The sequence below is a fragment of the Bombina bombina genome, chromosome 7 (genome assembly GCF_027579735.1).
Source record: "Bombina bombina isolate aBomBom1 chromosome 7, aBomBom1.pri, whole genome shotgun sequence".
In the NCBI taxonomy this organism is placed as follows: domain Eukaryota; kingdom Metazoa; phylum Chordata; class Amphibia; order Anura; family Bombinatoridae; genus Bombina; species Bombina bombina.
Window position 1 is genome coordinate 472,957,784 of NC_069505.1, and position 144,179 is coordinate 473,101,962.

The 144,179-nt window shown below is 41.3% G+C and overlaps 1 protein-coding gene and 1 non-coding gene across 5 annotated transcripts; both read left to right on the forward strand.

The window, feature by feature from the left end:
- Nucleotides 1–3,420: 3,420 nt before the first annotated feature.
- LOC128666758 (oocyte zinc finger protein XlCOF6.1-like) lies at nt 3,421–116,658 on the forward strand. 4 transcript variants are annotated; one of them, XM_053721529.1, is made up of 6 exons: nt 3,421–3,550; nt 30,470–30,612; nt 59,353–59,457; nt 67,197–67,301; nt 88,220–88,333; nt 115,221–116,658. In XM_053721529.1, the coding sequence occupies exons 2-6, from the start codon at nt 30,561–30,563 to the stop codon at nt 116,294–116,296; spliced, it is 1,452 nt and encodes a 483-aa protein (XP_053577504.1). In that variant the 5' UTR covers nt 3,421–3,550; nt 30,470–30,560; the 3' UTR covers nt 116,297–116,658. The 4 variants fall into 4 exon arrangements, with proteins under 4 accessions (XP_053577504.1, XP_053577507.1, XP_053577506.1 ...); XM_053721532.1 differs by having other exon boundaries at nt 115,225–115,543; XM_053721531.1 differs by lacking the exon at nt 88,220–88,333.
- LOC128636876 (5S ribosomal RNA) lies at nt 40,121–40,239 on the forward strand. Its single transcript, XR_008398783.1, has one exon. It is a non-coding gene; the product is annotated as a 5S ribosomal RNA (ribosomal RNA).
- Nucleotides 116,659–144,179: the final 27,521 nt, after the last annotated feature.

A 144,179-nucleotide genomic window follows, 5' to 3' on the forward strand; every position in this document is an offset into this window, starting at 1 on the left:
AAATGGACTTAAAGGCCAGAACTGAATCAACATACACTTTCACATCCGACTCTGTGGAGGATTCTTCAGCAGCAGCCAGCGGGAGCCTGGACAGTGTATCTGCCACAACCAGTTGCTTCCCCGGCACATGCACTGCCTGAACATTGAACCTGAGCAGTCTCATTAAAAGTCTCTGGCATCTCAAGGGTGTTTTGTCAATGTCATAAGAATTGATAAGAGGGACTAGCGGTTTGTGGTCAGTTTCCAGACTAAATTTCTCCAAACCCACTAGATAACGCTGAAAGCGCTCACAGGCCCAAACTGCAGCCAGGCACTCTTTCTCAATTTGAGCGTATTTTGACTCCGCAGCCGTCAGTGTGCGGGAACAGTAGGCGATGGGCTGTAGTTTGTTGTCATTCAGCTGCAGGAGTGCAGCCCCCAACCCATAACTGCTTGCATCAGCACTAACCACAGTCTTTTTTGAAGGGTCGTAGAACCCCAGCACTGGGGCAGACCCCAGCAGGGACTTGGCATGCAGGAACGCTTTTTCTTGTGAGGGTCCCCAGACCCAGGCAACATCTTTCTTAAGCAACTCTGTGATAGGGTGTAAAACTGTAGATAAATCTGGAAGAAACTTGCCCACGTAATTTACAAGGCCCAATATCTGTCTCAGCTCATGTACATCAGAAGGGCTTTTCATCTGTTCGATAGCCCGAATTTTCTCGGGGTCCGGCTTGATGCCATCCCCGTTGATGATATGCCCAAAGTAGCATAATTCAGTTTTCCTAAAATGACATTTTTCTTTATTCAGCTTCAGCCCAGACTCTTTGATAGCCTGCAGCACACAACTCAAACGCTGATCATGCTCCTCCACTGTAGACCCATACACTAGAATGTCGTCCATGACGACTGCTGTGCCCACGTGGCCACTCAGGAGAGAACTCATTTCCCTTTGAAAGATCTCAGGAGCGGAGGATATCCCAAAGGGGAGTCTGCAGAAGCAGAACCGACCTACCGGTGTGATAAAGGTAGTCAGTTTGCGGCACTTTGGATCCAGGGGGATCTGCCAAAAGCCGCTAGAAGCGTCTAATGTGGAAAAGAACTTCACCCCAGCCAACTTCGGGGCTATATCTTCCAATGTCGGCAGCACAAATCTCTCCCTCTTCACTGCCTCATTCAGCCTTTTCAGGTCCACACAGATGCGCACCTTTCCGTTTTTCTTTGCAACTGGAACAATGGGTGCACACCAATCAGTTTCTTCAACAACCTCTTCAATAACCCCCATAGACCTCATGCGCATGAGCTCTTTCTCCACTTGAGGCATGAGCGGGAACGGAATTCTACGAGGAGTAGAAATACTGTATGGGACTGCGTCACTTTTAAGTGCTATACGGACAGGTTTGCAGTTCAGTAGGCCCAACTCGCCAAACATATCTTCAGAGATCTCATTCACTCTGGCCACGAGGCCCAAGTCACAGGCTGCTTTTCTGCTCAATAAACTGTTAACACACTGACCTCGGATCACATGCACCCACATGGTGAACTTTTTTTGTTTGTACTCACAGCTGGCAAGAAATTTCCCCACACAATCAATGCGGCCACCAGGACTATGGACATTTGTAGTAACCTTCGCCAGCTGGGGCTGTCGAGGCAGTTTAATAAATTCAGCAAAAGACATTACAGTGATATCAGCTCCTGTGTCAATCTTAAAATCAACTTTGGCTCCCATTACAGTAAAAGTAACTTTCCAATCTTCCTCTGAGCTTGTCCGTTCCACAACAGACCCCACAAAAGACACTTCCTGACCCTCCTGGTCACTGTCCACCTGCATCTCCTTAATGTATTCAGTTTTACACACCACTTCAAAATGGCCTATTCTGTTACATTTTCTGCATCTTTTATCTCTGGCCGGGCATATAGCACTCTGATCATGAGCCCGGTAGCACCGTGTGCATCGGCCATGTTACGCCCATCCACTTCTAGGCCTTTCCAGTACTTTTGATCAACCGCTCATACTGTGCCTTTCACTAGTAATTTTTCTAGACTGTTGTACTTCATCCACAAGACTCTCAGACCTCAGATCAGCACTTTGCTTTTTCACCAGTTCACTCTGGCGGGCCATCCTAATAGCCCCGTCTAACGTTAAATCAGGCTCTAACTGCAGCTTCAGGGAGACTTCAGCATCTTCAATTCCAATAACTATTCTGTCTCTGATTTGCTCTTCTTTAGCAACACCAAACTCACAGAATTCAGCTAATTCATACAGGCTGCGCACAAATGACTCCACAGATTCTCCCACACGCTGATTACGTTTGTGAAAACAAGCTCTCTCATGAATCACATTTCTTTTGGGCACAAAGTGGGCACTGAGTTTATCCATAACTATATCAAAGTTAACTTCTTCCCCTTCTTGGAAAGTAAAAGCATTGAACACTGGCTCTACATCTTTCCCCATGGAGTATAAAAGAGAATTAACTTGTACTTCACCACTCTCCTTGTTCAGTTTGGATGCAATCCTGAAGCGCTGAAACCGCTGACGCCATGTGGGCCAAGCTGCAGGCTGAGAAAAGTCAAAAGGCTCAGGTGGGGTAAACTTTGACATTGCAATCGATCAGGAACAGAAGCGCAGTCCAGAACTTCTGACACCATGTCATGAGATGCAGGACATATGCAGGACACAGCAATGATGGTACAACTCTATTTTATTGCAGAGCATAACAATACACATCTAGTCAGGTTGATTGTACTAAACTAACTGCGACACAGACACCGGACCTAAGCCCCGCCCACATGCTAGTGACATCACATCCTGCTCTCATCACAGGTGGAATCCAATCTATAACTGCTGATTGCTTTCATGGTATTCATTAAAATATGTTAAAATGCTTCATATGATTTATGTTTTAGATACAATCTATGTATAATGTATTTTACACTGTAAATTGGTAGGAAATTGTATCATTGCCTTGGGTGTATTGTAGCTTTTTCTGGCATACAAAGGGTTAATTACAGTTTGTTTTCTTCACTTCAGACCAGAGACCATTTTAAAAACATTTTCTTATTAATTCTCAGGAGGTAACACACTATTTCCATACACAAATGCCTTATAATAATTATTTATCAACAAATGTACTTAAATAATGATAGAAGTATATACCCGGTATTTATTTTTGTTAAAACTGTGTATATAACTGACAGTGACAAAATTCTGCAACATTATTTAGCAATACCCCTAAACAACCACTAGAGGGAGGAAAAGGCACAGACAAATGACATCGCTGTACTAAAAGTCAATCTTGTGACCTCGCCTCCTTTCTACATGTGATGCTACTGCATAGAACTTCCGCTTCAATGTATGCTGGGAACAATTTCAAAATGTTCCTGCTTCCGTTTGATTTCAGCTGCAGACAGATCTCTGCTGCAACGCACGCTGGGAATCATCTGATTTGTCCGAGTTTGAGTAAATGCATGCTGGGAATGGTAGTTGTTTTGGAGTGTTGCTGCAAAGCATGCTGGGAGTTATAGTACTATTGTTTGTTTCCGGGTAGCTCGCTCTCAGGTGTGCAACCAGGTCAGTAAATCAGTCATAGACTATGTGTGTGATTATATATATATATATATATATATATATATATATATATATATATATATATATATATATATATATATATATATATATATATATATATATATATATATATATATATATGATAATGTACAGTATGTGATGTGTGTAACTATAGGTACTGTGTGTGTATAATGTATATGTGTGTGTGTGTGATTTATATATATATATATATATATATATATATATATATATATATATATATAATATATATATATGATAATATACAGCATGTGGTGTGTGTAATTGTGTGTGTATATAATGTATATGTGTGTGATAATATACAGCATGCAGTGTGTGTAACTATATGTACTGTGTGTGTATATAATGTATATGTGTGTGATAATATACAGCATGTGGTGTGTGTAACTATATGTACTGTGTGTATATAATGTATATGTGTTTGATAATATACAGCATGTAGTGTGTGTAACTATATGTACTGTGTGTGTATATAATGTATATATGTGTGATAATATACAGCATGTAGTGTGTGTAACTATATGTACTGTGTGTGTATATACTGTATATGTGTGTGATAATATACAGCATGTGATGTGTGTAACTATGTACGGTGTGTGTATATAATGTATATGTGTGTGATAATATACAGCATGTGATGTGTGTAACTATGTACGGTGTGTGTACATAATGTATATGTGTGTGATAATATACAGCATGTGATGTGTGTAACTATGTACTGTGTGTGTATATAATGTATATGTGTGTGATAATATACAGCATGTAGTGTGTGTGTATATAATGTATATGTGTGTGATAATATACAGCATGTAGTGTGTAACTATGTGTACTGTGTGTGTATATAATGTATATGTGTGTGATAATATACAGCATATGATGTGTGTAACTATGTGTACTGTGTGTATATAATGTATATGTGTGTGATAATATACAGCATGTGGTGTGTGTATATAATGTACTGTATATGTGTGTGATAATATACAGCATGTGGTGTGTGTACTGTGTGTGTATATAATGTATACAGTATGTGTGATAATATACAGCATGTGATGTGTGTACTGTGTGTGTATATAATGCAGATGTGTGTGATAATATACAGCATGTGATGTGTGTACTGTGTGTGTATATAATGCAGATGTGTGTGATAATATACAGCATGTGATGTGTGTAACTATGTGTACTGTGTGTATATAATGTATATGTGTGTGATAATATACAGCATGTGATGTCTGTGTAACTGTGTACTGTGTGTGTATATAATGTATATGTGTGTGATAATATACACCATGTAGTGTGTGTAACTATGTGTACTGTGTGTGTATACAATGTATATGTGTGTGATAATATACACCATGTAGTGTGTGTAACTATGTGTACTGTGTGTGTATATAATGTATATGTGTGTGATAATATACAGCATTTATGTACTGTGTGTGTATATAATGTATATGTGTGTGATAATATTCAGTATGAGATGTGTGTAACTATGTGTACTGTGTGTGTATATAATGTATCTGTGTGATAATATACAGCATGTACTGTGTGTGTGTGTATATAATGTATATGTGTGTGATAATATATAGCATGTGCTGTGTGTAACTGTGTACTGTGTGTATATAATGTATATGTGCTTGATAATATAGAGCACGTAGTGTGTGTAACTATGTGTATTGTGTGTATATAATGTATATGTGTGTGATAATATACAGCATGTGCTGTGTGTAACTTTGTACTGTGTGTGTACATAATGTATATGTGTGTGATAATATACACCATGTGCTGTGTGTATATAATGTATATGTGTGTGATAATATACAGCATGTGTTGTGTGTAACTGTACTGTGTGTGTATATAATGTATATGTGTGTGATAATATACACCATGTGCTGTGTGTATACATAATGTATATGTGTGTGATAATATACACCATGTGATGTGTGTACATAATGTATATGTGTGTGATAATATACAGCATGTAGTGCAGATAATTTTTGAGTCTTTCCACCTTAGAGAGGCAAATGAACGTGAAATTAAAAAGTTTTTAGTGGGTTGGTTACCCATAATTAAGACATATTCGGAAGAATTACAAAAGACAATATTATACCCATTCTTAAGTTCTGAATGTTTCTATGAGCTGGTATTATTAGGTGATTTTCCGTCTGAGTGGATCACGAGTTATAGGTAGATTTATTATAATGATTACGAGAAACATGATAAGGATTGGGTTTTGTCTGAGTGGGGTAGGGCGGAGAGCAGGGAGTGTCCAGAGAGCCAATGGATGGATATATATTTATTTATTTAGAATTTTTTTTTTTTTTTTCTCTGCTCTTCTTTTCTTCTCTTTTTCTTTTATTCTATGTATATAAAAAAGCTGCCAAAACCAAAAAGATGATATAATCTTTGGCACAATATTTTCTTGGCAAAATGATAAAATCGATGAGTGATGTTCATACTTTATGTCATTTTTCGCATGTTGCATATTATCTTTTTTTAATTCTGTCTTGTGATGTCAAAGACATATTATGTGTTCACCCTGTGTGGTGTCTTTATTTTGTAACATGGTTAAACTGTATGAATTCTTTTTGGCAGCGACAAATAAATAAATATATATATATATATAAAAAAAAAGCATGTAGTGTGTGTAACTATGTGTACTGTGTGTGTATATAATGTATATGTGTGTGATAATATACAGCATGTAGTGTGTGTAACTATATGTACTGTGTGTGTATATAATGTATATGTGTGTGATAATATACAGCATGTGCTGTGTGTAAGTGTACTGTATGTGTATATAATGTATATGTGTGTGATAATATACAACATGTGATGTGTGTAACTGTGTGTGATAATATACAGCATGTAGTGTGTGTAACTATGTGTACTATGTGTATATGATGTATATGTGTGTGATAATATACATGTGGTGTGTGTAACTATATGTACTTTGTGTGTATATAATCTATATGTGTGTGATAATATCCAGCATGTGATATGTGTAACTATGTGTACTGTGTGTATATAATGTATATGTGTGTGATAATATACAGCATGTGATGTGTGCAACTATGTACAAATTCCAGAAAGCGAGGCAGAGGGTGGAAAATTAAAAATTAACTTTTATTTGAAACTTTAAAAACATACATCAAAGGATCCTGAGGCCAGTGCAGCACCGGGCTTACGCGTTTCAGCTTGCGCCTTCCTCATAGACCGGTCTATGTGGAAGGCGCAAGCTGAAACGCGTAAGCCCGGTGCTGAACTGGCCTCAGGATCCTTTGATGTATGTTTTTAAAGTTTCAAATAAAAGTTAATTTTTAACTTTTCACCCTCTGCCTCGCTTTCTGGAATTTGTATATGCTACGAGGGGATTGGGGAATCCCCTTTAGCGGTTTGCAGAGTGTGTTTTTTGTTCTGGGAGGAGAGCGGGTGGAGCTTGTTTCGGCGTGGGATGCCGACAGAACAAACAGCTGATTGGAGCTAGGGAGGAAGTGTGGACCTTTTTCTAAACGGACGCTGAATAGCAATCTCGAGTCGAATCCCCTCATCGAGTGACATGAAAGTAGTAAGTTTTGTCACACTTATGGGTTGATATTGCATACGGGAGTTTCATCTGTTTAGCACATGAATGGAAAGTGTTGAGTCTCAGTGCGCTGCCTATAAGGGATATTCTTACTGTGATGTGTAACTATGTACTGTGTGTGTACATAATGTATATGTGTGTGATAATATACAGCATGTGATGTGTATAACTGTGTGTGTGATAATATACAGCATGTGCTGTGTGTAACTATGTGCTGTGTGTGTATATAATGTGTGTGATAATATACAGCATGTGGTGTGTGTACTGTGTGTGTATATAATGTATATGTGTGTGATATTATACAGCATGTGATGTGTGTAACTATGTACTGTGTGTGTATATAATGTATATGTGTGTGATAATATACAGCATGTACTGTGTGTAACAATGTGTATTGTGTGTGTGTATATAATGTATATGTGTGTGATAATATACAGCATGTGCTGTGTGTAACTATGTATACTGTATGTGTATATAATGTATATGTGTGTGATAATGTACAGCATGTGATGTGTGTAACTATATGAACTGTGTGTGTATATAATGTATATGTGTGTGATAATATACAGCATGTGATGTGTGTACTGTGTGTGTATATAATGTATATGTGTGTGATAATATACAGCATGTGCTGTGTGTAACTGTGTACTGTGTGTGTATATAATGTATACAGGGAGTGCAGAATTATTAGGCAAATTAGTATTTTGACCACATCATTCTCTTTATGCATGTTGTCTTACTCCAAGCTGTATAGGCTCGAAAGCCTACTACCAATTAAGCATATTAGGTGATGTGCATCTCTGTAATGAGAAGGGCTGTGGTCTAATGACATCAACACCCTATATCAGGTGTGCATAATTATTAGGCAACTTCCTTTCCTTTGGAAAAATGGGTCAAAAGAAGGACTTGACAGGCTCAGAAAAGTAAAAAATAGTGAGATATCTTGCAGAGTGATGCAGCACTCTTAAAATTGCAAAGCTTCTGAAGCGTGATCATCGAACAATCAAGCGTTTCATTCAAAATAGTCAACAGGGTCGCAAGAAGCGTGTGGAAAAACCAAGGCGCAAAATAACTGCCCATGAACTGAGAAAAGTCAAGCGTGCAGCTGCCAAGATGCCACTTGCCACCAGTTTGGCCATATTTCAGAGCTGCAACATCACTGGAGTGCCGAAAAGCACAAGGTGTGCAATACTCAGAGACATGGCCAAGGTAAGAAAGGCTGAAAGACGACCACCACTGAACAAGACACACAAGCTGAAACGTCAAGACTGGGCCAAGAAATATCTCAAGACTGATTTTTCTAAGGTTTTATGGACTGATGAAATGAGAGTGAGTCTTGATGGGCCAGATGGATGGGCCAGTGGCTGGATTGGTAAAGGGCAGAGAGCTCCAGTCCGACTCAGACGCCAGCAAGGTGGAGGTGGAGTACTGGTTTGGGCTGGTATCATCAAAGATGAGCTTGTGGGGCCTTTTCGGGTTGAGGATGGAGTCAAGCTCAACTCCCAGTCCTACTGCCAGTTTCTGGAAGACACCTTCTTCAAGCAGTGGTACAGGAAGAAGTCTGCATCCTTCAAGAAAAACATGATTTTCATGCAGGACAATGCTCCATCACACGCGTCCAAGTACTCCACAGCGTGGCTGGCAAGAAAGGGTATAAAAGAAGAAAATCTAATGACATGGCCTCCTTGTTCACCTGAGCTGAACCCCATTGAGAACCTGTGGTCCATCATCAAATGTGAGATTTACAAGGAGGGAAAACAGTACACCTCTCTGAACAGTGTCTGGGAGGCTGTGGTTGCTGCTGCACGCAATGTTGATGGTGAACAGATCAAAACACTGACAGAATCCATGGATGGCAGGCTTTTGAGTGTCCTTGCAAAGAAAGGTGGCTATATTGGTCACTGATTTGTTTTTGTTTTGTTTTTGAATGTCAGAAATGTATATTTGTGAATGTTGAGATGTTATATTGGTTTCACTGGTAAAAATAAATAATTGAAATGGGTATATATTTGTTTTTTGTTAAGTTGCCTAATAATTATGCACAGTAATAGTCACCTGCACACACAGATATCCCCCTAAAATAGCTATAACTAAAAACAAACTAAAAACTACTTCCAAAACTATTCAGCTTTGATATTAATGAGTTTTTTGGGTTAATTGAGAACATGGTTGTTGTTCAATAATAAAATTAATCCTCAAAAATACAACTTGCCTAATAATTCTGCACTCCCTGTATATGTGTGTGATAATATACAGCATGTAGTGTGTGTGTATATAATGTATATGTGTTTGATAATATACAGCATGTAGTGTGTGTGTATATAATGTATATGTGTGTGATAATATACAGCATGTGGTGTGTGTAACTGTGTGTACTGTGTGTGTATATAATGTATATGTGTGTGATAATATACACCATGTAGTGTGTCTGTAACTGTGTGTATTGTGTGTGTATATAATGTATATGTGTGTGATAATATACAGCATGCGGTGTGTGTAACTATATACTGTGTGTGTATATAATGTATATGTGTGTGATAATATACACCATGTAGTGTGTGTAACTATGTGTACTGTGTGTGTATATAATGTATCTGTGTGTGATAATGTACAGCATGTGGTGTGTGTAACTATGTGTACAGTGTGTGTATATAATGTATATGTGTGTGATAATATACAGCATGTGATGTGTGTACTGTGTGTGATAATGTACAGCATGTGGTGTGTGTAACTATGTGTACAGTGTGTGTATATAATGTATCTGTGTGTGATAATGTACAGCATGTGGTGTGTGTAACTATGTGTACAGTGTGTGTATATAATGTATATGTGTGTGATAATATACAGCATGTGATGTGTGTACTGTGTGTATATAATGTATCTGTGTGTGATAATGTACAGCATGTGGTGTGTGTAACTATGTGTACTGTGTGTGTATATAATGTATCTGTGTGTGATAATATACAGCATGTAGTGTGTGTAACTGTGTGTATTGTGTGTGTATATAATGTATATGTGTGTGATAATATACAGCATGCGGTGTGTGTAACTATATACTGTGTGTGTATATAATGTATATGTGTGTGATAATATACACCATGTAGTGTGTGTAACTATGTGTACTGTGTGTGTATATAATGTATCTGTGTGTGATAATGTACAGCATGTGGTGTGTGTAACTATGTGTACAGTGTGTGTATATAATGTATATGTGTGTGATAATATACAGCATGTAGTGTGTGTAACTGTGTGTATTGTGTGTGTATATAATGTATATGTGTGTGATAATGTACAGCATGTGGTGTGTGTAACTATGTGTACAGTGTGTGTATATAATGTATCTGTGTGTGATAATATACAGCATGTGATGTGTGTAACTATGTGTGCTGTGTGTGTATATAATGTATCTGTGTGTGATAATATACAGCATGTAGTGTGTGTAACTATGTGTGCTGTGTGTGTATATAATGTATCTGTGTGTGATAATATACAGCAATGTGATGTGTGTAACTATGTGTGCTGTGTGTGTATATAATGTATCTGTGTGTGATAATATACAGCATGTGGTGTGTGTAACTATGTGTGCTGTGTGTGTATATAATGTATATGTGTGTGATAATATACAGCATGTGGTGTGTGTAACTATGTGTGCTGTGTGTGTATATAATGTATCTGTGTGTGATAATATACAGCATGTGGTGTGTGTAACTATGTGTGCTGTGTGTGTATATAATGTATCTGTGTGTGATAATATACAGCATGTGATGTGTGTAACTATGTGTGCTGTGTGTGTATATAATGTATCTGTGTGTGATAATATACAGCATGTAGTGTGTGTAACTATGTGTGCTGTGTGTGTATATAATGTATCTGTGTGTGATAATATACAGCAATGTGATGTGTGTAACTATGTGTGCTGTGTGTGTATATAATGTATCTGTGTGTGATAATATACAGCAATGTGATGTGTGTAACTATGTGTGCTGTGTGTGTATATAATGTATATGTGTGTGATAATATACAGCATGTGGTGTGTGTACTGTGTGTGTATATAATGTATATGTGTGTGATAATATACAGCATATGATGTGTGTAACTATGTGTGCTGTGTGTGTATATAATGTATCTGTGTGTGATAATGTACAGCATGTGGTGTGTGTAACTATGTGTACAGTGTGTGTATATAATGTATATGTGTGTGATAATATACAGCATGTGGTGTGTGTACTGTGTGTGTATATAATGTATATGTGTGTGATAATATACAGCATATGATGTGTGTAACTATGTGTGCTGTGTGTGTATATAATGTATCTGTGTGTGATAATATACAGCATGTGGTGTGTGTAACTATGTGTGCTGTGTGTGTATATAATGTATCTGTGTGTGATAATATACAGCATGTGGTGTGTGTAACTATATGTACTGTGTGTATATAATGTATATGTGTGTGATAATTTACAGCATATGATGTGTGTAACTATGTGTGCTGTGTGTGTATATAATGTATATGTGTGTGATAATGTACAGCATGTGGTGTGTGTAACTATGTGTACTGTGTGTGTATATAATGTATCTGTGTGTGATAATATACAGCACGTAGTGTGTGTAACTATGTGTGCTGTGTGTGTATATAATGTATCTGTGTGTGATAATATACAGCACGTAGTGTGTGTAACTATGTGTGCTGTGTGTGTATATAATGTATCTGTGTGTGATAATATACAGCACGTAGTGTGTGTAACTATGTGTGCTGTGTGTGTATATAATGTATCTGTGTGTGATAATATACAGCACGTAGTGTGTGTAACTATATGTACTGTGTGTGTATATAATGTATCTGTGTGTGATAATATACAGCATGTGATGTGTGTAACTATGTGTGCTGTGTGTGTATATAATGTATCTGTGTGTGATAATATACAGCAATGTGAGGAGAGAAGCAGTGCAACTTCACTTTTGTACATGTTGATCTAAATAACAGCTATAAAACAGTGTATTCTTTGTTTTAGAGGGGCAGAGCATTTGATGCCTGTATGTATATTAGGTACTAGGGACCTGTGTGAGCCTCTTTAATTTATATACCTGTAAATAAGATGCTATGGGGGTGGGTTGTATGTGAGGAAACCATTCAGTAACTAAATGTTTACATCTCTGTATTGTTCTATATTTCCTACTTAGGTGCTGTAGAAGTGGTCTGTGTGTGTGATACAGAGGGAATCTATCTATAATATTATATATCTGTATATAAGGTACTGGAGAGGGGCTGTGTGTGATACAGAGCGAATCTATCTATAATATTATATATCTGTATATAAAGCACTGGAGAGGGGTCTGTGTGTGTGTGATACAGAGGGAATCTATAATATTATATATCTGTATATACAGCACTGGAGAGGGGTGTGTGTGTGTGATACAGAGGGAATCTATCTATAATATTATATATCTGTATATAAGGTACTGGAGAGGGGACTGTGTGTGTGTGTGTGATACAGAGGGAATCTATCTATAATATTATATATCTGTATATAAAGTACTGGAGAGGGGGCTGTGTGTGTGATACAGAGGGAATCTATAATATATATCTGTATATAAAGCACAGGAGAGGGGGCTGTGTATGTGTGATACAGAGGGAATCTATCTATAATATTATATATCTGTATATAAAGCACTGGAGAGGAGGCTGTGTGTGTGATACAGAGGGAATCTATCTATAATATTATATATCTGTATATAAGGTACTGGAGAGGGGCTGTGTGTGTGTGATACAGAGGGAATCTATCTATAATATTATATATCTGTATATAAAGCACTGGAGAGGGGGCTGTGTGTGTGATACAGAGGGATTCTATCTATAATATTATATATCTGTATATAAGGTACTGGAGAGGGGACTGTGTGTGTGTGATACAGAGGGAATCTATCTATAATATTATATATCTGTATATAAAGCACTGGAGAGGGGGCTGTGTGTGTGATACAGAGGGATTCTATCTATAATATTATATATCTGTTTATAAAGCACTGGAGAGGGGGCTGTGTGTGTGATACAGAGGGAATCTATCTATAATATTATATATCTGTATATAAGGTACTCGAGAGGGGCTGTGTGTGTGATACAGAGGGAATCTCTCTATAATATTATATATCTGTATATAAGGTACTCGAGAGGGGCTGTGTGTGTGATACAGAGGGAATCTATCTATATTATTATATATCTGTATATAAAGCACTGGGGAGGGGCTGTGTGTGTGATACAGAGAGAATCTCTCTATAATATTATATATCTGTTTATAAAGCACTGGAGAGGGGGATGTGTGTGTGATACAGAGGGAATCTCTCTATAATATTATATTTCTTCTGTTAAGTGTGATCAGTCCACGGGTCATCATTACTTCTGGGATATTACTCCTCCCCAACAGGAAGTGCAAGAGGATTCACCCAGCAGAGCTGCATATAGCTCCTCCCCTCTACGTCACTCCCAGTCATTATCTTGCACCCAACGACTAGATAGGATGTGTGAGAGGACTATGGTGATTATACTTTGTTTTATATCTTCAATCAAAAGTTTGTTATTTTAAAATAGCACCGGAGTGTGTTATTACCTCTCTGGCAGAGTTTGAAGAAGAATCTACCAGAGTTTTGCTATGATTTTAGCCGGAGTAGTTAAGATCATATTGCTGTTCTCGGCCATCTGAGGAGTGAGGTAAACTTCAGATCAGGGGACAGCGGGCAGATGAATCTGCATAGAGGTATGTAGCAGTTTTTATTTTCTGACAATGGAATTGATGAGAAAATCCTGCCATACCGATATAATGTCATGTATGTATACTTTACACTTCAGTATTCTGGGGAATGGTACTTCACTAGAATTACACTGTAAGAAATACATAAAGCTGTTTAATAACTAGAGATTATGTTTAACGTTTTTGCTGGAATGTAAAATCGTTTTCATTTGCTGAGGTACTGTGTGAATAAATGTTTGGGCACTATTTTTCCACTTGGCGGTTGCTTAATCTGTTTTTCTGACAGTTTCTGTTCTCCCTCACTGCTGTGTGTGAGGGGGAGGGGCCGTTTTTTTGGCGCTTTTTCTATGCATCAAATATTTCAGTCAGCAACTCATTGTATTCCCTGCATGATCCGGTTCATCTCTACAGAGCTCAGGGGTCTTCAAAACTTATTTTGAGGGAGGTAATTTCTCTCAGCAGAGCTGTGAGAATTATAGTTTGACTGAGATAAAAAACGTTTATTCTGTAATTTGTTTCCTGCTTTCAGAATTTGTTATCTTTGCTAATGGGATTAAACCTTTGCTAAAGTTGTGTTGTTTACAAGGATTGAGGCTATAACTGTTTCAATTTATTAATTTTCAACTGTCATAGATCTTCTGTGCTTCTTAAAGGCACAGTACGTTTTAATATTATTCTAATTGAATTGTATTTCCAAGTTGCAAGTTTATTTGCTAGTGTGTTAAACATGTCTGATTCAGAGGATGATACCTGTGTCATTTGTTGCAATGCCAAAGTGGAGCCCAATAGAAATTTATGTACTAACTGTATTGATGCTACTTTAAATAAATGTCAATCTGTACAAATTGAACAAATTTCACCAAACAACGAGGGGAGAGTTATGCCGACTAACTCGCCTCACGTGTCAGTACCTACATCTCCCGCTCAGAGGGAGGTGCGTGATATTGTAGCGCCGAGTACATCTGGGCGGCCATTACAAATCACATTACAGGATATGGCTACTGTTATGACTGAGGTTTTGGCTAAATTACCAGAACTAAGAGGTAAGCGTGATCACTCTGGGGTGAGAACAGAGTGCGCTGATAATATTAGGGCCATGTCAGACACTGCGTCACAGGTGGCAGAACATGAGGACGGAGAACTTCATTCTGTGGGTGACGGTTCTGATCCAAACAGACTGGATTCAGATATTTCAAATTTTAAATTTAAACTGGAAAACCTCCGTGTATTACTAGGGGAGGTGTTAGCGGCTCTGAATGATTGTAACACAGTTGCAATACCAGAGAAAATGTGTAGGTTGGATAAATATTTTGCGGTACCGACGAGTACTGAGGTTTTTCCTATACCTAAGAGACTTACTGAAATTGTTACTAAGGAGTGGGATAGACCCGGTGTGCCGTTCTCACCCCCTCCGATATTTAGAAAAATGTTTCCAATAGACGCCACCACAAGGGACTTATGGCAAACGGTCCCTAAGGTGGAGGGAGCAGTTTCTACCTTAGCTAAGCGTACCACTATCCCGGTGGAGGATAGCTGTGCTTTTTCAGATCCAATGGATAAAAAGTTAGAGGGTTACCTTAAGAAAATGTTTGTTTAACAAGGTTTTATATTGCAACCCCTTGCATGCATTGCGCCGATCACGGCTGCAGCGGCATTCTGGATTGAGTCTCTGGAAGAGAACATTGGTTCAGCTACTCTGGACGACATTACGGACAGGCTTAGAGTCCTTAAACTATCTAATTCATTCATTTCGGAGGCCGTAGTACATCTTACTAAACTTACGGCAAAGAATTCAGGATTCGCCATTCAGGCACGCAGGGCGCTGTGGCTAAAATCCTGGTCAGCTGATGTTACTTCTAAGTCTAAATTGCTTAATATTCCTTTCAAAGGGCAGACCTTATTCGGGCCCGGGTTGAAAGAGATTATCGCTGACATTACAGGAGGTAAAGGCCATGCCCTGCCTCAGGACAAAGCCAAAGCCAAGACTAGACAGTCTAATTTTCGTTCCTTTCGTAATTTCAAAGCAGGAGCAGCATCAACTTCCTCTGCACCAAAACAGGAAGGAGCTGTTGCTCGCTACAGACAAGGCTGGAAACCTAACCAGTCCTGGAACAAGGGCAAGCAGACTAGGAAACCTGCTGCTGCCCCTAAAACAGCATGAATTGAGGGCCCCCGATCCGGGATCGGATCTAGTGGGGGGCAGACTTTCTCTCTTCGCCCAGGCTTGGGCAAGAGATGTTCAGGATCCCTGGGCGCTAGAGATAATATCTCAGGGATACCTTCTGGACTTCAAATACTCTCCTCCAAGAGAGAGATTTCATCTGTCAAGATTGTCAACAATCCAGACAAAGAAAGAGGCGTTTCTACGCTGCGTACAAGAGCTCTTGTTAATGGGAGTAATCCATCCAGTTCCATGATCGGAACAGGGACAGGGGTTTTACTCAAATCTGTTTGTGGTTCCCAAAAAAGAGGGAACTTTCAGACCAATCCTGGACTTAAAGATCCTAAACAAATTCCTAAGAGTTCCATCGTTCAAGATGGAGACTATTCGGACAATTTTACCTATGATCCAAGAGGGTCAATACATGACCACTGTAGATTTAAAAGATGCTTACCTTCACATACCGATTCACAAAGATCATTATCGGTACCTAAGGTTTGCCTTCCTAGACAGGCATTACCAGTTTGTGGCTCTTCCATTCGGATTGGCTACAGCTCCAAGAATCTTCACAAAGGTTCTGGGTGCTCTTCTGGCGGTACTAAGACCGCGGGGAATCTCGGTAGCTCCATACCTAGACGACATTCTGATACAAGCTTCAAGCTTTCAAACTGCCAAGTCTCATACAGAGTTAGTGCTGGCATTTCTAAGGTCACATGGATGGAAGGTGAACGAAAAGAAAAGTTCACTCGTTCCACTCACAAGAGTTCCCTTCCTGGGGACTCTTATAGATTCTGTAGAAATGAAGATTTACCTGACAGAGGACAGGCTAACAAGACTTCAAAGTGCTTGCCGCACCCTTCATTCCATTCAACACCCGTCAGTGGCTCAATGCATGGAGGTAATCGGCTTAATGGTAGCGGCAATGGACATAGTACCCTTTGCACGCTTACACCTCAGACCACTGCAACTGTGCATGCTAAGTCAGTGGAATGGGGATTACTCAGACTTATCCCCTTCTCTGAATCTGGATCAAGAGACCAGAAATTCTCTTCTATGGTGGCTTTCTCGGCCACATCTGTCCAGGGGGATGCCATTCAGCAGACCAGACTGGACAATTGTAACAACAGACGCCAGCCTTCTAGGTTGGGGTGCCGTCTGGAATTCTCTGAAGGCTCAGGGACAATGGAGTCAGGAGGAGAGTCTCCTGCCAATAAACATTCTGGAATTGAGAGCAGTTCTCAATGCCCTCCTGGCTTGGCCCCAGTTGACAACTCGGGGGTTCATCAGGTTTCAGTCGGACAACATCACGACTGTAGCTTACATCAACCATCAGGGAGGGACAAGAAGCTCCCTAGCTATGATGGAAGTATCAAAGATAATTTGCTGGGCAGAGTCTCACTCTTGCCACCTGTCAGCAATCCACATCCCGGGAGTGGAGAACTGGGAGGCGGATTTCTTAAGTCGTCAGACTTTTCATCCGGGGGAGTGGGAACGTCATCCGGAGGTCTTTGCCCAAATACTTCGACGTTGGGGCAAACCAGAGATAGATCTCATGGCGTCTCGACAGAACGCAAAGCTTCCTCGTTACGGGTCCAGATCCAGGGATCCAGGAGCAGTCCTGATAGATGCTCTGACAGCACCTTGGGACTTCAGGATGGCTTACGTGTTTCCACCCTTCCCGTTGCTTCCTCGATTGATTGCCAGAATCAAACAAGAGAGAGCATCAGTGATTCTAATAGCACCTGCGTGGCCACGCAGGACTTGGTATGCAGACCTGGTGGACATGTCATCCTGTCCACCTTGGTCTCTACCTCTGAAACAGGACCTTCTGATACAGGGTCCCTTCAAACATCAAAATCTAACTTCTCTGAAGCTGACTGCTTGGAAATTGAACGCTTGATTTTATCAAGACGTGGATTTTCTGAGTCAGTTATTGATACCTTAATACAGGCTAGGAAACCTGTTACCAGAAAGATTTACCATAAGATATGGCGTAAATACCTATATTGGTGTGAATCCAAAGGTTACTCTTGGAGTAAGGTTAGGATTCCTAGGATATTGTCTTTTCTACAAGAAGGTTTAGAAAAGGGTTTATCTGCTAGTTCATTAAAGGGACAGATTTCAGCTCTGTCCATTCTGTTACACAAACGTCTGTCAGAAGTTCCTGACGTCCAGGCTTTTTGTCAGGCTTTGGCCAGAATTAAGCCTGTGTTTAAAACTGTTGCTCCACCATGGAGTTTAAACCTTGTTCTTAATGTTTTACAGGGCGTTCCGTTTGAACCCCTTCATTCCATTGATATAAAGTTGTTATCTTGGAAAGTTCTATTTTTAATGGCTATTTCCTCGGCTCGAAGAGTCTCTGAATTATCAGCCTTACATTGTGATTCTCCTTATTTGATTTTTCATTCGGATAAGGTAGTCCTGCGTACTAAACCTGGGTTCTTACCTAAGGTAGTTACTAACAGGAATATCAATCAAGAGATTGTTGTTCCTTCTTTATGCCCAAATCCTTCTTCAAAGAAGGAACGTCTACTGCACAACCTGGATGTAGTCCGTGCTCTAAAATTTTACTTACAGGCAACTAAGGAATTTCGACAAACGTCTTCTCTGTTTGTCATTTACTCTGGGCAGAGGAGAGGTCAAAAAGCTTCCGCTACCTCTTTTTCTTTTTGGCTTCGTAGCATAATTCGTTTAGCTTATGAGACTGCTGGACAGCAGCCTCCTGAAAGAATTACAGCTCATTCTACTAGAGCTGTGGCTTCCACTTGGGCCTTCAAGAATGAGGCCTCTGTTGAACAGATTTGCAAGGCTGCAACTTGGTCTTCGCTTCATACTTTTTCCAAATTTTACAAATTTGACACTTTTGCTTCATCGGAGGCTATTTTTGGGAGAAAGGTTCTTCAGGCAGTGGTTCCTTCTGTATAAAGAGCCTGCCTATCCCTCCCGTCATCCGTGTACTTTTGCTTTGGTATTGGTATCCCAGAAGTAATGATGACCCGTGGACTGATCACACTTAACAGAAGAAAACATAATTTATGCTTACCTGATAAATTCCTTTCTTCTGTAGTGTGATCAGTCCACGGCCCGCCCTGTTTTTAAGGCAGGTAAATATTTTTTAATTTATACTCCAGTCACCACTTCACCCTTGGCTTTTCCTTTCTCGTTGGTCCTTGGTCGAATGACTGGGAGTGACGTAGAGGGGAGGAGCTATATGCAGCTCTGCTGGGTGAATCCTCTTGCACTTCCTGTTGGGGAGGAGTAATATCCCAGAAGTAATGATGACCCGTGGACTGATCACACTACAGAAGAAAGGAATTTATCAGGTAAGCATAAATTATGTTATCTGTTTATAAAGCACTGGAGAGGGGGCTTTGTGTGTGATACAGAGGGAATCTATCTATAATATTATATATCTGTATATAAAGCACTGGAGTGGCGGCCGTGTGTGTGATACAGAGGGATTCTATCTATAATATTATATATCTGTATATAAAGCACTGGAGAGGGGGCTGTGTGTGTGATACAGAGGGAATCTATCTATAATATTATATATCTGTATATAAAGCACTGGAGAGGGGCTGTGTGTGTGATACAGAGGGAATCTATCTATATAATATTATATATCTGTATATAAAGTACTGGAGAGGGGCTGTGTGTGTGTGATACAGAGGGAATCTATCTATAATATTATATATCTGTATATAAAACACTGGAGAGGGGGCTGTGTGTGTGATACAGAGGGAATCTATAATATTATATATCTGTATATAAAGCAATGGAGAGGGGGCTGTGTGTGTGATACAGAGGGACTCTATCTATAATATTATTTATCTGTATATAAAGCACTGGAGAGGGGGCTGTGTGTGTGATACAGAGGGAATCTATCTATAATATTATATATCTGTATATAAAGCACTGGAGTGGGGGCTGTGTGTGTGTGATACAGAGGGAATCTATAATATTATATATCTGTATATAAAGTACTGGAGAGGGGCTGTGTGTGTGTGACACAGAGGGAATCTATCTATAATATTATATATCTGTATATAAAGCACTGGAGTGGGGGCTGTGTGTGTGTGATACAGAGGGAATCTATAATATTATATATCTGTATATAAAGTACTGGAGAGGGTCTGTGTGTGTGTGACACAGAGGGAATCTATCTATAATATTATATATCTGTATATAAAGTACTGGAGAGGGGCTGTGTGTGTGTGACACAGAGGGAATCTATAATATTATATATCTGTCTATAAAGCACTGGAGAGGGGCTGTGTGTGTGTGATACAAAGGGAATCTATAATATTATATATCTGTATATAAAGCACTGGAGAGGGGCTGTGTGTGTGACACAGATGGAATCTATCTATAATATTATATATCTGTATATAAAGCACTGGAGAGGGAGCTGTGTGTGTGTGATACAGAGGGAATCTATCTAATATTATATATATGTATATAAAGTACTGGAGAGGGGCTGTGTGTGTGATACAGAGGGAATCTATCTATAATATTATATATCTGTTTATAAAGCACTGGAGAGGGGGCTGTGTGTGTGATACAGAGGGAATCTATCTATAATATTATATATCTGTATATAAGGTACTGGAGAGGGGCTGTGTGTTTGATACAGAGGGAATCTATCTATAATATTATATATCTGTATATAAAGCACTGGAGAGGGGGCTGTGTGTGTGATACAGAGGGAATCTATCTAATATTATATATATGTATATAAAGTACTGGAGAGGGGCTGTGTGTGTGTGACACAGAGGGAATCTATCTATAATATATATCTGTATATAAAGTACTGGAGAGGGGCTGTGTGTGTGTGATACAGAGGGAATCTCTCTATAATATTATATATCTGTATATAAAGCACTGGAGAGGGGGCTGTGTGTGTGTGATACAGAGGGAATCTATCTATAATATTATATATCTGTATATAAAGTACTGGAGAGGGGCTGTGTGTGTGTGACACAGAGGGAATCTATCTATAATATATATCTGTATATAAAGTACTGGAGAGGGGCTGTGTGTGTGATACTGAGGGAATCTATCTATAATATTATATATCTGTATATAAAGTACTGGAGAGGGGCTGTGTGTGTGTGAAACAGAGGGAATCTATCTATAATATTATATATCTGTATATAAAGCACTGGAGAGGGGCTGTGTGTGTGTGTGTGATACAAAGGGAATCTATAATATTATATATCTGTATATAAAGCACTGGAGAGGGGCTGTGTGTGTGACACAGAGGGAATCTATCTATAATATTATATATCTGTATATAAAGCACTGGAGAGGGAGCTGTGTGTGTGTGATACAGAGGGAATCTACCTATAATATTATATATCTGTTTATAAAGCACTGGAGAGGGGGCTGTGTGTGTGATACAGAGGGAATCTATCTATAATATTATATATCTGTATATAAGGTACTAGAGAGGGGCTGTGTGTGTGATACAGAGGGAATCTACCTATAATATTATATATCTGTATATAAGGTACTGGAGAGGGGGCTGTGTGTGTGATACAGAGGGAATCTATCTATAATATTATATATCTGTATATAAAGTACTGGAGAGGGGCTGTGTGTGTGATACAGAGGGAATCTATCTATATTATTATATATCTGTATATAAAGTACTGGAGAGGGGCTGTGTGTGTGATACAGAGGGAATCTATAATATTATATATCTGTATATAAAGCACTGGAAAGGGGGCTGTGTGTGTGTGATACAGAGGGAACATCTCTATAATATTATATATCTGTATATAAAGCACTGGAGAGGGGGCTGTGTGTGTGATACAGAGGGAATCTATCTATAATATTATATATCCTATATTATAAAAGGCCAAGTGTGTTTCTCCGAAGCTGTCATGCGCAGTAGAGACAGCACGAGGACAAACACACCTGGCCTTTGAGTCCCTGTCTAGCTGATGATCTCCGGCAGTAGAAGTGAGCGGGGGGCGTGGCCGGGCGTGAATGGCCGCGAAGGGGGCGTGGCTGGACATAAAGGGGGCGTGGCATGTCACGGTCGCGTGGAAGTCAGATGGGAGAGAGATAGAGAGAGAAAAGGGAGAGGGATAGAGAGGGGAGAGAGATAGACAGGGGGGAGAGAGACAGCAAAAGACAGGGGGGAGAGAGACAGCAAAAGAGAGAAGGGGAGAGAGACAGCAAAATAGAGGAGAGGGGGGAGAGAGACAACAAAAGAGAGAGGGGGAGAGAGACAGCAAAAGAGAGGGGGGAGAGAGACAGCAAAAGACAGGGGGACAGAGAGAGAGCAAAAGAGATTGGGGAGAGACAGCAAAAGACAGGGGGAGAGAGACAGCAAAAGAGAGAGACGGCAAAAGACAGTGGGAGAGAGACAGCAAAAGAGAGAGGGGGAGAGAGAGCGCAAAAGAGAGGGGGAAGAGAGAGCGCAAAAGAGAGGGGGAAGAGAGAGCGCAAAAGAGGGGGGTAAGAGAGAGCGCAAAAGAGAGGGGGGTAAGAGAGAGCGCAAAAGAGAGGGGGGAAGAGAGAGTGCAAAAGAGGGGGGAGAGAGAGAGCTCAAAAGAGAGGGGGTGAGAGAGCGCAAAAGAAAGGGTGGGAGCAAGAGCGCAAAAGAGGGGTGAGAGAGCGCAAAAGATAGGGGGTGAGAGAGCGCAAAAGATAGGGGGTGAGAGAGCGCAAAAGATAGGGGGTGAGAGAGCGCAAAAGATAGGGGGTGAGAGAGCGCAAAAGATAGGGGGAGAGAGAGCGCAAAAGAGAGGGTGGGAGAGAGAGCGCAAAAGAAAGGGTGGGAGAGAGAGCGCAAAAGAGGGGGAGAGAGAGAGCGCAAAAGAGAGGAGGGAGAGAGAGCACAAAAGAGAGGGGAGTGAGAGAGGGGGGGAGAGAGCGCAAAAAGAGATGGGGGAGAGAGAGAGCGAAAAAGAGAGGGGGATAGAGAGAGAGCGAAAAAGAGAGGGGGATAGAGAGAGAGCGCAAAAGAGAGGGGGAGAGAGAGAGCGCAAAAGAGAGGGGGAGAGAGAGAGCGCAAAAGAGAGGAGGAGAGAGAGAGCGCAAAAGAGAGGAGGAGAGAGCGCAAAATGGAGGGGGAGAGAGAGAGCGCAAAAGAGAGGGGGAGAGAGCGCAAAAGAGAGGGGGAGAGAGCGCAAAAGAGAGGGGGAGAGAGCGCAAAAGAGAGGGGGAGAGAGAGTGCGCAAAAGAGAGGGGGGAGAGAGAGCACAAAAGAGAGGGGGAGAGAGAGAGAGCGCAAAAGAGAGGGGGGAGAGAGCTCAAAAGAGAGGGGGGAGAGAGAGAGCTCAAAAGAGAGGGGGGAGAGAGCTCAAAAGAGATGGGGAGAGAGCTCAAAAGAGAGGGGGAGAGAGAGCGCAAAAGAGAGGGGGGAGAGAGCACAAAAGAGAGGAGGAGAGAGCGCAAAAGAGAGGGGGAGAGAGAGCTCAAAGAGAGGGGGGAGAGAGAGAGAGCAAAAGAGAGGGGGAGTGAGAAAGCGCAAGGGTTGGGACCGCTGTACTGCAAGAAATGGCCCGTGTGAACGGGCTTTAGGACTAGTCTGTATATAAAACACTAGAGAGGGGGCTGTGTGTGTGATACAGAGGGAATCTATCTATAATATTATATATCTGTATATAAAGTACTGGAGAGGGGGCTGTGTGTGTGATACAGAGGGAATCTATCTATAATATTATATATCTGTATATAAAGTACTGGAGAGGGGGCTGTGTGTGATACAGAGGGAATCTATAATATTATATATCTTTATATACAGCACTGGAGAGGGGCTGTGTGTGTGATACAGACGGAATCTCTCTATAATATTATATATCTGTATATAAAGTACTGGGGAGGGGCTGTGTGTGTGACACAGAGGGAATCTATCTATAATATTATATATCTGTATATAAAGCACTGGTGAGGGGGCTGTGTGTGTGATACAGAGGGAATCTCTCTATAATATTATATATCTGTTTATAAAGCACTGGAGAGGGGGCTTTGTGTGTGATACAGAGGGAATCTATCTATAATATTATATATCTGTATATAAAGCACTGGAGTGGCGGCCGTGTGTGTGATACAGAGGGATTCTATCTATAATATTATATATCTGTATATAAAGCACTGGAGAGGGGGCTGTGTGTGTGATACAGAGGGAATCTATCTATAATATTATATATCTGTATATAAAGCACTGGAGAGGGGCTGTGTGTGTGATACAGAGGGAATCTATCTATATAATATTATATATCTGTATATAAAGTACTGGAGAGGGGCTGTGTGTGTGTGATACAGAGGGAATCTATCTATAATATTATATATCTGTATATAAAACACTGGAGAGGGGGCTGTGTGTGTGATACAGAGGGAATCTATAATATTATATATCTGTATATAAAGCAATGGAGAGGAGGCTGTGTGTGTGATACAGAGGGAATCTATCTATAATATTATATATCTGTATATAAAGCACTGGAGTGGGGGCTGTGTGTGTGTGATACAGAGGGAATCTATAATATTATATATCTGTATATAAAGTACTGGAGAGGGGCTGTGTGTGTGTGACACAGAGGGAATCTATCTATAATATTATATATCTGTATATAAAGCACTGGAGTGGGGGCTGTGTGTGTGTGATACAGAGGGAATCTATAATATTATATATCTGTATATAAAGTACTGGAGAGGGGCTGTGTGTGTGTGACACAGAGGGAATCTATCTATAATATTATATATCTGTATATAAAGTACTGGAGAGGGGCTGTGTGTGTGTGACACAGAGGGAATCTATAATATTATATATCTGTCTATAAAGCACTGGAGAGGGGCTGTGTGTGTGTGATACAAAGGGAATCTATAATATTATATATCTGTATATAAAGCACTGGAGAGGGGCTGTGTGTGTGACACAGATGGAATCTATCTATAATATTATATATCTGTATATAAAGCACTGGAGAGGGAGCTGTGTGTGTGTGATACAGAGGGAATCTACCTATAATATTATATATCTGTATATAAAGCACTGGAGAGGGGCTGTGTGTGTGATACAGAGGGAATCTATCTATAATATTATATATCTGTATATAAAGTACTGGAGAGGGGCTGTGTGTGTGATACAGAGGGAATCTCTCTATAATATTATATATCTGTATATAAAGCACTGGAGAGGGGGCTGTGTGTGTGTGATACAGAGGGAATCTATCTATAATATTATATATCTGTATATAAAGCACTGGAGAGGGGGCTGTGTGTGTGTGATACAGAGGGAATCTATCTATAATATTATATATCTGTATATAAAGTACTGGAGAGGGGCTGTGTGTGTGATACAGAGGGAATCTCTCTATAATATTATATATCTGTATATAAAGCACTGGAGAGGGGGCTGTGTGTGTGTGATACAGAGGGAATCTATCTATAATATTATATATCTGTATATAAAGTACTGGAGAGGGGCTGTGTGTGTGATACAGAGGGAATCTATCTAATATTATATATATGTATATAAAGCACTGGGGAGGGGCTGTGTGTGTGATACAGAGGGAATCTATCTATAATATTATATATCTGTATATAAAGCACTGGAGAGGGGGCTGTGTGTGTGTGATACAGAGGGAATCTATCTATAATATTATATATCTGTATATAAAGTACTGGAGAGGGGCTGTGTGTGTGTGACACAGAGGGAATCTATCTATAATATATATCTGTATATAAAGTACTGGAGAGGGGCTGTGTGTGTGATACAGAGGGAATCTATCTATAATATTATATATCTGTATATAAAGCACTGGAGAGGGGCTGTGTGTGTGTGTGTGATACAAAGGGAATCTATAATATTATATATCTGTATATAAAGCACTGGAGAGGGGCTGTGTGTGTGACACAGAGGGAATCTATCTATAATATTATATATCTGTATATAAAGCACTGGAGAGGGAGCTGTGTGTGTGTGATACAGAGGGAATCTACCTATAATATTATATATCTGTATATAAGGTACTAGAGAGGGGATGTGTGTATGATACAGAAGGAATCTCTCTATAATATTATATATCTGTATATAAAGCACAGGAGAGGGTCTGTGTGTGTGTGATACAGAGGGAATCTATAATATTATATATCTGTATATAAAGTACTGGAGAGGGGCTGTGTGTGTGATACAGAGGGAATCTATCTATAATATTATATATCTGTATATAAAGTACTGGAGAGGGGCTGTGTATGTGATACAGAGGGAATCTATCTATAATATTATATATCTGTATATAAGGTACTGGAGAGGGGGCTGTGTGTGTCATACAGAGGCAATCTATCTATAATATTATATATCTGTATATAAAGTACTGGAGAGGGGCTGTGTGTGTCATACAGAGGGAATCTATCTATATTATTATATATCTGTATATAAAGTACTGGAGAGGGGCTGTGTGTGTGATACAGAGGGAATCTATAATATTATATATCTGTATATAAAGCACTGGAGAGGGGGCTGTGTGTGTGTGATACAGAGGGAACATCTCTATAATATTATATATCTGTATATAAAGCACTGGAGAGGGGGCTGTGTGTGTGATACAGAGGGAATCTATCTATAATATTATATATCCTATATTATAAAAGGCCAAGTGTGTTTCTCCGAAGCTGTCATGCGCAGTAGAGACAGCACGAGGACAAACACACCTGGCCTTTGAGTCCCTGTCTAGCTGATGATCTCCGGCAGTAGAAGTGAGCGGGGGGCGTGGCCGGGCGTGAATGGCCGCGAAGGGGGCGTGGCTGGACATAAAGGGGGCGTGGCCTGTCACGGTCGCGTGGAAGTCAGATGGGAGAGAGATAGAGAGAGAAAAGGGAGAGGGATAGAGAGGGGAGAGAGATAGACAGGGGGGAGAGAGACAGCAAAAGACAGGGGGGAGAGAGACAGCAAAAGAGAGAAGGGGAGAGAGACGGCAAAATAGAGGAGAGGGGGGAGAGAGACAACAAAAGAGAGAGGGGGAGAGAGACAGCAAAAGAGAGGGGGGAGAGAGACAGCAAAAGACAGGGGGAGAGAGACAGCAAAAGACAGGGGGAGAGAGAGAGAGCAAAAGAGATTGGGGAGAGACAGCAAAAGACAGGGGGAGAGAGACAGCAAAAGAGAGAGGGGGAGAGAGACAGCAAAAGAGAGAGGGGGAGAGAGAGCGCAAAAGAGAGGGGGAAGAGAGAGCGCAAAAGAGAGGGGGGTAAGAGAGAGCGCAAAAGAGAGGGGGGTAAGAGAGAGCGCAAAAGAGAGGGGGTAAGAGAGAGCGCAAAAGAGAGGGGGGAAGAGAGAGCGCAAAAGAGGGGGGAGAGAGAGAGCTCAAAAGAGAGGGGGTGAGAGAGCGCAAAAGAAAGGGTGGGAGCAAGAGCGCAAAAGAGGGGGGAGAGAGAGCGCGCAAAAGAGGGGGGAGAGAGAGCGCACAAGAGAGGGGGTGAGAGAGCGCACAAGAGAGGGGGTGAGAGAGCGCAAAAGAGAGGGTGGGAGAGAGAGCGCAAAAGAGAGGGTGGGAGAGAGAGCGCAAAAGAAAGGGTGGGAGAGAGAGCGCAAAAGAGGGGGAGAGAGAGCGCAAAAGAGAGGGGGGAGAGAGAGCACAAAAGAGAGGGGAGTGAGAGAGGGGGGGAGAGAGCGCAAAAAGAGATGGGGGAGAGAGAGAGCGAAAAAGAGAGGGGGATAGAGAGAGAGCGCAAAAGAGAGGGGGAGAGAGAGAGCGCAAAAGAGAGGGGGAGAGAGCGCAAAAGAGAGGGGGAGAGAGAGAGCGCAAAAGAGAGGAGGAGAGAGAGAGCGCAAAAGAGAGGAGGAGAGAGAGAGCGCAAAATGGAGGGGGAGAGAGAGAGCGCAAAAGAGAGGGGGAGAGAGCGCAAAAGAGAGGGGGAGAGAGCGCAAAAGAGAGGGGGAGAGAGCGCAAAAGAGAGGGGGAGAGAGCGCAAAAGAGAGGGGGAGAGAGCGCAAAAGAGAGGGGGAGAGAGAGTGCGCAAAAGAGAGGGGGAGAGAGAGAGAGCACAAAAGAGAGGGGGAGAGAGAGAGAGCGCAAAAGAGAGGGGGAGAGAGAGAGCTCAAAAGAGAGGGGGGAGAGAGAGAGCTCAAAAGAGAGGGGGGAGAGAGAGAGCTCAAAAGAGATGGGGAGAGAGCTCAAAAGAGAGGGGGAGAGAGAGCGCAAAAGAGAGGGGGGAGAGAGCACAAAAGAGAGGAGGAGAGAGAGAGCGCAAAAGAGAGGGGGAGAGAGAGCTCAAAGAGAGGGGGGAGAGAGAGAGAGCAAAAGAGAGGGGGAGTGAGAAAGCGCAAGGGTTGGGACCGCTGTACTGCAAGAAATGGCCCGTGTGAACGGGCTTTAGGACTAGTCTGTATATAAAACACTAGAGAGGGGGCTGTGTGTGTGATACAGAGGGAATCTATCTATAATATTATATATCTGTATTTAAAGTACTGGAGAGGGGGCTGTGTGTGTGATACAGAGGGAATCTATCTATAATATTATATATCTGTATATAAAGCACTGGAGAGGGGGCTGTGTGTGTGATACAGAGGGAATCTATAATATATATCTGTATATAAAGCACATGAGAGGGGGCTGTGTGTGTGATACAGAGGGAATCTATCTATAATATTATATATCTGTATATAAAGTACTGGAGAGGGGGCTGTGTGTGTGATACAGAGGGAATCTATAATATTATATATCTGTATATAAAGCACTGGAGAGGGGGCTGTGTGTGTGATACAGAGGGAATATCTCTATAATATTATATATCTGTATATAAAGCACTGGAGAGGGGGCTGTGTGTGTGATACAGAGGGAATCTATAATATTATATATCTGTATATAAAGCACTGGAGAGGGGGGCGGTGTGTGTGTGATACAGAGGGAATCTATCTATAATATTATATATCTGTATATAAAGTACTGGAGAGGGGCTGTGTGTGTGATACAGAGGGAATCTATCTATAATATTATATATCTGTATATAAAGCACTGGAGAGGGGCTGTGAGTGTGATACAGAGGGAATCTATCTATAATATTATATATCTGTATATAAAGTACTGGAGAGGGGGCTGTGTGTGATACAGAGGGAATCTATAATATTATATATCTGTTTATAAAGCACTGGAGAGGGGCTGTGTGTGTGATACAGACGGAATCTCTCTATAATATTATATATCTGTATATAAAGTACTGGGGAGGGGCTGTGTGTGTGACACAGAGGGAATCTATCTATAATATTATATATCTGTTTATAAAGCACTGGAGAGGGGGCTGTGTGTGTGTGATACAGAGGGAATCTATCTATAATATTATATATCTTTATATAAGGTACTGGAGAGGGGGCTGTGTGTGTGTGATACAGAGGGAATCTATAATATTATATATCTGTATATAAAGCACTGGAGAGGGGGCTGTGTGTGTGTGATACAGAGGGAATCTATAATATTATATATCTGTATGTAAAGCACTAGAGGGGGGGCTGTGTGTGATACAGAGGGAATCTATATATAATATTATATATCTGTATATAAGGTACTGAGGAGGGTCTGTGTGTGTGACAGAGGAATCCTCTCTAATATATATCTGTATATAAGGTACTGAGAAGGGACTCTGTGAGGCAGAGAGAACCCCTTTATAATATATATATTTTTTATCTGTTTTTCAAGGTACTTGGGAGAGGTTTATGCGTGTGAGAGAGGCAGGGAACCTCTTTATAATGTTATATATTTGTGTATAAGGTACTGGGGCAGAGGTGAGTGTGAGGCAGATGGAACCTCTCTATAATACCTTATATCTGTATATAAGGTCCTGTGGAGAGGGCTATGTGTGTAAGAGAGAGAGGCAGAGTGAACATCTTTATAATATATATTTGTATATAAGGTACTGAGGAGGGGTATGGGTGTGTGAGAGACGGAAGAAACCTCTCTATAATATTATATATCTGTATATAAGGTACTGGGAAGGTGTATGTATGCGAGGCAGAGGGAACCTCTTTTTAATATTGTATTTCTGTATATAAGGTACTGGGGAGAGGCCGGTGTGTATGTGTGAGGCAGAAAAACCTCTATAATATTATATCTGTATGTAAGACACTTGGGTGGGGACTGTGTATGTGAGGTAGAGGGAGCTTCTATATAATATATCTGTTTGTAAGTTACTGAGGAGGGACTGTGTGTGCACAAGGTAGAGGGAACATCTCTATAATATATCTATATATAAGGTACTATGTGAGAGCTGTGCGTATATGACACAGAGGGAATCACTCTATAGGGTTAAGTGTCTGTATATAATGTGCTGGGGAGGAGGTGTGTGGTTGATACAGTGGATGTATTCACATTAACATTTTGTGTCTGTAAACTAACATTTGTCCCTATGTCAATTAACTGCCCATGAGACCTCTCTCTCTTTCTGTTTAGGCTCCTGTTAGAGTGAAGATCACGTACAGCTCACAGGAAAAAATAAACATTACAAGAATATCTGAGAAATCCAGTTGTGCTGAACAAGACAATGTCTGACAAGACCGAGAACCAAACCTCAGACCTTCCTGATATACACAGAGGTAAACAGGACGTCACATGTACTCTTGCACCCTGTAAAAGAAGTGTGAATCATTCAGATATCAGATCAGGCTTTTTCACAGCTATATCATGCGCCTTGGGTTAGCACACACAATATAGAGTGAGTGATTTTAATTTTTGTAGTTTAAAAGTTCTTTAACATAAAAAAGCCATATGAAGAATATATAGAAATGCAGCTGCTGCAGAACTGTAAATATCCTGCTGTGTATAGTGCACAATATCGCTCTCAGACAACCGGAAACATCACTCATCTGTGAATGCGCTTCTGTCATTTGCTGCAATTCATAAAATATCCGCTCATGTTAAAAAGAAAAATCAAACTGGAAAATATATTTTGTGTGTTAATCAGAGACGGATAAATAGTGACATAGGAGTCAAAATAACATTTTCATTATTCAGCTGGAGCATGCGATTAAACTAAAACTTGACTTCCGTTATCACATTTCCTTCTAATGGTTGTGAGAGTCCACGACATTACTCTTGGAGTCACAACAACTGGCCACCTGGAGGAGGTAGACACTCCAAACCAGAGTTTAAGTATCCCTCCTACTTCCCTCTGCTAGTAGTTCTTTGCCTCATCAAGGAGAGGGCAAGGACAGAGGCGCTAAGAAGAAATTTACAAACTGTCTATCCCTCAATGGGAGAGTTCCTGTAAAGAGTGAGAACTAGGATTACTGTCTGGTACACAAACGCCACGGGTGTCGCTGGGAAGTTCCAAAGCCTTCTCCTGTTGGCCATGGATTGATAACCCTAGATGGTCCCAGGTGTACGTTACACAAGAGAACTGTGACTTTCAGGGTATATCACAGCCTGCTATACTATTGCTAATCTCCTTAAAGTGATGGTAAATCCTAGCTTTTTACAAACGCTAGGATTTACTATTGAAACAAAGGGGACTTTCATTCATGAAGTACAAGATACTTCATGTAGAAAGCTACTTTATTTGATTCAATCGATCGTCATTTGTACCTTATACAGCAGCCCACAGCAAAAAAAAAATTTGGCTAAGAGGTGACATATTCACCTCTTAGCCAATAGCCGTGTGGTAAATCCGGCACCCATGGGAGTTTTTCAATTGTTTTTACTTGTTTTTTAACTTGCTCTTGAAAAAGACGTTTGCATACGTTGAAACGCGTTGAGCCATTAAAGCTTTTTTATCAACATTGGAATATCACTTTGCTTTCTTTGCTGTGACATAGCCGGAATCAGAGATTTGATGGAGTAAGTTATTACTTGTTTTCTCAAGTAAATCTTTATGTATTTCATTGGAGCCTCCTTGTTTCCAGTTTATCAAACTACATACCCGTGGGGTGACCTACAGATGAGCAGACATTATACATCTTATGGAGTGAGTATACTGCACTCTTATTAATTGTCATTTATATACACAACAAGTCTGTTTCCTCTTGCCATCAGAAAGTTAAAAGATCTTTACATATCCTCAGTTCAATATCAAGACCTGCGCCATCTACATTTGCATTCCTGTGTCTACTAAAGGAGGTAGGCAGGGTACGTGCTCTGAAGAAATTGGATTTTGTGTTCCTTAATGGTTTGTTTCCTGCAAGCAAGGACTAGGGATGGCAGTAGCCATGTAATTCTTAGTAAGAGTGTTGGTGAAGGTTAGCTACTGGATGTCTCAGGGATGCCTCCCTAGCCTCCTTCCAGTTGAACTCTAACTCAATTCCTGGCAACCAGTGTAAACGAACACTGCTTTCCTTTGTTTCTCAGGTCCCTCAGAGGCGGGATGGTGCTGTCAGACCTGGAAGTGCTGTGACTGCTCCACAGCAGAGAACATCGAGTGTAAGTCCTGTCTGTTTTTTTTATTATTTTTTTTTTTTTTTTTTACGATAAATCTTTTTATTGAAATCGCAAATATTACAGTTACATAATCAGTCAGCAGAAGGAAATTTCTTTTACAAGTTTTTTTTATTAGTTTTTTTTTTCAATTTCTTTATTCCAATGCACTTCCCTAGTGTGGGTACATAGGCAGAGGTTGGGATCTTTAAAGTGAAAGTAAATCCTAGCGTTTTACAAACGCTAGGATTTACTTTTGAAACAAATAAAGGGCACTTTCATTCTTGAAGTATAAGATACTTCATGTAGAAAGTTCCTTTATTTGATTCAATCGATCACTGTTTTTAGCTGCAACAGCAGCCCACATCTAAAAAATGTTTTGGCAGCCTCCTTGCCTGGCCTATTAGTGGGACTACAGGATGCCCATCCATCCAAATGGTCCCAGTTAGGAATACTGACGGTTTCGGATCTTTGGCTTCCGACACCGGAATGTGGATTTAAGTCTGATTCACAGCTCGGAGCAGACGGAGCATTACCCCACATTCTGAAATTTGAATATCTTAGAGTTAAAAACTTCTTGATTTCCTGGGGCTTTAAGCCTCAGTCAAATCGGCCCTTAACCTTGTGGGAGTCCACCTGGAAACAGGGTGAGAGGCTCCACAGTCCCCTCTCCAGACATTACACTCTGTTGAACTCTGAACCATCCTCAGACCTGGCCCCACATCTAGTAAAGTGGGGATCCTTGCTGAACAGAACTTTTACAGCAACCGATTGGGAACAGGCGCTTGAACGAACCAAAAAAACTATACATTGCATCACCCTTTTTGAAACTTTTTATAAGCTGGTGGCCCACTGGTACTATGTGCCCACCAGGTTAGCTAAAATATATCCTGGCACATCCCCGTACTGTTGGAGAGATTGTGGTCAGAGAGGGGACTCCCTACACATCTGGTGGGAATGTCCCAAAATACGCCCCCTGTGGCTTAAATGTTTCAGAGTCCTTCCCAAATTAGGAATTTCCCTACATAATTCTCCTGCAGTAGCCCTTCTACACATAGGCACTCACTCCATTCCCAAACATCATGCTTGCATAAGTATCTACCTATTCATGTCCATCAAACACCTGATAGCCTCTGACTGGAAGTCAGAATCCCCCCCCAGCTGGACGAGAGTCTGCTCCTATATGGCCTACTTATACACCATGGAAAAAAGCATATTCTACAATCTAGGTAACTCCGACCTATTTGAGCTTATTTGGGCCAACTGGCAAGTTATTTACGACACAACTTGGAGACCTAATGTTCTCTCTCCTTCTTAGCCCTTCTGGACGGATTAGGGAGCTTGACCTAGAGATAGACCTCTCCAGAATTAATCTCCTCCCTCTCGACGTGACCACTCTAGATTAATGATAGACTCACCAAACCCTCTGCTTCTCCTACACCCTTATTACTTCTATTCTTTTATCCCCCCCTTCTTTTCCGCCCGGGTGGGAACTGCTTAGTTCTCCCCCATCTGTTTTACAAAACCTCATTATATGTTTTAAACTAACCATTGTACATGCGGAATTCTTGTATACTACTCATTATACATCTCAAAAAGTGTGCTTACAGACCAGTTGGAGGATGTTATGAGTCCTTGAATTCCTAATCTTGTTTATGTTCTGTTCCCTTCTTTCATTGTATGCATATTATTATCTGTAAGATTGACAAACTAAATAAAGCTCTTTTGAAAAAAAAAAAAAAAAAAAAAAAATGTTTTGGCTAAGAGGTGACGTTTTCACCTCTTAGCCAATAGCAGTGAGGTAAATCCGACTCCCATGGGCACCAAGCCGGATTTACCGCATGGCTATTGGCTAAGAGGTGAAAACGTCACCTCTTAGCAATTTTTTTTTTTTTTTAGCCATGGGCTGCTGTAGCAGCTAAAAACGGCGATAGATTGAATCAAATAAAGGAGCTTTCAACATGAAGTATATTATAGGGGTGACCAGGTGGCACCTAGTAACCCTCAAACTGTTTATAGAGGTTTTAGTATTTCCCTTGATTAGGGATTTTACTTCGGCTGTTGTGCAGACTTATGATATTCCCCTAGATACAGGGAGCTTAGCCGAGTTAGTTAGATTCCCCCATACAGTATGGGTTTATCTGCTAATTTATTAGGGACATTTTTTTATGGCATTGGGCAAGGGTACTCGGCTTTTATTAATTCTTGGGGCCGGTTAAACTGTTTAGAGCCGACAGCCGCGACTTAGCTTTCGCATTCTGCTTCGGCTTTTATTGGAACTGAGCGACGAGGTTTGGCGCGCTCCGGTTGTGTGAATTTATTTCTGATCACGGTTGGAGTGTCAGGGTCACTTGCGGCTGTTCCGGGTGATTCAATTAACTTCCCGGGATATGGTGAGTACCCTGGCCTTGCACAGGGCAATTTAGAGTTGCCGTGATTGTTTTTTAAATTTTAGAGAATTATTTATTATCTGTTGGAATTCTAAGTCCGTTATGAACATGGAGTTAGAACAGGATGAATTAGATATTTCTTTCCTAAGACATGGAGCGTCCACAACGTAATTTAATCACTCCTGGCCAGCAGGAGGAGGCAAAGAGCACCACAGCAAAGCAGTTAAGTGTCAGTTCTCTTACTTATAACCCCCAGTCATTCTCTTTGCCTCTGTCAATGGAGGAGGTGAAGTTTGGTGTCTGAAGACATTGATTCCTTTTTTGGGTACTTTTCCCTGCAAGCAAGGATTTGGGTTTAGCTGTGTCCACGTCAATCTCTTGAGTAAGAGTAGTGGTGGCTTTTAAGCAGTTAAGAAGTTGCGAGGTAGACTTTACTTTGTTTTCCTAACATATTGCTGCCCATGGTACAGAAAGCCAGAGTTGGTTACTCTGTTCTTTCTTTTTCCACAGGTCTCTGTAAGGAGTATGTCCTTTCACGCCTTGTGAGCTGTCCTTCCTGCTGGACAGCTAGATTGCAGGTAAGTGCTTTTGTCTTCTAGGTGTTGGAGACTTGCATGAAGAGCGTTTTCTGCAGTGATTATTGGGACATATTTAATCCTTTAGGAAGGATTTTATTTGGCAGTGTGCAGGCACTTGGTATATATGCGAGACTAAGGGGTTAATTTCCATATGGTTTAAGGATGTCTCTGCTGAAGCTGTTTATATAAGTTTTTTTTTTTTTTCAGCAAGACTTTTAAACTTTGGGACCTTTTATTTTATTATGGGCAAGATCGATATATCTAGCTTTGTTATCTTTGTCTAAATGTACTCAGCAGTTATGTTGAAAAAGCGTGCTTTTAGTTTCGCTGGGCATTTTATTTTCTGCCGGTCACATGACCCCTCTTCTTCATCTGGCTGAGTTCCTGAATGGAGCGGCGCAATTTTAAGCTGCCTCTGAGTGTCGGATCGTTTATCGATCAATTGTGCAGCTATTTTCCTATCTCTTGAGATCGAAGGGTCAGGTAGGGCACCTCAGTCAATCTGAGGTGTAGAGGTACTGTTTTATTTAATAAACTTAAAATATTCTATGAGAGATCTTTCTGAGGATTTTTTTTTTTTAAAGTGACAGTGTCATTTTATTTTCCGGTCATACCAGTTAATTTGGTCATTATTTTTTATCATGGACATGGAACAGGGGTCTGCTTCTATGGATAAATGGTTATTGTGTCTTGAGGCCAAAATTGTTTTACCTATGCAATTTTGTTCCTCATGTTTAGAAAAGACTTTAAAATATAAAGATAAACTTCTTATTGCTGAGCCTTATGTCTCTCAGGATGATGCTGTTCAGGCAATGCCACAGCTTTCTCCTCAAACGTCCCAAGCCTCAATGGATACACATTGTAGTGCCCTGCAATTCCTCTCTACCTCCTGGAGGAGTTTATTTGCCATCAGATTTTGCCGCACAGATATCTTAAGCAGTATCTGCAGCTTTATCTGCTTTCCCCATGTGTTAGAGAAGCGCAAGAGGAAATAAGGATTTTTCTGAGTGTAAGGTGTCTGTTCTGTCTGCTGGTATACAGGTTGCTCTCCCTCATAAGTCTTGATGAGGAGGATACCTCGGTAGCTTCTGAGGGTGAAATTTTAGATTTGGACAGTATAATTCCTTTGACTGACTCCGAAGAGGTAAACTTCAGATTTAAGCTTGAACACCTCCGTGTACTGTTAAAGGAGGTACTGTCTACTTTTGACAACGGTGATTCTTCTGTCGCTGTCAACCCTAAGAAATCTAGTAAGCTTAACAAATACTATGATGTTCCTTCCTCTGTGCATGTCTTTCCTGTTCCAGACTGTAACAGAGATTATTTCACAGGAATGGGAAAAGCCAGGGATACCTTTACCCTGTCTTTAAAAAGATGTTGCTGACTCCATTACAGATTCATGGCACACGGTGCCTAAAGTAGAAGGGGCTATTTCTACTCTGGCTAAGAGAACTACGATCCCTATTGAAGATAGCTGTTCTTTTAAGGACCCCATGGACAAAAAGCTGGAGGCTTATTTGAAGACGATGTATGTTCATCAGGGTCTTCAATGGCAACCTGCAGTTTGTATTGCCACATTAGCAAGTGCGGCATCTTATTGGGGTGATGCCTTGTCTGAATTAATTTTAGAAGAATCTCCGTTGGAGGAGATCCAAGATAGCAAATTCTTTTATCTCTGATGCTAACATGCAAATCATTAGACTGGGAGCCAAAAGTCTGGCTTCACTGTTTTAGCCAGTAGGGCCATGTGGCTTAAATCTTGGTCAGCTGATGTTACCTCCAAGTCTAAGCTCCTGGCGCTTCCTTACAAGGGTAAGACCTTGTTTGGGCCTGGTCTGGCAGAAATAATTTCTGATATTATGGGTGGAAAGGGGTCTTTTCTATCACAAGACAAGAAGAATAGACCTAAAGGATGTCACATTAATTTTCATTCCTTTCGTAATTTCAAAGGTCAAGTCTTCCTCTTCCAAGCAGGAGCAGTCCAAGTCTTCTTGGAGACCCAATCAGTCTTGGAATAAGGGGAAACAATCAAAGAAACCCTCAGCTGAGTCTAAGTCAGCATGAAGGGTCTACCCCCGGTCCGGGATAGGATCAAGTGGGGGGGCAGACTTTTCCTGTTTTGTCAAGCATGGATACGAGATGTCCCAGATCCTTGGGCTGTGGACATAGTATCTCAGGGTTTACAAAATAGAATTCAAATCTCGTCCTCCCAAGGGCAGATTTCTCCTCTCAAGGTTATCTGTGGATCAGGTAAAAAGAATTGCATTCTTAAGGTGCGTTCAGGACCTCTCTTCATTGGGAGTGATAGTTCCAGTAAGAGAACAGGGTCTAGGATTTTATTCAAATCTGTTTGTGGTTCCCAAAAAAGAGGGAACTTTTCGACCCATTTTAGACCTAAAGGGTCTCAACAAGTTTCTCAGGGTTCCATCCTTTAAAATGGAAACCATTCGTTCCATTCTTCCCTTGGTCCAAGGTCAGTTCATGACAACCATAGACCTGAAGGATGCCTATCTTCTTGTTCCCATCCACAGGGATCATCATCAGTTCCTGAGATTCGCTTTTCAAGACGAGCACTTTCTGTTTGTTGCTCTTCCGTTTGGCTTGCCACAGCTCCCAGAATTTTCTCAAAGGTTCTGGGGGCTCTCTTGGCAGTGATCAGGTCTCGGGAATTCCAGTGGCGTCATACCTGGATGACATATTGGTTCAGGCGCCATCTTTTCAACAAGCAAACTCTCATACAGAGATCTTGTTGTTTTTTTCTATGTTCCCACGGTTGGAAACTGAATCTGGAGAAGAGTTCCCTTGTTCCAGCTACAAGGGTTTGCTATCTTAGGGACAATTATAGATTCCCTATCTGAGACGATTTTTCTGACGGATGTCAGAAAGTCCAAACTGCTCTCCTCTTGCCTCTCTCTTCAGTTTACTGTTTGGCCATCAGTGGCTCAGTGTATGGAGGTAATTGGTCTGATGGTCGCTTCTATGGACATCATTCCTTTTGCTCGATTCCATTTGAGAGCTCTGCAGTTATGCATGCTCAGACAATGGAACGGAGATCATTCAGATGTCTAAGAGTATAGATCTGGATCAGTTGACAAGAGACTCTCTCTCATGGTGGATTTCTCAGAATCATCTGTCTCAGGGCACATGTTTCCGGAGACCCTCCTGGGTGATTGTGACTACGGATGCTAGGCTGGGGAGCAGTCTGGGACTCGTTAAAGGAGCAGGGACTATGGACTCGGGAGTAGTCTGCTCTCCCCATAAACATCTTGGAGTTAAGAGCGATCTACAATGCTCTGATGGCTTGGCCTCAATTGTCCTTAGCCCGGTTTATCAGGTTCCAATCTGACAACATCACCTCAGTGGCTTACATCAACCACCAGGGAGGGACTCAGAGTTCTTTAGCCATGAAGGAGGTGGTATGTATTATTCAGTGGGCAGAAGCTCACAATTGTTGTCTGCCATCCACATTCCAGGAGTGGACAACTGGGAGGCTAATTTCCTGAGCAGACAGACATTTCATCCCGGGGAGGGGGCTCTCCATCCGGAGGTGTTCTCCAGGTTAATCCTCAAGTGGGGGATGCCGGAGTTGGATCTGATGGCATCTCGGCAGAACGCCAAGCTTCCACGGTATGGTTCCAGGCCAAGAGATCCGCAGGCAGCTCTGATAGATGCTCTGGCGGTTCCTTGGGATTTCGGTCTAGCATACCTGTTTCCTCCGTTTGCGCTTCTTCCACGAGTCATTTCTCGTATCAAACAGGAGAGAGTGTCGGTAATTCTAATATCTAATGCATGGCCTCGCAGGATCTGGTATGCAGACCTAGTGAAGATGTCATCTCTTCCACCTTGGAGGTTACCTCTGAGGAAGGACCTTCTAACTCAGGGTCCATTCCTCCATCCAAATCTCGTTTCTCTGAAGCTGACTGCTTGGAGATTGAACGCTTAGTTCTGGCTAAGCGTGGATTAGTCATTGATACTATGATTCAAGCTCGCAAGCCTGTTACTCGTAAAATTTACCGTAAGGTATGGCTCAAATACCTTTATTGGTGTGAATCAAAGGGCTACTCTTGGAGTAGGGTCAGGATTCCTAGAATTTTGTTTTTCTTTTTTAAGACACGATGAGTCCACGGATCATCTTAATTACTAATGGGATATTCACCTCCTGGTCAGCAGGAGGAGGCAAAGAGCACCACAGCAGAGCTGTTAAATAGCTCCTCCCTTCCCTCCCACTCCAGTCATTCTCTTTGCCTACGTTAGTGATAGTAGATGGCAAAGTGAGGTGTTAGTTTTTGATTCTTCAATCAAGAGTTTATTATTTTTAAAGTAGTGCCAGAGTGTGCTGCTTTGTTCTAGGGTGTAGCCGTAGTCCATATCAGTCTCTACAGGAGAGCTTTGGTGGCTTTGGAGCAATGGGAACTTGTGGGACATAATTCTCACTGCGCCTCCCATATATTTATGCTGCCCTATATCCTATAGTCTGAGGTACAGCTTACTCAGCATTCTATTTCTCCACAGGTCGATGTGAGGGAGAGGACCTCTCAAGCCTGTGTGCTGCCTTGCTGTCAGGCAGAAGTTCAATTCAAGGTAATATTTTCTGGGTACACAATCACTCAGAAGAAAGTGAGCACTACATTACTGACTGACTATCACATAATCAAGGGCTAAGATAACAGATTGGGCTCTTTATTGTGATGGGACTCGTGAACTCTTTTTGATGGCAGCCATTGTATGCATACGGCCACACCACCCTGAATGCGCCCGATCTTGTCTGATCTCGGAAGCTAAGCAGGGTTGGGCCTGGTTAGTACTTGGATGGGAGACTGCCTGGGAATACCAGGTGCTGTAGGCTTAAATCCCTGGGCAATAGAAAATAGTGTCCCAGGGATACAAATTAAAGTTCAAAAGTTTTTCCTCCCAGAGCTAGGTTTCTGTTTTCAGGATTATCTGCAGATTAGTCCAGAGGAGAGGTGTTCTTACTCTGCGTAGGAGACCTCTCAGACTTGGTACCATACAGGTACGGGGTCTGTTTTCTTTCATGTAATTAGCAAGAGTCCATGAGCTAGTGACGTATGGGATATACATTCCTACCAGGAGAGGCAAAGTTTCCCAAACCTCAAAATGCCTACAAATAGACCCCTCACCACACCCACAAATCAGTTTTTACAAACTTTGCCTCCTATGGAGGTGGTGAAGTAAGTTTGTGCTAGATTCTATGTTGATATGCGCTCCGCAGCAGGTTGGAGCCCGGTTTTCCTCTCAGCGTGCAGTGAATGTCAGAGGGATGTGAGGAGAGTATTGCCTATTTGAATTCAATGATCTCCTTCTACGGGGTCTATTTCATAGGTTCTCTGTTATCGGTCGTAGAGATTCATCTCTTACCTCCCTTTTCAGATCGACGATATACTCTTATATATATATATATACCATTACCTCTGCTGATCTTCGTTTCAGTACTGGTTTGGCTTTCTACAACATGTAGATGAATGTCCTGGGGTAAGTAAGTCTTATTTTCTGTGACACTCTAAGCTATGGTTGGGCACTTTTTTATAAAGTTCTGAATATATGTATTCAAACATTTATTTGCCTTGTCTCAGGATGTTCAACATTCCTTATTTCAGACAGTCAGTTTCATATTTGGGATAATATTGTGGGCGTCTTATTGGGCGCTAAAAAAATATGGGCGTCTCTTTTGTCTCCACATTATTTAAGTCTCATTATTTATTGCTTCTGGTTGCTAGAAGCTTTTTCACTGGCATTTTTTCCCATTCCTGAAACTGTCATTTAAGGAATTTGATCAATTTTGCTTTATATGTTGTTTTTTCTATTACATATTGCAAGATGTCCCACGTTGCAACTGAGTCAGAAGATACTTCTGGAAAATCGCTGCCTGGTGCTGGAGCTACCAAAGCTAAGTGTATCTCCTGTAAACTTTTGGTAGCTGTTCCTCCAGCTGTTGTTTGTATTGAATGTCATGACAAACTTGTTAATGCAGATAATATTTCCTTTAGTAAAGTTCCATTACCTGTTGCTGTTCCGTCAACATCTAATACTCAAAGTGTTCCTGATAACATAAGAGATTTTGTTTCTAAATCCATTAAGAAGGCTATGTCTGTTATTCCTCCTTCTAGTATGCATAAAAAGTCTTTTAAAACTTCTCATTGTTCAGATGAATTTTTAAATGAACATCATCATTCTGATTCTGATAATGGTTCTTCTGGTTCAGAGGATTCTGTCTCAGAGGTTGATGCTGATAAATCTTCATATTTATTTAAAATGGAATTTATTCGTTCTTTACTTAAAGAAGTCCTAATTGCATTAGAAATTGAGGATTCTGGTCCTCTTGATACTAAATCTAAACGTTTAGATAAGGTTTTTAAATCTCCTGTAGTTATTCCAGAAGTTTTTCCTGTTCCTGGTGCTATTTCTGAAGTAATTTCCAGAGAATGAAATAATTTGGGTAATTCATTTACTCCTTCTAAACGTTTTAAGCAATTATATCCTGTGCCATCTGACAGATTAGAGTTTTGGGACAAAATCCCTAAGGTTGATGGGGCTGTCTCTACTCTTGCTAAGGTCCTTTTTTCCATCAGGATCTCAAATCCTTAAATTTAAAGGTATGGAGATTGAACGCTTGATTCTTAGTCAAAGAGGTTTCTCTGACTCTGTGATTAATACTATGTTACAGGCTCGTAAATCTGTATCTAGGGAGATATATTATAGAGTCTGGAAGACTTGTATTTCTTGGTGTCTTTCTCATCATTTTTCCTGGCATTCTTTTAGAATTCTGAGAATTTTACAGTTTCTTCAGGATGGTTTAGATAAAGGTTTGTCTGCAAGTTCCTTGAAAGGACAAATCTCTGCTCTTTCTGTTCTTTTTCACAGAAAGATTGCTATTCTTCCTGATATTCATTGTTTTGTACAAGCTTTGGTTCGTATAAAACCTGTTATTAAGTCAATTTCTCCTCCTTGGAGTTTGAATTTGGTTCTGGGGGCTCTTCAAGCTCCTCCGTTTGAACCTATTCATTCATTGGACATTAAATTACTTTCTTGGAAAGTTTTGTTCCTTTTGGCCATCTCTTCTGCCAGAAGAGTTTTTGAATTATCTGCTCTTTCTTGTGAATCTCCTTTTCTGATTTTTCACCAGGATAAGGCGGTGTTGCGAACTTCTTTTGAATTTTTACCTAAGGTTGTGAATTCCAACAACATTAGTAGAGAAATTGTGGTTCCTTCATTGTGTCCTAATCCTAAGAATTCTAAGGAGAAATCATTGCATTCTTTGGATGTAGTTAGAGCTTTGAAATATTATGTTGAAGCTACTAAGACTTTCCGAAAGACTTCTAGTCTATTTGTTATCTTTTCTGGTTCTAGGAAAGGTCAGAAGGCCTCTGCCATTTCTTTGGCATCTTGGTTGAAATCTTTAATTCATCATGCTTATGTCGAGTCGGGTAAAACTCCGCCTCAAAGGATTACAGCTCATTCTACTAGGTCAGTTTCTACTTCCTGGGCGTTTAGGAATGAAGCTTCGGTTGATCAGATTTGCAAAGCAGCAACTTGGTCTTCTTTGCATACTTTTACTAAATTCTACCATTTTGATGTGTTTTCTTCTTCTGAAGCTGTTTTTGGTAGAAAAGTACTTCAGGCAGCTGTTTCAGTTTGAATCTTCTGCTTATATTTTCAGTTTTTTTCATTATCAATTTAAATTATTTTGGGTGTGGATTATTTTTCAGCGGAATTGGCTGTCTTTATTTTATCCCTCCCTCTCTAGTGACTCTTGCGTGGAAAGATCCACATCTTGGGTAGTCATTATCCCATACGTCACTAGCTCATGGACTCTTGCTAATTACATGAAAGAAAACATAATTTATGTAAGAACTTACCTGATAAATTCATTTCTTTCATATTAGCAAGAGTCCATGAGGCCCACCCTTTTTGTGGTGGTTATGATTTTTTTGTATAAAGCACAATTATTCAAATTCCTTATTTTTATGCTTTCGCACTTTTTTCTTATCACCCCACTTCTTGGCTATTCGTTAAACTGATTTGTGGGTGTGGTGAGGGGTGTATTTGTAGGCATTTTGAGGTTTGGGAAACTTTGCCTCTCCTGGTAGGAATGTATATCCCATATGTCACTAGCTCATGGACTCTTGCTAATATGAAAGAAATGAATTTATCAGGTAAGTTCTTACATAAATTATGTTTTTTTTTTTTATCCCAATTGGTTTTTGGTTCCCAATAGAAGAGGGAACCTTCCACTTTTTAGATCTCAAGGGTCTAAACAAATGTTTTAGTATACCGTCCGTCAAGATGGAGACTATTCGTTCCCTTCTTACCTTGATCCAAGAGGGTCAATTTATGACAACAGTGGATTTAAAGGACGCGTACCTTCATGTGCCATTCTCAAGATTTTTCTCAGGTTCTAAGGTTTGCCTTTCTGGACAGTTTGTGACTCTTCCTTTGGTCTTGCCACAGCTATCGGTTTTCATTTGCAGTGGCGTCCTATCTGGGCGACATCCTAGTCCAGGCGCCATCCTTCAGCAAGTAAGATTTCATACGGACATGGTGTTATTCTTCCCGCGATCTCACGGGTGGAAGGTAAATTTGGAAAAGAATCCCTTAGTACCAGGCACAAGGATAATTTTCTTGGGAATCATAATAGATTCCATGTCAATGAAGATTTTTCTTACAAAATGTCAGGAAATCTTAGATTATCGATACTTGTCTAGTCATTCAGTCCACTCCTCGGCCTTCAGTGACTCGGTACATGGAGGTAATCGGGCTGATGGTGGCGGCAATGGACACAATCCCGTTTGCTCGGTTCCATCTCAGATCTCTGCAGTTAAGCATGTTCAGGCAATGGATCGGAGATTATACAGATTTGTCTCCTCCAATACTTCTGGGGCAGGAGACAAGGGATTCTCTTTAATGGTGCTTGTCTCTAGATCATCTCTCCCAGGGAACCTGCTTTTGCAGACCATCTTGGGTGGTTGTGATAACAGCCTTTTAGGGTGGGGAGCAGTCTGGGGCTCCCTAAGGGCTCAGAGGTTTCGGACTCAGCCAGAGTCTGTTCTTCCTATAATCATTCTGGAGCTGAGAGCTATCTACAATGTTCTTCTGACCTATCCCAAGTTAACCTCGGTCCAGTTTATCAGGTTCTAGTCGAACAAAATTTACGTCAGTGGTTTCCATCACTCATCAGGGAGGAACGAGGAGTTCCTTAGCGATGACAGAGGTATCCAAATAATTCACTGGGCGGAGGCCCATTCTTGCTGCCTGTCGGCAATCCACAACCCAGGGGTGGACTGCTGGGAGGCGGATTTCCGGAGAAGGCAGACCTTCATCCGGGGGAGTGGGAACTCCATCCGGAAGTGTTCTCCTGCTTTTTACTCCGTTTTGCTTTTCTTCCTCAGGTCATTGCTTGAATCAAGCTGGAGGGGAAAAATTTATCATAAGATATTATGTAAATATCTCTATTGTTGTGAATTCATGGGCTACTTATAGAAGTAGAGTTAGGATTCCTGGAATTTTGTCTTTTCTCCAAGAGGGTTTGGAGAAAGGTTTATCGTTAAGTTCCCTAAAGGATCAAATCTATTTTGTTACACAAACGTCTAGCAGATGTCCCAGATGTACAATCTCTTTGTCAGGCCTTGGTCAAGATCAGGCCTGTGTTCTATCCAGTTACTCCTCCATGGAGTCTGAATTTAGTTCTCAGAGTTCTTCAAGGGGCTCTGTTTGAACCTATGCTTTCCTTAGATATTAAGTTGTTATCTTGGAAGGTTTTATTTCTTGTTGCTATTTCTTCTGCTCGGAAATTGTCAGAGCTCTCGGCATTACAGTATAAGTCACCTTGTCTTATTTTCCATTCTGATAAGGTTGTTTTAGGTACTAAATTAGGACTTCTTCCTAAGGTTGTTTCTGATCGGAACATAAGTCAGGAGATTGTTTCTTGTATCCTAATCCTTCTTCTCAGAAGGAAAGACTTCTGCACAATTTGGAAGTGGTCCGTGCTTTAACTTTTTTCCTGCAGGCAACTAAGGACTGTTGTTAGTCTTCTTTGTTTGTGGTTTTCTCAAGAAAACGAAAGGGACAGAAAGCTACGGCTACTTCTCTTTCTTTTTGGTTGTAGAGTATCATACGTTTTGCATATGAGACTGCTGGACGACAGCCTCCCGGGAAAGTTACGGCTCATTCCACGAGAGCTGTTGCTTTTTCATGGGCGTTCAAAAATGAAGCTTCTGTGGATCAGACTTGCAAGGCTGCAACTTGTTCCTCTCTTCACTCTTTTTCAAAGTTCTACAAATTTGATTTTTTTACCTCGGCTGAGGCTGCTTTTGGGAGAAAAGTTCTTCAAGCTGTGGTGCCTTCCGTTTAGGTGCCCTGTCTTGTCCCTCCCGTATCATCTGTGTACTCTAGCTTGGGTATTGAATCCCATTAGTAATTAAGATGATCCGTGGACTCATCATGTCTTAAAAAAGAAAAGAAAATTTATGCTTACCTGATAAATTTATTTCTTTTTTGACACAATGAGCCCACGGCCCGCCCTGTTCTTTTAACACAGGTTGTGGGTTATTGTAAACTTCAGACACCTCTGCACCTTGGCTTTTCCTTTCTCTTCCTAACTTCGGTCGAATGACTGGAGTGGGAGGGAAGGGAGGAGCTATTTAACAGCTCTGCTGTGGTGCTCTTTGCCTCCTCCTACTGACCAGGAGGAGAATATCCCATTAGTAATTAAGATGATCCGTGGACTCATCGTGTCGAAAAAGAAATACATTTATCAGGTAAGCATACATTTTCTTTTTCTCCAGTAAGGTCTGGAGAAATGGCTGTCAGTCAGTTCTCTGAAGGGTCAGATTTCTGCTCTATCCTTTTTCATAAGCGTCTGGCGGCTATGTCAGATGTTCAATCTTTTTGTCAGGCCCTGGTTAGAATCGCAATCCACAATCTGGAGTTAGCCAGCTGGGGGGCACTGATCTATCTAGCCTGCCTGATTTGCACTGCCACAAAGTGCACCGCTTTTGTGAGTATCATTCTGTAGAGTGATGTATTGATATAATTTCCAACAATTGCTGTGATCTTCTGCACCATTGGAGCGCCTTTTTCTGTTTTTTCATATTTGCAGTTTCTCCACTTTGTTCCAAGAAGAGCTGATACTGGTGTATCTCTCCTTAATTATCGACTGAAGCCTCTAGAGGGTGCCTTTGTCCTGAGGGACCATCTTTGATGGACTTTATTTGGTGATTTTCTGGTTAGAATCAGGCCTGTGTTTAAAGCTGTTGCTACTCCTTGGAGCCTTAACCTTGTTCTTAGTTTTCCAGCAGGCTCTGTTTGAGCCAATGCACTCCATAGATATTAAGCTGTTTTCCTGGAAGGTTTTGTTTCTTGTTGCTATTTCTTCTGCTCGGCTTCGCAGTGTGATTCCCCTTACCTTATTTATCATGCGGATAAGGCGGTCCTTCGTACTAAATTAGGGTTTCTCCCTAAGGTGGTTTTCGATAGAAATATTAATCAGGAAATTGTTGTTCCTTCCCTCTGTCCTAATCCTTCTTCTCATAAGGAACATCTGTTGCATAACTAGGGATGTTCGCCAGTCTTCTGCCCTGTTTGTTTGTTTCTCTGAAAAGTGTAAAGGTCAGAAGGCTACTGCTACTTCTCTTTCCCTCTGGTTGAGAAGTATAATTCGTTTTGCTTATGAGACTGCTGGACAGCAGCCTCCTGAGAGAATTACAGCTCATTCCACTAGGGCTGTCACGTCTTCTTGGGCTTTCAAAAAGGAAGCTTCTGTGGAATAGATTTGCAAGGCTTTAACTTTGTCCTCTCTGCATACTTTTTACAAATGTTATACTTTCTTCTGTTAAGTGTGATCAGTCCACGGGTCATCATTACTTCTGGGATATTACTCCTCCCCAACAGGAAGTGCAAGAGGATTCACCCAGCAGAGCTGCATATAGCTCCTCCCCTCTACGTCACTCCCGTCATTCTCTTGCACCCAACGACTTCGTTACGGGTCCAGATCCAGGGATCCAGGAGCAGTCCTGATAGATGCTCTGACAGCACCTTGGGACTTCAGGATGGCTTACGTGTTTCCACCCTTCCCGTTGCTTCCTTGATTGATTGCCAGAATCAAACAAGAGAGAGCATCAGTGATTCTAATAGCACCTACGTGGCCACGCAGGACTTGGTATGCAGACCTGGTGGACATGTCATCCTGTCCACCTTGGTCTCTACCTCTGAAACAGGACCTTCTGATACAGGGTCCCTTCAAACATCAAAATCTAACTTCTCTGAAGCTGACTGCTTTGAAATTGAACGCTTGATTTTATCAAGACGTGGGTTTTCTGAGTCAGTTATTGATACCTTAATACAGGCTAGGAAACCTGTTACCAGAAAGATTTACCATAAGATATGGCGTAAATACCTATATTGGTGTGAATCCAAAGGTTACTCTTGGAGTAAGGTTAGGATTCCTAGGATATTGTCTTTTCTACAAGAAGGTTTAGAAAAGGGTTTATCTGCTAGTTCATTAAAGGGACAGATCTCAGCTCTGTCCATTCTGTTACACAAACGTCTGTCAGAAGTTCCTGACGTCCAGGCTTTTTGTCAGGCTTTGGCCAGAATTAAGCCTGTGTTTAAAACTGTTGCTCCACCATGGAGTTTAAACCTTGTTCTTAATGTTTTACAGGGCGTTCCGTTTGAACCCCTTCATTCCATTGATATAAAGTTGTTATCTTGGAAAGTTCTATTTTTAATGGCTATTTCCTCGGCTCGAAGAGTCTCTGAATTATCAGCCTTACATTGTGATTCTCCTTATTTGATTTTTCATTCGGATAAGGTAGTCCTGCGTACTAAACCTGGGTTCTTACCTAAGGTAGTTACTAACAGGAATATCAATCAAGAGATTGTTGTTCCTTCTTTATGCCCAAATCCTTCTTCAAAGAAGGAACGTCTACTGCACAACCTGGATGTAGTCCGTGCTCTAAAATTTTACTTACAGGCAACTAAGGAATTTCGACAAACGTCTTCTCTGTTTGTCATTTACTCTGGGCAGAGGAGAGGTCAAAAAGCTTCCGCTACCTCTCTTTCTTTTTGGCTTCGTAGCATAATTCGTTTAGCTTATGAGACTGCTGGACAGCAGCCTCCTGAAAGAATTACAGCTCATTCTACTAGAGCTGTGGCTTCCACTTGGGCCTTCAAGAATGAGGCCTCTGTTGAACAGATTTGCAAGGCTGCAACTTGGTCTTCGCTTCATACTTTTTCCAAATTTTACAAATTTGACACTTTTGCTTCATCGGAGGCTATTTTTGGGAGAAAGGTTCTTCAGGCAGTGGTTCCTTCTGTATAAAGAGCCTGCCTATCCCTCCCGTCATCCGTGTACTTTTGCTTTGGTATTGGTATCCCAGAAGTAATGATGACCCGTGGACTGATCACACTTAACAGAAGAAAACATAATTTATGCTTACCTGATAAATTCCTTTCTTCTGTAGTGTGATCAGTCCACGGCCCACCCTGTTTTTAAGGCAGGTAAATATGTTTTAATTTATACTCCAGTCACCACTTCACCCTTGGCTTTTCCTTTCTCGTTGGTCCTTGGTCGAATGACTGGGAGTGACGTAGAGGGGAGGAGCTATATGCAGCTCTGCTGGGTGAATCCTCTTGCACTTCCTGTTGGGGAGGAGTAATATCCCAGAAGTAATGATGACCCGTGGACTGATCACACTACAGAAGAAAGGAATTTATCAGGTAAGCATAAATTATGTTTTTGCCTCGGCTGAGGCCTCTTTTGTGAGAAAGCTCCTTTCTGAGCTCCCTCTTTTGTTCTGCCTCCCTGTTCATTTTGTGTCCTCTAGCTTGGGTATTGGTTCCCACTAGTAATTGGAATGAAGTTGTGGACTCTTCATGTCTTAGGAAAGAAAATAAAATTTATGCTTACCTGATAAATTTCTTTCTTTCTGGACATGGAGAGTCCACGACCCCACACTTTAGATTGTTTTGTTTACTAAACTTCAGGCACCTCTACACCTTTGTGTTATCTTCTTTTTCCATTTCCCTTTGGCTGAATGACTGGGGGGTATGGGTAAGGAAAGTGACACTTAACAGCTTTACTGTTGTGCTCTTTGCCTCCTCCTGCTGGCCAGGAGTGAATATCCCACTAGTAATTGGAATGACATTGTGGACTCTCCATGTCCGGAAAGAAAGACATTTATCAGGTAAGCATACATTTTATTTTCATTAGAGGATGTTCCTATTCCTAATGCTGATACATGTGTTTTTTGTGAAGAGACCAAGGTCTGTTCCCCTGCACAGTTATGCTCAGCATGTCTGAGCTCTTTTTTGCAGTTTAAATCCAAAGGGTCCAAGACTAGTTCTGCTCCCTCCATTAAGATTAACCCTTCAGAGCCCTCCAGCTCACAGGACTCTGTTGCCCATGATATACCACATATTTTTCCTCAATCCCCTTTCCCTCATACACAAGCAGTGAGCTGCTGCTTGACACAATCTTAATCTGGGGTTGTTTGTTTGCCTATAGATTTTGCAGCACAGCTACAGTCGGCTGTTTCTGCTGCGCTGGGTGCCATTCCTATTGCAGGCAAGTGGAAGAGAAAGGTTTAATCCTCTGGTGACTGCATTTGTCAGTCTATGTCAACAGTCTGAGGACATTTGTTCTTCAGTAGCTTCTGAGGGTGAAATCTCTTCTTCTGGCTCCGCTGATGAGAAGGTAGCTGTCACATTTCTGCTGTTCCTTTAAATTTCTTTCCTTACCTGGCTGCAGTTTTCCTAATAAATAGCACCTCCTCCATACAGGAAGTGCTTGGATATCATTACTGCTTCCTAGCTTTGCCTGTGTCTTTTCTCAGAGAACCTTACTGCCTGTGTTTAAACTGTATCTTTTTTCCTCTGCAGTTTTTCAGGAGAAACCATTCTTGCAGTTTATTACATTTCCATGCATCCATAATTCTAAATGCCTAAAGTCCTGTAGGAAACTACTTTCTCAGTGAGTACGTTTAAAGTTTATTTGCAGTTTGCTTTTTTATTACAAACAGATGGATCTACTTTCTACTCCAGCGGATTGATCTACCTTCAGTGTTTTCTTCCTCACTCTCTCTAAGGTAATCCCTTGCCATCCTGCTTATTTAGAATATCCTGCCTGTTTAAAGTTCAATTTCCTGATTGATCTAACTGTAGGCTCTGTGGGCATTATTTCATTTTTATTTTTTCTGCTACACTGGACTTATACTCCATCAGTTTGTCCTTCATATACCTGTACCTTTGCCGAAACTTTATTCTCTTAATTCAAATTGTTTGTCTCCTATTTTTGTATTTATATCAGTTCCATTATCTTAGACTGCCTTGTTTTACTTCTGCAGCTCTTATTCTTTGTTGGGCTTTATTTTTCATAAGTAAAACTTGTCTATATAAATTGCAGGTCTGTTTCTGAGTTTTTCTTACCATAAAACCTAATTTTCTTACCTGCATACATTCATTACTTAAAGGTTCTCAATGATAACCTTGTGATAGTAGCGGAACCGGAGGAGATTAATTTCAGATTTAAACTTGAGCATCTTCGCTTCTTACTCAAGAAGGTTTTATCGACTCTAGATGTCCCTGAGCCCAAGTTATCTGAGAAACCTGAGATTACTAAACTAGATATGGTCTATCAATCCAGGCCCAAGGCTCCCGAGGTTTATCTGGTCTCGACTCGCATGACAGACATTATCTCTAAGGAATGGGAGAGACCGGGATTCCCTTTTCACCGTCCCCTAATTTTAAGAGGATATTCCCAGTGCCAGACAATTATGGATTACCATACCCAAGGTGGACGAAGCTATCTCCATTCTGGCTAAGTGTACTACTATCCCTCTTGAGGATATCACCTCCTTCAAAGACCCTATGGACGGAAAATGGAAAGGTACTTAAGGAGATTGTTTGTTTAATCAAATGGACCTTCTCTTTCAGCCGGCTGCGGGAATCGCAGCGGTTGCTGGAGCTGCCACCTTCTGGTGCAACTCTTTATCTGAGATGGTTCTAGTTGAGACTCCGCTGGAAGATGTCCAGGATCGGATTAAGGCCTTCAAGACGGACAAGTCTTTATTTTTGATGCTATCATGCAGATCATCTGCCTTAATGCTGTCTTCTGGCTTTGCTGTTCTTTCACAGAGAGCTCTCTAGTTGAAATCTTGGTCTGCTGGTATGGTATCTAAATCCAGACTTCTTTCCTTATCTTTCAAGGGAAAGATATTATTTTGTCCAGGACTGGATTCTATTATTGCCATGGTGACCGAGGGGAAGGGTGTCTTCCTCCCTCAAAACAAGAAATCTAGATCTAAGGGTCGCCAGTCTGGAAATTTTCGTCTCTTTCGTCAAACAAAGGACAGATCCCCGGACTCTTCCAAGTCAGATCAATCTAAGAGTACATGGAAACCTAGCCAATCCTGAAACGAGCAAGCAGTCCAAGAAGCCCGCCGCAGACAATAAGTCTGCATGAAGGGGCGGCCCCTGATCTGGCATTGGATTGCGTAGGGGGCAGATGGCATCGGATTGCGTAGGGGGGCAGACTATTCTTTTCTTGGGATGCTTGGTTTCGGGATGTGCAGGACCCCTAGGTCTTGGAGATCGCTTCCCAAGGGTACAGGATAGGCTTTCGATCTCTCCCCACAAGATGCTGATTCCTACTATAAAGACTTTCATCAAAGTCGGAGAAAGGGACGTCCTTTTTGAATTTCATAAGGGAGCTTACCTCTCTAGGAGTGATTGTCCCAGTTCCCACCTCAGAACGGGGTCAGGGGTTTTATTCAAACCTATTTGTTGTTCCTAAAAAAGAGGGAACTTAATGACCGATTTTAGACCTAAAGTGTCTCAACAAATTTCTGAAGGTTCCCTCCTTCCAGATGGAAACTATCCTATCCATTCTTCCATTAGTCCAGGAAGGTCAATTCATACCAACTATAGATCTGAAGGACGCATACCTGCATGTTCCGATCCACAAGGATCACTTCCAGCTCCTACAATTTGCCTTTCTGGAACATCATTACCACATTCGGTCTAGCTACTGTTCCAAGGATCTTAATAAAAGTATTTGGAGCTCTTCTAGTGGTGGCCAGCGTGCAAGGAGGAATTGCTGCAGCACCTTACCTGGACGATATTTTGGTTCATGCTCCATCTTTTCAATTTAGCAAGATCTCACACGGACACACGTCTGTGTCTCCTTCGGTCCCACGGTTGGAAGATAAATCTGAACAAGAGTTTGCTTGTTCCCAATACCAGGGTGTGCTTTCTGGTAACGATTACCGATTCAGTTCCCATGCAGATCTTCCTAACAGATCAACACAGGACCAGACTCCTGTATTCCTGTCGTTTGTTACAGTCCACTACTCGACCCTCAGTAGCTCAATTTATGGAGGTGGTAGCGGCCATGAGTATTATTCCTTTTGCTCGCATTCCATCTGAAACCTCTACAACTATGTATGCTAAAGCAGTGGAATGGCGATCAATCCGACCTGTCTCTGGTGATTGTCCTAGACCAGGCAACAAGAGATTCTCTCTCCCGGTGGCTCTCTCAGGACAACCTGTCTCAGGGCACGTGATTTTTTAGGCCATCTTGGGAGTTTGTGACTATGGACGCTAGTTTACTAGGTTGGGGTGCAGTGTGGGGCTCCTTGAAAGCGCAGGAAACCTGGTCGCTGGAGGAGTCTTCCCTAGCCATCAACATTCTGTAACTGAAGGCCATCTTCAATGCCTTGATAACGTGGCCTCAGCTTTGATCTGTCTGCTTTATCAGATTTCAGTTGGACAGTATTACCTCAGTAGCTTATATCAACCATCAGGGGTGAACAAGGAGTTCCCTAGCTATGAGAGAGGTATCTCTTATCCTGCAGTGGGTGGAGTCTCGCAACTGTCATATGTCAGCCATTCATGTCCCAGGAGTGGACAATTGGGAGTCAGACTTTCTAAACAGACAGACCTATCATCCCGGGGAGTGGTCTCTCAATTAGGAGGTGTTCTCAGAGATAACTCTCAGGTGGGGAGTTCCAGAGGTAGATTTCATGGCCATAATGCCAGACTGCCCAGACATGGGTCGAAATCAAGGGACCCTCAGGCGATCTTGGTGAATGCTTTAGCCGTTCCGTTGAATTTTGGGCTCATTTATCTGTTTCCTCCGATTGCCCTCCTTCCTCGGGTGATCGCCCACATCAAACAGGAGCGGGCCTCTGTGATTCTAATTGCTCCAGCGTGGCCACGCAGTACTTGGTTTGCGGACCTCATGAAGATGTCCTCCTTAGAGGTTGCCTCAGACAGTGGACCTTCTTCAACAAGGTTCATTTCTTTACCAAAATCTTGATTCTCTGAATTTGACTGCGTGGAGATTGAACGCTTAGTTCTATCCAAGAGAGGTTTTTCTGATAAGGTCATTAATACTCTGATCCAGGCTTGTAAGTCGGTCACTAGGCACATTTACCACAAGGTGTTGAACACTTATCTATCCTGGTGTGAGGACTGAGGTTTTCCTTTGCGCAATGTGAGTATTAATCGGATTCTTTTGTTTCTCCAAGAAGGTTTAGAGATGGGTTTGTTGGCCAGTTCTCTTAAGGGGTAGATTTCTGCTCTTTCAGTGTTAGTTCATAAGAAGTTGGCTAATCTCCCCAATGTTCAGGCCCTTGTTAGGATTAGGCCTGTGTTCAAGCCTGTTGCTCGCCCTTGGAGCCTTAATCTTGTTCTGTGTGTTCTTCAACAGGCTCCATTTAAGCCTATTCATTCTACTGACATTAAACTTTTTTTCTAGAAAAGTTTTGTTTTTGTGGGCTATCTCCTTTGCTTGCAGAGTTTCTTAGTTATCTGCCTTACAATGTGATCCTCCTTATTTTATTTTCCATGCAGATAAGGCGGTTTTGTGTACAAAATTAGGTTTCTTAGGTTTTCTACGGTGGTCTCTTCTAGCAATATCAATCAGGAGATTGTGGTGCCTTCCTTTTGTCAGAATCCTTCCTCTCCAAAGGAACATTTGTTACACAATTTGGATGTAGTCCGAGCTTTGAAGTTCTATCTTCATGCTACTAAAGACTTTCGTCAATCTCAGTCCCTGTTTGTCTTGTGTGCTGGTAAGCGCAGGGGTCAGAAGGCCACTGCGACTTCTCTATCCTTTTGTTGCTTAGCATCATCCATATGGCATATGTGGAGGTGGGAGAACAGCCTCCTGTGAGAATTACAGCTTATTCTCCTAAATCAGTATATTCTTCTTGGGCCTTTAAAAAGAGGCTTCTGTGGAGCAGATCTGTGAGGCGGCCACTTGGTCTTCTTTACATACCTTTTTCAAAGTTTTACAAATTTGATGTTTTTGCCTCTGCGAGAAACGTTCTGCAAGCGGTGGTGCCTTCAGTTAAGGTCTGCCTGCCTTGTTCTCCCTCCCTGTTCATTCTGTGTCCTCTTCAGCTTGGGTATTAGTTTCCCAACAGTAATGAATGACTTTGTGGACTCTCCCTGCCATTAGAAAGAAAACAAAATGTATGCTTAACTGATAAATGATTTTCTTTCTTGGCAGGGAGAGTCCACGAACCTGCCCTGGTGATTATATCCGGCTGCAGTTGTTTCCTTTTCTTCTGGCACCTCTATACCCCTAGTGTTTCTCTTCCTTTTCCCTCGGCTGAATTACTGGGGAAGTGGGAGGGATACTTAAGGCTTTGGCTGGGGTGTCTTTGCCTCCTCCTGGTGGCCAGGTGTTGTATTCCCAATAGTAATGAATGACTTCATGGACTCTCCTTGCCAAGAAAGAAAAGAATGTATCAGGTAAGCATACATTTTGTTTTCTTCCTTTTCTTTTCCCACCCTGTTTTCGTGGAATTCTCAGCTTGGGTATTGGTCACCAAGAGTAATGTGGTGGTTTCTTAGCTGATAATTTGGTTGTGAGACTCCACAAACCTGCCTGGTTTCCTTTGGAAGGTGGCATTTTTGTTATGCACCTCTTTACCCCACTTATCTCTTTCCTTTACCCTCTTGTCTTGGCTATACATACTACTGGGAGAGAGAGGGAAGTAGGAGGGATACTTAAACTCTGGTTTGGGGTGTTTTTGCCTTCTCCTGGTGACTAGGTGATGTAATCCCAAGAGTAATGTTGTGGACTTTCACAACCAAGAAAGAAACACATTTATCATGTTAGAATAACTTATGTTTTCCCGATTTTTCTTGGTTTCCTTTGTCGAAACTCTGTTTCTTTCCATAAGAGCATACTAAGGTAGGCTCGGGAGCGCACTCTATATATCGCTTTCAGTGCCACTATTATGATGGTGTCTAGCCAGTACTTCCTGTCACTCTCCTTCCTACTGGACCAATTCTGTGAAGGTCTAGGCCGGCCTTTTCTCCTTCATACAAATACATCTTTAGACATGTACCTGTATGTATCTCTATGTTAAATCCCTTTGCCTGCCTTTTCTTTCTAACACCTGAGACCTCATATCTTTGATTGAGCCCTTATAACTTTTTATTATCTAATTTGTTCCATTCTCTTGGTATCCTTTGTTAAAAATAACTAGGTAGGCTCAGAAACTGCTGATTGGTGGAAGCACATATATGCCTCATGTTGTTGGCTCACCTATGTGCATTCTTCAAGAAAGGATACCAAGATAATAAAGCAAATGAGATAATAGAAGTAAATTGGAAAGTTGTTTACAATTGTATTCTCTATCTGAATCATTAAAGGGATACTGAACCCAAATTTACTCCTATTAATTTTTCTACGTTCTTTGGTAACCTTTATTTGAAAAAAAAAGCTGTAATGTAAAGCTTAGTAGCCGGCCCATCTTTGGTTTAGCACCTAGGTAGTGCTCGCTAATTGGTGGCTAAATGTATCCAATCGGCAAGTACTATTCAGGGTGCAGAACTAAAAATGGGCCGGCTTATAACCTTACATGTAAAGAACAACAAGGGTGACACCAATACTCTGAAACCACAGTCAATATTAATGCATGTATGTAAGGCTCCGCTATGTGGATTATGGCTTTCCTTTACTGAGTGTGCTCTGAACCAATAACAGTCTTGAATGTGACAAGCTCACCTCACCTCCTTCGTGGTGTGCAGACTTACAGTTAAAGGGACAGTACACTGTAAAATTGTTTCTCCATTCATGTATTTTAAATGACTTGTTATACCAACTGCAGAGTATAAAATATTTTAGAAATTGCATTTTCATGCTTATTTATGTATATGAAGTAGCTGATTTTGTGCTTTGAAACAACAGCCTATTACAATGGGTTGAACTTAAAGGTGATATCAGATCTCATTATGTTCTAAGTTTGTGTAAACAGATTTGCTTCCTTATCTTTTATTTGGCTGGAACACCAACGCTAAATACATAGAGAGAACAATGGAAAATGATCATTTTATTACTTAAAGGGACACTGTACCCAAAAATATTATTTCGTGATTCAGATTGAGCATGAAATTTTAAGCAACTTTCTAATTTACTCCTATTATCAAATTTTCTTCATTCTCTTGGTATCTTTATTTGAAATGCAAGAATGTAAGTTTAGATGCCGGCCCATTTTTGGTGAACAACCTGGGTTGTCCTTGCTGATTGGTGGATAAATTCATCCACCAATAAAAAAGTGCTGTCCAGATTACTGAAACCAAAAAAAGCTTAGATGCCTTCTTTTTCAAATAATGATAGCAAGAGAACGAAGAAAAATTGATAATAGGAGTAAATTAGAAAGTTGCTTAAAATTGCATGCTCTTTCTGAATTACAAAAGAAAAAATTTGGGTTCAGTGTCCCTTTAACTATCCTGCATCCCACTGAGAGTGTAATCTCTTCTGCTGGCTGTGTATACTTAGGCTATTCAATAGCCTATACTCCAGTATTAATTTGTTCAGTATAGGTGGCGATACCAAAGGCTAAATCAGCTATTTCAAATGCTGAAATAGGAGTAAAGGAGCTACTTATTTAATACACTCTAGCAGGTTAAAAGGATCATTGGGAATAATTTAAAGGGGAGAACATTTTTGGGTGAATTGTCCCTTTAAGACAGAAAACGTATTGCACGGTGGAAAACCCAGCTCCTGTTGAGCCTATACTCACGGAACCGCTCTTGTCAATCTTTGCTTCCGTATCAAGTACTCCGTCCAGCGCCACCGCTAACCACATTCAATACCAGGCTGCTTATACGTCACAACGTCCAGTGACGCAGGGGGTAGATTGTGTGTGAGCCTCTTCACCAATAGGGAGAAAGCCGGCTGTCCCAGGAATGAAGATGCCGATTCCAGGCAATAATCAAAGAACAAAAAGATGAACGTTGAGCGGTCTCCTAAAAAAACAACAATCTTTATTGTACATCCTTAAAACAAGGTAGGCACGGAGGATCAATGGGGTGCTGCGTGTCACAGGCTTACGCATTTCCTTACATTCCTGCTTTTTTTAAAATAAAGATACCAAGAGAACGTAGAAAAATTGATAATAGGAGTAAATTAGAAAGTTGCTTAACCCCTTAGTGACCAGACCATTTTTCAATTTTCTGACCATTGGGGACCAGGGCTATTTTTAAATTTCTGCAGTGTTTGTGTTTAGCTGTAATTTTCCTCTTACTCACTTACTGTACCCACACATATATACCGTTTTTCTCTCCATTAAATGGACTTTCTAAAGATACCATTATTTTCATCATATCTTATAAATTACTATAAAACAATATATAAAATATAATGAAACATTTTTAAAAAACTATTTTTTCTAACTTTGACCCCAAAATCTGTTACACATCTACAACTACCATAAAACACCCATGCTAAATAGTTTCTAAATGTCCTGAGTTTAGAAATACCAAATGTTTACATTAAATGCCGCTGCGCACCACACTTGTATTATGCCCAGCAGTGAAGGGGTTAATTAGGTAGCTTGTAGGGTTACTTTTAGCTTTAGTGTAGAGATCAGCCTCCCACCTGACACATCCTACCCCCTGACCCCCCTCAAACAGCTCTCTTCCCTCCCCCACCCCCCCAAAGGTCACCTCATCTTAAGTACTGGCAGAAAGTCTTCCAGTATACAAATGTGTTTATATATATATATATATATATATATATATATATATGGCATAGAAAAAGAAAAATCCAGCGAACCGTCTTGAAATCAACAATTTCTGTTTATTGCATATCAGGTACAAAAATAGCACATCCAGATAAAACTGTAAAAAAATATAGCTTATGCCACCAGATTAAGCCGTAGCCGGTCTTACGCGTTTCGGCTTGAAAAATGCCTTAATCATAGACCATACAGCTACCAATATATATATATATTCTGCACTGTAGGATATGCCCTTACCCCCCCAACCTCCTTGATCCCGTCCCCCCAAACAGCTCTCTAACCCTTCCCCCTCTACCTATTAGCCGCCATGTTGGGTACTGGCAGCTGTCTGTTTCCTATTTTTTTTTGCTCTTTTTTAAAAATAAATTAAAATTTTTCCATAGTGTAGCTGCCTACCCCTCATTCCCCTACTCCCCTCCCCCTTCCATATGTCCACCCTCTCCCTCCTTCCCAATCGCTAAAAACTTGTAGCGTAGCTGTAGAGGTCCCGCCTCTCTTACACCTCCTCCGTCCCCTCCAGCGATGGGCCGCCTCCCTCCTATCCCTCCCACGCCACCAACGATCTGCACCATCGCTGGCCGATGCAGAGAGGGCCGCAGAGTGGCCCTCTCTGCTTCGGTTACTGCCTAAAGGGTATTGCACAATGCCTCACGTTCTTGGTTGTTAACTGCCATTTTTTTGAGGACGTAGATAGCACGTCATTGATCATTATGGGGTTAAAATGGCATGCTCTATCTGAATCAGAAAAGAAAAAAATTGGTTTCAGTATCCCTTTAAAGATATATTTTGGATTTCATGTCTCTTTAAGGATATTGTTGTTTTGCATTAATTGTGCAAAAAGTACAAACTTCTGTTGTACACGTTTGTTAGTACAGGATATATAAGGTAACTTCATGCTGTAATTACAGGGTGTCTAGAGGAAAACGCGGGCCCTGAGCTATTGGATGTGAAGGAAGAGGATGAGACAGATGACATGAATAGTCAGACTGAAATACATTCATCCCTCCCTGCCGGTGAGTAGTAATACGCGAGAGTCTGCAGGGTCTGTGCGCACAGTTACTTACGGCTCTCTCATGTAGTTTACTGTCTGGTTTATAAGTGCTGGGGCTGTGCACACAGTTACTTACTGCTCTCTCATGTAGTTTACTGTCTGGTTTATAAGTGCTGGGGCTGTGCACACAGTTACTGCTCTCTCATGTAGTTTACTGTCTGGTTTATAAGTGCTGGGGCTGTGCACATAGTTACTTACTGCTCTCTTATGTAGTTTACTGTCTGGTTTATAAGTGATGAGGCTGTGCGCACAGTTACTGACTGCTCTCTCATGTAGTTTACTGTCTGGTTTATAAGTGCTGGGGCTATGCACACAGTTACTGACTGCTCTCTCATGTAGTTTACTGTCTGGTTTATAAGTGCTGGGGCTATGCACACAGTTACTGACTGCTCTCTCATGTAGTTAACTGTCTGGTTTATAAGTGCTGGGGCTGTGCACACAGTTACTGCTCTCTCATGTAGTTTACTGTCTGGTTTATAAGTGCTGTGACTGTGCACACAGTTACTGACTGCTCTCTCATGTAGTTTACTGTCTGGTTTATAAGTGCTGGGGCTGTGCACACATTTACTTGCTGCTCTCTCATGTAGTTTACTGTCTGGTTTATAAGTGCTGGGGCTGTGCACACAGTTACTGCTCTCTCATGTAGTTTACTGTCTGGTTTATAAGTGCTGGGGCTGTGCACACAGTTACTTACTGCTCTCATGTAGTTTACTGTCTGGTTTATAAGTGCTGGGGCTGTGCACACAGTTACTTGCTGCTCTCTCATGTAGTTTACTGTCTGGTTTATAAGTGCTGGGGCTGTGAACACAGTTACTGCTCTCATGTAGTTTACTGTCTGGTTTATAAGTGCTGGGGCTGTGCACACAGTTACTTACTGCTCTCATGTAGTTTACTGTCTGGTTTATAAGTGCTGGGGCTGTGCACACAGTTACTGCTCTCTCATGTAGTTTACTGTCTGGTTTATAAGCGCTGGGGCTGTGCACACAGTTACTTACTGCTCTCTCATGTAGTTTACTGTCTGGTTTATAAGTGCTGGGGCTGTGCACACAGTTACTTACTGCTCTCATGTAGTTTACTGTCTGGTTTATAAGTGCTGGGGCTGTGCACACAGTTACTGCTCTCATGTAGTTTACTGTCTGGTTTATAAGCGCTGGGGCTGTGCACACAGTTACTTACTGCTCTCTCATGTAGTTTACTGTCTGGTTTATAAGTGCTGGGGCTGTGCACACAGTTACTGCTCTCATGTAGTTTACTGTCTGGTTTATAAGTGCTGGGGCTGTGCACACAGTTACTGCTCTCATGTAGTTTACTGTCTGGTTTATAAGTGCTGGGGCTGTGCACACAGTTACTGCTCTCATGTAGTTTACTGTCTGGTTTATAAGTGCTGGGGCTGTGCACAGTTACTTACTGCTCTCTCATGTAGTTTACTGTCTGGTTTATAAGTGCTGGGGCTGTGCACACAGTTACTTACTGCTCTCATGTAGTTTACTGTCTGGTTTATAAGTGATGGGGCTGTGCGCACAGTTACTGACTGCTCTCTCATGTAGTTTACTGTCTGGTTTATAAGTGCTGGGGCTATGCACACAGTTACTTACTGCTCTCTCATGTAGTTTACTGTCTGGTGTATAAGTGCTGGGGCTGTGCACACAGTTACTTACTGCTCTCATGTAGTTTACTGTCTGGTTTATAAGTGTTGGGGCTGTGCACACAGTTACTGCTCTCTCATGTAGTTTACTGTCTGGTTTATAAGTGCTGGGGCTGTGCACACAGTTACTGCTCTCATGTAGTTTACTGTCTGGTTTATAAGTGCTGGGGCTGTGCGCACAGTTACTTACTGCTCTCATGTAGTTTACTGTCTGGTTTATAAGTGCTGGGGCTGTGCACACAGTTACTGCTCTCTCATGTAGTTTACTGTCTGGTTTATAAGTGCTGGGGCTGTGCACATAGTTACTTACTGCTCTCTTATGTAGTTTACTGTCTGGTTTATAAGTGATGAGGCTGTGCGCACAGTTACTGACTGCTCTCTCATGTAGTTTACTGTCTGGTTTATAAGTGCTGGGGCTATGCACACAGTTACTTACTGCTCTCATGTAGTTTACTGTCTGGTTTATAAGTGCTGGGGCTGTGCACACAGTTACTTGCTGCTCTCTCATGTAGTTTACTGTCTGGTTTATAAGTGCTGGGGCTGTGAACACAGTTACTGCTCTCATGTAGTTTACTGTCTGGTTTATAAGTGCTGGGGCTGTGCACACAGTTACTGCTCTCTCATGTAGTTTACTGTCTGGTTTATAAGCGCTGGGGCTGTGCACACAGTTACTTACTGCTCTCTCATGTAGTTTACTGTCTGGTTTATAAGTGCTGGGGCTATGCACACAGTTACCTACTGCTCTCTCATGTAGTTTACTGTCTGGTTTATAAGTGCTGGGGCTGTGCACACAGTTACTTACTGCTCTCATGTAGTTTACTGTCTGGTTTATAAGTGCTGGGGCTGTGCACACAGTTACTGCTCTCATGTAGTTTACTGTCTGGTTTATAAGCGCTGGGGCTGTGCACACAGTTACTTACTGCTCTCTCATGTAGTTTACTGTCTGGTTTATAAGTGCTGGGGCTGTGCACACAGTTACTGCTCTCATGTAGTTTACTGTCTGGTTTATAAGTGCTGGGGCTGTGCACACAGTTACTGCTCTCATGTAGTTTACTGTCTGGTTTATAAGTGCTGGGGCTGTGCACACAGTTACTGCTCTCTGATGTAGTTTACTGTCTGGTTTATAAGTGCTGGGGCTGTGCACAGTTACTTACTGCTCTCTCATGTAGTTTACTGTCTGGTTTATAAGTGCTGGGGCTGTGCACACAGTTACTTACTGCTCTCATGTAGTTTACTGTCTGGTTTATAAGTGATGGGGCTGTGCGCACAGTTACTGACTGCTCTCTCATGTAGTTTACTGTCTGGTTTATAAGTGCTGGGGCTATGCACACAGTTACTTACTGCTCTCTCATGTAGTTTACTGTCTGGTGTATAAGTGCTGGGGCTGTGCACACAGTTACTTACTGCTCTCATGTAGTTTACTGTCTGGTTTATAAGTGTTGGGGCTGTGCACACAGTTACTTACTGCTCTCTCATGTAGTTTACTGTCTGGTTTATAAGTGCTGGGGCTGTGCACACAGTTACTGCTCTCATGTAGTTTACTGTCTGGTTTATAAGTGCTGGGGCTGTGCGCACAGTTACTTATTGCTCTCATGTAGTTTACTGTCTGGTTTATAAGTGCTGGGGCTGTGCACACAGTTACTTACTGCTCTCTCATGTAGTTTACGGTCTGGTTTATAAGCGCTGGGGCTGTGCACACAGTTACTTACTGCTCTCTCATGTAGTTTACTGTCTGGTTTATAAGTGCTGGGGCTGTGCACACAGTTACTTACTGCTCTCATGTAGTTTACTGTCTGGTTTATAAGTGCTGGGGCTGTGCACACAGTTACTTACTGCTCTCTCATGTAGTTTACTGTCTGGTTTATAAGTGCTGGGGTTGTGCACAGAGTTACTGCTCTCTCATGTAGTTTACTGTCTGGTTTATAAGTGTTTGGGCTGTGCACACAGTTACTTACTGCTCTCTCATGTAGTTTACTGTCTGGTTTATAAGTGCTGGGGCTGTGCACACAGTTACTGCTCTCTCATGTAGTTTACTGTCTGGTTTATAAGTGTTGGGGCTGTGCACACAGTTACTTACTGCTCTCATGTAGTTTACTGTCTGGTTTATAAGTGCTGGGGCTGTGCACACAGTTACTTACTGCTCTCATGTAGTCTACTGTCTGGTTTATAAGTGCTGGGGCTGTGCACACAGTTACTTACTGCTCTCTCATGTAGTTTACTGTCTGGTTTATAAGTGCTGGGGCTGTGCACACAGTTACTGCTCTCATGTAGTTTACTGTCTGGTTTATAAGTGCTGGGGCTGTGCACACAGTTACTTACTGCTCTCTCATGTAGTCTACTGTCTGGTTTATAAGTGCTGGGGCTGTGCACACAGTTACGTACTGCTCTCTCATGTAGTTTACTGTCTGGTTTATAAGTGCTGGGGCTGTGCACACAGTTACTTACTGCTCTCTCATGTAGTTTACTGTCTGGTTTATAAGTGCTGGGGCTGTGCACACAGTTAGTTGCTGCTCTCATGTAGTTTACTGTCTGGTTTATATGTGCTGGGGCTGTGCACACAGTTACTTACTGCTCTCATGTAGTTTACTGTCTGGTTTATAAGTGCTGGAGCTGTGCACACAGTTACTGACTGCTCTCTCATGTAGTTTACTGTCTGGTTTATAAGTGCAGATGACAAGATTAATGTTAGCTTTGTTTAGTTCATGTTGTATTTTTATACTGAAAATAGCATAAATATGGGATTAAAGTTAGTGGTTTAAAAAAAATAGCCGCCGCCTCTCCTTCAGTTAGAACGTGTTGTATGGGTATGGCGGTGCGGACAATTTCCATTTCCGCAATTCTTTAATAAAGACTGGAAACCTTTCCTACAGTTCTGTCTGTGAGTAAAATTATTTTAGTAGCCATCACTATTTGTTCGTTCTGCACCATCTGGGGCCTCTTTCTTTTCAAGAGAGCTTGCGAGGTGGATGTCTTGGAGGCTGTGAGACATCGCCTGGAAATTTTCAGTGCCGCCATATCAATACTACATGTATTTTTATACTGGAATATAGTGGATCATGGCACAGGCTAAAGAGACAGTCTAGTCAAAATAAAACTTCCCTGATTGAGATAGGGCAAGGAATTTTAAACAACTTTCCAATTTACTTTTATCAGCAAATTTGCTTTGTTCTCTTGGTATTCTTTGATGAAAGCTAAACCTAGGTAGGCTCATATGCTAAATTCAAAGTCCTTGAAAGCCGCATTTTATCTCGGTGCATTTTGACCGTTTTTACAGCTAGACAATGCTAGCTCATGAGTACCATATAGATAACATTGTGCTCACTCCCGTAGAGTTATTTACGAGTCATCACTGATTGGCTAAAATGCAAGTCTGTCAAAAGCACTGAGATAAGGGGCAATCTGCAGAGCCTTAGCCACAATGTAATCACAGGGGTAAAAAGTGTATTAATATAACCGTGTTGGTTATGCAGAACTGGGGAATGGGTAATAAAGGGATTCATTTTCTTTTTTAACAATACAAATTCTGGAGTTGACTGTTCCCTTTAAAGTGGTGGTAAATCCTAGCTTTTTCATGACTAAAAGTCCCCTTTATTTGTTCCAATGGTAAATCCTTTTCACAAACTTTAACCCCTTAACGACCAAGGATGTGCAGGGTACATCCTCAAAAAAAAAGAAAAAGGCAGTTAACGCCTGAGGACGTACCCTGCACGTCCTCGGTGTGGAAAGCAGCTGGACGCGATCCTGCTCACTTCCAGCTGCTTTCCGGTTATTGCAGTGATGCCACGATATGGAGGCATCCTGCAATAACCTTTTTAAGCCATCCGGTGCAGAGAGAGCCACTCTGTGGCCCTCTCTGCACCGGAGATCGGTGGCTTACTGCGTTGGTGGGTGGGAGCCGGACCGGGAGGCGGGTGGCGGCCATCGATGGCCCTCGTGATGTGGAGGGGGGCGGGATCGTGGGCGGGGATGCCAGGGAGTGCACTGACGCGCGCACGGGAGGGCGGGGGCGGGCACGTGCACGGGGAGGGAGCGGGTGGGAACCGCTACACTACAGAAAAAAAAAGTGTAGGAAAATGAAAAAAAATGGTAAAAAAATAAACAAATCAGATACAAACACATCAGTTAGGTGGTGGGGGTTGGTCTGTGGGGAGGGGGAAGCTACCCTACAGAAAAACTGGGCAAAAAATAAAAAAGAAAAACATATTTTTTTGCAAACTGCTGTCTGCCAGTACCCAAGATGGCCTCCAATAAGGCAGAGGGGAGGGTTAGAGAGCGGTTTTGGGGGGGATCAGGGAGGTTGGGGGCTAAGGGAGGGATCCTACACAGTAGCATATGTAAATATGCTAAAAAATGTTGTTTAAAAAAAAAACTTATTTTAGTACTGGCAGACTTTCTGCCAGTACTTAAGATGGCGGGGACAATTGTGGGGTGGGGGAGGGAAAGGAGCTGTTTGGGAGGGATCAGGGGCTGGGATGTGTCAGGTGGGAGGCTGATCTCTACACTAAAGCTAAAATTAACCCTGCAAGCTCCATACAAACTCCCTAATTAACCCCTTCACTGCTAGCCATAATACACGTGTGAGGCGCAGCAGCATTTAGCGGCCTTCTAATTACCAGAAAGCAACGCCAAAGTCATATATGTCTGCTATTTCTGAACAAAGGGGATCCCAGAGAAGCATTTACAACCATTTGTGCCATAATTGCACAAGCTGTTTGTAAATGATTTCAGTGAGAAACCTAAAATTGTGAAAAATTTAACTTTTTTTTTTTTTAATTTGATCGCATTTGGCGGTAAAATGGTGGCATGAAATATACCAAAATGGGCCTAGATCAATACTTTGGGTTGTCTACTACACTACACTAAAGCTAAAATGAACCATACATATGGCTGCTATTTCTGAACAAAGGGGATCCCAGAGAAGCATTTACAACCATTTATGCCATAATTGCACAAGCTGTTTGTAAATGATTTCAGTGAGAAACCGAACGTTTGTGAAAAAATTTGTGAAAAAGTGAACAATTTTTTGTATTTGATCGCATTTGGCGGTGAAATGGTGGTATGAAATATACCAAAATTGGCCTAGATCAATACTTTGGGATGTCTACTAAAAATATATATATACATGTCAAGGGATATTCAGGGATTCCTGAAAGATATTAGTGTTCTAATGTAACTAGCGCTAATTTTGAAAAAAAAAAATGGTTTGGAAATAGCAAAGTGCTACTTGTATTTATGGCCCTATAGCTTGCAAAAAAAGCAAAGAACATGTAAACATTGGGTATTTCTAATATCAGGACAAAATTTAGAAACTATTTAGCATGGGTGTTTTTTGGTGGTTGTAGATGTGTAACAGATTTTGGGGGTCAAAGTTAGAAAAAGTGTGTTTTTTTCCATTTTTCCTCATATTTTATAATTTTTTTATAGTAAATTATAAGATATGATGAAAATAATGGTATCTTTAGAAAGTCCATTTAATGGCGAGAAAAACGGTATATAATATGTGTGGGTACAGTAAATGAGTAAGAAGAAAATTACAGCTAAACACAAACACCGCAAAAATTTAATAATAGCCTTGGTCCCAAACGGACAGAAAATGGAAAGTGCTGTGGTCATTAAGGGGTTAAGCTAAAAAGTAAAAGAATACAGAGGAAGTACCACAGTGTGGGCCGATGATCTAAAGATCTCAGCCCAGGCGCAATGATCTAAGTAGTCTCGTCAGTACAGCGAGGTCCCTAATAGGATTTTACAAACACAAACTTTACCTTAAAACATGTTTATGTCACTACACATAGTTCTGTATGTGAAGGAGAGACTCCTATATAAACTTATAAGGTGCAAACATAATCCTAAAGCTAAAAACTAGATCATGTGATTTAAACGCTAGATCATGGGATAGAAACGCTAGGTCATGGGATAGAAACGCTAGGTCATGGGATAGAAACGCTAGGTCATGGGATAGAAACGCAAACGCTAGATCATGTGGTAGAAACGCTAGGTCATGGGATGTAAACAATAGATCATGTGATATAAAGACTGAATCTGCTTTATTTGTACAGATGAAGATGACGCTGATATAGTGAAAGTTGAGATAACAGAAGATCTGTGTCTGAGGCATCAGCTTGGAGCCCGAGATGATGAAAACAGTGACAGTATCAGCTCAGGTGAGTGTGCAGTGTTGTCTGATGTACACAGGTTACAGGTGAGTGTGTACGTGTTGTCTGATGTACACAGGTTACAGGTGAGTGTGCAGTGTTGTCTGATGTAGACATGTTACAGGTGAGTGTGCACGTGTTGTCTGATGTACACAGGTTACAGGTGAGTGTGCACGTATGTTGTGTCTGAGGGCCGCAACATACGTGCAAGTTATAGGTGAGCGTCTACATAATTTATATTTGAGGGGCACGGGTTACAGGCAAGTTTGCATGTACGTTGTGTCTATGGGGCACAGATTTAAGGTTAGTTTGTACATATGATGTGCCTGAGGTACGTGGATTATAAGATAAAAGTAAAAGAATAGAGAGAAAGTACCACAGTATGGGTCGATGATCTAAAGCTCTCAGCCCTGGTGAAATGATCGAAGTAGTCTCGTTGGTACGGCGAGGTACCTAATAGAACACAAACTTCACCTTAAAACATGTTTATATAAAATTAAAGGATTACTTTCTGTTATAATTTTTAAGCTAAACAACTAACATATTAAAGTTAATAAACATTAATTAAAACCTACTGACCTATATTTTCTCCAAAATGAAGTTTCATAACGTTCTAAAAGTTATATCTTTTATTCGCCGATGATGTCACGTTATCCTGCCCACTATTTTCAGCACTGCATGTTCAAAATACTTAAACTATTAACTTTGTGTTTAAAGCGCCATTTTGAAACTTAGGTATTGTAAACGGGTTGGTACAGAGCAAAGGATACCCACGGAGTGGGTTTGGAAAACAATTAAATTTGCAGACAAGATTTCTGATATGCGGTAGAGATATGTTAATGAAATGCTATTGATAAAAAGCGTATTTGGGGTAGTTAGTTAGTAACAGGCATAGAAAATATTTACTTACAGTGGCCCTTTAAGAAAAAGTGTGTGACAGCGCCAAGCTGTATATCCCGCACAGCTATTGGCTGAGAAGTGGAAATATCACCTCACAGCAAAATAGCGTTCTGGCACGGGCTGCCTGAGGAGCACAGTGCGGCAAACGCTTTAGACAGATAAAGGGACTTTCTTTCTAATGACACTGTGAGTCCACGGATCATCTATAATTACTATTGGGAATATCACTCCTGGCCACCAGGAGGAGGCAAAGAGCACCACAGCAAAGCTGTTAAATATCACCTCCCTTCCCTCCAACCCCAGTCATTCTCTTTGCCTACGTTAAGAGCAAGGAGGTGGTAAAGTTTAGATGTCTGGAAGAAGATTCTTCAATCAAGATTTTATTATTTTTAAGCAGTGCAAGTTTGTTTTGCTTTTTCCTGGGGTTTAGCCGTAGCCTATGTCAGTCTTTTCAGTAGAGCAGTGGTGGCTTTTAAGCAATTGAGAACTTGTGGGGTATAATCCTCACTGCGCCTCTCAAATAGTTATTGCTGCCCTCTCTCTGCCAAGCAGGATCAGTCCAAAACTTTCTGGAGGACCAACCAGTCTTGGAACAAGGGGAAGCCTGTTAATGACTCAGTCAGCATGAAGGTTCTGCCCCCGATCCGGGACCGGATCTTGTGGGTGGCAGACTTTCCTTCTTCGCTCAGGCCTGGGTTCGGGATGTTCCGGATCCCTGAGCGGTAGACATCGCGTCCCAGGGATACAATCTAGAGTTCAAAACCTTTCCTCCCAGGGGCAGGTTTCTGCTCTCAAGATTATCTGTAGACCAGATAAAAAGAAAGGCGTTTTTACTCTGTGTCCAGGACCTCTCCGACCTGGGAGTGATAGTTCCTGTTCCAATGCAGGAACAAGGTCTGGGGTTTTACTTCAATCTGTACGGTAGTTCCCAAAAAAAGAGGGAACTTTCAGACCAATTTTAGACCTCGACTTTAAACAAGTTCCTTAGAGTACCATCCTTCCCTTGGTTCAAGGGTCAATTCATGACAACAGTAGATCTAAAGGATGCGTACCTGCATGTTCCCATTCACAGGGATTATCACAAATGTCTGAGGTTTGCATTTCTAGACAAACACTTCCAATTTGTGGCTCTTCCATTCGGCCTTTCTAAAGTTCTGGGATCCTTGTTGGAGGTGCTCCAGTTGCGGGGCATTGCAGTAGCAGCGCCTTATCTGGACGACATTCTGGTTCAGGTGCCATCCTTTCAACAAGCAAACTCCCACACGGAGATGTTATCTTTTCTGCGTTCTCACGGATGGAAGGTGAATTTGAGAAAAAGTTCCTTGATTCCGGCTACAAGGGTAGTGTTCTTGGGAACAAAAATAGATTCCTTATCAATGAAAATATTTCTGACAGAGGTCAGAAAAACAAAGATCTTCGACTCTTGTCTTACCCTTCAGTCTTCTCCTCGGCCGTCAGTGGCCCGATGTATGAAGGTGATTGGTCTGATGGTAGCTGCCATGGGCATCATTCCGATTGCCCGGTTCCATCTCAGATCTCTGCAGTTATGCATGTTTAGGCAATGGAATGGGGATTATGTGGATCTGTCTCCGCTATTACATGTGGATCAGGCGACAAGAGATTCTCTTCCTTGGTGGCTGTCTCAGGATCATCTCTCCCAGGGAACCTGCTTCCGCAGACCCACCTGGGTGATTGTCACAAGGGACGCCAGCCTTCTGGGATGGGTAGCAGTCTGGGGCTCACTAAAGGCTCAGGGGACATGAACTCGGGAGGAGTCTGTTCTCCCCATAAACATCCTAGAGCTGGCCTGGCTTCAGTTAGCTTCAGCTCGGTTTATCAGATTTCAGTCGGACAACCAGGGCTGCCACTAGAAAGTTTGGGGCCCCTGACTTAACCATTGATCAGCCCCCCCCCCCCCCTTGAAATGTAAATTTTTTGACCAAGTGACTAAAACGTATATGCACTTTTTTCTAAAGTGTCTATTTAAACTTGGAAATGTTGTAAAGGTAGTAACATACAAACACACAGACACACTCATACACTGAAACACACACACACTCACACATAAGGATTCACATATAGACACTCTAGCAGACACGTAAAGGAACACACAAACGCACTCAGACACAGAAACCCACACAGACACTCAGCACTTGATTACATTGACCTGACAAGTAATGAGGTAGACTACAGTTTTGTAAAAAAAAAAAGGAGATTTAGAAAACAAAATATGGAGTTCTGATTATCTTTTCGTAAAGGAAGATGCCAACTAAATGATGACAACAGCATGCAGTTGCTGAAAGGAAGGGCCCTGAACTGCCTAAACAATAATTTAAAGGTTAAATGGTGGATTGGTGACTTCCGTAAAGGTCTCAAAGTCTGTAGAAAGATGTGAATAATCAGTAGTAAGGTCAAAATGTCCTAAAAAGGAACAGACAATGAACACACACACACACACACACACACAAACTTGCACATACACCCAAGGAAACACTGACAGAGACAGCCTCAGAAAACGCACAAAGACATACACACACAGAGAGACAACCACATAAAACACAGAAAGACATACATACACACACCCTCACTGAGACATCCACAGAAAACACACAAAGACATACACACACCGTCACAGAGACACCCACATAAAACACACACCCTCACAGAGACATCCACAGAAAACACAGACATATACACCCATCCTCACAGAGGCATCCAGAGAAAATACACAAAGGCAAACATACACCCATAGAAAAAGCTCAAAGACATACACACCCACCCTCACAGAGAGGACCACAGAAAAAAATACATACACACTTATAGAGACATAAACCAAAGCACAGACATAAACACAGACACCCACAGAAACACATCAATAGTGTGTGACATGCAGGATAAAAAAAATTGCAGAAATTAAGAGATCACTTTTTAAAGAATCATATTTGTAAACGTGTAAAACAAAAATAATTCTGTGAATTCAAAATTGTACATTAATGATCTGGGTAGATGGCTAGATGAAGAAAAGTTCTTTTAAAAGGTTGACATATGTTTGTTTGTTTGTTTTTTTTCACCAACCAAGAGCACCACTTCAAATATAGTGTACAAATGTTCCCATCTGTCAGCTGTACTTATGGATTTTGAAAATGCTGTACTCTATATGGTTTTAGTGGAACCATAAGATGTGGTACTCATACCATTAGATCTGGTTAAATGCAGGATTTAGGCTTGTTGGTATGTAACAAAAGGGCATTGTATTGAGGAGGAAACATTTCTGCATGGTTTTAAATATAGAATTTCTACAGCATTGTCAAATAATCATAAATACACTGCTGCTAAAATAAATTGCTTTTTATGGACCCCTGGCCCCACCATACAACTACTACCACACTGAAGTTACAATCCGAAATTGCACAAAGAAATAAAAAACATTTGCTAAGTAAGTCCTAACTCCTCTGCAAATGAAAGTGATCTGCTGTCTGACTCAGGCACACACTGTACAAACAAAGTGCCAAGTCTGTCTCACACTGTGCATAGTGGCTTAGTGCACACTCAGAAATTCTCTCAAATGCTAATACTTTACACCTTGTAATAACATTTTCCATGCTCAGTTAGCACTCTGCTGTAGTACCCACTGGTGGCTGCCAAAATTAAAAAAAATAAAAATTTTTTTATTTTTTTATTTTTTAAAGTTCTTGCCTCATGGGGCCCCCCTGGCCCATTGGGCCCCTGACAGGAGTCACCCCCTGATGGCCGCCCTGCGGACAATAACTTAAGTGGCTTATATCAACCATCAGGGAGGAACCCGGAATTCCTTGGCCATCCCGGAGGATTGATTTGTATTACTATTGTATTTATTTTGTATATCTATTTTTTTATGTTTATTGTATTTATGATGAACTTTGGCCAAAGGATTTTTAATATTTTTATGAATATTTTTATGAATTTTCTTCATTGAATTTAATTCTATTTTCATTTTTATTTCTATTCAAATCATATTCTTTGTATCTGATCACACTAGTCATTTGGATCTTTTTCTCTATATTAATTTATGCCTAGACGTTTTTAGTGAATCGTGTGTGTGAAAAGTAAAATAAAGAGTTTATTAACTAATTAACTAATTATTTTTGGGACTGTGCCCATCATTGTATCTACTCCTATTAACTCCTTTTTATACTTATAAATTTTAGCATTTGGTTGCGCAAGAAATCATTAATTTTATTCTATATCTTGTGTTTTGGAGGCCTTTTGAGAGTTCCTCCACCTTGTGATTTCTTTGTGTGTTTATAAGTCATTTTGCGCTGGTCTTAAAACGGTTTTTCTTCCATCCCAGAGGTAGTCAAGATTATTCAGTGGACGGAGACCCACAACTGCTCTCTGTCTGCGATTCACATTCCAGAGTGGACAATTGGGAAGCGGATTTTCTGAGCAGACAGACTTTTCATCCGGGGGAGTGGGAACTTCATCTGGAGGTGTTTTCCAACTTGATTCTCAAATGGGGACAGAGCGTCAAGCTTCCGAGATACGGGTCGAGGTCAAGGAATCCTCAGGCTGTACTGATAGATGCTCTGGTGGTTCCTCGGATTTTCAGTCTAGCATACCTATTTCCTCCATTCGCTCTCCTTCCACAGGTCATTGCTCGAATCAAACAGGAGAAGGTGTCGGTGATCCTCATTGCTCCGGCGTGGCCTTGCAGGATCTGGTATGCAGACCTAGTAGAGATGTCTTCTCTTCCACCTTGGAGACTTCCACTGAGGAAGGACCTTCTACTTCAAGGGCCCTTCCTTCATCCAAATCTCGTTTCTCTGAAGCTGACTGCTTGGAGATTGAACCCTTAATTCTATCTAAGCGTGGGTCTTCAGAGTCAGTTATTGAGACATTGATTCAGGCTCGTAAGCCTGTAACTAGAAAGATTTACCATAAGATATGGCGCAAATAATTGTATTGGTGTGAAGCCAGAGGCTACTCTTGGAGTAGAGTTCAGATTCCTAGAATTCTGTCGTTTCTCCAGGAGGGTCTGGATAAGGGTTTATCTGCAAGTACCTTGAAGGGTCAAATATCTGCCTTGTCTATTTTGTTACATAAACGTCTAGGGAATGTACCAGACGTGCAATCGTTCTGTCAGGCCTTGGTCAGAATCAGGCCTGTGCTCAAACCTTTTACTCCTCCCTGGAGTCTTAACTTTTGTTCTTAAGTTCTTCAGCAAGCTCCGTTTGAGCCTATGGCCCCTATTTACTAAAGATCTTGCGGACCTGATCCGACACTGCGGATCAGGTCCGCAAGACCTCGCTGAATGCGGAGAGCAATACGCTCTCCGTATTCAGCATTGCACCAGCAGCTCACAAGTGGTGTTTGTATGAGAAATGCAGGTTACAGTTCAGTATACAGGTATGTAGTGTCTGAGGTACACTGGTTACAAGTGAGAGTGCACGTGTGGTGTTTGTATGAGAATTGCAGGTTACAGTTCAGTATACACATATGTAGTGTCTGAGGTACACTGGTTACAAGTGAGAGTGCACGTGTGGTGTTTGTTTGAGAAATGCAGGTTACAGTTCAGTATACACGTATGTAGTGTCTGAGGTACACTGGTTACAAGTGAGAGTGCACGTTTGGTGTTTGTATGAGAAATACAGGTTACAGTTCAGTATACACGTATGTAGTGTCTGAGGTACACTGGTTACAAGTGAGAGTGCACGTGTGGTGTTTGTATGAGAAATGCAGGTTACAGTTCAGTGTACACGTATGTAGTGTCTGAGGTGCACTGGTTACAAGTGAGTGTGCACGTGTGGTGTTTGTATGAGAAATGCAGGTTACAGTTCAGTATACACGTATGTAGTGTCTGAGGTACACTGGTTACAAGTGAGTGTGCACGTGTGGTGTTTGTATGAGAAATGCAGGTTACAGTTCAGTATACACGTATGTAGTGTCTGAGGTACACTGGTTACAAGTGAGTGTGCACGTGTGGTGTTTTTATGAGAAATGCAGGTCACAGTTCAGTATACACGTATGTAGTGACTGAGGTACACCGGTTACAAGTGAGAGTGCACGTGTGGTGTTTTTATGAGAAATGCAGGTCACAGTTCAGTATACACGTATGTAGTGTCTGAGGTACACTGGTTACAAGTGAGTGTGCACGTGTGGTGTTTGTATGAGAAATTCAGGTTACAGTTCTGTATACACGTATGTAGTGTCTGAGGTACACTGGTTACAAGTGAGTGTGCACGTGTGGTGTTTTTATGAGAAATGCAGGTCACAGTTCAGTATACACGTATGTAGTGTCTGAGGTACACCGGTTACAAGTGAGAGTGCACGTGTGGTGTTTGTATGAGAAATGCAGGTCACAGTTCAGTATACACGTATGTAGTGTCTGAGGTACACTGGTTACAAGTGAGCGTGCACGTGTGGTGTTTGTATGAGAAATGCAGGTTACAGTTCAGTATTACACGTATGTAGTGTCTGAGGTACACCGGTTAGAAGTGAGAGTGCACGTGTGGTGTTTGTATGAGAAATGCAGGTTACAGTTCAGTATACACGTATGTAGTGTCTGAGGTACACTGGTTACAAGTGAGAAGTGAGAGTGCACGTGTGTTGTGTTTAAACTCCCCTTTCGGATAAAAATATATCTCCTGGCCCATCCTGGTAATGCTTACAAGTGAGAAGCCCTCTCCCAAAGGGGCAAGGACAGAAAAGGTCACTCCCCTGATTACCTATAAAGGTAATCTGGACCCATTCCCTGTATCCTCTTAGTTATGTCCAGCCTTCAAGGTAACCAGGACTAGGAGACCCTCTTTGATCCTGGGCAGTGGGTGGCTGCTAGAACTTTCCTGGGGACCGATCCTTGTTTCCCCTCCAGCAGATGGATCCTCGCTGGTGGGAGCAGTTGTGTAGGTCTTCCTTAGAGATGCCTTTGATGGGAGCCGCCATGTTCTGTGGTGTCACCAGAAATGACGTCAGAGGTTCCGTCTGAGGATCCTCTGAAGTGCGTGGGCCTGGCAGTATCAGTTGCCTTCCTTGGTGTACAAGTTTTTCCAGAAGTGTTGCTGGATGATCCAGGTTGCCTATCTTCCCACCGTGAGTCCCTAGGCTATGTGTCGGTTGTGCTGTTGTATCAGAGCACTTTTTTTATAACTTTGTAAATTTGAGCTTCTTTATTCTTTAATAGTTTTGCCTTACTTTTAAAACTTCCCAATATAGAGCAAGATCCTAATATACACATATATACACACACACAATATATATATATATATATATATATATATATATATATATATATATATATATATATATATATATATATATATATATATATATGTGTGTGTGTGTATATATGTGTGTATATATATATATATATATATATATATATATATATATATATATGTGTGTGTGTATATATATATATGTGTATATATATATATTTTAATATACACACATATATACTATATATACATATATGTACAATAGCTGGTGAGTGCTGGGTTTTCCTTTATGTGTTGTATTTGTTTTGTAATCCCCCATGGTTCTTGCACCCACTCCTGTCTGGGGTTAACTGCCTATGACTCTGGTGACTACACAGCTTTTTGTGAGTGCTATTTAGCACCCAGGGCTGGCATGTTGCTGGGTCATGGGATGTGTACCTGGTCCGGTTTTGGAGTGCAGTCCCCTTTCCGTGATTTGTATGTTGCTGGGTGATTACATATATCTGTGCACCCCTCCCTTGTTCCCAGTTTGTCTGGCTTTGAGAGCCTGCATTGTGTGGCTGTGTTAGGGACTCAGGTGTTGGAAAGGACCTTGACGTGGTGCCTGAACTTGTCACACACACACACACACACACACACACACACACACACACACTGTATATATATATATGGAGGTCACACCATGACTTTCCTTTTATCCCCATAGCAGCCATTGATGCAGAGGTATTCTTTGCAGCATGAGATGGTGCATTGTCATGCATGAAGATGATTTTATTACGGAAAGCATAGTTCTTCCTTCTGTACCAGGGACGGAAGTGGTCAGTCAGGAACTCCACATACTTTGCAGAGGTCATCTTTACACCTTCGGGGACCCTAAAGGGGCCGACCAGCTCTCTTCCCATGATTCCAGCCCAAAACATGACTCCACCACCACCTTGCTGACGTCGCAGCCTTGTTGGAACAGGTTGGGCGTCCACCAACCATCCACTACTCCATCCATCTGGACCATCAAGGGTTGCACGGCACTCATCAGTGAACAGGACTGTTTGAAAATTAGTCTTCATGTATTTTTCTGCCCAATGCAGCTGTTTCTGCTTGTGAGCATTGGTTAGTGGTGGCCGAATGGACGGTTTATGCACAGTTGCAAGACTCTGGAGGACTCTACCTTGATGTCTGTAGGATTCCAGAGGCACCAGCAGCTTCAAATATCTGTTTGCTGCTATGTAATGGTATTTTAGCAGTGGCTCTCTTGATCTGATGCATGGATCTGGCAGAAATCTTCCTCAATGTGCCTTTATCTGCACGAACCTGTCTGTGCTCTGAATCAGCCACAAATCTCTTAATAGTGCGATGATCACGCTTAAGTTTTCGTGAAATATCAAATGTTTTCATACCTCGTCCAAAGCATTGAACTATTTCACTCTTTTCGGCAGCAGAGAGATCCTTTTTCTTCCCCATATTGCTTGAAAATGGTGCTCTGTTTAATAATGTGGAACACCCTCCTTTAGTAGTTTTTCCTTTAATTGGGCTCACCTGGCAATCTAATTATCACAGGTGTCCGAGATTGTTTTCAGTGATTAAAAGAGCCCTGAGACACAATGCCATCCATGAGTTAAACTGAAAAAAAAAAAAATAATCTTTGTGACACTGAAATAGAATTTGCATAATAATTTGGAACAGGGTGTATATACACAAAACACGGGTGGGGTCAGCACTCTCAGACCGGACCGGGTACACATCCTATGACCCTGTAACATGCACAGCCCTGGGTGCAAAACAGCACTCTCAGGAAGCTGCACTGTCACAGGCAGTTAACCCCAGACAGGCCTGGGTGCAAGGCCCAAACAGGGAAAATTACAAAAAAATAATACATTAAAATAGCACACAGAGAAAGTCCAGCACTCACTCACAAGCTCTCAACTAAGATAAAAAACAGCAATGGAAGAGTTAGTTCCCGCATATGGCCAAATGGGAATAGCCCAGGTACCTTGTCAAGGTCTCTTCCAAAAACCTGGGTCCCTAAACAGCCACACAGTGCAGGCTCACAATCAAAGAACTGTGAAAAAAATGGAGGGTGCACAGGCTTATGTAATCTCCCCAAACATATACAAAACACGGGTGGGGTCAGCACTCTCAGGCCGGACTGGGTACATATCCTATGACCCTGTAACATGCACAGCCCTGGGTGCAAAACAGCACTCTCAGGAAGCTGCACTGTCACCAGAGTCACAGGCAGTTAACCCCAGACTCTGGTGACAGTGCAGCTTCCTGAGAGTGCTGTTTTGCACCCAGGGCTGTGGAATATTGGGTTACAAATAGTAAACGCTTGTCATCTTTTATGTGTCCGTTTAAATGTCTTATCTCTATTGACACTTAAGGCTTCTTTAGCTGCCTCCTTAACCAACTTAGATGAATAGATAGAAGCCTCTCTTTAATGTTGTCACTCTCAGTTTAAAAATTTGAATCAGTACTACACGCCCTTCCAGCTCTAATAAACTGGCTTTTAGCTATACCGTTGAACACATGCCTCGGATGTGCACTTTTATAAGTTGTTTGTAGCATCATATCATACGGAAAACCCAGAAGTTGACCGTGGGCACATGAGATATTTGCCCAATTTCAATATAATAAATGTTGACAATAAGTCCAGGAAGTTCCCTAGGTCCCCTGGCTGTTTTGTGTAGTTAGAGCGTGTGGGATTAACAAGAATCGGCAGCCATGTAAACTTAATGTTAAAACTGAATGAAAGAAGGCACTCGTCTGATTGGTGGAACTCATTTTTATTGGCTCTATTTCAGCCATACAGGAGTCATTACTAATCAAACAGGAACACTGTCGTCCTTTTCACTCTTCTTTATAAGAACAAGAAATTAACATACAAATATAAGCAATTTCTATATCTTGGCTCATGTCCCTGGGTAATGCATACCAGTGAGAAGCCCTCTCCCAAAGGGGCGCGGACAGAAAAGACCACTCCCCTAATTACCTATAAAGGTAATCTGGACCCATTCCCCTTATCCTCTTAGATGTCCAGCCTTCAAAAGGTGGAAACACTCTCCCACGAGCTGTCAGGCTTTGCCCTAATCTATCTTCCTTTAAATGTTCCCTGAAGACTTTTCTGTTGAGGGAAGCCGACCACCCAACTCAATAATAAATTAATTTCACTTACCTAACATTTCCCTCATCTAACTCTGTATTAACATCTTTGCCAATCTTGCAGTCCTCAACTCCTGTTTCGCAACCTCCTACCCTTCTAGATTGTAAATTCCCACGGGAATAGGTTCCTCAATCCCTCCTGTATGTGTTTGTAAATTTTGTCCTGTCTCTTACAAGTCTTGTATTGTTTTATTTAAATAAATTGTATCCATGGACAGCGCTGCGGAATTTGTTGGTGCTTCATAAATAAAGTAGAATAATAATAATAAAAGGTGAAAAGGAAAAAAGGCAAGGGAAACCTGGTGAGCATTACCCAGGGATAAGAGCCATGATACATTTCTTATATTTGTTTCACTTCTAGTTACCTTGGTCCTCCCTGGTAATGCTTACAAGTGAGAAGAAAATAAAGCAATATCAATAGGTAAACATTGGGTGGGATAAAAAATAAGCCGAACAGGGGGGCGGAGCCAGCAGCAGCGATGGAGGCTGTGTAATTTCTGAGCTCTGTGACCCAGCTCCATAGATTTGCTCAAAATAGTTACTCTAGCCCTAATTTTAATATGCACGGCACGATCCGGTGACAGACTACCGAATGGAGAACCCCAAGACCACTTTTTTAACCGGTCCCAAATAGTTTGATTTGGGCGCTATCACGATCGCTACTTGTGGCGCATCTGGAAACAACCCGACAGGACATAGGCCTCCGTGCCGGAGTGGAAGCAGCTAGGCGATCGCCTCGGGGAAACCCTATCACATTGCCCAACAATACGGAGCGCAACTGTGCGAAGCACCGGGGACAAACTGTACTCACTCACAGTGTGATGTCTTAGTCCGACACGGCCCGGGCACGTATTGAGGAAGCCGCCATCACGCTGCTTAGAGGCGGAGGGTGCCGTCACGGAAGATTGACCTGAAAAGGGTGAGGTACAAATAGTGCTGTAGCACCAGGGCCCCGATAAAGAAAAGAGAGTTAGGGGTGGTGTGAATAAGCTTACCGACAGACTTGCGCCCTAGAGATATATCAGATTAGATTTGGAGCTGGAGCGGCTTAGCTTTTTAAGTGTAACAAGCGCACACATAACACTTGGCAAAATTACAACGACTGCCACGCTAGTTTCAGAGACTGCTCTTTCCCTTGTGCTGTTAATATATCAAGTGGCACTTGCCCTCATTACTCTATCTACACTGATAGAGATTTTATCGAAACTCACTGATCATATTGCTCACCACCCCTATCTATAAACCACTACCACATCTGTCCCTGCGCAGGGCATCAAGTACACTTATCTACTCACGGTCAGTGTGGTAAAATGAATGCTAAACGCTCTGCAAAACCCAATAAACTTCCCAAACTACACAGCCACAGAGATAGCATGGTTGCCCAGTTTTTCTCTCCCACAAACACAAAAGCTACTATGGGCGAAGAGGTTAACAAATCACCACTGAAAAGGGCCCAGACACCACAAGCAAATATGGATGATGCAGAGGAGAGCACACCTGTCCCAAACACCATCCTCTCTACATTAGCATCCTCCCTAAACCCGCCCACCCCACGGACACTAGAAGCGCTATAAATGACTATCTTCTAGACACCCCCTTACCGCAACTCACCGACGCTCAGGCGTCAGAAATGGAAGAGCCCTTCACCATGACGGAACTCTTGACTATCCTTAAACACCTACCCTCGGGTAAAAGCCCGGGTCCTGATGGGTTCACCGTCGCCTATTATAAAAAGTTTGCACCCAACCTACTCCCGCATTTATGTGCCTTATTTAACTCAGTGGACCAGGAGCATCCTTTCCTCCCCCCTATGTTGGAAGCACATATTTCTGTGATCCCTAAACCTGGCAAGCCTGCAGATAGCCCTTCTAACTTTCGTCCTATCTCGCTTTTAAACGTAGTTCTCCCACACCTAATTCATTTAAATCAAGTAGGCTTTGTTCCCCGTAGAGAAGCTCGAGATAACACCATCAAAATCTTAGACTTGATTGAATACACCCAGTCACAAAATATCCCCTCAATCTTCCTTGCCATCGACTCCGAAACAGTGTTAATTTTGACGGCAAATTTCAATTTAGTCTTAGTTTTAGTCTTTTGACTAAAATGCCATTTTAGTTTTAGTCGTATTTTAGTCATCTGAATTGTTTCAGTTTTAGTCTAGTTTTAGTCGACTAAATCTCCAGTAGATTTTAGTCGACTAAAATCTAAGGGGTTTAGTTAAAGTGTAATGCATTATTTAAGCATGTCTCTATAATTTGCAAACTGATTATATACTCCAGGAGTAAACATAACACCTGTTAATATTTATGGTATTAATGTTTAAAGGGACATTAAACACTTTGAGATGGTAATATAAAATGATAAATTGTATATATAAAACAACTCTGCAATATACTTTCATTATTTATTTTGTCCTCTTTGCCTGTAATTCCATTCTGAAATTGTGAGCTTTTCAGTTCCTGTTAGAAATGGAAGTGCAGCACACTGTTAAATCCAGCACAACCATTGGCTGCACACTCTAATGACCTATGTATAACTGTCCCTAATTGGCCACAGCAGAGAAGGTAACACAAGTTACAACATGGCAGCTCCCAGTGTTTTATAGACACTAAAACTTTACACTTATTTTGTCACTTTTTAAACAACTAATGAAACTTTAAAAAATACATCTACATGCTAGTCATGGACTAATCTTTTCTTTGAATGCATCATTCTATCTAGCATGTATTTAGTGTTTAATGTCCCTTTAAACATGCAATACAGACACAGATTTAGCCGTTGTGATATGTAACATATTTATTAAACTTACAATTAAATAAAACCAAGTTTCATAAACAAACAGAAGTGCAACTTTAAAATATAAAAAAAAAAAACTGTAAACTGTATTGAACAAATTACCCAATATAAAAACTTTAACAGTTCTCTGTTAATAATTAAAATAAGTATCAAGTAACTCAACACAACAAAAAGTTTCTGCAGCTAGCACAGGCACAGCATAACTTAAACCCATATCCGTGGGTTATGCTTATTTCTATAGGAAGAATCAATTGATTGTTCACAGATTTGAAAAATTTTCGACAACCATATTAGCACTGCTCTAGAACTTCAAAACTCATATACTCCTGGAGTAAAGGTTTATTAACCTGTTTTTATTTATGGTATTAAGTTTTGAACATGCAATACAGATTTAACAGATTTAACTGTTGTGGTATATAACATGTCTTTATCTTAAACTTTAATAAAATTAAGTTTCGTAAATTTTACAAAAGAGCAGTAATTGGATATGGATTGATTATATTTGTCAGCAAATTTTGATTTAATTTTAGTCATAGTCTTTTGACTAAAATGCCATTTTAGTTTTAGTCGTATTTTAGTCATCAGAATTTCTTTAGTTTTATAGTCATTTTAGTCTAGTTTTAGTCGACAAAATTAACACTGCTCCGAAAAGGCCTTCGATAGACTGGACTGGTTGTTTCTCAAATCCACATTATTCCGATTTGGCCTAGGAGAAAAGCTTATCGAGAAAATTTTTGCCCTCTATCGGATGCCGAAAGCACGCATCAAATTGAACGATTCTATGTCAGACGCATTCCCCATATTAAATGGAACGAGACTGGGCTGCCCTTTATCCCCCATTTTGTTTATCTTGGCCATGGAGGTTTTAGCCTCCAATGTCAGGAAGGATAAAGGAGTCCGCGGTATACATATAGCAGATACCCAATACAAATCTACTCTCTACGCGGACAACATTTTATTTTCACTGACCTCCCCCTTACAATCCCTAGAGGCGCTGATGCCGGTTATAGAAACATATAGCTCCCTCTCTAACTTCAAAATAAACATGCAGAAATCGGAGTTCCTAGGCATAAGCATCACCGATCAGACCTCCCAGCAGATCACTAATCAATTCCGGTCACAACATACCTCTATAAATTATTTAGGGATAAGCTTAACAAACTCGAGAGAGTCCTTACATCGCTTAAATCACCAGCACCTCTTGAACTCTATTAGATCAGATATCGGGGCCTGGCGTAACAAACACCTCTCATGGCTTGGGAGGATACAAGCCTTCAAAATGAGTATCCTACCACGTTTTTTATATATGTTTCAGACATTACCCATCCAACCTCCCCCGCAGTACGTACATTCCGCACAATCCTTTATAAATGGTTTCATATGGGCACATAAACGTCCTAGAATAGCTAAAAACATCATTTATAGGAATAGGGATGAAGGGGGACTCGGGGGAACCTAGCCTCTTGTTATACTTGCAGGCAGCACAGCTAACCAGAGTGGTTGACTGGTGCAAAAACAATCTGGATAAAGAGTGGGTCAAGCTTGAGCATGACTTAACTAGTTCGAAAAGTCTAGTTTCTGTGTGCTGGACATATAGACAACACAGGACTCTACCGCCACTCACCCCTTCGCTGGTGCTCGATACACTTTCCTCATGGGACCACCTCACGCGCCCTCAGAAAGGCAAATCTACCATCCCCTCACCACTAACCCCTTTACTACACAATACCGACTTCCCCCCGTTATCACAGAAATGGCTAGACGAACCGTACACGCTGTCAACAGGTTTACCCTGTCACTTAGTTATAGAAAAGGGAACCATCTTACACAAAACAGCCTTAGCAGACAAAAACAATGTTTTTTTTGACAGATGGTTTGAATATCTACAATTATCTCATTTCCTCTCTTGCCACAAAGACAAGCCTAACTTGACAAGAAGCTTAAACCCCTTTGAAACATTATGTCACTCCTCACAACTAGCGAAGGGCACCCTCTCTAAGATATATAAAATCCTCATTGCCCTACACTCTAAAAACCTACCGCCATACACTAAAACATGGGAAATTGAACTAGGGTTTGAGGTCTCTCCTGAAACCTGGGGAATTATATTCCAACAAATGGGAAAAGCACCCTCTTCAATGGGTATCACAGAAACGAACTTAAAACTCCTAGAAAGATGGTATCTCTACCATAGCAGGCTAGCCAAGATTTATCCTCAATCCATTGTGTTGGAGGGACTGTAAACAAACAGGGACACTCCTCCATATATGGTGGGATTGCCCTATACTCCAACCCTTCTGGCAGAACATTCATAGAGAAATCCAAAAGGTCCTTTCTGTAGACATCCCCTTTAACCCTTTAACGCTATTATTCAATAATCCGCCTAATATCAAATGTAAGTATAGACAGGTTTTATTATACATCATGCTAAGCGGGGCTAAGCAATTGGTTCCTAGATTATGGAAACAGCGTAGTATACCAACCCAGAGTGACTGGTCACAAAACGTTACGCTCCTCCTGTCCCTAGAAAGATTTCACTATCAGAAAACAAATAGGATGGACTTCTACTGCGCCATGTCTTTATTCTGGGAAACATATATTTATACACACACTAGGACTCCTTCCCAACTACATAACTCCAACAAAGTGGTATCCCTATCTGCTTAAATCACTTTAAATGGCGAGAAAAGTGTTTGACCCATCTGGAGTATTGCCTTGGGCCTGCGTCCTGTTTGGTTCAATGGAACTTTAATCTTGTTACTTAATCATTATTTTGCTGATAGTAATTTTTATTCAAGTGTATTTATATTTGCAAGATCTGTTAACTTTGAAATATGTTATGTAGCAAAGTTTACATGTTTAGTGGTCATCCTGTCCACATGTTTTGGTAAAAAGAAAAACTCTACAAGCTACTCTGTTCTACTGAGATATCCTTATCGGGTATGCATTGCCATGATCCACAGAACTTTGATCATCAGACGGTATTGTTCCTGTCCTATGCTCTTCCCTTTCTTTTTATTCTTTTTACTGATCTAACTGTATAACACCGGATGCATTCCATGGCAATTGTTAAACCTTTATTTTTGTCAATAAAGCTTGTTGGAAAAATAAATAAATAAATAAATAAGCCAAACAAAGAAAAAATGCTGCATAAGAAGTTTATTAGGAAACCAGACGATAAGACTTTTTGTCCAAATTTTTTTAGGCTTGAGAGATGGTTTGAACTAACTTGCCAAAATGGATTTTGCAGGAGCTTGACCTTGTCGTAGACCCCTTGGTACCACAAACAAACTATCTGTTTTCCGAATAGACTTTGTCCTAGAAACATATGTGTGAAGACAACGTACCACATCAAGACGGTATAATGGCTTCCCTGGAGAGTCTTGCATCTCTGGACAAAAAGATGGTAACACAATGTTCTGTGATTTATGAATATCAGAGACTGCCTTTTGTAAAAACTCAGGAACTGTGCGCAAAACAACCTTGTCTTTATGAAAAGCCAGAAAAGGTTAATTGACAGATAAGGCCTGTCATTCAGAGACTCTTCTTGCAGATGTAACTGCAATCAGAAAGATGGTCTTTTATTTGAGAAACCAGAGAGAGATCTATCTAATGGGTTCAAAGAGTATTTCCATTAAAGCTTTCAAGACCAAAGTAAGGTCCCATGTTGGAATGATAGATTTTGTAGAAGGTTGAATATGAACCAAGGCCTAAAAGAATTGATGGACCAATGATAGATTTTGTAGAAGGTTGAATATGAACCAAGGAATAAAAGAATTGATGGACAAATTGTCTCTGTGCCCACTTGACACCAGAAATGGCCGTGATAGACACCTGAACCTTCAATGTCCCCGCGCAAAGACCTCTCAAGAATCCTTCTTGTAGAAAATCCAATAAGTGATGTAATTTTATATTGTCAGTAGAAGCATTATGCTGAATCATCCACGCTGAAATTGTATTTCACACTCTGTAATAAGCTGAAGAGGTAAACTTCTTTCTAGCCTGTGGTAAAGTTTGAATAACTGAATCTGATATATTCAGTTGTCTATATCTTGTGATCTCAGCAACCATACCGTCGGGTTTAAGCGTTGAGGTGCCGTATGTAGAATTGGATCCTGGAACAACATGTCCGGAGATTGTGGAAAGAGCCATTAAAGGTTCCACTGAAAGATGCAGTAGTAGGGGGAACCATGGTCTGCGAGGCCAAAAGGGAATCACTGCCACAAATATTGCCGTTTCCCTCTGAATCCTTCTGAGTAGATAAGGAATAAGATGAAGTGGTGGAAAGACATATATTAGGTTGAATCTCCATACCTGAGAGAAATAATCCATTCCCAGAGCTTGTGGTGTTGGCAGGCAACTGAAGAATGGAGGCAACTGGTGATTGCGTCTGGAAGCCATCAGATCATTTCTGGCAGACCCCATCTGTCGACAAATCATCCTGAAAAGATTTGTGTTTAACTGCCATTCTGTTTGAGAAAGAGGAACTCGGCTTAGATAATCTGCCTGTACATTCTGTAGAACGGAATGGTGAAAAGCGGATATGCCCTTCCGATTCCTCTGTGCCCAAATGAAAATGGGCGATACTTCCTTGAGAGCTTGCAAACTACTTGTTCCTCCCTTAAAGTCAACGTAGGACCTTGTTGTTCTGTTGTCGGTTAGAATTTTTACTGAATTTCCATGGAGTTGTTTCCGAAAGTGAAGTAATGCCTGACAGACTACTTTTATTTCCAGAACATTTGCATGAAGGGATTGAAGACTTTACATTTTTTTTTATACTTTATCAGTGGCGGACTTCCAGGGTCCCAAAGGTCACATAAACTATTTGTTGTGGCCACCGGGCCCTGGAGATCCGCCACTTGCGAAGGCCCAGGCCACCGTTCCTAACTTCCAAGGTGCCTCAGTCAGTAGTAGTAGTACCGGTAGCTCCTCCAGCACGTGCGCGGTGCTCCCTCCGTTACCCAATACCCTGATAGATAGTGACTTTGGATATCTTATCCCGCTCTCCCCGCCGGCACGTCAGGCTCACTCTACTGACAGTTCGGTTATTGGGGCTTCAACTTCTTCAAGAAGATCATGGATGATGATTGATCGCAATCGATTCGCATGGAACCCTGGTCCCTGCTCCACCTCCAGCCTTCTGTGAGTACCGTACCGGGTTGTTAGGGAACTCGAGGCTCGAGCTGTGTCAGTATCTGCTGTGGGATGGCAAGGTGTCCTGGCTGTTATATATGTACCCATACCTGTTATATATAGTATGTGTGTGTGTGTGTGTGTGTGTATATATATATGTATGTGTGTGTGTATATATATATATATATATATATATATATATATATATATATATATATATATATATATATATATATATAATGTGTGTGTGTAATATATATAGCACACAGAGAAAGTCCAGCACTCACTCACAAGCTCTCAATTAAGATAAAAAGCAGCAATGGAAGAGTTAGTTACCGCATCTGGCCAAATGGGAAAAGCACAGGTACCTCGGGAAGTCTCCCTAAGTGTGATGCGGGAATCCAGATGAGGACCCGTTGCTCAGTGTGCCTAGAGGGATATGGCTGCACCTCACTGACGAGGCCCACAATAGGCCGAAACGTACTTCTGGGGTTTTTCTGTTTCTTTCGTTCAGAGAGGGATTGGCTGGTATTTCGGGGCTGGACTGTACTGTTAAATCAGGATCAGACTGATATGCTTCAGGAAAGTTCTTCTCTGTGAAAGGCACATGTTGAGCAAAAAGAGGCTGCTTCTTGGGTGTTACTAGCCATAGAACAAGCTATTATGCTATTGTTCATTCCCAGGTTGAGCGCTTCTCTCTTTTTAATTAAGCAGAGAATATTTAGCTCATACACTACTAATCAGACTTTTCAAACCAGAGGCTGTATTAAATGTTCCACTGTCTTATGTGATCTATCTAATAGAATGCACTGCTCATTTGAAACAATACGTTAGCATGACCACAAGGGATGTTAGAACGCGTATATGTGAATATTTGGGCTACATAAAAAATGATAGATCATGCTCGGCTTTGTCGCATTTTTTTTTTGGTTCACCATAAGGATGTAAGAACCTTTTAGGTGGAGAGCCACTGAGGTAATTGGGCAACCTTCCAGAGGTGAAGATAAAGACAGCCTATTGTCAAGACAAGAGACATACAGGATATTTAAATTACAGACAGATTCCAAATGGCTTTAACTCGGAATTTGACGAGATAAATCATTGGCAATGACCATACATGAATTGCCCTCCTAGACTATTCATACTCAAAAGAATATTTTTTCATACACTGGTTATATTCTAAGTCTCATATATGGAGATCTATTATATTATCATCTGTTTTTGTTATAGTTTTACATATATTAAATAATATTGTGTAAATAGCACCAGCTTATATATATATATGTATGCATTCTATTGGATATAATACATAGGTAGTATTTTTACCATGACTATTGAAAGCATAATTTAAGAGAAAGTTTACTATTTCATTTATTATATACAAGTTGTTTTGAAAATGGAACACTAAATATTAATGATCACATCTTGAAATGTCCTAGCAACATAAGTAACCTGTTTGTATTGTTTTGTATTCTTTTCTATGCTTGATACGCTTTGTTTATAGGATAGCAGGGGTTAATATGGGAGTGCTTTTACCTATTATATGTAACCAATAGCTGTGTAGTGACTGCTTTTTAAGCTGATACTGATTATTGCACTATAGGTTTATGATTACGGCACCTGCCGAAACGCGTAAGTCCGTTTGTCCTGTCTTACCTGTGCACTATTTTTAATATACATTGAATAAAGCATTATGGATCCAAGAACTCTTTCCTTTTTCCAAACAACTTATACATTCTCACTGTACAGGCCGTATGGATGTGACACCTTCAGATGGCTCAGCGGTTGAGCACGGAGGAGAACCGTATGTGTGTGATCAGGTGAAAACTGAGGAGGATGAAGTTCCCATAAATACGTCTACAGGTGATTAGCGCTTATTAATTAAAGGGAAGATTCTGTGATGGTGACATTTTGTCTCATGTAAATAATTTATGGCAGACAGATGTGTGTAGCTCATGTTTATAGGAACACTAAAGTCAAAATTAAACAATTCAGATAAAGCACATAATTGAAAGCAACTTTCCAATTCATTTTCATCATCGAAATGTGCCCAATATTTTTATATACACACTTGCAGAGGCACCAACTCCTACTGTGCATGCGCAATAATTCATAGTATATACGTTTATGCCTTTTCTTATTGGCTGATGGCTGTCACATGATGCAGGAGAAAGGAAAATTGAATTAAAGGGACAGTAAAGGCAAAAAATATCTTTCATGTTTTAAATAGGGCATGTAATTTTAAACAACTTTCCAATTTACTTTTATTACCAATTTTGCTTTGTTCTCTTGGTATTCTTAGTTGAAAGCTAAATCTAGGAGGTTCATGTGCTAATTTCTTAGACCTTGAAGACGGAAAGCATTTTGACAGTTTTTCACCACTAGAGGGTGTTAGTTTGTGTGTTTCATATAGATAACATTGAGCTCCGGCACGTGAAGCTCCTAAGAGCAAGCACTGATTGGCTAAAAATGCATGTCTGTCAAAGGAACTGAAATAAGGGGGTAGTTTGCAGAGGCATAGATACAAGGTAATCACAGAGATAAAAAGTATATTATTATAACTGTGTTGGTTATGCAAAATTGCGGAATGGGTAATAGAGGGACTATCTACCTTTTTAAACAACAAAAATTCTGGTGTTTACTGTCCCTTTAACTGACATTTTTGATATTCAAACTAAGTGCTTTTGCATTTACTTTCTTTTACAAGATACGATGAGTCCACGGATTTCATCCTTGTGGGATATCGCCTCCTGGTCAGCAGGAGGAGGCAAAGAGCTCCACAGCAGAGCTGCATAAATAGCTCCTCCCTTCCCTCCCAACCCAGTCATTCTCTTTGCCTGCGTTAGTGATAGGAAGAGGTAAAGTGAGGTGTTTGTTGGATTCTTCAATCAAGAGTTTTTTGTTTTTAAATGGTGCCAAAGTGTACTATTTTACTATAGGGCAGCCTCTGGAGTGATAGCCTTTCAGGCTGTGGGAACTGGTGGAGTTTTAGCTTCACTGCGCCTCCCATACTTGTGCTGCTCTTCTGTGTATGGTCTTAAAGAATGTTAACTAAGACCATTCTGCTTCACAGGACCTCAGGAGGAAGAGTGGACCTCTTGACACTGTGAGAATATCATGCTGTTCCTCAGCATGGAGGTAAGTGCAGTCTTTTACTCTGGGGCTCAGCAGCATATCTCAGATCCGACTGTACTCTGCCTTTGATATTGACTATGGGCCTAAGGGCTTCCCTTAGACAGTATGTAGGTTCTCATTAGCTTGAAGATGAAGGAGAACCGACATACTGCTTTATATCCAGACACTCTGGCATTTAAAATTTAGCCTAGAAGCGCTGGGACATTATGTGGGTATATACCTGTATCATTGGGCTTGGCTCTATTATCTTTATTATATTATAGAGATGGCTGACGCTGGGGGTAGTGCTGGAGTGATAAGTGTTTTTACTAGACTCCGGTACATGGCGGTACTGTACTTATTTTTCCCGGGGTTTGTGTGACATGTTTCCGCCCATCAAGGGCGGGGCTTGTTGCCGCACACGCTTAGCCGCACAGTTTCTTACTCGACTGAGTTCCGGTGGCAGCATCTCCTCACGGCTCCTAAGCTCACTTGTTGTAGTATCTTACAAGCGATCTTAGGGGAGCTGTTTTCTTAAGGGGTTAAGATTGGTCACATGGAGGCAGGTAGGAGCCGCAGCAGAGCTGCGGCAGGGTGACTGTTTCATTTTTGCTGGAATCCAGTGTGATATTTATAAGGCTCACGTGCAGGGAGTGGGATATAAATATATACAGCATATCTCTGCACATTTTATATATCAGGCTTTAATTAGAAGGTTTTTTTCTTAAAGACACAGTACACTGAATTTTTTTTTATTATAAACTCAGTTGATTGAATTTTACAATATATTATCATTATTTTGACCAAGCTTGCATTTGCATTTGTTATCATGGATGACATTGAACAAAGTACATGTCCTATGTGTTTAGATGCCATTGTGGAACCCCCTGTTACGCTTTGTCCCTCATGCATTGAAAGGGCTTTACAGTGTAAAGAACAAATTTTCTTTAATAAAGATGTATCTAAGGAATGTTCTCAGACTGATGAAATTCAGGGTATGCCGCAACTTTCTCCCCAAGCGTCACAGCCTTTAACGCCCGCTCAAGTGACACCATGTTCTTCAACTGCGTTTGCCTCATTCACTCTGCAGGAAATGGCTGCAGTTATGTCATCCACTCTTTCAGAAGTCTTATCTAAGTTACCAGCTTTGCAAGGTAAACACAGTAGGAAAGAGGCCCAGGTGGTCCCTTCGACTTCTGATTCCTTGATGGCGATCTCCGATGTACCCTCTCAGGGCTCTAAATTAGGGGGAATGGAGGCTTTGTCTGAGGGGTAACTGTTTGATAATGACTCTGGACGACTGTGACACTATTGTGGTCCCTCCAGAGAAATTGAGTAAGATGGACAGATACTTAGAGGTCCCTTCTTATTCTGACGTTTTTCCGGTCCCTAAAAGGATTTCGGAAATTATTGCTAGGGAATGGGAAAGACTGGGTATCCCTTTCTCCCCTTCCCCTATGTTTAAGAAGATGTACCCTATAGCTGACGCCGTGCGGGATTCTTGTCAGACGATCCCTAAGGTGGCTATCTCTACCCTGGCTAAACGTACGACTATTCCTATCGAGGACATGACAGTTGTGCTTTCAAAGACCCCATGGATAAGAAGTTGGAGGGTCTTCTCAAAAAACTTTATGTTCATCAAGGTTTCCTTTTGCAACCGACGGCCTGCATTGTGACGGTCACAACTGCGGCTGCCTTTTCGTTTGATGCTCTAGAAGAGTCCCTTAAGACTGAGACTTCTTTAGAGGAAATACAGGATAGAATTAAAGCTCTTAAGCTGGCTAATTCTTTTATTACGGATGCTTCCTTTCAGATCACCAAGCTAAGAATTCAGGATTCTCCATCTTAGCACGAAGAGCCTTATGGCTAAAATCTTGGTCTGCGGATGTGTCCTCTAAATCTAAGCTCTTGGCTATTCCTTTCAAGGGAAAGACCCTGTTCAGGCCTGACTTGAAGGAAATCATTTCTGACATTACGGGAGGTAAGGGTCATCAACCCTAGAAGCCTGCTGCTGCTACGAAAACAGCATGAAGGGGCGGCCCCCGATCCGGGACCGGATCTAGTTGGGGGCAGACTTTGTTTCTTTGTCCAGGCTTGGATCAGAGACGTTCAGGATCCCTGGACACTAGAAATCGTGTCTCAAGGGTATCAGTTGGAGTTCAAAAATGCCTTCCCCAGAGGAAGGTTTCTTCTTTCACGATTATCTGCCGACCAGATAAAGAGAGGCGTTCTTACACTGTGTAGAAGATCTCTCCCTCATGGGAGTAATATGTCCCGTTCCAATTCAGGGGCAGGGGTTTTTCTTAAATCTCTTTGTAGTTCCCAAAAAAGAGGGAACGTTTCGACCCATTTTAGATCTCAAAAGTTTAAACAAGTTTCTCAGAGTTCCATCCTTCAAGATGGAAACTATTCGAACCATTCTTCCATTGATCCAAGAGGGTCAATATATGACTACCGTGGATCTAAAGGATGCATATCTTCATATCCCTATACACAGGGATCATCACAAGTTCCTGAGGTTTTCCTTCCTAGACAAACATTTTCAGTTTGTGGCCCTTCCTTTCGGTCTGGCCACGGCACCCAGAATTTTTACAAAGGTTCTGGAAACTGCTGGCGGTTCTAAGACCGCAGGGCATTGCTGTGGCGCCTTATCTGGACGATATTCTGATCCAGGCGTCGTCTTATCAGCTAGCAAAGTCCCATACCGACATTGTTCTGTCTTTTCTAAGGACTCAGGGGTGAAAAGTGAATCTCGAGAAAAGTTCACTAGTTCCACAGACAAGGGTGCCCTTCCTGGGTACTCTAATTGACTCTCTATCCATGAAGATTTTTTTGATGGAAGTCAGAAAGTTAAAGATTCTGAATACATGCCGATAACTTCAGTCCAATCCTCGGCCGTCAGTGGCTCAGTGCATGGAGGTGATTGGCTTAATGGTGGCAGCAATGGACATCATTCCGTTTGCACGTTTTCATCTCAGACCTCTACAACTGAACATGCTCAGACAGTGGAATGGAGATTATGCAAATTTGTCTCCTCAAATAGATCTAGATCAGGAGACAAGGGACTCTCTTCTGTGGTGGTTGTTGCTGGATCATCTGTCCCAGGGGACATGCTTCCGCAGACCCTCATGGGAGATAGTGACAATGGATGCCAGTCTGATAGGATGGGGAGCAGTCTGGAATTCCTTGAAGGCTCAAGGTGTATGGACTCGGTCAGAGTCTCTACTTCCCATCAACATTCTGGAGTTGAGAGCAATATTCAATGCGTTTCTGGCTTGGCCTCCGTTGGCTTTGACCAAATTCATCAGGTTCCAGTCGGACAACATCATGACTGTGGCCTACATCAATCATCAGGGAGGAACAAGGAGTTCCTTAGCGATGGCAGAAGTGACCAGGATAATTCAGTGGGCAGAGACTCACTCTTGTTTTCTGTCAGCAATCCACATCCCAGGAGTGGATAATTGGGAGGCGGATTTTTTGAGCAGACGTTTCATCCGGGGGAATGGGAACTCCATCCGGAAGTATTTGCCAGCCTGATTCTCAGATGGGGCAGGCCGGAGCTGGATCTCATGGCGTTGCGTCAGAATGCCAAGCTCCCAAGATACGGATCCAGGTCCAGGGATCCTTAGGCCGAACTGATAGATGCCTTGGCAGTGCCATGGTTGTTCAACCTAGCTTATGTGTTCCCGCCGTTTGCTCTCGTTCCCCGGATGATTGCTCGAGTCAAACAGGAGAGAGCTTTGGTGATTCTCATCGCTCCTGCGTGGCCTCGCAGGACTTGGTATGCTGATTTGGTGGACATGTCATCCCTGCCGCCGTGGAAGCTTCCATTGAGGAAGGACCTTCTTGTTCAGGGACCCTTCCATCTCCGAATCTAATTTCTCTGCAGCTGACTGCTTGGAGATTGAACGCTTGATTTTATCTAAGCGAGGGTTCTCTGATTCGGTCATTGATACCTTGATCCAGGCTTGTAAGCCCGTTACTAGAAAGATTTACCATAAGATATGGCGTAAATATCTTTATTGGTGTGAATCCAAGGGCTACTCATGGAGTAGGGCTAGGTTTCCTAGGATTTTGTCTTTTCTCCAAGAAGGTTTGGAGAAAAGGTTGTCAGCAAGTTCCTTAAAGGGACAAATATCTGCTTTGTCTATTTTGCTACACAAGCGTCTGGCAGATGTTCAATCATTTTGTCAGGCTCCGACTAGAATCAGGCCTGTGTTTAGACCAATTGCTCCTCCTTGGAGTTTGAATTTAGTTCTTAATGTTCTTCAAGGGGTTCTGTTTGAACCTATGCATTCCATAGATATTAAGTTGCTATCTTGGAAGGTTTTATTTTTAGTTGCTATTTCTTCTGCTCGCAGAGTTTCTGAGCTTTCAGCATTACAATGTGATTCTCCTTATCTTATTTCCCATGCAGATAAGGTAGTGTTGCGTACCAAACCTGGTTTTCTTCCTAAGGTTGTCTCAAACAAAAATATTAATCAGGAGATCGTTGTTCCTTCCTTGTGTCCTAACCCTTCTTCTAAGAAGGAGCGATTGTTACATAATTTGGATGTGGTCCGTGCCTTGAAGTTTTACTTACAGGCAACTAAGGAGTTTCGTCAATCTTCTTCCCTGTTTGTTGTTTTTTCTGGGAAGCGCAGGGTCAGAAAGCTACGGCTACCTCCCTTCCTTTTTGGCTGAAGAGTATCATTCGTTTTGCATATGAGACTGCTGGACAGCAGCCTCCTGAACACATTACGGCTCATTCCACTAGGGCTGTGGCTTCCTCATAAGCATTTAAACATGATGCTTCTGTGGAACAGATTTGCAAAGCTGCGACTTGGTCTTCTCTTCACACTTTTTCCAAATTTTACAAATTTGATACTTTTGCCTCATCCGAGGCTGTTTTTGGGAGGAAAGTTCTTCGAGCAGTGGTGCCTTCCGTTTAGGTGCCCTGTCTTGTCCCTCCTGTTTCATCCGTGTCCTATTGCTTTGGTATTGTATCCCACAAGTAAGGATGAAATCCGTCGACTCATCGTATCTTGTAAAAGAAAAGGGAAATTTATTCTTACCTGATAAATTTGTTTCTTTTACGATATAATGAGTCCACGGCCCTCACTGTTTTTATGTGACAGGCCTTTATTTTTGTTAAAACTTCAGTCACCTCTGCTCCTTGGCTTTTCCTTTCTCTTCCTAACTTCGGTCGAATGACTGGGTTGGGAGGGAAGGGAGGAGCTATATATACAGCTCTGCTGTGGAGCTCTTTGCCTCCTCCTGCTGACCTGGAGGAGATATCCCACAAGTAAGGATGAAATCCGTGGACTCATCGTATCGTAAAAGAAACAAATTTATCAGGAAAGAATAAATTTCCCTTTTTTTTTTTATTATGCATTTGCTGATTATGCAGTTGTGGTCCCTTTTAATTATTTTGCTTTTTAAAGAGATAAAACACACAGACTGGATAATGTGATTAATATTTAGAGACCAGTTCAGCAGTAACATCGGTTTGTACTTAATATTTATAAGGCAGTAGTGTGTTTAGGTTTTATGCTTTCTCCGCTGATATACACTCTATATATATATAAACCAGGGGCCACCCTTAGCATTTGCGGAGCCCTGGCCCAGCCTTTTTAGTCCCTAGCACTGGCCTGCATGTAGTTTTGCTTTGTGGTAGTCTTTGTTGAAGAGATACCTAGGTTGGTATCTAGAGAACTACATGGCAGGAAATAGTGCTGCCATCTTGTGCTCTTGCAAATGGATAACATTCTTGCAGAACCGCTACCATATTCTGCTCCAGACACGTGCACACTTCTTAGTTTACGTCACTGCTTTTCAATAAAAGACACCAAGAGAATGAAGAAAATGTAATAATAGGAGTAAATTAGAAATTTGATTTAAATTGCATGCTGTATTTGAATCATGAAAGAAAACATTTGGGTTTCATGTCCCTTTAATATAAATCATTGCAGTATGTATTATTTATCATTTTAAATGGATTTTATCTTTTTATTTCTTTACACTACATTTGTGCAGTGTACGTTACTTCCTGTTGCAGCTCGATAAGGAGGCTGTGGCCTCTGCAGGAAGTTTTTTTTTTTTTAGCCCAGCGGTTTTCAAAGTCTTAGGCGATGGACCTCCCCTCTGATGAGATTTACAAGACAACTCCCCCCCAATTATAGATGACCCAGACTTCACACACAACTCTCAAGAGCTGATTCTGCTAAACCAAAAGATTCACTCACGTTTTAGTTTGCACTTAGCTGTTCCTGTACAACACAGTGTCTGAGCGATTCTGACCCCAGTGCTTTTCTTCCAGCTACATCCCGTACTTTACTTTATTTCACCACAACATGGCAAGTGTCACTCAACCAGATTGCGAGTTTTGCGTTATGAGTGGCTCGCTACTAACTTACAAGTTGCTCACCTTTAATAGTGTTGCTATTACAAGTTTGCAAAAAGCCGGCATTTGTGGGCGATATGGCAGCGTTGAGCTCCATACAACACACAAATACCAGCGCTGCTTTGATGTGCTCGTGCACGATTTCCCCATAGCCATCAATGGGGAGAGCCAGCTAAAAAAAAGCCTAACACCTGTAATCACGGAGCGTAAAGCTCCGTAACGCAGCCCCATTGATGTCTATGGGGAAACAAAATGTACGTTTACACCTAACACCCTAACATAAACCCGAGTCTTAACACCCCTAATCTGCCGCTCCCGACATCGCCGACACCTACATTACACTTATTAACCCCTAATCTGCCACCCCCAATGTCACCGCCACCTACCTACACTTATTAACCCCTAATCTGCTGCCCCCAATGTCGCTGCCACCTACATAAATGTATTAACCCCTAATCTGTCGCCGCCACTATACTAAAGTTATTAACCCCTAAAACTCTGGCCTCCCACATCACTAACACTAAATAAATATATTAACCCCTAAGTCTAACCCTAACACCCCTAACTTTAATATAATTAAAATAATTCTAAATAAAACTTACTATTAACCCCTTAACAACGCATGTCGTAGAGGGTACGTCGCACACAACCTGGTCTTAAAAGACCAGCGACGTACCCTGTACGACATTAGGGGTTTAAAGAGGCTGGAAGCGATCCTGCTCGCTTCCAGCCGCTTTCCGGTTATTGCAGTGATGCCTCGATATCGAGGTATCCTGCAATAACACCCCTTGGCCATCCGATGCAGAGAGAGCCACTGTGCGGCCCTCTCTGCACCGGACATCGATGGCTGGTATCGTTGGTGGGTGGGAGCTGCAGTGGGAGGCGAGTGGGCGGCCATCGATATGTGCTATGACGTGGAGGGGGGCGGGATCGCAAGCGTGACTGTCGGGAGCGCGCACGGAGGCACGGGAGGGCAGGGGCGGGCGCGTGCACGGGGTGGAAGCGGGTGGGAACGGCTACACTACAGAAATATAAAAAAAAGTGAAATAGAGTGAGGAACAAAATAATTTCAAAAGGGATCTAAGGGATCTGGGAGGGGGTGGGGGGTTGCTCTTTGGCTGGGGGGAAGCTACACTACAGAAAAAAAAATATATATATAAAAAAGCAGTTTTTTTTTTGTAAACTGGGTACTGGCAGACAGCTGCCAGTACCCAAGATGGCTACCAATAAGGTAGAGGGATAGAGAGCTGTTTGGGGGGGGGATCAGGGAGGTTGGGGGCTAAGGGGGGATCCTACACATCAGCATATGTAAATATGCTAGAAATTTTTTTTATTTTATTTTTTAAATATGTTTTATTTTAGTACTGGCAGACTTTCTGCCAGTACTTAAGATGGCGGGGACAATTGTGGGTTGGGGGAGGGAAGAGAGCTCTTTGGGAGGGATCAGGGGGTGTGATGTGTCAGATGGGAGGCTGATCTCTACATTAAAGCTAAAATTAACCCTGCAAGCTCCCTACAAGCTACCTAATTAACCCCTTCACTGCTAGACATAATTCATGTGTGATGCGCAGCGGTATTTAGCGGCCTTCTAATTACCAAAAAGCAACGCCAAAGCCATATATGTCTGCTATTTCTGAATAAAGGGGATCCCAGAGAAGCTTTTACAACCATTTGTGCCATAATTGCACAAGCTGTTTGTAAATAATTTCAGTGAGAAACCTAAAATTGTGAAAAATTTAACGTTTTTTTTTTCATATGATCGCATTTGGCGGTGAAATGGTGGCATGAAATATACCAAGATGGGCCTAGATCAATACTTGGGGTTGTCTACTACACTACACTAAAGCTAAAATTAACCCTAGAAGCTCCCTACATGCTCCCTAATTAACCCCTTCACTGCTGGGCATAATTCACGTGTGGTGCGCAGTGGCATTTAGCGGCCTTCTAATTACCAAAAAGCAACGCCAAAGCCATATATGTCTGCTATTTCTGAACAAAGGGAATCACAGAGAAGCGTTTACAACCATTTATGCCATAATTGCACAAGTTGTTTGCAAATAATTTCAGTGAGAAACCTAAAGTTTGTGAAAAAATTTGTGAAAAAGTGAACAATTTCTCTTGTTAAGTGTATTCAGTCCACGGGTCATCCATTACTTATGGGATATTCTCCTTCCCAACAGGAAGTTGCAAGAGGATCACCCAAGCAGAGCTGCTATATAGCTCCTCCCCTCACATGTCATATCCAGTCATTCTCTTGCAACTCTCAACATAGTAGGAAGGCGTGAGAGGAGTGTGGAGTTTTTATACTTAATTATTTCTTCAATCAAAAGTTTGTTATTTTAAATGGCACCGGAGTGTGCTGTTTTTCTCTCAGGCAGTATTTAGAAGAAAAATCTGCCTGCGTTTTCTATGATCTTAGCAGAAGTAACTAAGATCCACTGGCTGTTCTCGCACATTCTGAGGAGTGGGGTAACTTCAGAAAAGGGAATAGCATGCGGGGTCCCCTGCAAATGAGGTATGTGCAGTGAAATATTTTTCTAAGGAAACAGAATTTATGCTTACCTGATAAATTACTTTCTCCAACGGTGTGTCCGGTCCACGGCGTCATCCTTACTTGTGGGAATATCTCTTCCCCAACAGGAAATGGCAAAGAGTCCCAGCAAAGCTGGCCATATAGTCCCTCCCAGGCTCCGCCCACCCCAGTCATTCGACCGACGGACAGGAGGAAAAATATAGGAGAAACCATATGGTACCGTGGTGACTGTAGTTAGAGAAAATAATTCATCAGACCTGATTAAAAAACCAGGGCGGGCCGTGGACCGGACACACCGTTGGAGAAAGTAATTTATCAGGTAAGCATAAATTCTGTTTTCTCCAACATTGGTGTGTCCGGTCCACGGCGTCATCCTTACCCTTTCTCCCAAAAATAGCCTCCGAAGAAGCAAAAGTATCAAATTTGTAAAATTTGGCAAAAGTGTGCAGTGAAGACCAAGTCGCTGCCTTACATATCTGGTCAACAGAAGCCTCGTTCTTGAAGGCCCATGTGGAAGCCACAGCCCTAGTGGAGTGAGCTGTGATTCTTTCAGGAGGCTGCCGTCCGGCAGTCTCATAAGCCAATCGGATGATGCTTTTAAGCCAAAAGGAAAGAGAGGTAGAAGTCGCTTTTTGACCTCTCCTTTTACCAGAATAGACAACAAACAAAGAAGATGTTTGTTTGAAATATTTTGTAGCCTCTAAATAGAATTTTAGAGCACGGACTACGTCCAAATTGTGTAACAAACGTTCCTTCTTTGAAACTGGATTCGGACATAAAGAAGGTACAACTATCTCCTGGTTAATATTCTTGTTAGAAACAACCTTTGGAAGAAAACCAGGCTTAGTACGCAAAACCACCTTATCTGCATGGAACACCAGATAGGGCGGAGAACACTGCAGAGCAGTCAACTCTGAAACTCTTCTAGCAGAAGAAATAGCAACCAAAAACAAAACTTTCCAAGATAGTAACTTAATATCTATGGAATGTAAAGGTTCAAACGGAACCCCTTGAAGAACTGAAAGAACTAGATTTAGACTCCAGGGAGGAGTCAAAGGTCTGTAAACAGGCTTGATCCTAACCAGAGCCTGAACAAATGCTTGAACATCTGGCAGAGATGCCAGTCTTTTGTGTAGTAAGACAGATAAAGCAGAGATCTGTCCCTTTAGAGAACTTGCAGATAATCCTTTCTCCAAACCTTCTTGTAGAAAGGAGAGAATCTTAGGAATTTTTATCTTATTCCATGGGAATCCTTTGGATTCACACCAACAGATATATCTTTTCCATATTTTATGGTAAATCTTTCTAGTTACCGGTTTTCTGGCCTGAACTAGAGTATCTATCACAGAATCTGAAAACCCACGCTTTGATAGAATCAAGCGTTCAATCTCCAAGCCGTCAGCTGGAGGGAGACCAGATTTGGATGTTCGAATGGACCCTGAACAAGAAGGTCCTGTCTCAAAGGTAGCTTCCATGGTGGAACCGATGACATATTCACCAGGACTGCATACCAAGTCCTGCGTGGCCACGCAGGAGCTATCAAGATCACTGAGGCCCTCTCCTGTTTGATCCTGGCTACCAGCCTGGGAATGAGAGGAAACGGTGGAAATACATAAGCTAGGTTGAAGGTCCAAGGTGCTACTAGTGCGTCTACTAGAGTTGCCTTGGGATCCCTGGATCTGGACCCGTAGCAAGGAACCTTGAAGTTCTGACGAGACGCCATCAGATCCATGTCTGGAATGCCCCATAATTGAGTTAGTTGGGCAAAGATCTCCGGGTGGAGTTCCCACTCCCCCAGATGGAATGTCTGACGACTCAGATAATCCGCTTCCCAGTTTTCCACACCTGGGATGTGGATCGCAGATAGGTGGCAGGAGTGATCCTCCGCCCATTGAATTATTTTGGTCACTTCTTTCATCGCCAGGGAACTCCTTGTTCCCCCCTGATGATTGATATATGCAACGGTCGTCATGTTGTCTGATTGGAATCTTATGAATCTGGCCTTTGCTAGCTGAGGCCAAGCCCTGAGAGCATTGAAGATCGCTCTTAGTTCCAGAATGTTTATCGGGAGAAGAGACTCTTCCCGAGACCATAGTCCCTGAGCTTTCAGGGATTCCCAGACCGCGCCCCAGCCCACTAGACTGGCGTCGGTCGTGACAATGACCCACTCTGGTCTGCGGAAGCTCATTCCCTGGGATAGATGGTCCAGGGTCAGCCACCAACGGAGTGAATCTCTGGTCTTCTGATCTACTTGAATCATTGGAGACAAGTCTGTATAGTCCCCATTCCACTGTTTGAGCATGCACAGTTGTAATGGTCTTAGATGAATTCGTGCAAAAGGAACTATGTCCATTGCTGCAACCATCAACCCTACTACTTCCATGCACTGCGCTATGGAAGGACGTGGAACAGAATGAAGAACTTGACAAGTGCTTAGAAGTTTTGACTTTCTGACCTCTGTCAGAAAAATCCTCATTTCTAAGGAATCTATTATTGTTCCCAAGAAGGGAACTCTTGTTGACAGAGACAGAGAACTTTTTTCTATGTTCACCTTCCATCCGTGTGATCTGAGAAAGGCCAGAACAATGTCTGTATGAGCCTTTGCTGTTGACAGGGACGACGCTTGTATTAGAATGTCGTCCAAGTATGGTACTACTGCAATGCCCCTCGGTCTTAGAACCGCTAGAAGGGACCCTAGTACCTTTGTGAAAATCCTTGGAGCAGTGGCTAACCCGAATGGGAGGGCCACAAACTGGTAATGTTTGTCCAGAAAGGCGAACCTTAGGAACTGATGATGTTCTTTGTGGATAGGAATATGTAGGTACGCATCCTTTAGATCCACGGTAGTCATAAATTGACCTTCCTGGATAGTGGGTAGAATCGTTCGAATGGTTTCCATCTTGAATGATGGTACCCTGAGAAATTTGTTTAGGATCTTCAAATCCAAAATTGGTCTGAAAGTTCCCTCTTTTTTGGGAAATACGAACAGATTTGAATAAAATCCCATTCCTTGTTCCTTTATTGGAACTGGGTGTATCACTTCCATCTTTAACAGGTCTTCTACACAATGTAAGAACGCCTGTCTCTTTATTTGGTTTAAGGATAAGTGAGACATGTGGAACCTTCCCCTTGGGGGTAGTTCCCTGAATTCCAGAAGATAACCCTGAGAAACTATTTCTAGTGCCCAGGGATCCTGAACATCTCTTGCCCAAGCCTGAGCAAAGAGAGAGAGTCTGCCCCCCACTAGATCCGGTCCCGGATCGGGGGCTACTCCTTCATGCTGTTTTGTTAGCAGCAGCAGGCTTCTTGGCCTGCTTACCCTTGTTCCAGCCTTGCATAGGCTTCCAGGCTGGTTTGGGCTGTGAGGCATTACCCTCTTGCTTAGAGGATGCAGAATTAGAGGCCGGTCCGTTCCTGAAATTGCGAAAGGAACGAAAATTAGACTTATTCTTGGCCTTGAAAGGCCTATCTTGAGGAAGGGCGTGGCCCTTTCCCCCAGTGATGTCTGAGATAATCTCTTTCAATTCTGGTCCAAAAAGAGTTTTACCTTTGAAAGGGATGTTAAGCAATTTTGTCTTGGATGATACATCCGCTGACCAAGACTTTAGCCAAAGCGCTCTGCGCGCCACAATTGCAAACCCTGAATTTTTTGCCGCTAATCTAGCTAATTGCAAAGCGGCATCTAAAATAAAAGAGTTAGCCAACTTAAGTGCGTGAACTCTGTCCATAACCTCCTCATATGGAGTGTCTCTACTGAGCGACTTTTCTAGTTCCTCAAACCAGAACCACGCTGCTGTAGTGACAGGAACAATGCACGAAATGGGTTGTAGAAGGTAACCTTGCTGTACAAAAATCTTTTTAAGCAAACCTTCCAATTTTTTATCCATAGGATCTTTGAAAGCACAACTATCCTCGATAGGAATAGTAGTGCGCTTGTTTAGAGTAGAAACTGCCCCCTAGACCTTAGGGACTGTCTGCCATAAGTCCTTTCTGGGGTCGACCATAGGAAATAATTTCTTAAATATAGGGGGGGGACAAAAGGTATGCCGGGCTTCTCCCACTCCTTATTCACTATGTTCGCCACCCGCTTGGGTATAGGAAAAGCGTTGGGGTGCACCGGAACCTCTAGAAACTTGTCCATCTTGCATAATTTCTCTGGAATGACCAAGTTGTCACAATCATCCAGAGTAGATAACACCTCCTTAAGCAGTGCGCGGAGATGCTCTAATTTAAATTTAAATGTCACAACATCAGGTTCAGCTTGTTGAGAAATTTCTCCTGAATCTGAAATTTCCCCATCTGACAAAACCTCCCTCATGGCCACTTCAGATTGGTGTGAGGGAATGACAGAACAATTATCATCAGCGCCCTCCTGCTCCTCAGTGTTTAAAACAGAGCAATCGCGCTTTCTCTGATATGCAGGCATTTTGGATAAAATATTTGCTATGGAGTTATCCATTACAGCCGTCAATTGTTGCATGGTAATAAGCATTGGCGCGCTAGATGTACTAGGGGCCTCCTGCATGGGCAAAACTGGTGTAGACACAGTAGGAGATGATGTAGTATCATGTCTACTCCCCTCATCTGAGGAATCATCTTGGGCAATTTCATTATCTGTGGCAGTACTGTCCTTACTTTGTTTGGACGCTATGGCACAATTATCACACAATTTTAAATGGGGAGACACATTGGCTTTCATACATATAGAACATAGCTTATCCGAAGGCACAGACATGTTAAACAGGCTTAAACTTGTCAATAAAGCACAAAAAACGTTTTAAAACAAAACCGTTACTGTCTCTTTAAATTTTAAAGAGAAACACTTTATTACTGAATATGTGAAAAAGTATGAAGGAATTGTTCAAAAATTACCAAAATTTCACCACAGTGTCTTAAAGCATTAAGAGTATTGCACACCAATTTTCAGAGCTTTAACCCTTAAAATAACGGAACCGGAGCCGTTTACAAATTTAACCCCTATACAGTCCCAGCTACAACCTTTGCTGAGACCTAACCAAGCCCAGAGGGGAATACGATACCAAATGACGCCTTCTAGAAACTTTTCCAGCTACTTTCAGATCCTCACACATGCATCTGCATGTCTTGCTCTCAAAAACAACTGCGCAGTAATGGCGTGAAAATGAGGCTCAGCCTACAACTGGGAAGGCCCTCCCTGACTGGAAAAGGTGTCTAACATAGTGCCTGCCGTTAAAAAACGTTCCCCAAGTTTATAAATGTGAATTATCAGCATAAACATGTATAAAATGTCCAAATAAAACAATCGATTTAGCCCATAAAAATGTCTACCAGTTTTATAGCCCATATTAAGCCCTTTATTCTGTTTGAGACTAAGAAAATGGCTTACCGGTCCCCATGAGGGGAAATGACAGCCTTCCAGCATTACACAGTCTTGTTAGAAAATATGTCTAGTCATACCTTAAGCAGAAAAGTCTGCTAACTGTTTCCCCCAACTGAAGTTACTTCATCTCAACAGTCCTATGTGGAAACAGCAATCGATTTTAGTTACTGTCTGCTAAAATCATTTTCCTCTCAGAAACAGAAATCTTCATCCTTTTCTGTTTCAGAGTAAATAGTACATACCAGCACTATTTTAAAATAACAAACACTTGATAGAAGAATAAAAAACTACATTTAAACACCAAAAACTCTTAACCATCTCCGTGGAGATGTTGCCTGTGCAACGGCAAAGAGAATGACTGGGGTGGGCGGAGCCTGGGAAAGACTATATGGCCAGCTTTGCTGGGACTCTTTGCCATTTCCTGTTGGGGAAGAGATATTCCCACAAGTAAGGATGACGCCGTGGACCGGACACACCAATGTTGAAGAAATGGAATTGACTAAGAAAATACTGCTGATACCGTTGTAATGTAAGTACAGCCTTAAATGCAGTAGTAGCGACTGGTATCAGGCTGATGAATGTATGTGCAGTAAAGTAATTTTCTAAGGAATGGAATTTGACTAAGAAAATGCTGTTAATACTGAAGTAATGTATGAGCCTTAACTGCAGTAGAAGCGACTGGTAGCAGGCTTATTAATAACACTACATAACCTTTAAAATGGATGTTTAAAACGTTTACTGGCATGTTAATCGTTTTTGTGAGGTACTTTGGTAATAAAACTTATTGGGGCATGATTTTTTCCACATGGCTAACGTATATTTCTGCATAGAAACAGTTAACTGAGGTTTCCCACTGTTGTAATATGAGTGGGAGGGGCCTATTTTAGCGCTTTTTTGCGCAGTAAAAATTCAGTCACAGTCTTCCTGCTTCTTCCTCCATGATCCAGGACGTCTCTAGAGAGCTCAGGGGTCTTCAAAATTCATTTTGAGGGAGGTAATCAGTCACAGCAGACCTGTGACAGTGTGTTTGACTGTGATAAAAACGTTAATTGTTAAATTGATTATCCGTTTTGGGTATTAAGGGGTTAATCATCCATTTGCTAGTGGGTGCAATCCTTTGCTAACTTAATACATTTACTGTGAAAATTTGGTTGCTATAACTGATTCGGTTCATTGTTATTTCAACTGTGACAGTTTTTTTGTGCTTCTTAAAGGCGCAGTAGCGTTTTTTATATTGCTTGTAAATTTATTTGAAAGTATTTTCCAAGCTTGCTAGTCTCATTGCTAGTCTGTTTAAACATGTCTGACACAGATGAATCTGTTTGTTCACTATGTTTGAAGGCCAATGTGGAGCCCCATAGAAATATGTGTACTAAATGTATTGATGTCACTTTAAATAAAAGTCAGTCTTTATCTGTAAAGAAATTATCACCAGACAACGAGGGGGAAGTTATGCCGACTAACTCTCCTCACGTGTCAGTACCTTCGCCTCCCGCTCAGGAGGCGCGTGATATTGTGGCGCCAAGTACATCAGAGAGGCCCATACAAATCACTTTGCAAGACATGGCTACTGTTATGACAGAGGTATTATCTAAATTGCCAGAATTAAGAGGCAAGCGCGATAGCTCTGGGTTAAGGACAGAGCGCGCTGATGATGTGAGAGCCATGTCCGATACTGCGTCACAATTTGCAGAACATGAGGACGCTTGAGAACCTCCGTGTATTGCTAGGGGAGGTATTAGCGGCTCTGAATGATTGTAACACAGTTGCAATTCCAGAGAAATTATGTAGGCTGGATAGATACTATGCAGTGCCGGTGTGTACTGACGTTTTTCCTATACCTAAAAGGCTTACAGAGATTATTAGCAAGGAGTGGGATAGACCCGGTGTGCCCTTTTCCCCTCCTCCTATATTTAGGAAAATGTTTCCAATAGACGCCACCTCACGAGACTTATGGCAGACGGTCCCTAAGGTGGAGGGAGCAGTTTCTACTTTAGCTAAGCGTACCACTATCCCAGTGGAGGATAGTTGTGCTTTTTCGGATCCAATGGATAAAAATTAGAAGGTTACCTTAAGAAAATGTTTGTTCAACAAGGTTTTATCTTACAGCCCCTTGCATGCATTGCGCCTGTCACTGCTGCTGCGGCATTCTGGTTTGAGTCTCTGGAAGAGGCCATTCGCACAGCTCCATTGGATGAGATTATGGACAAGCTTAAAGCTCTTAAGCTAGCTAACGCATTTGTTTCTGATGCCGTTGTACATTTAACCAAACTAACGGCTAAGAACTCCGGATTCGCCATCCAGGTGCGCAGAGCGCTATGGCTTAAATCCTGGTCAGCTGACGTGACTTCTAAATCTAAATTGCTTAATATTCCTTTCAAAGGGCAGACCTTATTCGGGCCCGGCTTGAAAGAAATTATTGCTGACATTACCGGAGGTAAGGGTCATACTCTTCCTCAAGACAGGGCCAAATCAAAAGCCAAACAGTCTAATTTTCGTGCCTTTCGTAACCTCAAGGCAGGAGCAGCATCAACTTCCTCCGCTCCAAAACAGGAAGGAACTGTTGCTCGTTACAGACAGGGCTGGAAAGCTAACCAGTCCTGGAACAAGGGCAAGCAGGCCAGAAAACCTACTTCTGCCCCTAAGACAGCATGAAGAGAGGGCCCCCTATCCGGAAACGGATCTAGTGGGGGGCAAACTTTCTCTCTTCGCCCAGGCTTGGGCAAGAGATGTCCAGGATCCCTGGGCGTTGGAGATCATATCTCAGGTATATCTTCTGGACTTCAAAGCTTCTCCTCCACAAGGGAGATTTCATCTTTGAAGGTTATCAGCAAACCAAATAAAGAAAGAGGCATTTCTACGCTGTGTACAAGACCTCTTAGTAATGGGGGTGATCCACCCAGTTCCGCGGACGGAACAAGGGCAAGGATTTTACTCAAATCTGTTTGTGGTTCCCAAGAAAGAGGGAACCTTCAGACCAATCTTGGACCTAAAAATCTTAAACAAATTCCTAAGAGTTCCATCATTCAAAATGGAAACTATTCGAACCATCCTACCCATGATCCAAGAGGGTCAGTATATGACCACAGTGGACTTAAAGGATGCCTACCTTCACATACCGATTCACAAAGATCATTATCGGTACCTAAGATTTGCCTTTCTAGACAGGCATTACCAGTTTGTAGCTCTTCCCTTCGGGTTAGCTACGGCCCCGAGAATTTTTACAAAGGTTCTGGGCTCACTTCTGGCGGTGCTAAGACCGCGAGGCATAGCGGTGGCTCCGTACCTAGACGACATTCTGATACAAGCGTCAAGTTTTCAAATTGCCAAGTCTCATACAGAGATAGTTCTGGCATTTCTGAGGTCGCATGGGTGGAAGGTGAACGTGGAAAAGAGTTCTCTATTACCACTCACAAGGGTTCCCTTCCTAGGGACTCTTATAGATTCTATAGAGATGAAAATTTACCTGACGGAGTCCAGGTTATCAAAACTTCTAAATGCTTGCCGTGCCCTTCATTCCATTCCACACCCGTCAGTAGCTCAGTGCATGGAAGTAATCGGCTTAATGGTAGCGGCAATGGACATAGTACCATTTGCGCGCCTGCATCTCAGACCGCTGCAATTATGCATGCTAAGTCAGTGGAATGGGGATTACTCAGATTTGTCCCCTCTACTAAATCTGGATCAAGAGACCAGGGATTCTCTTCTCTGGTGGCTTTCTTGGCTCCATCTGTCCAAAGGGATGACCTTTCGCAGGCCAGATTGGACGATTGTAACAACAGATGCCAGCCTTCTAGGTTGGGGCGCAGTCTGGAACTCCCTGAAGGCTCAGGGATCGTGGACTCAGGAGGAGAAACTCCTCCCAATAAATATTCTGGAGTTAAGAGCAATATTCAATGCTCTTCTAGCTTGGCCTCAGTTAGCAACACTGAGGTTCATCAGATTTCAGTCGGACAACATCACGACTGTGGCTTACATCAACCATCAAGGGGGAACCAGGAGTTCCCTAGCGATGCTGGAAGTCTCAAAGATAATTCGCTGGGCAGAGTCTCACTCTTGCCACCTGTCAGCGATCTATATCCCAGGCGTGGAGAACTGGGAGGCGGACTTTCTAAGTCGCCAGACTTTTCATCCGGGGGAGTGGGAACTTCATCCGGAGGTCTTCGCTCAACTGATTCATCGTTGGGGCAAACCAGAACTGGATCTCATGGTGTCTCGCTAGAACGCCAAACTTCCTTGTTACGGATCCAGGTCCAGGGACCCGGGAGCGGCGCTGATAGATGCTCTAGCAGCCCCTTGGGTTTTCAACATGGCTTATGTGTTTCCACCATTTCCGCTGCTACCTCAACTGATTGCCAAGATCAAACAGGAGAGAGCATCAGTGATTCTGATAGCGCCTGCGTGGCCACGCAGGACCTGGTATGCAGACCTAGTGGACATGTCGTCCTGTCCACCATGGTCTCTACCTCTGAGGCAGGACCTTCTAATTCAGGGTCCTTTCAACCATCCAAATCTAATTTCTCTGAGGCTGACTGCATGGAGATTGATCGCTTGATTCTATCAAAGCGTGGCTTCTCGGAGTCGGTTATTGATACCTTAATACAGGCTCGGAAACCTGTTACCAGAAAAATTTACCATAAGATATGGCGTAAATATTTATATTGGTGCGAATCCAAGAGTTACTCATGGAGTAAGGTTAGGATTCCTAGGATATTGTCTTTTCTACAAGAGGGTTTAGAAAAGGGCTTATCTGCTAGTTCGTTAAAGGGACAGATTTCTGCTCTGTCTATTCTTTTACACAAACGTCTGGCGGAAGTTCCAGACGTTCAGGCTTTTTGTCAGGCTTTGGCTAGGATTAAGCCTGTGTTTAAGACTGTTGCTCCGCCGTGGAGCTTAAACTTAGTTCTTAAAGTTCTTCAAGGTGTTCCGTTTGAACCCCTTCATTCCATTGATATTAAGCTGTTATCTTGGAAAGTTCTGTTTTTGATGGCTATTTCCTCGGCTCGAAGAGTCTCTGAGTTATCTGCCTTACATTGTGATTCTCCTTATCTGATTTTCCATTCAGACAAGGTAGTTCTGCGTACTAAACCTAGGTTCTTACCTAAGGTAGTTTCTAACAGGAATATCAATCAAGAGATTGTTGTTCCATCATTATGTCCTAACCCTTCTTCAAAGAAGGAACGACTTTTGCATAATCTGGACGTAGTCCGTGCCCTGAAGTTCTATTTACAGGCAACTAAAGATTTTCGTCAAACTTCTTCCCTGTTTGTCGTTTACTCTGGTCAGAGGAGAGGTCAAAAAGCTTCGGCTACCTCTCTCTCCTTTTGGCTTCGTAGCATAATACGTTTAGCCTATGAGACTGCTGGACAGCAGCCTCCTGAAAGAATTACAGCTCATTCCACTAGAGCTGTGGCTTCCACCTGTGCCTTTAAGAATGAGGCCTCTGTTGAACAGATTTGCAAGGCTGCGACTTGGTCTTCGCTTCATACCTTTTCAAAATTTTACAAATTTGACACTTTTGCTTCTTCGGAGGCTGTTTTTGGGAGAAAGGTTCTACAGGCAGTGGTTCCTTCCGTTTAAAGTTCCTGCCTTGTCCCTCCCATCATCCGTGTACTTTAGCTTTGGTATTGGTATCCCATAAGTAATGGATGACCCGTGGACTGAATACACTTAACAAGAGAAAACATAATTTATGCTTACCTGATAAATTTATTTCTCTTGTAGTGTATTCAGTCCACGGCCCGCCCTGTCTTTTTTTTGAGGCAGATCTAAATTTTAATTAAAACTTTAGTCACCACTGCACCCTATGGTTTCTCCTTTCTTGTCTTGTTTCGGTCGAATGACTGGATATGACATGTGAGGGGAGGAGCTATATAGCAGCTCTGCTTGGGTGATCCTCTTGCAACTTCCTGTTGGGAAGGAGAATATCCCATAAGTAATGGATGACCCGTGGACTGAATACACTACAAGAGAAATATATTTATCAGGTAAGCATAAATTATGTTTTTTTTTATTTGATCTCATTTGGCGGTGAAATGGTGGCATGAAATATACCAAAATGGGCCTAGATCAATACTTTGGGATGTCTTCTAAAAAAAAATATATACATGTCAAGGGATATTCAGGGATTCCTGAAAGATATCAGTGTCCCAATGTAACTAGCGCTAATTTTGAAAAAAAGTGGTTTGGAAATAGAAAAGTGCTACTTCTACTTATTGCCCTATAACTTGCAAAAAAAGCAAAGAACATGTAAACATTGGGTATTTCTAAACTCAGGACAAAATTTAGAAACTATTTAGCATGGGTGTTTTTTGGTGGTTGTAGATGTGTAACAGATTTTGGGGGTCAAAGTTAGAAAAAGTGTTTTTTTTTCCATTTTTTCCTCATATTTGATAAAAAAAAAGTTTTATAGAAATTATAAGATATGATGAAAATAATGGTATCTTTAGAAAGTCAATTTAATGGCGAGAAAAACGGTATATAATATGTGTGGGTACAGTAAATGAGTAAGAGGAAAATTACAGCTAAACACAAACACCGCAGAAATTTAAAAATAGCCCTGGTCCTTAAGGGAAAGAAATTGAAAAATGGCCTTGTCCTTAAGGAGTTAATAACTAAATAATTCCTATTTAAGACTAAATATTATATAAACCCTAAGCTAGCTTCGATATGACTAATAGTTACATTGTAGCTATCTTAGGTTTTATTTTTATTTCACAGGTAAGTTTGTATCTATTTTAACTAGGTAGAATAGTTTGTAAATAGTTAAAAATAAATAAATAAAATAGTTTAAAATAAATGAATAAAATAAATACAAATTTACCTGTAAAATAAAACCTAACCTGAGTTACAGTAACGCCTAACATTACACTAAAATTAAATTAATAAAATACATTTATCTAAATTATAAAAAAATAATAAACACTAAATTACACAAAAAAAATGGAATATTAAAAAAAAATGAATTACTCCTAATCTAATAGCCCTATCAAAATAAAAAAGCCCCCCCAAAATAATAAAACCCCTAGCCTACACTAAACTGCCAATAGCCCCTAAAAGTGCCTTTTGCGGGGCATTGCCCCAAAGAAATTGGCTCTTTTATCTGTAAAAAAAAATACAAACAACCCCCCCAAATAAAAACCTACCTAAAAAAAACTTAGCTCCCCATTGCCCTGAAAAGGGTATTTGGATGGGCATTGCCCTTAAAAGGGCATTTAGCTCTTTTACAGGGCCCAAAGTCCCTAATCTAAAAATAAAACCCACCCAATATACCCTTAAAAAACCTAACACTAACCCCCGAAGATCCACTTACAGTTTTTGAAGACCGGACATCCATCCTCATCCAGCCGGGAGAAGTCTTCATCTAAGCGGCAAGAAGTCATCCTTCCGACGCGGAGCAGCTCCATCTTCAAGACATCCGGCGCGGAGCATCCTCTTCATACGGTCCCAGCCATACACTGAAGGTTCCCTTTAAGGGATCTTTTACAGGTAAAAGAGCTGATTTCTTTGGGGCAATGCCCCAAAGGGCTATTGGTAGTTTAGTGTAGGCTAGGGGTTTTATTATTTTGGGGGGGCTTTTTTATTTCGAATGGGCTATTAGATTAGGAGTAATTCTTTTTTTTTTTTATAATTTCTTTTTTTATTTTGTGTAATTTAGTGTTTATTATTTTTTGTAATTTATTTAATTTTAGTGTAATGTTAGGTTTAACTGTAAAACAGGTTAGGTTTTATTTTACAGATAAATTTGTATTTATTTTTACTAGGTAGTTAGTAAATAGTTAATAACTATTTACTAAATAATCAACCTAGTTAAAATAAATACAAACTTACCTGTGAAATAAAACATAAGCTAGATACAATATAACTATTAGTTATATTGTAGCTAGCTTAGGTTTTATTTTACAGGTAAGTATTTATTTTTAAATAGGAATCATTTAGGTATTAAATGTAATTTTTATTTAGAATTATTTTAATTATGTTAAAGTTAGTGGGTGTTAGGAGTTAGGGTTAGGTTTAGGGGTTAATAACTTTAGTATAGTGGCGGCGACATTGGGGCAGCAAATTAGGGGTTAATAAGTGTAGCTAGCTGGTGGCGATTTTGGGGGCAACAGATTAGGGGTTAATAACAGTAATGTAGGTTGCGGCGATGTTAGGGACAGCAGATTAGGGGTTAATAAGTGTAAGTAGGTGGCGACGACATTGGGAGCAGCAGATTAGGGGTTAATAATATTTAACTAGTGTTTGCGATGCTGGAGTGCGCCAGTTTAGGGGTTAATATGTTTATTATAGTGTCGGCAATGTCCGGAGAGGCAGATTAGGGGTTAATAATTTTATTTTAGTGTTTGCGATGCGGGAGGGCCTTGGTTTAGGGGCTAATAGGTAGTTTATGGGTGTTAGTGTACTTTGTAACACTTTAGTTATCAGTTTTATGGTACAGCTTTGTAACATAAAACTCATAACTACTGACTTTCAGGTGGCGGTACAGATCTTGTAGTTATAGGTTGTAGTTATAGGCCGGACAGGCAAACTCGTAATACCGGTGCTGTGGAAGTCCCATTGAAAAATAATCTTTTGAAAGGTGCGGTAGTTACGTTGCTTTACGGCCAAAAAGGTGTGCGATACAGCTGTACCTACAAGACTCGTAATACCAGCGGTAGTGAAAAAGCCATAACGCTGCTTTTTCACCATAACGCAAAACTCGTAATCTAGCCGACTGTCAGCTCTTAAAAAAATGTTCTATGTTTTGCCAAAGTTAACTGCTGCTTGTGGTTTCCATAGGATAGTGTGAAGTAGTGTTTAGTGTCACTGCTCCCACGCCTCCCCTTATATTCTCTAGGGAGGCCGCCTCTGAAAACCACTGACGTAGGCTAATGTCACATGACATGAGCTGGTTTACTGTAAAGTAAATAGACTAGATAACAGGAATCAGATTTGCTCATGCTCAGATTAGTCAGAATGTAACCAACTTGTCAGCTCTCATATCACAATGGGTGCAGGGTTATACTGAAAGCAGAAATGTAAGCTTAGGAGCAAGGACCATTTTTGGTTCAGAAGCCTGTGTAGCGCTTGCTGATTGGTGGCTAAACGTAGAGCTATACAGGGTGCTGAACCAAAAATAGGCCTGCTCCTAAGCTTACATTCCTGCCTTTTCAAATAAAGAAACCCAGATAACGTAGAAAAATTAATAGGAGTAAATTTAGAAAGTTGATTAAAATTGCTGCTGTATCTGAATCATGAAAGAAAAAATGTGGCTTTCATATCCCTTTAAGTTCTGTTATAATATATTATTCACTTACACGAAAAAACTGTGTAAACCCTTTTGGAATTAGCTGGATTTCTGCATTGATTACTCGTAACGTGTGGTCTGATCTTCATCTAAGTCACAATTATAGACCAACACAATCTGACAAAACTAATAAGACATAAACTTTCCAAAACACAAATCTTCTTTTCTTTCCTATGGCATGGAGAGTCCACTGATTCCAATTACTAGTGGAAATTCAACTCCTGGCCAGCAGGAGGAGGCAAAGAGCACCCCAGCGGAGCTGTTAAGTGTAACTTCCCTTACCCATAATCCCCAGTCATTCTCTTTGCCTCTGTCAATGGAGGTTGTGCGAAGTTGGTGTCTGAAGATATTTATCCATTTATGGGTACTTTTCCCTGCAAGCAAGGATTGGTGCTATGCTGTGTCCATGTCAATCTCTTTAGTAAGAGTCTTGGTGGCTTTTAGCATTTGGACAGCGAGGTAGTCTTTGCTTAAACTTCTAACATTATTGCTACCCCTATGATAGAAAGCCAGAGTTGGTTACTCTGCTCTTTCTCAGTCTACAGGTCCCTGGCAGAAGTGGAGGAATCTGTCACACCTTAGAAGCCATTCCCAGCCTGACAGCAGGATCCACAGGTAAGTGCTCACTCTAAGGGTTAATCTCTACGTGAAATATTATTCTTGGGACTTATCTCTTTATTAAGAGAGATTTTTTTTTTATCAAAGATATTATTGGGAGCTCTGCATACCATTTAAAGAGGGTGTTATGAGGCTGACAGATATTTAAGTGAAAAAGGAATTTTTAAATTTAATTTTTCATGGGCTTTGAGAGATCTTTTATTTATTGGGGCATATAAACATCATTATGAAGATAGCATTCATTTGGAAGAGGGATAGTTCATTTTCGGGTGTAAAACGAATCCCTATGCTTTCTTTCGTGCCATTTTTTAACTTGTGGCACAGTTTATTTTAGTTGCGGTCACGTGACCGCTTCTCCGCACTTCCGTTTAATCGGCTTCTTCAATCAGAGCGGAGTTTGCAGCGGCGTCTGCGGAGGTTTTCAGCTTATAATGGGAATCTACTATTTATCGTTTTCTCTGTTAGTGGGATAGCTCTTCTGGTGCAGGGAGTAGTAAGTCCTCAGCAGAGCTGAGGAATTACAGTGCTGATTTTTTTTAATTGTTATTACTTAATTAAAAAAATTAATTTGTACAAAATTATTTACATTTTTCATTTATTTTGTTATTTTCTTGTGGGACCGAGTTACTTTTTTTTTTTTTTTATATGAATCTTTTTTATTTAAGACAAAAGGAGATCATAGCAACAAAAAAAAGCTACATCAAAGTACAAATCCCATTTAACATAGATTTTTTTTTAACAGATTTCTCATATTATAAATAGATTTCAAGATATTACAAAATGAAAGAGGAGCTAAATGTAATTTTTTAAAGAAAACATTGATTATAAATTATACATTTACATGTAATAAATCTTATCTGTTGCTATCTTTTGTCTAATTATTTATGTATGCTTTAGGTCACCGTTCATCAGTCCTCAAGTACCCCTAACATGTCACATTTTCTTGATATCCTAACTAGAGCACAGGTCAAATAACATTTTGCTATTACTCTTCGCTTATTTTTCACCTCTTTCAAGATTACCCATAGTGCTGTTGGAGTGGTCTTTCCTGGATGTCAATTACTAGGGAGATTAGTAACAATCCTGAATTTTCTCCATTTGTTGACAATGTTTCTTAACAATCGATTGATGAACACCAAGGTTATTAACAATGTGTTTACAATCTTTATATATCTCTATAATGCATCTTCTAAGAGCCTATGAATGTTGTTGAGATAAAGGCATGGTTCACATTAACCAGTCTCTCTTGAGAAGAACAGATTTGTCAGTAACCAGGCTTTGTGTGCCTTTATCTAAAGATGGTGTTTAAGAAAAGGTGTACGGGTCATAGGTTCATCCTTTGTAGATAATTTAAAAAAACATTAATTTATTTTATTTTTTAACTTACCCCAGTTGGAATGTTTTTAAAAAAAAGATAGTTGTGGTATTCATAAATAATATTGTATTTCTTTCCAACAGGTAGATTCAAAGATTGCAGTGATCCTCAAAACCAGAGTGCAGATGCTTCGTATTTTGAAAAAGAAAGAAATCATGCCAAAAACTTATGTCCCCAATATCAGAAATGTTTTACCCAGAAAAAAAGTCTTATTGCAGATGAGAAAACATTTTCATGTTCTGAATGTGGGAAATGTTTTAATCTGAAATCTGTTCTTATTAGACATCAGAAAATCCATACAGGAGAGAAAGCATTTTCATGTTCTGAATGTGGGAAATGTTTTGCTCTGAAATCAAATCTTATTGTACATCAGACAATTCATTCAGGAGAGAAACCATTTTCTTGTTCTGAATGTGGGAAATGTTTGACTCAAAAAGCAAATCTTATCACTCATCAGAAAATTCATAAGGGAGAGAAAAAATTTTCATGTTCAGAATGCGGGAAATCTTTTACCTTAAAATCATATCTTATTACTCATCAGAAAATTCATACGGGAGAGAAAGAATTCTCGTGTCATGAATGTGGGAAATGTTTTACTCGTAAATCACATCTCCTTACTCATCAAAAAATTCATATAGGGGAGAAAAAATTTTCATGTGCTGAATGTGGGAAATGTTTTATTCTAAAATCACACCTTGATAGACATCAGACAACTCATACAGGAGAGAAAGCATTTTCATGTTCTGATTGTGGGAAATATTTTACTCAAAAATCACATCTTATTACTCATCAGAAAATTCATACAGGAGAGAAAAAATTTTCATGTTCAGAATGTGGGAAATGTTTTTTTCGGAAATCACAACTTCTTACTCATCAGACAATTCATACAGGAGAGAAAGCATTTTCATGTTCTGATTGTGGGAAATATTTTACGCTAAAATCTGCTCTTATTAGACATCAGAAAATTCATACAGGGGAGAAAGCATTTTCATGTTCTGAATGTGGAAAATGTTTTTCTCGGAAATCACATCTTATTAGACATCAGACAAGTCATACAGGAGAAAAAGCATATGCATGTTCTGACTGTGGGAAATGCTTTACTCGGAAATCAACTCTTATTACTCATCAGAAAATTCATATAGGAAATATATCAAGTTAAACTTAAAGGGACACTGAACCCAAATTTTTTATATCGTGATTCAGATAGAGCATAACATTTTAAGCAACTTTCTAATTTACTCCTATTATCAATTTTCTTCATTCTCTTGCTATCTTTATCTGAAAAATAATGCATCTAAGCTTTTTTTTTTTTTGGTTCAGAACTATGGGCAGCACTTTTTTATTGGTAGATTAATTTATCCACCAATCAGCAAGAACATCCCAGGTTGTTCACCAAAAATGGGCCGGCATCTAAATTTACATTTAGATACCAAGAGAATGAATACAATTTGATAATAGGAGTAAATTAGAAAGTTGCTTAAAATTTCATGCTCTATCTTAATCACGAAAGAAAAAGTTTGGGTTCAGTGTCACTTTAAGAATGTTGAAGTTTGGAACTATGGAAACCTCAGAGAACACGTGTCAGAGCTAACACTCTAATAATTGTTAAAGAACCAATATAGTCAAAAACAAATGTGTACTTTTTAAATAAAGCATTAAATATTGGTACATTTTGCAAAAGTTGTATATTACATATTTTGCCACTAAAGCTTTTAAAAGTAAGAAAAACCTTGCAGTGGGTTCACTGCTTACAAATAGAAATCTATCTCTTTACACACTGCACTGTAAAATATGATTCTGGCCTGGATTAATGTGTTAGAGCAGAGAGATAGGCATGTTTGGGATTTTAGCTGTTTAGTTTGTTTCATTGTTGCTTTAAAGTCCTGGCTTGATCCAGATTGTTGATGATTACTTTTAAAGAGACAATAAACACCTTGTAATTACTAGATATTTATGTTGTGTTGCTATAGAAAAACATACCAGACAATTCTTAAAGGGACAGTTTACTAAAAAAAATGTCTCCCCTCTAATTTGTTCACAATGATCCATTTTACCCGCTGGAGTCTATTAAATTGTTTACAAGTATTTCCATTATTCTTATATTGGCATTTGAAATAGTTTATTTAGCCTGTAATGTCCCCACATATTCTAAAAGTTTTTGGCCTTAAGGCCAAGCTGTGTTAACACAGCCAGCAGAATGAATTACTCTCCCAGTGGGTTATAGAAGAGATAAGGTAATAAAATGTTAATTTTTCATTGTTCTCTCCAAGTATTGGTGAATGGTTTATGGACAGATAACATAAAGAAGCAATTATATGTTCACAATGTGATAAAGTAATGAAATCTGATTATACCTACAAGATATAGGATACAGACACATGTATATGTACACAGTGTGATACAGTAATGAGATCTGATTATACCTACAGATATAAGATACAGACACATGTACCTGTATATGTACACAATGTGATAAAGTAATGAGATCTGATTATACCTACAAGCTCAACCCATTTTATTAGGTTGTGGCTACAAAACACAAAACCAGCTAATTCATATACACAAATAAACCTTCAAAAGCAAATCTCATACATTTTATACTCTGCAGATGGTAAAAAAGTAATTGGAAACACATTTAAGGAACAACAATTTTATAGTATACTGTCATTGAGTTTTTTTAAAACAAATTAAAATCCTGTTTATTTTTTTCTACTGTCACTATTGCCCTATTTCTAAATAACAACTATGGACATAAAATGGGCCTTTGGTCTTATATCTTTAAGATGGTAAAGGGAATTGAAAATTGTTTTTTAGGTTAATGTTACCAGAGAAGGTAGGAGCTGAAACTCTATTAATGTAGCAAGTCAAGGTGGTTTCCTACCTCCTCTGGCTGTTTTGTGTATTGAGGGAGGGTGATATTAACCCCTTAGTGACCACAGCACTTTTCCATTTTCTTACAGTTTGGGACCAGGGGTATTTTTACATTTCTGCTGTGTTTGTGTTTAAATGGACTTTCTAATGATACCATTTTTACCTCATATCTTATAATTTACTATACAATATGATGGTAAAAATTGAAAGAAAAAAAAAAACACACAGTTTTTCTAACTTTGACCCCCAAAATCTGTTACACATCTTTTAGTAGACAACTCAAAGTATTGTGTATATAAAACAAAAAAGAAGACAAAGCAGGGTCAATAACCCTATAGGAGGCTCTATATATGAAGCCACAATACCTTAAATGGATATGCAGACTCTCGTAAGATTAGAGGTGAATATATACAAACATAAATTAATACAAATGGATATCTCTTTAACAGACCCAATGTCTTAAGCACTAGGCCAAACAATAGATGCTTCAGTATAGTCACCCAGTCCCAAGGACAGTCCTTGTGGTATGATGGATATCCTGAATATAGTAGATAAAAAGGATGGAGTAATAATCCGTGGAAGGGAGGCAGCACTCTAACTTCACCACAAAGGGTCAGCAGCTCTGTAACAACAAGCAAAGGAGAGAGGTGCCGTATGTGTGAATCAATCGCCAATAGATGCAGGCTGGTTTTCAACAGCAGATGAGCTAGCTGAACCAAGGCGATTATTGGAATCACAGGTATTGTCAAGGTAAATGTAAAGATTAATACATATATATATATATTATTATATATTTGACTAATCAATTCCAAATGATTCATTCATTCAGAAAAATTTACTTGAAACCCATAGTCAGTCCTCCCCCACTTCTCATTTCAAAAGAGACATTTCTAGCTAGGGTGTGAAAATGAAGTCCATATCAGATTTTCTTCTGACACTAAAGCATTTGGCCATAAACCCCTCTCTTGCTCATCAAAAGACAGTTGACCTAGTTAATCTCAGACTGTCATTTCAAAGAAAGACAAATTGTTTCAAAAGAAATGGCCATATTTATTTTGTATATCATAAATCTTGGATCAAACATGAAGTTTCCCTTTCTTTATTAACAGAACATCTGAGAGCCAGAGTGTCAGATAAATGACCCCATACAGGGATACACAGACAGAATGTCTGGAATTTTTATTTCAGGCCTAATGAGATTTGTGGGGAGGAGCAGTGTTGGTTGAAAAAATGACTGTTGCCATGTGTAAATTGTCCCCTGGGAACTTTTCCATGTGCAGAGAACAGACAAATTAACATTTACAATTCCCTGTATGGCATTAATAAAAATATATTATTCTTGAAAAAGGAATGATGCAAATGTTTCATGTGTGTGTTTGAAATAATTCAAATAACCCATATATGTATATATATTGAGCTGGGACATATTATATTTAAGGGGTAATTGCTGTATTGAATATATATATATGGAAAATAAATTCAAATCTGTAATAAACTGAATGGAAATTGTAATAATCCCATGTTTGGAATATATATATATATATATATATATATATATATATATATATATATATATATAACATGTTTTTCCAGATGGAGCTAAAAGATGATAAATACAAGATACTGCATAGAAATTAATGTGTGTGTGTGTATATATATATATATGTATATATATGCGTGTGTGTGTGTGTATATATATATATATATATATATATATATATATATATATATATATATATTGTCAGCCGCTCTGGAATCAATCCGGGATGTAACCCAACTGCTAGCGTGAATTGAAAGCACACGCTAGCACACTGAGAAATATCCAGGACGTGACCCACTCAGGAAGCAGATTAGAAGATAACAAAAATGAATATTGTTCCAGAATGCAGGAAAGCCACAAAGGATAAAACGTCCCTTTAAGTAGTACAAAGAACAAAAAGGAAATGCTCTTACTTTGAAGCTTCTGAAAAAGGTCCTCTTTAGCAGGCTTGTAAAACAAAGGAAAAGTTCTCTTTTGCAGCTTGTAAAAGTATAATGTCCCTTTAAGCAGGTTTATAACAAACAGAAAGGCAAAGTTCTCTTTTGCAGCTTGTAAAAGTAAATGTCCCTTTTAAGCAGGTGTATAACAAACAGAAAGGCAAAGTTCTCTTTTGCAGCTTGTAAAAGTATAATGTCCCTTTAAGCAGGTTTATAACAAACAGAAAGGCAAAGTTCTCTTTTGCAGCTTGTAAAAGTAAATGTCCCTTTTAAGCAGGTGTATAACAAACAGAAAGGCAAAGTTCTCTTTTGCAGCTTGTAAAAGTAAATGTCCCTTTTAAGCAGGTGTATAACAAACAGAAAGGCAAAGTTCTCTTTTGCAGCTTGTAAAAGTAAAATGTCCCTTTAAGCAGGTCTTGTTTAACAAAGAATAGGTTTAAAGGTAAAGGCCAAAGCAAGGTCAGGCAGGCAGAAGTCGGCATCCAAATATCAGCAAAAGGTATAGGCAAAAGACAGGGTCAGGCAAGCAGAAGTCGGCATCCAAGTGTCAGCAAAAGGGTAATAGCTACAGGCAAGGTCAGGCAGGCAGAAGTCAATGTCCAAATATCAGCAAGTAGGGATTAGGCAAGAGGCTTGGTCAGGCAGGCAGAAGTCGGTACACAGAAGAATAAAACTGATATGGTACTCACAATCCAGGGAAACAAACAAACGGGCCCAGATTCAGATCTCCCGCCGAGATTTAAAGGGCAGGAGCGTAACCGTCATCAGAGGGGTGTGAGAGAAAGCGTCATGTTGCTAAGCAACATGACGTCAGAGACACAGAGGAGTTCCGGGAGCCGCGGCGACACGGCGATGAACGGAAGCGCTCATGACAGCACCCCCTCCTCAAGGGCCCCTCCGGGGGACAGGACCAGGTCTATCAGGATGAGTCTTGTGGAAGGTCTTGACCAATATTGGAGCATTTACTTGATGAGCAGGTTCCCAAGAACGTTCCGTGACTGGATAACCCTTCCAATGAATGAGATAATACAATTTCTTGCCCCGCAATTTGGAATCTAGAATATGGCTGATCTCAAACTCAGGATGTCCATGCACCAATAACGGTGGAGGTTTAGAAAAAGGCTTAGAATACCTGTTAATCATCACAGGTTTTAAAAGAGAAACATGGAATACCGGATGGACTTTGAGAGACTTGGGTAAAGCTACCCGATAAGCAGTGGAACATACCTGACCCAGTATTCGGAAAGGACCCACATATCGTGGTCCCAATTTGTTAGAAGGTTGTTTCAGGCGAAGAAATCGAGAGGAAATCCAAACTTTATCACCAGGGCGATATTTGGGAGCCTTTTTCCGTCGAAGATCCGAAAAGAACTTGTAACGTCTAGAAGTTACAGAAAGAATACGATGTATCTTCTGCCAATGTCGAGTTAATCTTCGGGCTGTAAGATCAGAAGCAGGATTCACTGTGGAGGAAGTATGCAAAGGGAACGTCCTAGGCTGATATCCGTAAGCTGCATGAAAAGGAGAAGTCTGAAGGGAGGAATTGTACCGGGCATTATGGGCCAATTCAGCCAAAGGAAGGTAAGAAGTCCAGTTAGAATGATAATGATCCACATAATGTCTAAAATATGTTTCAAGACACTGGTTTACTCTTTCAGTCTGACCATTCGATTGTGGGTGGTGAGAAGTAGAGAGAGATATAGTAGTACCAAAATGTTTACAAAGTGACCTCCAAAATCGAGAAACGAATTGTACCCCTCTATCTGAAACAATATCAAGAGGAAATCCATGGATTCTTACAATATGTAGAATAAAAAGTTCAGAGAGTCTTTTGGCAGATGGTAATCCTGGCAAGGGTACAAAATGAGCCGTCTTAGTGAACCTGTCGACCACCACCCAGATAGTATTGTTCCCAGTGGACAAGGGAAGATCGGTAATAAAGTCCATGGATACATGAGTCCAAGGCTGGTGAGGTATAGGCAATGGTTGGAGTAATCCTGAAGGAAGTTGGCGTGGAGTTTTGTTCATGGCACATTGTGTGCATACTGAGACGTAATCCTTCACATCTTGAGAGAGTGTAGGCCACCAGACATGTTGTTTGAGGTTTCGAGTGGTAATACTGATGCCAGGATGTCCAGAAAGGGGACTATCATGAGCCCAAAATAAAATCTTGGAACGAAGGCGTTCAGGAACAAAGAGTAAACCATTGGGAGGTTTACAGGACAAAGGAAGACGCTCTTGAGCGGACTGTAATTCTTGTAACCAAGAAGTTGTTAACTGGGCAATGACTTCATGAGGTTGGAGAATGGTACCAGACTCAGGAACTGGGGTATCTTGAAATTGTCTGGAAAGTGCGTCTGCTTTAATATTTTTTGAACCAGGTATGTAAGACAAATTATAGTGAAACCGAGAGAAGAATAAGGACCAGCGTGCTTGCCTGGAATTTAGTCGTTTGGCTGTTTGGAGATACAGAAGGTTCTTATGATCAGTAAGTATAGTAAATGGCAAAGAAGTACCTTCCAGCCAATGTCTCCATTCATCCAATGCCATCTTGATGGCAAGCAACTCTTTATTCCCTACGTCATAGTTAAATTCGGAAGGAGTGAATTTTTTAGAGAAAAAAGCAACAGGATGAATCCTTCCAGTCTCTGGTATTCGTTGAGACAGAACCGCTCCAGCAGCAACAGAGGAAGCATCCACCTCCAGAATAAATTGAAACTCAGGATTTGGATGACGAAGGATAGGAGCTGAGGAAAAAGCTTCTTTGAGAGATTCAAAAGCTTCTATAGCCTCAGACGGCCATACTTTACAGTTTTGTCCTTTTCTTGTGAGAGAAGTAAGAGGAGAAGTAATAGTAGCAAAATTCTTGATGAACTTTCTGTAATAATTGGCGAAGCCTAGGAAACGTTGTAAAGCCTTCAAAGAATCAGGTCTAGGCCAATCCAAAATGGCAGAAAGTTTAGTAGGGTCCATTTCGAATCCAGATGCCGATATTACATAACCCAGAAAGGGTATGATTTTTTGATGGAAAGAACATTTCTCCAGTTTAGCAAACAGATGGAATTCTCTTAGACGTTGAAGTACTTTCTTGACGTGGTGCACATGATCTTGGTGGTTCTGAGAAAAAATTAAGATGTCGTCCAGGTATATGATAACAAAAATATTCAAAAAATCACGAAAGATCTCATTTACAAAATGCTGGAAAACCGCCGGAGCATTGCATAGCCCAAAGGGCATGACCAAATATTCATAATGCCCAAATCGAGTGTTAAAGGCAGTCTTCCACTCATCTCCTTTGCGTATACGGATCAAGTTGTATGCACCACGTAGGTCGAGTTTGGTGAAAATGGTGGCTCCCTGAAGATAAGTAAAAAGTTCAGGAATAAGGGGCAGAGGATAACTGTTCTTGATGGTAATCTGATTCAATCCACGATAATCAATACAGGGTCTTAATCCGCCATCCTTTTTTCCCACAAAAAAGAAACCAGCCCCTACAGGGGAAGAGGAGGGTCGAATAAATCCTCTAGCCAGATTGTCTTTTATATATTCTTCCAGAGCCATGTTTTCTGGTTTAGAAAGTGGATATGTTTTGCCTCGAGGATAGGCAGCCCCAGGAAGGAGGTCAATGGGACAATCAAAAGGGCGATGAGGAGGAAGACGTTCCGCTTCTTTTTTGGAGAAGACATCCACAAAGTCATGGTAATGCATAGGTAAGGATTCCGGAGTTTCAACTGTGAGAGCAATAGTGAGTGGTAACTTAGTAATCTCTTGAAGACATTTAGTCTGGCATGTAGATCCCCAGGAAGTGAGTTCACCGAAAGTCCAAGAAAAAATGGGATTGTGAATCTGGAGCCAGGGTAATCCCAAGATAATGGGAAATTGCGGAGTGGGAATGACATCGAAACAAATTGTCTCAGAATGAAGTATTCCTACGGTGAGGATTAAGGGTTGAGTAGAAAACTGAATGTATCCAGAACCCAAAGGATCTCCACTGACCGTAGAGACTGAAATGGAATACTCCTTCTTTAGTAAGGGTATAGAATGAGTAGAAACAAATGTAGAGTCAATGAACACACCTCCAGCACCAGAATCAATTAGGGCTTGGGTATAGATCTTCTTTTGTCCAATTAGAAGAGTTACTGGAACAAAGAGTTTCTTGTATAGGGAATGACCACTATTTTGGCTTAACTCAGTTCCCTGGACTAGAGTTAAGCCCTGGCTTTTACTGGCCTAGTAGGACAATCCCTTAATAAATGTCCTTTAAGGCCACAGTACAGACATAAGCCAAGAGTCCGTCTTCTTAAGCGTTCAGTCTCAGTTAATTTTATACTTCCTACTTCCATGGGTTCAGCCTGATCAGTAGTAGGAGAGGCTGGAGTGACTGGACTAGAAAAACGAGGAGCTAAACGAAAAGGAGTTCGAGTGGCAGTCCTCTGTGTTCTATCCTTTTCTTGTTGGCGTTCACGAAACCTGGCGTCGAGACAGATACAGAGATTTATTAAGGCTTCTAAGGACTCTGGAAGTTCACGATACACCAATTCATCCTTGAGACGCTCAGAAAGTCCTTTACGGAAAGCGGCTCTGAGTGCTCCCTGATTCCAAGTGGTTTCAGAGGCAAGGGTGCGGAACTCAATTGCATATTGAGAGACTGGTTGATTTCCTTGACGTAAATCCAGGAGAGTTGCTTCAGCAGCGGATGACCTTCCAGGTTTATCGAATACGTTTGAGAATGTAGATAGAAATGTATCAACATCCAACAGTATAGGATCATTCTTTTCTAGCAAAGGTGACACCCAAGCCAAGGCTTTTCCTTTCATTAAGGAAATAAGAAACGTGATTCTAGAAGAGGCAGTAGCAAAGAGAGTAGGGCTATTTCGGAAATGAAGACGGCATTGATTCAAAAAGCCTCTACATTCTTCAGGATTCCCATCATATTTATCCGGAAGAGGAATCCTGGGACTTAGTTGTACCTGAGACTGATTGTTAGGAATCGGAGGAGGTAATGCCTCAATCGGATTTGGATTGGGATTAGGATTGGGAGGTGCGGTAGCAACCAAATTTTGTAATAGAGCAGTAATTTGATCAAGTTTAGTGTCCAGAGACTGCAAGTGAGTGGCATGAGAACCCAAGAGCTGTCCCTGGTGAGCCACGGCCATAGATAATTCAGTGGGGTCCATTTTTATGGCCCGTTTGTAATGTCAGCCGCTCTGGAATCAATCCGGGATGTAACCCAACTGCTAGCGTGAATTGAAAGCACACGCTAGCACACTGAGAAATATCCAGGACGTGACCCACTCAGGAAGCAGATTAGAAGATAACAAAAATGAATATTGTTCCAGAATGCAGGAAAGCCACAAAGGATAAAACGTCCCTTTAAGTAGTACAAAGAACAAAAAGGAAATGCTCTTACTTTGAAGCTTCTGAAAAAGGTCCTCTTTAGCAGGCTTGTAAAACAAAGGAAAAGTTCTCTTTTGCAGCTTGTAAAAGTATAATGTCCCTTTAAGCAGGTTTATAACAAACAGAAAGGCAAAGTTCTCTTTTGCAGCTTGTAAAAGTAAATGTCCCTTTTAAGCAGGTGTATAACAAACAGAAAGGCAAAGTTCTCTTTTGCAGCTTGTAAAAGTATAATGTCCCTTTAAGCAGGTTTATAACAAACAGAAAGGCAAAGTTCTCTTTTGCAGCTTGTAAAAGTAAATGTCCCTTTTAAGCAGGTGTATAACAAACAGAAAGGCAAAGTTCTCTTTTGCAGCTTGTAAAAGTAAATGTCCCTTTTAAGCAGGTGTATAACAAACAGAAAGGCAAAGTTCTCTTTTGCAGCTTGTAAAAGTAAAATGTCCCTTTAAGCAGGTCTTGTTTAACAAAGAATAGGTTTAAAGGTAAAGGCCAAAGCAAGGTCAGGCAGGCAGAAGTCGGCATCCAAATATCAGCAAAAGGTATAGGCAAAAGACAGGGTCAGGCAAGCAGAAGTCGGCATCCAAGTGTCAGCAAAAGGGTAATAGCTACAGGCAAGGTCAGGCAGGCAGAAGTCAATGTCCAAATATCAGCAAGTAGGGATTAGGCAAGAGGCTTGGTCAGGCAGGCAGAAGTCGGTACACAGAAGAATAAAACTGATATGGTACTCACAATCCAGGGAAACAAACAAACGGGCCCAGATTCAGATCTCCCGCCGAGATTTAAAGGGCAGGAGCGTAACCGTCATCAGAGGGGTGTGAGAGAAAGCGTCATGTTGCTAAGCAACATGACGTCAGAGACACAGAGGAGTTCCGGGAGCCGCGGCGACACGGCGATGAACGGAAGCGCTCATGACATATATATATATATATATATACAAACGTTGCTAGAGAAGTGGAAACACAAAGATGCCCTCACTCCTCTAGACAGAATTACGCACACTCACAAAGTATTTTAAAAATGATATTGACTCAATCTATTTTAACTGAATAGTACGTACAGTTATTAGTTGCAAAAAGTAAGACTCAAATGTATATGAAATCACTCAATTCCCAATAATTCATAAACAAATAAAAATAATAATGTTAGATAAATAATAAAATAAATAATGTAATAATAGTGATAATAAGAAAGAGGGTCTTATCCTTCCGTTGTTAGAACGGGGTTGTCATGTTCCTTGTTCAGAGGAGAATTGCCTGGTATTTCGGGGCTGGACGGACCTTACTTGGCGGGATCAGACTGATATACTTCAGGAAAGTTTTCTTCTGTGAAAAGCACACTGGTCTAAAAGAGGCTGCTTCCGGGTGGTAAATCGCCATAGAACAAGCCACTGAGCTGTTGTTCATTCCTGGTAGAGCGCTTCTCTCTTTGTATGCAAATTATTATGACCCTGGGGAAGTCTCCCTATGGGTGATGGGGGAAACCAGACGTGGACTCCTTGCCCAGTGTGCTTAGAGGAATGTGGCTGCACCTCACTGACGAGGCCCATAGGAGGCCAAAACGATCGTCTGGGGTTGTCATGTTCCTTGTTCAGAGGAGAATTGCCTGGTATTTTGGGGCTGGACTGACCTTACTTGGCGGGATCAGACTGATATACTTCAGGAAAGTTTTCTTCTGTGAAAAGCACACTGGTCTAAAAGAGGCTGCTTCCGGGTGGTAAATCGCCATAGAACAAGCCACTGAGCTGTTGTTCGTTCCTGGTAGAGCGCTTCTCTCTTTGTATGCAAATATATATATATATATATATATATATATATATATATATATACAAAAGTTGCTAGAGAAGTGGAAACACAAAGATGCCCTCACTCCTCTAGACAGAATTACGCACACTCACAAAGTATTTTAAAAATGATATTGACTCAATCTATTTTAACTGAATAGTACATACAGTTATTAGTTGCAAAAAGTAAGACTCAAATGTATATGAAATCACTCAATTCCCAATAATTCATAAACAAATAAATAAAAATAATAATGTTAGATAAATAATAAAATAAATAATGTAATAATAGTGATAATAAGAAAGAGGGTCTTATCCTTCCGTTGTTAGAACCAGTATATCCACAGTGGGTGCTTCGTGCTGCTCATCCAAGGTTGCTCAAGGTTCAATTTGAGTGGATAGGTACAGCTGCTTCAATCTAAGAAGATAAGCGCACAGAAACACCAATCATAGTGCAATAAAGTTTAATAAAATGTAAAACATATACACACATAGAGATCCCCTAGGGTATTCCTCACTCACAAGGATAACCTCAATCGTATGAGGTAAGTAAAAGCATGTAGATATCAAAGTGTCCCCACTTGTCTTTCCAGAGTAATGATCAGCAGTTGGTAACAGTTATGTTCCGGTCCCAGTCTCTTTTTTTTAAAAAATGTTCTGTCAGTTCTTTTCAAGACACGATTATGCTGAAAGTCCGGTACAAACAAACCAAAATTGCTGCAATGCAAAATCCTGATTGCACGCTTCCACGAGGTGTTAGCAAATCCACAATGTAGCTTCGTTCGCAAATGACGTAAGGTGGGCGTGGCCTTACGCGTTTCACGGAACTGGTCCGCTTCGTCAGAGGCTTGATGACCTCCCACCTCACCAGCTGCTTATTTCAAGTCAGCGTATAGGTACACGCCCACCTACGTCATTTAGCTACCCTTGTTATTGCGGCTGGATATCCCTAAGTAAGTCTATATATCCTCACGGCAATTATCACATAATAACACACAGCACACAATAAATGGAAATTCATCTTATACGATCAATTCATCATTTATAAAAAAACATAATTTTTATTTATTTTTTAAAGCATAAAATGTCTTAGCATCTGTGTTTTTAAGAATATTTGTGGACCTAAAAAGAAATGATTAATAACACTTATTTTTATTTCAGATGGACCATAGACAAGATTCATGCATGCAGAATTTGTTAGAAATGTAAAACATGCTGTAATTGTATGAATATATACACCCTGTTCCAAATTATTATGCCAATGATATCTTTCTCATTTACCTAAATAATTGATGTAAACAACACTTAGCATAATTCTCATGTTATCAACTATTAAGAGTACAATTCAAATTTTATTGAACAAACCTCCTAATGATAACAGTATTTTTTTTCCAAAATAAAAAACTTACAATGCACTGTTCCAAATTATTACGCACAGTAAGTTTCAAAACACTTTATAGGTTGTAAAGAACTGAAAATTGTCATTTGTTGTGTTTGCAGCATATTTACGGAAATCAAAAGCTATTTCAATCAAACTTTGAACAACATTTTAACTTTTTAAACATTTTAACAGGTCACGTTACATTTTAACATAGGACCCCTTATTTGATAGCAGCTTCACAAGTCTAGCATCCATTGAACTTGTGAGTTTTGGAACAGTTTCTGCTTGAATTTGTTTGCAAGATGTCAGAATAGCCTCCCAGAGCTGCTGTTTGGAATGTAAACTGCCTCCCACCCTCATAGATCTTTTGCTTGAGGATGCTCCAAAGGTTCTCAATAGGATTGAGGTCAGGGGAGGATGGAGGCCACATCATGACTTTCTCTCCTTTTATCCCCATAGCAGCCATTGATGCAGAGGTATTCTTTGCAGCATGAGATGGTGCATTGCCATGCATGAGGATGACTTTATTAAGGAAAGCATAGTTCTTCCTTCTGTACCAGGGAAGGAAGTGGTCAGTCAGGAACTCCACATACTTTGCAGAGGTCAACTTTACACTTTCGGGGACCCTAAAGGGGCCGACCAGCTCTCTTCCCATGATTCCGGCCCAAAACATGACTCCACCACTGCCTTGCTGACGTCGCAGCCATGTTGGAACAGGGTGGCCGTCTACCAACCATCCACTACTCCATCCATCTGGACCATCAAGGGTTGCACGGCACTCATCAGTGAACAGGACTGTTTGAAAATTAGTCTTCATGTATTTTTCTGCCCAATGCAGCCGTTTCTGCTTGTGAGCATTGGTTAGTGGTGGCCGAATGGAAGGTTTATGCACAGTTGCAACACTCTGGAGGACTCTACACCTTGATGTCCGTGGGACTCCAGAGGCACCAGCAGCTTCAAATATCTGTTTGCTGCTACGTAATGATATTTTAGCAGCTGCTCTCTTGATCCGATGCATGGATCTGGCAGAAATCTTCCTCAATGTGCCTTTATCTGCACAAACCCGTCTGTGCTCTGAAACAGCCACAAATCTCTTAATAGTGCGATGATCACGCTTAGGTTTTCGTGAAATATCTCATGTTTTCATACCTCTTCCAAGGCATTGAACTATTTCACTCTTTTCGGCAGCAGAAAGATTCTTTTTCTTCCCCATATTGCTTGAAAATGGTGCTCTGCTTAATATTGTGGAACACCCTCCTTTAGTAGTTTTTCCTTTAATTGGGCTCACCTGGCAATCTAATTATCACAGGTGTCTGAGATTATTTTCAGTGATCAAAAGAGCCCTGAGACACAATGCCATTCATGAGTTAAACTGAAAGAAATTTTTTTTTTTAATCTTTGTGACACTGAAATAGAATTTGCATAATAATTTGGAACAGGGTATATATAACAGATGTATAAAAGCCATTAATTTCAAAATAATTAGCAGTATAAATTGCTTTAATATAATATAATGTTAAAGACACGTGATGTTTCATATCAAAATAATCAGAAAAATGATATGATACTACCCCATCTACAATTAATATAGTAATTTATTAATGCAATGTTGTAGTATTGTTTAATATAATCATTATATGGGATATGTAAGATTTAGAAACATAAATGTTAGAAATGGTTAGGTGAATCTGTTTGTGTTCGTCTGCTGCCCCCCGATGGCCAGAATCCAGTATGACAGTCAAGGGACTTAAAAGTTAAAAGATGCGTTTCCATGGTGACCATGCCAAGCCAAGGGCCAATCCAAATAGACTTCCCAGGTAACCAACGGGATGGTCAGCTCCCGTAGGGCCACCCACATGGTTTCATAAATGAGTGAAAACATATAAGTAAAGCAAGAGAGTTTTTGGTAACTGAACTATCAATTTTGGTCATTTTGGTAACATATATATATATATATATATATATATATATATATATATATATATATATATATATATATATATATATATATACAAAGGTTATTGGTAAAACCATATTTAAATTATAATTAGTAAAGAAATTTAAAGGAGCACTCAGTATTTTAACTATGTTCATAATCCTGTATAAGGCTAAGTTTGTATCTTGCATGCTAAATAATTCATCTGTGCAAAATATAGAATATATATATATATATATATATATATATCAGAATTGATTTTAATTATAAGTAAATAAGAATTTTTTCCAGTTTAAATAAATAGACATTTAAGTAGCTGTTCACATTAAGAATATAGGTATTTTTAGTGTCCTAATTAGAATTGTATTAGAATCAATTACAGCTAAATAGCTGAGTATGTGTATATATATATATATATATATATATATATATATATATATATATATATATATATATTGTCTTATTGTTTACTAAGCACTGTTAAAAATTGTATCAGTCTAAATGTTCAGTGGTTTATACTTTAATCTCATTGTGTTAATTGAATGAAAGGCTGCTGTGAGTAAGGCTAATTTTAACGGTAGACTTTTATGAATTTTGCATAGCATATTTGAATAGATTTTAAACGCGTATAATATTGACTCATATTCTGATTCTTACAAATATATATATTTCAATGTGTTCATAGATATTTACTAATAATAAAGAATTCAGGTATTTATATTAATTTTATTGTATTAGTATATGCATATTTGATTGTGGGTTTAGTTTAAAGAAAGATTGTTAAATATATTCAGTTATAACCCTGCCATATACTCACATATTATTTGGAGAGTACTGCTAAGATTCTTATAAATATACTGACAGTATGGTTAGGCCCAGAAAGGAGATTCAGTCCAGGTGCAGTATTAACTACTAACCAAAGTGGTAATAAGGAGGATGCAGAGGGAAGGTATGGCTGGAGATCAGGGATGCCGTTAATGAAGTGGGGGTTTATAACAGGGATGTGAAGTCTATCCAGCATCACTACCGGGACTGCAGAGCGGAACTTAAAAGAAAGCTCACAAGAGAGAGGGAATACATAACCAGGACCGGTGGCGGTCCTGAAATCATCTTTAAGTTTTCCGGCTGGGAAGAAATGCGTCACAACATCTCTGAGGTGGCCATAGTCGGTATCGGAGGAGTTGATACCGAGAACCTGCCCCTCTCATCTGCCGGTAAGCTCATTTACTAATCTCTTTACTTCCACCTCATAACCCATTTACACGAAAACATTATTTAAGGATATGACTAACGCAATTACGCTTTTTTATACATTACGTAAAAGCATTCACAATTACCTTGCAAAAGTTGCATTTCCCTGTAATAGGCTTCCACGCTCGCCTGTATAGGTAAGTAGAGTAGAATCGCTGCACGGCATGGGTGATAACCGGGTCGTCTTTAATATTGACTGGACCCTGGGCAAACATTTTCTTGGGCCCCCCCATGCAATTTCGCTCTCCACCCCAACATCCCAAGAAACAACTAAATCAATTTATTTTATAATTTTTTTTAAATTATTAGCCCAGCAGGGGATCATCCACTGCTGGGCTAATCATTAAAAAAAATAAAAAAAATTGCAATATGTGAAACTGGAAATAAGAAGTACTAATAAGTAAATAAATATATAAATTCATACACTCTGGATTAATTTAATATGCTTTTGAATTTGATTCTGGTGTGAGGTTAGCTGGTTAAAGAGATTTAGGGCAGCCAACAGGAGCAAAGCAAGGTAAAGACTGAGACGGAAGCATGGAGGTGCAGACAAATATAAGTTTACTGACTGGAACAGTAGAACTACTATGGGAAGCTGTAAAATCTGAGACAGAGAGAAATAAAAATAAACCTTACCTTAATGTGTGAAGTATCAGCATGACACTATACATCAGCCACAGTAGCACATGTCACTTCTTTGCTAGGAACAAGTTCCCTCTCATCCTGCACTACACAATTCTGCATGGGGGAGGGGCATGTGTACACTCACTTATTCTTCCCACTGACACATTTCTACAAAGCACTGTTCCCCTAACAAACTTCAGTTAGTTTATCTTAGAACCACAGCAGAAAGAGCAGGGCTAAGGGGACCAGCAGACTGGATGCTGTCTGCCCAAGGCTGCATGGATACAGGCGAGTCACACAGCCTCAAGACGGAAGAGAGCAGTGTGTACAGATGCTCAAATCCTCACATGCCTGCCACTCCAGCTTTCTGCTACATGAGCAGTTACCTGGTAACCCCAGCAGGACCTTTTCTGATGCAGTGGGATTGGCTGGATGCTGAGTTAGGGCTTAGCATCCAGTGCTGCACAGTGCACATCTAAAACAGCACATGGCACTAACTTGGAAAGACACATGTCATCGGCACGGTCTGGCACAGTTTCTCACAAATAAATATAAGCAGAGAACTTCTGACTGTGACAGTATTAGGACTGACTGTGTCCCCCCCATGTCACATGACATTAGCAGTCTGGCATGAACTAAAAAAACAACTCTTGGGCCCCTCAACAAAGACTGGGCCCTGGGTAGCTGCCCCTTTTGCCTTGTGTTAAAGATGGCCCTGGGTGATAAAGTCTGCGGCTAAAAATGGCGGCAAATGGATCCCTGATACCACATCATCAAATAGAAGTGCACCAGGGGTATTCCTTGGGAATGGGCTAGTCTAAGCAATAGGATTCTCCTTCAAGCTTCTGTCCTCTGCTGTTCCAAAGGCAGAAATCTCCTGTATTATCATGTTGCTCCATAACATTGCCTGGCATAGGTAAATACTTATACCAAGTAAGTACTTCAACCATCTTACTGCTTTGGTGATGCTCTTTGTACGGCAATTCATCTCCCTTATTTAGTAGTGTAGTGGGCACACCAGAATGTGACATTGGGGCATATTGGGGCTTGCCAGAAATACAAGTTATAAAGCAGTGGTCTAAAGACCGCTGCTCCATAACCTGTCCGTCTGCTCTGAGACGGCGGCCAGACATCGCAGGAAATCAACCCAATCCAATACGATCGGTATGATTGACACCCCCTCAGCTCGCACCTTCTTAAATAGGCCCCATTGTCTCTAGATGTCTAGAGAGCTTATTGATTACAATCATAGCTACTGTAGCGGTTAGGGCCTCATTGGCCTCAGCTGCTTCCATCTGCTTAGTAGAATCCTTAGTCAGCTCCCATATCTGTGCTTTGTGTGGTCTAGTTGTATGAGTGGGGCCATCGTCATGAGATGTGAGTACTAAAATTAACCCATGCTCAAGCTCCAAAAAATTATTATTTAGAGTGTCCAACAGTCTCATCACCCAGCTACGCATCTCCATCATTTTATTGTCTGAATAGCAGGCAGTCATTCTCAAGTCTTCACTTGTAATATATTAGTAGCTGCAAAAGAAGTATATAAGGACAGGTATCTTTGAATTCCGTTGCCCAGGCATCTGGGTGGGAATATATGCCATGGCCGCAGCCCAGTGGCGTATTTAGGTTTTGTGCTGCCCTAGGCACTCAAAATTCTGCTGCCGCCCCTACCCCCCCCACCAAACTTGCATACACTCAGGTGGGTTGATTTAAGCCTGCATGCACCTCAGAAGGTTAGGAGGGAGAGAAAAAAGGGAGAAAGAGAAAAATTAGGGGGAGAGGAGAAAATGGAGGGAGATGAGAAAAGAAACACACAGACTCTCAGTCTGACACACACATTCACTCACAAACTCTAACACACTCTCACAGACACACACACACTCTTCTACCCTATGTGCTCTCAAAAGCACTGACATTTTCCCACACACACATCTCAGGAATAGAAACATTTTTATGGGGATTTTTCCTTTATTTTTGTTTTTATTTCATATTTTTGTAATTTTGAAGACACTTATTCTGTCTGTGAAGGTCAAGTAAGATCATTCAGGGCTGCAAGGTTTATCTAAGTAAAATAGCAAATGACATGCCATCAAGTGGCTCTTGCAACAAGGCTTGTTCTGAAAGCTGAGTAATTGTGCTGTATTTTTTACAAATATCTGCCACTGGCAGCAAAGGGATAAAATGAGGCTGAGAAGTCTCACCTATGTACAGCAGAAGACGTTATGGTCTGCAACTCTATAAAGCTCTGTGAGGGTAATTAGCAGGAAGAGAAAGGGATCTTATCTGATTAGGCCGAGAGCAGGAAAGGCAGGCAGTGTAACGTTCACAGCAACTTTATTTTACTGCAATGACCTCCCCTGTTACCTCTCTTCTGTGCGTTGTCTGTTAGCTGACAGGGTGTAAATAACACACATCATGGAAAGGCAAAAAAAAGGGGGGGGGGAGATCCCAGAGTACCAGCAAGATACCGTGAGAACAATAAGGCATTGCGGTGATAGCCCCATGAAACAGGAACTAATGCTAATACACTGTCAGTCACTGAGGTGCTGTGTGCTGGAAAAGCAGGGCATTACATTCAAAACTAACTAGTAACGGATGGTATACTGTCTGATGTTTGTTTTCTAAAGCAAAAGCCTACTTGGTCCTTCTGCAATCCTCTCTGTCACAAGTATCGGTCTGAGATGCAAGTGAAAAGCTCCCGCCTCCTGACACTAACTCCTGCTGCCCATGCTAAATAACTGTAATGCTCGGGGGATACTCCTCTATCAGACAGAACACGGCCAGTAGTCTTGTTATCCCGATGTCGAGTCGGAATGATAGGGAATATCTCAGAGTAGAGAAAGTTAGTAAGATGAGGAAGTCGGCACTCACCACAGGCAGGACAGTCCACAGCGGCAATGGCAGAGCAGTCCAAGGCAAATCACCGGAATGGTCAGACAGGCTGGATTTAACAACAGTAAAGCAGTCCAAGGGTAAACCACTAGAATGGCCAGGCAGGCAGGATTTGGCAACAGTAAAGCAGTCCAAGGGAAAACCACTAGAATGGTCAGACAGGCAGGATTTGGCAACAGTAAAGCAGTCCAAGGGCAAACCACTAGAATGGTCAGGCAGGCAGGCAGGGTTTGGCAACGGTAAAGCAGTCCAAGGGCACACCACTAGAATGGTCAGGCAGGCAGGGTTCAGCAACAAAGAGGCAATCCAGAACAACAGGGGTTAAACAGGCAGAGTAGTCAGACAGGCAGAGTTCAGCAGCAGTATATCAATCCAGCAATTTAGGGGTTAAACAGGCAGAGTAGTCAGACAGGCAGAGTTCAGCAGCGGTATATCAATCCAGCAATTTAGGGGTTAAACAGGCAGAGTAGTCAGATAGGCAGGCTTCAAACACATAAAGGCAATACAGTAGTAACGATCTATCACACCCAGGAGCACACAAAGTAACATCTATACTTGGGCAGTGATAGATCGTTATTGAGCGACTTACATAGGGGTAGGATTCGAACCAGAGGAATCCGGACCGGCAACTGAGAGGAGCTTGCGGCAAAGATGTAAGTGCTGCATGCATCCAGACCCGACACAGCCCCTGGCAACGAGCAGGGAAGGAGACGCGGCACCCTAGCAATGGCTAGAGTGGTGCAGCGTGACAATAACTTCTCCAGCTCTTTCACCCGGACTGCCACCATTTAAACATAAAAAAAGAATTTAAAATAAAAACAAACAAACAATGCATCTAATATTAGCATGGGCACTCTCCTAGTTCCCCTTTGAGCAGCAGCATGCATATAATCAGCTGGGTCTGCCGCCCCCCCACAAATCTGCCACCCTAGGCCCGTGCCTTGTTTGCCTAGGCCATGATACGCCCCTGCCACAGCCACGCAGTACTCTATTTAGAGGATAATTGAAGGCCTAGTTAGTAGTAGTCGTGTGGTGCGTTCTTGAAGAACATAAGTCACCGATATAGATAACATAAATTATGCTTACCGGATAATTTCCTTTTTCTTCCTTGGGAAAGAGTCCACAGCCGCATTCATTACTTATGGGAAATAAGAACCTGGCCACCAGGAGGAGGCAAAGACAGCCCAGTCAAAGGCTTAAATACTCCTCCCACTTCCCTCATCCCCCAGTCATTCAGCCAAGGAACAAGGAACAGTAGAAGAAACATCAAGATGAAAAGGTGCCAGAAGATGAAAACAACTATACCTCAAAAACAGGCGGGGGGCTGTGGACTCTTTCCCACGGAAGAAAAGGAAATTATCAGGTAAGCATAATTTGTTTTTCTTCCTAATGGGAAAGAGTCCACAACCGCATTCATTACTTATGGGAAATTTATACCCAAGCCAAAGAGGACACAGAATGCCAAGACGGGAGGGTAAGAGGCGAACCAATAAAGGCACCCATCGAAAAGCATTCCCAGAAAACAAAGTCCTGTTTCATCCGAAAACCGAGAACAACATAATTGAAAGAAAAAACAAAAAACGACCCCGTGGACGCAAAGCCACCGACAGTCCAAAGGACCTGGACAGTTACCACGAGTAGATGCAACCGAGACACAGATCTTGAAAACCCACTCTCAGGGGCAACAACCCAGTCACAGCCCCTTAAACCAACAAGGGGAACTCGACTAACAATTCCCAGAGGGAGAAACAGACAGGACAGAAAGACCAACTCAGGTCTTCAAGAAGACAACCAAGGTCCGCTGACTAGGCTCACCTGAACATATGTCAGGATAGAAAAAGACAGCAGCAGAAAACAGGAAAATGACCAGAGAGAAACAAAGGAATCCCAAGGACTGGCGGACGCATAAACCGCTACACAGCATGGACAAGCATCAACCACTGATTAGGATCGCAAAGGGAAAATCCCTTACTACAGCCAAGACCCATACCCAGTCCACAATAGACTGAAGATGCCTCACAAGCTAGGAAAAACTTCCGCAGCCAAAGAAAGATTGAGAAAAAGAGAGGAAGCACAGCCGCTACCTGAAGGAACACAAAATATCACACTCCTTCGCAATGCAGACCAACACAACACCACTATAGCCCGCAGAGCAGCCGAAACTCATCCGAGAACAAATCCTCTCGACAACCGAGGAATCCCTAAGGATCCCACTCCTCCAGAGGGAGCTAAGAAACTCCTCTTTCGGACCCATAAAAGTTTGCAAGTAACCAAGGTGAAATAGCATCAGCAGAGTCAAACTGCAAACCCACCGCTCACTAGGTAGCGAAGCTAACCATCAGGCTCTTACAGCTGACATAAGGCTAACCATAAGGCTACCCCCCCCATCTCCCTACAACCTCACCCCTGTTGTTTCTCAGTGGTTTTGGGCTCCTCAGAGCAACCAGAATCTCTGGAAGCTTTTGTTTGCTTTTTGTTTTGTGAAGAGCTGGTGTATGACCAGGAAAATCCTCCTAGGCTGGCCGGGCTCCAGGAACTCCCGATCGGCCGCCTCACAACAGACACCCACCTAACTCCTCCCAGGCTGGCTGAGCTCCTGGAACTCCCGGTCGGCCACAGGACAGCAGGACACCCGCTAACTTTACCCCTGGTCACTCCAGCAAGCATGTGCCCCAGAGCTCCGCTCTTTTGGGGATTAGTAGCCCCTAGGAAGGACTGTGGCATCTGGGGACCGAGAGCTTTCGAATGACACCCTGGAAGTAAAATAGCTGCCAGCAGCACATGGCAAACAAAGCAGGGAAATAACCCTGACAGCCACTCAGTCAGGAATGCGGAAGGGGAAGAAAACCCCGCCCAAGTGTAAACACGTACGGTCAGCAGATGCCGCATGAAATCCAAAAAGCGTGCCCCCGAAAGGCGCCAAAACTAGGCCCACATAAAAGGATAAGCAAGTCTAAACAAACAGACATATACCCATAACCCGAAGATTATTGTGCAATCACCAGCCCAGAAAAAAGCCACTATGCACCGCATAGAGTAACGCTACATGTCTCAGCCTCAGAGCCCGTACTCACATACCCAATGCAGGTTGAATCACATAAGAAACAAGATAAGAGACCCCTTCCCCGTTCACAAATCCACCCTAAGGAGGAAATATCCCTTGATTCCAAGATCTGTACTGAAGGTGCCTCAGCGATATCCATACTATACTGTCATAATAAAACACATTATTACAGACAATGTAATAAAATGAAACAATCTTACTGGAATCTATGCCTTGGAACAGGAACACGGCCCTTCAAGTGTGACGAATAGTAGCAGCGCCTGCGTCATGGACTTGAGAGAAGACAACAGGTAGCGAAGCAAAGTTCGACAACGCCAAGTGCTGAAAGGAGCTGTTATAACAAGTCTGGATGGTGTCGCAGGGGAAGCTCCCACTGCATCACCGGGCTCTAACTTTCACCCAGGCCCTCCACGAGAGGCTAACAGGACTACTTAAAACTCCTGTCCCATGTCGAAGGGTAGCACCCTCCATAAGAGACTTATTAAATTTAAAGTATATCCAATGAAAAGAAAAAAAAAAGAAAAAAACTTTTGACACTTCTCTGCCAATCTCCTGGGATGAAAGGCAAAGAATGTCTGGGGGATAGGGGAAGTGGGAGGAGTATTTAAGCCTTTGGCTGTGGATCCTCCTGGTGGCCAGGTTCTTATTTCCCATAAGTAATGAATGCAGCTGTGGACTCTTTCCCATTAGGAAGAAAATACATTTTAGTACTACTTCCAACTGTTCTAGTTTTCTTGTGCTGATTTTATCTAGTTATATAAATTAAGTGGAATTGTTAAGTTATAATCAGGAGCTTCATTGAGTCGCGTCCTGACGCTTCAAGAGTTAGCTCCGCACCCCTGTTCATTTAACTTTTTCTGTGTCTATTTCTTCTCAAGTTTGAGGCATGAGCTGAGCTCCATTACAAGATTGTAGCTGGTTGAAGTTTGCATATTTTCCACTTGAAGAAGTGTCAACCTCGTGGGGGTGGATTTTGGAAGCTAGGTTCTTTAGGCGGTGTTTTCTGGTAAATAGATGTCTGCCTTTCCATCTTTTCCCACTAGCTTCCTTCGTGGATTCCACAGCTTGGGTATTACTTCCCACAAGTAAGACATTTTGTGGACTTTTACCACCTTAAAAAGAAAACATAATTTATGCTTAACTGATAAATTATTTTCTTTCTTGGTGGTAATAGTCCACGAACCTGCCCTTTTTTCAAAGTTGGCTGCAGTTCTAGTAGGCATGTCTTTTACCCTACTATCTTTATTCCTTCTTTCCTTGGTTATTCGTACTACTCGGAGAGAGAGGGAAGTGGGAGGGATATTTAAAGATTTTTCTTTGCCTCCTCCTGGTGACCAGGAAGTGAATTCCCACAACTAAGGAATTTTGCGGACTATCACCACTAAGAAAAACAAAATGTATGCTTACCTGATAAATTTATTTATTTCTTGACACGATGAGTCTATGGATCATCATTAATTACTGGTGGGAATATCACTCCTGCCCAGCAGGAGGCAGCAAAGAGCACCACAGCTGTTAAATATCACCTCCCTTCCCTCACACCCCAGTTATTCAACTGAAGTAAAGGAGAGAAAGGAAGTAAAAAAGTGCAGAGGTGTCTGAAGTTTATAACATACCAACTACCTGTCTGAAAAACAGGGCGGGCCGTGGACTCATCGTGTCAAGAAATAAATACATTTATCAGGTAAGCATAAATTTTGTTTTCTTTCTAATGACACGATGAGTCCACGGATCATCATTAATTATTGTTGGGAATCAATACCCAAGCTAGAGTACACAGATGATAAGGGAGGGACAAGACAGGAAACCGAAACTGTAGGCACCACTGCTTGAAAAACCTTTCTCCCAAAAACGGCCTCAGCCGAGGCAAAAGTGTCACATTTATAGAAATTTTTGAAAAAGTGTGAAGAGAGAACCAAGTTGCAACCTTGCAAATCTGTTCCACAGAAGCTTCATTTTTGAATGCCCAAGAACAGGAAACAGCCCTCGTAGAATGAGCCGTAGCTCTCTCAGGGGGCTGCTATCTAGCAGTTTCATAGGCAAAGCGAATGCCGTAGCTTTCTGACCCTTACGTTTCCCAGAGAAAACCACAAATAGAGCAGAATACTGACGAAAATCCTTAGTCACCAGTAAATAGAATTCCAATGCATGAACCACATCTAGATTGTGCAAAAGCCATTCCTTCTGAGAAGACGGATTAGGACTCAAGGAAGGAACAACAATCTCGTGATTAAAGCTCCGGTCTGAAACTACTTTAGGGAGAAATCCTAATTTAGTACCTAAGACCACCTTAACCGAAGAGAAAAAATAAGGTAAGGAGACTCATACTGTAATGTCGAGAGCTCTGAAACTCTACAAGCAGATGAAATAACAAGAAACCAAACTTTCCAAGATAACAACTTAATATCTAAGGAATGTATCGGCACAAACTGAGAATTTTTAGAGCTAAATTAAGACTCCAGGGAGGAGTAACTGGTTTGAATGCAGGACTGAATCTGACCAAGGCCTGATAATTATGTAACAAAATAGACAAGGCAGATATTTGACCCTCTAGGGGACTTGCCGAGATAAACCCTTCTCCAAACTACTTGGTGAAAGGCCAGAATTCTAGCAATCCGAACTCTACTCCAAGAGTAGCCCTTGAATTCACCCCTTCTAGACTCAGGTTTACAAGCCTGAATCATAGTCTCAATGACCGATTCCGAAATTCACGCTTGGATAAAAATAAGCGTTCAATCTCCAAGTAGTCAGCTTCTGAGAAACTAGATTTAGGTGACAGAAGGGTCCTTGAAGTAGAAGGTCCTTCCTCAACGGAAGACTCTAGGTGGAGTAAAAAACATGTCCACCAAGTCAGCATACCAAATCCTACGAGGCCACGCCAGTGCAATGAGGGTCACCGACGCCCTCTCCTGCTTGTTTCGAGCAATTACTCGAGGTAGAAGAGGCAAATGGAGTAAATAGGAATGCAAGTACCGCCAGAGCATCTATCAGTACCGCCTGAGGGTCCCTTGACATTGACCCATACCTTGGAAGCTTGGCATTCTGTCGAGATGTCATGAGATCCAATTCCAGCTGACCCCATTTGAGATTCAGACTGGAAAACTCTTCCGGATAGAGTTCCCACTCCCCAGGATGAAAGGTCTGCCCACTCAGGAAGTCCGCCTCCCAGTTGTCCACTCCTGGAATGTGGATCGCCGACAGACAGCAATTGTGGGATTCTTTCCACTGAATGATCTTGGCTACCCTGTCCTGGTCAAGGAATTCCGAGGTCCTCCCAGATGGTTGATGTAAGCCACTGAAGTTATATTGTCCGACTGGAACCTGATGAACCGGGCTGAAGAAAACTGAGGCCAGGTCAGGAGAGCATTGAAGATTGCTCTCAATCCCAGAATGTTTATGGGCAGAGCAGATTCCGACCGAATCCATGTTCCCTAGGCCTATAGAGAGCCCCAGGCTGCTCCCCATCCCAGAAGGCTGGCATCTGTTGTCACAATCACCCAGGAAGGTCTGTGGAAGCAGGTGCCCTGGGAGAGATGATCCCGAGACAACCACCAAAGTAGAGAATCTCTTGTCTCCTGTTCCAGCTGAAATCACGGAGACAGATCTGTATAATCTCCGTTCCACTGCCAGAGCATGCTTAACTGCAAAGGGCTGAGATGGAAACGGGCAGACCATCAGCCCAATTACCTCCATGCACTGAGCCACTGATGGCCAAGGAGAGGACTGAAGTACTAGGCAAGAATCGAAATCTTTGATTTCCTGACTTCTGTCAGAGAAAATCTTTGATAAAGTATCTATTATGGTTCTCCCAGAAAACTACCTTGTAGTTGGGAGCTCTTTTTCCAAATTCACCTTCCATCCGTGAGACCGTAGGAAAGATAACAACATTTCCGTGTGTGATCCTGCTTGGTGATGGATGGGACCATGCAGGTATGCGGCCCTGAAATCCACCATGGTCATAAATTGACCCTCTTAAACCAAAGGAAGAATAGAACAAAAAGTTTCCATCTTGAAGGACGGAACTCTGAGAAATTAGTTTAGACTCTTGAGATCTAAAATTGGTCTGAAGGTTCCCTCTTCTATGGGAATCACAAACAGATTGGAATAGAACCCCAGACCCCGTTCCTGCATTGGAACAGGAAGTATCACTCCCAGGTCAGAGAGGTCCCGTATATAGTGTAAGAACACCTTTCTTCTTATCTGGCTCCAGATAATCTTGAAAGCAGATACCTCCCTCCTGCTCAGAGGAAGAAGTAGAAGGATTCCCTTGACATTTCGAAAGGAATGAAAATGAATCTTAACTTGAGGGAAGAATGACCCTTACCTCCCGTAATATTATAAATTATCTCTGTCAAACCAGGCCCAAACAAGGAATCGCCAAAGGCTAGCCTTAGATGACACATCCGCAGACCAAAATCTTAACCATAAAGTTCTGCGAGCCAATATGGTAAGCCTGAAATCTTAGCTCCCTGCTTAATACCTGAAGGGAAGCATCTATAAGAGAGGAGTTGACCAACTTAAGGGCCTTTATCTTATCCTGGATTTCTTCGAGGGGAGTGTCTGTCCGAATAGAATCAGACAACGCATGAACCAGTATGCTGCCGCACAAGTGACAGTAGCAATACAAACCATAGGTTGCCATTGTAAACCCTGGTGTACATACATTTTCTTGAGCAACCCCTCTAACCTCTTATCCATAGGATCCTTAAAGGAACAACTATCCTCTATGGGAATAGTAGGTCTCCTGGTTAGCGTGGAAATTATCCCTTCCACCTTAGGTACCGTCTGCCAAGACTCCTTGAAAGAGTCCGCTATGGGTAAACATCCTTTTTTAAATATAGGAGATGGAGAAAAAAGGGATACCAGTTCTCTCCCATTCCTTAGCAATGATCTCAGAAGCTCGATCTGGTACATCATAAGATTAACAACGACCATGGTGTCGTTGTCGTCCAGAGTAGCTAAAACCTCCTTAAGTAACAGGCAGAGGTGTTCTAGCTTAAACTTGAAAGATAGTACTTCAGTATCAACAGGAGGAATTATACCGTCATAATCAGATTTCACCCTCAGATGCTACCGAAGTATCCTCTTCCTCAGGCTTCTGGGGGGGACCTCTGAGATAGCAACAACTTTGACAGAAACCTTGCTCACTGAATGTTTACTTTTCCTCTTGCGCTTTCCCTGCAGCATGGGAAAAGCAGACAACGCACCCGAAACCACAGAGTACATGAGGGAAGCGATGTCTTGCAAGGTAACTCCAGGAGGAGTCGTGGAGGAAGCGCAGGGTACTGGTTGAATGGACGCTAAGTTTTGGGACACTTGAGGAGAAAGCTGCGGCATATATTGAACATTGTCAGAATGGTCCTGAACAGCATCCGAGACAATGTTGGCTCAGAAAAAGTTTTATCCCTGAACTGTAAAATCCTCTCAATACATGAGGAACAGAAAGGGATTGGTGGTTCCACATTAGTATCAAAACATAAAGTATATGTACAGTAACATCTTTATTCACATTTTGATTAATTCAAAATTGAATATCATAACTAGAGTTACCACACACAAAAAATTTTTTTACTGTATCTTTAAATGTTAAAAGTAACGTCTTAATTTTGCTTTACAATTTATTCCATTAAAATTGGATATCTTAATTAGGATCTCGTAGGGCCTCTTGGACCATCTGTATTCACAATTTGATCACTTGAAAATTGGATACCTTAAAGGGACACTGAACCCAAATGTTTTCTTTCGGGATATAGATAGAGCAGCAATTTTAAGCATCTTTCTAATTTACTCCTATTATCAAATGTTTTCATTCTCTTGGTATCTTTATTTGAAATGCAAGAATGTAAGTTTAGATGCCGGCCCATTTTTGGTG

Coding starts and splice junctions, on each gene's coding strand:
- LOC128666758 (XM_053721529.1), top strand. CDS start 30,561: ATGTCTGACAAGACCGAGAACCAAACCTCAGACCTTCCTGATATACAC. Junction 67,302..88,219: donor CAGTGACAGTATCAGCTCAG/GTGAGTGTGCAG, acceptor CTCACTGTACAG/GCCGTATGGATGTGACACCT. Junction 88,334..115,220: donor TCCCATAAATACGTCTACAG/GTGATTAGCGCT, acceptor TCTTTCCAACAG/GTAGATTCAAAGATTGCAGT.